The sequence below is a fragment of the Acanthochromis polyacanthus genome, chromosome 9 (genome assembly GCF_021347895.1).
Source record: "Acanthochromis polyacanthus isolate Apoly-LR-REF ecotype Palm Island chromosome 9, KAUST_Apoly_ChrSc, whole genome shotgun sequence".
Lineage (NCBI taxonomy): Eukaryota > Metazoa > Chordata > Actinopteri > Pomacentridae > Acanthochromis > Acanthochromis polyacanthus.
In genome coordinates, this window is record NC_067121.1 from 41,136,829 (window position 1) to 41,281,007 (window position 144,179).

The following is a 144,179-nucleotide window of genomic DNA, read 5'->3' on the forward strand; positions in this document are numbered from 1 at the left end:
CCGTCCAACACATCATTAAAACCTGGAAATATAGTGGACAACCATCATCTTCAGGAACAAACTCTTAGATGATGGTAGGATACATTTATATATGTATATATATACACACATAATGGATAAATAATGTTCTGAATGTCTTCTCCAGCCTCTACAGGTGTCTGCTGTGATGTCCTCAAACTGTTGCCATGGCAGCCTGGTGGGTGATGTGAGTATTCTGTGGTAGCTCAGGGGGACCATTAGCAGTTTTTTCAGCAGGACAATGAGCCAAAACACCTCCAGACTCTGTGAGGGCAGTTTGACCCAGAAGTAGAGGGATGTAGAGCTGCTTCAGAAGACCTGACCTCCACAATCCCCGACCTAAACCCAGCAGAGATGGAGCTCAGAGAGAAGAAGGACCAGCCAACTCAATGAATGTGAGAACTCCTTCAGAACAGTTGGAAAAGCTCCAGATGGGGCTGGTTGGAGGATGAAGAACGTGCCAAACAGTTTTCTGGGTGTCATGCAGTCAGATTTCTTTGATAGATTGAGTGGTGCTGGTGAAGGAATCTGAACTCTGAGTATGTTTAAAATCGTGGTTTTGTAGCTAATTACTGACATCCATGAAAAATGCTAGTTGGAAACTGGCCACAAAATATGAACAGCAAGGATAACATCAACACAGCCGACTCCTGATTGGCATTTCTTCGGTTACTTGAAGGAAAAAAAGTCACGTTGCCGCTCTTGGCAGTCACTTCTATGACTCCATGTTGCTGTAAATGACACCAGTGGCACAGATATGTCTACCTTTCCATCATTTTCACATCGCCTCTTCATCCTTCCACCCTCACAGCAGAGGCAGCAGTCTGCTCCCACACAGAACGGTTTAATAGGTACAGACGGAGAGACAGGAAGCTTGATATCAAACCTTTATTTGTCACAGAGACACCACTGGAAAACAGAAACTTTAGGATGTCTGTCATTATCGGTACACTGTTGTTCCGTCTGTTCAGTCCATTAGTCACTCGGTTCACTCATCCACTCTGCAGCTCGTCCTCCAGAGTCCTGCTGGTTCCAGAACTCTCAGGAACAAGTCCCACTGCAAGTCACTGTTGGTTTTCATGTGAAGAGTTGAGAGTTTCAGTCACAGAACGGATGAGATGGCTTCAGTAGCTGTCTTTACATGTACACATTATCTGTAGGGACTGAAACATGAAATTTAAAACAAAAAAAAAGCTTGATAATAACACTGGAATCAAAATAGGCAAAAGATGCTTGAGGAACTTTCCTGCTTGCTCTTGATGCACTGAATAATAAAGCTAACTCGACAGCTTCTGCACAGCTTGAAGCACAGTAGTTCTTTGGAGGCGGGGAGGGGGGGGGGGGGGTTCGCCTGTAAGGATGGAAGTGTTCCACTCACAAAGAGCTCTCTCAGAGCTACGAGATCTGTGTTTCATAATTATGAGAAAAGATCTCTGAATAATGCAGGCTAAGGGTTCACATTGCTCCCGCTGACCCTCCGGCCGTCTTTACGGAGTCTGAAACTGAAACGTTGGGCTCAGACTACAGGAGCTAATCGGTTAAATTCAAGACAGAATAAGTGCTGAATTTCTACCCTCTATATGTCTTCATCCAGCAGCAGTCTTCTCCATTGTAACATCATCGCCTTCAATGTAAATTCACCATATAAGCTAACAGAGCCTCCATGGTTCCATTCTCTAGAGATAATGCTGTCAGATCCCACACTGCTATGGAAACCTCACACCACAGTTCTTGCAGCAAAGACTGAGATCTTGATGTTTTTTCCCAGATTATTTGCTAATGTGAGAAGCTTCCAGATCCAGTATTAAACCTTCTGAAACTCTAAATGGTTACCACACAGCATTCCTCCAGGCTAATGCTAGCTAAAGACATTGAAGCTGATTAAAACAGCTGAAATCACACCGTTTTTGGCTGTATCTTCCCAACCATTTTCATTGTTCAACCTTCTGTTTCTGTCTGTTTCTCACTATATTTTTAGCTGAACAGCAAGTTGTTGCACCCTGGTCTCCATTTTTGTTTTTATTTGCTTCCCAATTAGATCACGCAGCGGCTCCCTCTGGCTCAATAATCTTACAATAATGTCCTGCAGCGTGTGATGAGCCAATATTTTCAAATCTTCGAGAGTGTCTCAAATTACACAGAAACATACACTACACCATTTAAAAGACTGGAGACACTTAGAAATGCCCTTATTTTTGAAAGAAAAGCATTTTTTTTCAATGAAGTTAACATTAAATGAATAATAAATCCAGTGCAGACATAGTTAATGTGGTAAATGACTATTGTAGCTGTAAACAGCTGATTTTTAATGGAATATCTCCATAGGGGTACAGAGGAACATTTCCAGCAACCATCACTCCTGTGTTCTAATGCTACATTGTGTTAGCTAATGGTGCTGAAAGGCTCATTGATGGTTAGAAAACCCTTAAGCAGTTATGTTAGCACATGGATAAAAGTGGGAGTTTAATGGAAAACATGAAATCGTCTAGGTGAACTTTTGAACGGTAGTATCTGTTAAGTTTTCCTGATTTTTACCACTGCTAGAACTTCAGGAATCTGCTGTAGTCACGAAGTCCAAACCACCTTAACTTTCCTTCTCAGTTTTGCAATAGTAAGTCATTAATATGTGATAATGTCTCCGTTTCCTTCCACCCTAAAATGTGTTCTGGTTGGAGTTGCTGTAATCGTAGCCGTACCTTTCTCTATTGTTCTAACCCGATCACAGAGTTTCTAGCCCAGGATGCAGGGATGGTGCTCCTTCAAAGTAATGACATTTGAGTGGAACGTACTTGGAGAATGAAACTTTGTCCACGACTGCAAAAACTGCTCCATCAGACCCCAAAAGTTAACAGATTCTGTGTAGATCTTTGCAACCGTTTATAGAAAGAGCCAAGCAGGAAAGTTCTACTGCATGATGTGAAAGGAAACAGTGACAGAAGCATTAGGGGAGGAAAAGCTGCATAAAATGGGCAGTTAGAGGCAGGTTTATACCCAAAGTCTACATCCGGTGAAATAAACCATACAGTAAGTACAGTACAGCAAACAGTGACGTGTACATGTAAACAAAGCCATGAGGCGTGACCACACAGATACTGAACTCCATAAATACTCAGGAAGTCAATCAGATGACATTTACTGTCTGCTTTTTGTCCTTCATCTTCAGCTATTTCTGATATTTCCTTGGATCTCTCATATATTGCTCAGAGAACACTAACCCTCATCCACTGGAGCAGATGTCAGCGTAAACCATCAGAATGACATCTCCCAAACCTCAAACCTCCAAAAATAGAACCTCTCAGGCGTTCAGGGTTAACAGGTGTGTGTGTACACAAATAGACATTTTTAAAAATGAAACCATGAATTATGAAACAATGTGGATAATTACACTTTAACTGGAGTACCAAGGTTTTCACGTGACAGCAGCTTTTTTTAGGACCACTTTCTATTAAAATGTAAGTCTTGCACTAAACAGAAGCCAGGCCTGGATTCAGTCCACTAAAACCTAGAAATGAAGTGAAAATGGAAGAAAAGACCAAAATCACTGTCCGTCAGACTGAACACTGGCGTCTTGAATGGAGGGATTTGAAGGTGGACTGACTCCAGGCTGGCTGGAAAAGTCTTGTAGTCTATGCTAAACATTAGCATTTCCACTGAGCTAACAACCCAAAGCTTCAGTCTGGGTTCACATACAGGATATACTAATGAGTATAAAGATACAAATGTCTATGTACAGCAATAGAAACAGGAAACCGATACCGTCGTCGATCATTAAAAACAGCTAGTAGCTCATATCTTCAACTGATTATAAATCTGATAGAAAAAACAAAACCTACATCAAGTATCCAATAAGACGTTTTTTTACAGCATTCTAATATTTTGGAACCGCTCATTTGAGATCCAGTTGGACTTGTGTTGTGAAATAATATATAATGTGTTTTTGTACATTCCTGTAATATGGTGACAGCCCAGCAGCACTGTGGGAAATGCACTTATTTTTAAAAGAACTGTTCAAGCTTGTAACTCTCCAGGAAAATTCACACTGTATAGAGTTAGGTCGTCAGCGTAGAGACGTTCATCAGTGTATTTAGAAACTCCAACCAGCTGTTTTTGTCTCCTTTAAGCTAAGCTAGGCTAACCATAAACTCCAGTGTTGAGACTATCAGACACAGACATGCATCATTTGGTAGAGTTCTGCCATGTGTTCTGTCCCTGGATGGACCGGTTCAATCAGGCATTAATCTCTGTGAAGTCACACCTCCTGGACAGACCATAAACTGACTCTTATGATCTGCCAGCTACTATCTACTATCTGTCAGCATGCTGTTTACATTAGAAACAAAAAGTGTCTCTAGTCAATCTCAATAGGCCGTTTTCAATTGACGGAACTTGGAGCGGCACAAACTTTTGAGTGTGTTTCGACTGCAAGAAGTGCCCCTGATTGGTTAAGCCAGCAGAAGAACCAACACTAGGGTGGTTCTTCTGCCCTTACAAAGTCCTCATCCAGTAGGACTCTCTTCTCTCTAACATCATCGTCAACAACCACAGCTACATCCAGCAGCTATTGCTTTAACTGTTTTGTTGCAGGAATTCTGCCAGATCCATCACCACAATGGAAACTTAATGGAACACAGGACCACTCCAGTAAAAATTCTCCTGCCTAGTAAGGGCCATTATGGTTTAAAAACAGGGATGATGGCAGAACACTTCTGCACAGTGTTCAGCTGAACCTTTGTCCAACACAGAGATTCAAAAAAATGGACTCCAACAGATTTCCTTCTTGGCGAGTTACAGGCCTGACTATAAGATAAACCGACCATCCACTCATCTGAGTGGTTGCCACGGTAATTAAAAACAAACTGGACGAGCAGAGATAAAAAGCTCTTGTTCACATACACTAATCAAAAAATATCTATATACTGTATTATATCAATAGAGATTCAGTGAAAGAAAAAGACGAAAATAACACTGATTATTATAAATATGATAGTTATTAAACAGCTTGTTGTGGATCATTCACATTCATTCTATTTGACCTTTTTAGGACAGCTGGTTGAATCTATGAACATCCTGTAACCAGCAGGTGGTGGGATGAGTAACAATAGGTAGTATCAGAAGGCTAGCTGCTAGCTGCTAGCACGACAAACAACACCGAGCATCGACGCTAACAAACCGCTGCTTCGTTCTAACCGGTTTACCACCACTACCTGTACACGTGCCCTGAACGCAACACCAAACCGCACAAACAGCTCAGAGGTGTCCACATGCCTGCATTCAAGTTTAATTTAAAACTGCAGCTAGCTAGCAAAGTTCTGGCTGGGATCTCTCCACTGTGGAGGCGCACAGGTGGAATATTCGTCTAAACGATATATCTGGTTTTAATACACTACACTACTCATTTTCAAGCAAATCCAATATTACTACTAGAATTATTAGCATCATTACTACACAGTTATAAGCATGAACAGTACATAAAGAGTGGGCTCCTGTGGATAAATCAGCACAGTAATGATCAGGCACAGCGACATTCTGCCGGTAAAACTCTCTCACATTAAAGGGGAGAGTCCATAAAATCACTATACTTATTTAAAACCGTTTGGACGTTACAGTGAACCTCCTCTTCTTCTGTTCCGGCCAGATGCAGCCAGTGGATGATATGTTCGGGGCTTTAAATCACATCTTTCTCGTACGTAACCATCACTTCTTAACTGAAAATGGAAAACTACTCTGCCATGTTAAAAAATAAACAAAAATACATGCAATAAAAATACATCAGATGAGGCCATTTAATAGATTAAGAACATAAATATGCTGTAAGGCTTTTCTAATACTAAAAAACTGACTTAATGCATTTCTAAAGGAGGAATAATCCAAAGGTGGCAACAGGGCCGGCCGCTGGCATAAACACTCTATGCCATTGTTTATAGCCACATCCACTAGAGGGGGCCACACCACAATAAGTGTGTGATTCGCATTTTGTCCCTGTCAAGGATACATTTTTTAAAAAATAAATATTTGCTGTTAATCATGTGCATGTGTGTTTTAACCTAATTACAAGCTGTGCACGTGATTTGGTAGTTGCCCTGTGCATGTTTTGGGGCCACAAAAAAATCTTGCTTAGGGCCACCAAAGTTCTAGGGCCGGCCCTGGGTGGCAAACACAAATCATAAAAAAATCTATTCCTCATTTCCACTCCCTCCATCTGCTGAAAGTACAGAAAACTACTGGTGTTGAAACTAAAACATTCACTTTCATATATTTATCTGAACTTCTTGTCCACTGAGATGCCTTTAACACCAGACCAGCTAACAGCTCATCTATCATATTAAAATAAACTTCTTACAGTTTTACTCTTTCAGTTTTCAGTCATACAAAGAGCATGAGCTGGAAATGTGTTCTGCTTTATTCTTCTGATCTTTACATTCCTCCAGATTTGTTCTTCATTAATATCACATCTGTATCCTGACATCTACATCTGTATGTCTTGATAAAATATCTGTAAATTGCTCAGGCAGGTGAAGCAGCTTTGGTTCAGGTTTGTGTTATGTGCAGACAATTAAACGGTGAAATGGGAATAAAGACTCTCTGTATGTGGAAAAATGAACTAAATGTTGTTAAAAGCTTCTACTTGTACATCTAGCTGTCCTTTGACCTTTAAATCCAGAGTTCTTCCTCCACTAAAACAAGGCTGCGGAGATTTAAAAATAAAACATCTCAGGAGAAGAACCGACTGCAGTTTTTGTGTTACAGACTGTGGAGGTGAAGCTGCTTCCAGTCAGAAATTCTAATGAACTTTACAGTATTTAAAGTCCATCACTGGAAGATTCACTGTCCACCAGCTATCAGTCTGAACCCACCAGGATCCTCTCCATCACTCTGTTGGTGTTTTTAATTCTGACCAGTCTTTAAATGTGACTGGAAGCAGTTTTGTCGGGAAACAACCATGTTCTTTTATGACCTTTTTAAAACTCTTGAAATGTGGTCAAATTCTGCCTTATTTACTGAAAACTTGACAAATTTCACTAAAATAACAATAATGTGGTCAATATCCTAAATCAAACTGTGCAGTCTTAACTTAAAAACACAGTTTTGAGTTTCACAGACAGTGCTGGTCCATCATACACCGTTATTCATTAGGTAGAAGAACTGCTCCTCAGCCTGGACTTTCACAGTAAATTCTAATAAATACGATTTCTGCATACAGGTATAAACCTTCTAACATAAATAAGTGATTGTGCTGCTTTTTTGTGGCACCATCTCAAAGATTTTGGCACATAATTATCATAAGCTGAGCTCCAAATCAGAACTACATGAAAATATTCTAACATCTATATTAAAATATGGTCTCGTGTTGTTTAAAACTCTCATCAGTTCGGTCCTTCAGCTTCATCTAGGATGGCCTCCTTCTGTCAGTCTCTTTTAAACATTTGATCTCTTTTTAATTGAAATCAGCCACATTTGTTTCACCTGCAGCTTTGTTAGATCCTCAGTACTCCTGGATAAAGTGATAACGAGGCTCTACAACGTTTATACTCCTCCAAACGTTCACAGCAGCTTCAGCCTGTTCTCTGCATGCTTTCTGCTGAACTCAATAAGAATGACCAAAACTCACAACAACGGGCTCTGATACCTTCTGCCACGCTTTCAATCAAACAGAGTTTGTTGTCGACCTGTCAGGGTCTTCTTAAAAGCTCGACATCTTATTTTCTGAGCTTTCTTGTTACCTGGAAAAGGTCATCTGTCGTCGAAGAGCAACTCAAAACATCTGACACATTCAGCGATACACCTTTGATGTATTTTAGCCTGTTTGGCCACAATATGTCCTCTACTGACAGCTGACATTTTGGGATATATTCCACCACTGAAAGCATCTCAGCACAGTGACCGCTCTTTTAGCATCATCATCTCCACCATCAGCTAAATCTTCACCACCTTCCTGCACCGACAGACGACATCTGAGCAGAAAGCGTCAGCACTCAGAGATCACAGACGTCTACAGCTGCTAACGTCCACCTCAGAGCTGCAGTGATTGTGCTTTCTATAATTCTGCTCCATGCAGACATTATTCCTGCTCTAACAGCCCACAGCCACAACGCTTTCCCTCCGATGGCACTTGGGCACTAAGAAATAAAGAATGTAAACACTGGGCTAAAATACGTCGGACAGTCTGTTAACAGGAGATTTATACATTATTTTAAAAGGTAAAAAAAATCTGTTTTTTAACCTCCAACGTCAGTAAAATGTCAGAATGACCTCATGAATTCAACCACACATGCAAAATACTAAAGACGTCGTTTTAAAGTAAGTTCTGGAGCAGTAGGACCACTGTAAGAGCAGGAAAACACTCTGGGGAATAAACTGGTGATTACATCATACTTTTACAGACATTTTCAAAATAAATCACGTTAAATATTATTTTTATGATGTTTTTCTCAAAATAAAGACATTATTGTAATGATATCTGATTTTCCTTTATAAAATTGCAGCTTTATTAATAGTAATGTTATTTTTCCTCATAAATAAAGACATGGAACATTATTACCTATTTTTACTGTTAAATTTCACTTTTACTTTGTAATACTTCATTCTTGTAAATTATAACATTTCTCCTGAAATATCTACTTTTTTAGCAGATTTTACATTGCATAAATTACATTAAATTCAGTTTGAGCCACACATTAAAATAATCTTTATATCTTTGCAATATTATTAATATTATTATTGTCGAGTAAAACTTTTAGAACTTTTTTCTTTGGACAGTTTTGTCTGTGCAAATTTATTTTTAACTCTAGGATTTTCTTCTTATATTGCACTGGTTTTATAATTACACTGTGTTTTAAATATGATTTACTACTTAAATTATGACTATGATATCTATTTTATTATTTACAGCGATCTTTTTTGAACTTATAATTAGTGACATTTTAAACTCTTTTTCTCCATTTTATCACCGTTTTATTCTCCAAATATTCCATTTTAGTTTTCAACAGTGGTCCTAATACTAAAGCATTGAAATAATGAGTTAGTTAAAATAAAAAAAGTAAACATTGGGTTTGGTTGGGTCTTTGGATGTGACGAACATGCTGCACGTTTGGTGTACGGTACAGCTACTACACAGCCAGGATAATTCATAAACTGCACATCATTGAAACACAGCATGTAGAAAAGAGAGTTTTTACTATATTTAAACACAATATATGCCCCATGATATTGTTATCCAACACAAACACAAAACCACCACCAACTAAGAGATACTGTTATCGCCCAGAAGGGACTCCTCGTAGCCCAGACACAATTAGGGCCGCGGGTTTGATTTCCCTCGTGGCCACCCACACCCATATGTACAAACACATCACAGTTATGGGCTCTGGATGGAAAACTTCCTTCTAAGGGCGTGTGGTCACGCTGTAAAGTCCATATATAGACGTGTTACCTGTGTGACGACAGGGTGAAAGCTGGAGTATATGGATAAATGTTGGAGACGTGGTTCCGACCGTGCAGCCGGAGAAACAGGAAAAGAGTCATTAGGCTGAATCCATCCTCACTGGCAGGGAGATAAAGGACAGACCGGAGGCTGGAGTCTCTCCTGACCAGCGATTCAAAGGCTCAGCGCTTTATTTAGCCCATTGTCCTTGTGCCTATGAAGCAAGTGCACTCAATTTGTTAGATTTACAAAAGATTTTCTGGCTTGCCCAGAAGTCCATGATAAAAATACGTAAATAAATATAAAGACACAGAAAAAATGTTGAATCAAACTCACTGTAGTCTCCCCTTAGTCACCAGTTGGAGATTACCATCAGGGACGTCTGAAGCTGTGGATCTCCAACCTGCTGCTGATGGGATCTGAGACTCTTACAGTACACATATTCAGCGGGGTGAAAACCAGCTGGGACTCGTATATTCTGTCCAGACTGGCTGGTTGAGATGTTTTAGGTGTGACTAACACATTTTTGGCCATTCACCATTAGCTAACCCTGGGTGGAAAATGGATTTATCTCAATTTTAGTTTTCAGTCCAATAGAGTGGAGTGATTTTGGCTCCAGCAGCGTTTGCACTGGTTAAGTAGGACAAATTTGTTTACCACAGGTGTAGATGAATGACCTTAACACCGTCATTCTTTATAAGCCAGCCCCAGGGTGGGAGGAGGGGTGTGAGTCAGGATTGGTCGGGGTAAGGTAGGGGGCGGAGTTGGGCTCGGACGGCCAAACATCCCCTGCAGCTGCCTGTTGGGGAGGTTGGGGTGATTGGGGAGGATGGGGTTCTCTTGAAAACTTCGGAGGTTTTCGTGAAAGCGGTTGCTGCTCTCGTTATCGAGTCGGTTGCCGTCGTCACACATGCGGTGATTGTTGTGGAGGTCGGGGGTGGGCCCTCGGTCGGGGACGTGGACCACGTTGCCGCCGCTCTTCCTCCTCAGGGTGGACTCGCGGCTGGACGAGGCCACCGACTGGCAGTCTGAGCCGCCGTCGCTGCTGGCGGCCGTCCCCTCCACCGGGGTAACCCTGATGGTGGTGATGGCCTGAGGGTGGGGGTGGAAGGGAGGGGCAAAGGTGGGGGTGGGGGTAAACGGCATGTTGGAGTTGGTACCATTGGGGTTAAAGTTGGGGTGAACGTTGTTGAAGTTAGGATTGTTGGGATGATTGGGATTGTTGGGATTAAAACCAGGGTGCTGGAAATTGTTGGGATTATTTGGATGTAAGGGGTGTAGAGGGTGAACAACATGTGGATGGTTGGTGTAAACGCCTCCGCCTCCTCCTCCTCCTCCCCCTCCTTCCCCACCTCCTTCACTCTCTGATTCGGTCCCTGCTACGCTCCGCCTTCCATCCACCGACCCGCCATCCCTCAGGGAATCACAGCTGTCTGTGTATCTGTTCAGGTCGTTGAGGTTGAAAGCTGACTGTCGGAGGGACGCTCGTTGTTCTGGTGGTTTCCATCGCCAGGACCCGCTGCCGTCAGTGCTCGGAGGTTTCACGACTGGTTTGTTTGATCTGGCCTCTGGGTGGGCTTCAACACGGACGATACTCCCGGTTCTTTCCAAACCTCCTCCTAAAAAAAGCAGGATAAGGTCACGACTCAGTTAGCTTGTCTATGTGCTGATTGGAGATTATACATCTGACATGGAGTTCCCCAAGGCTCCATTCTGGGGCCTCTTGTCTTCAACATCTACGTGAACCAAAAGATTATGGAAAGCAATACAGAATACAAAATTGGTCTTGAATTTCCCTCTGGATTAATAAAGTATCTATCTATCTATACATACATATTATGGTAACTGTATTTTCATAAGTTTCTTTAAAAATTCAGTGAGTCAGTTAGGGTCCAAATCCATTTCTGATTTATTGCAGACCTTTCAGGCATTGATTTCACACAATGAATGAATGAATAGTCGCTGCTATTAAGACCTTTTTCAGTCTGCTAGAGTCTGCTGGGAGTCTGTTCCATACATGTGCAGGTTGTATCCTCAGATATATAATCACTATTACCCAAAATAAATGATGAAAAATTATGTCACGCTGACCTCAGTGGACCTTTGTCTACCAATAGATCTAAAAAGCAGCAGATGTTTGCATCATACAAACTCCCAGAAAGTTCTGACACAACTCTGTTCTTCTAAGTCAGAGCTCAAAACTGCATAAAATCAGCTTTACTCTGTTTAATATTACTATACCCTGCACTGTTGTTTGATTCTAACTTATTCCATCTCTTTTTACTTCTGAATCATGTATCTTTCTTTTTAGATGGCCTTGTGTTCTTTTGATTCTTTGTATAACTTATCTAAAGCCTCTGTTTTATTATGCTGAGAGGAGAAGTGTTTAAATTCATTTTTCTGTTCCATTCATTGTTATAAACTGTTATCTCCGTCTGCCTCCACCATCCTGCCATTAAAAACCCTCCTGAGGGTTTTGTTGGTAACTCGGTGTTAATTTATTAATGATGATTAAACTCATGTCTCAGGTTCATATAGAGATTGTTCATTTCATATCTGAATGGAAGTTTGAGCGTTTCTCTGTGCAGACCTCCTCCTCCCACGGCTCCGGTGGTGGAGGCGGGTGGAGACGGGTCCTGGTCCGTCAGAGCTCGGTACCGGATGGATCCTGTGCAGCTGACGGTGCTGCCGCCGTCCTCAGACCGGGGCGAGTGAAGCAGACCCTGCTGTTTGGATAAGGCTATCACCTGGAGGAAGACAAAGACAGGTGAACTCTTCCACATTTTGCTGCAGTGACGTCGGCTAACTTTCCTCCTGAACATGAAGCACGACTGCGATGAAGAAACAGAAGGTTGTGTCTGCAGCTGTCCACCAATCATACAGCCTGATGGAAGTTACACGGTTTATAGGTGACTGGATTAAAGTTCTGTTTTTGTTCAGATGGTTTTCTAAACAGCTCAGCTCTGTACACGAGTATTTCAAACGCCATCAGGTCAGAATACGAACATCAGAACACACAAAGTCTTTGCTTCTAATTCAGTGCTTTCATTGTGTTACAAACTGTTTTTTTCTGTCATTCTCTTTCCAGTTTGCACACAACTGACTTCAAATATTTTAGAATTTCATTCAGATAATAGTGATAATAGACTCAACCCATAAAAGGTTCAGTTAAATTCAGTTTTAATTCTGTATTTTAAAATCACAACATGAATCACGTCAGGTCACTAATAATACAGAGAAACCCAACAGTTTCCTCTTTGACCAGCATTTGGTGACAACTCCTATTAACAGGCAGAAATCTGACAGAAGATGACGGCTGTCGGCCTCCAGCCTTTTGCTGTGCTGATCTGTTTCTTTGTCATATTTAGTCTTTGCGGATCCCTGATAACATTTTAATTAGGAACGCCTGATACTGGCATAAAAATGTAATACTGGTCAATGTGGTTATCGTTTTTTTGCCTCTCATGAAATGTGACAAAAGCGTGTTGTGAAGCGTGTCAGCACGTGTTTCAGCAGCAATAAGCTCGCTGTGCCTGACTAACAACATGTCTGTGGTCTGGAGTCACTTCCAATCCACAGATTTGGGTTTTAGCTGACATCAGAATCAGAAACGGAGAACTGGACAATATCTGCATATCTGCAACACGGTCTCACGGGGATTCGTGAAACTGTCACGTCAGTTTTTGTTTCGGTTTCGTGCGCACCAACACGATGTCGTCATGTTTTTCGTGCCGCTCACCACGAGTGAAACCCGCTGTGGTAATCACATCTGAAAGTGGTTTATACCGGCGGATTCATGACGATCTAAGCTTTCAATCGGCGTTTGCGGCCGCCACTGCGGCCGCCGCTGCAGCCGCCGGACATTCTTTAAATTCCTATGCAAATTCGGCGGATTCATGACGATCTAAGCTGTCCATCGGCGTTTGCGGCCGCCATTGCAGCCGCCAGACATCCGGCTGCAGCGGCGGCCGGATCACATCTGAAAGTGGTTTATACCGGCGGATTCATGACGATTTAAGCTGTCCATCGGCGTTTGCGGCCGCCGCTGCGGCCAGATGTCTGGCAGCCGCAATGGCGGCCGCGGCGGCGGCCGCAAACGCCGATGGACAGCTTAAATCGTCATGAATCCGCCGAATTTGCATAGGAATTTAAAGAATGTCCGGCGGCCGCAGTGGCGGCCGCAAACGCCGATGGACAGCTTAGATCGTCATGAATCCGCCGGTATAAACCACTTTCAGATGTGATTACCACAGCGGGTTTCGCTCGTGGTGAGCGGCACGAAAAACATGACGACATCGTGTTGGTGCGCACGAAACCGAAACAAAAACTGACGTGACAGTTTCACGAATCCCCGTGAGACCGGGCTGGCATATCGGATACTGGCAAAGAAAACAATATCAGACATCCCCCATTTTAATTGCTAACAGACATTTTAAATGTTGTAGATCAGCTGTAGTACCTGGTTGCCTTTATTCTGTAGTACTGTAGGAACCAGAGGAGGCAGGAGGAAGTGGGAGCTGGTGAAGGAGCTCCAAGTCTGAGGCTTAATGACACCTGGAGTGTTACCTCCATCTGGGGTAAACTAGGTTGTGTTTTTTTTATTCCAGTGGTGAATTAAATAGCTCTTAGTGCAGCTTGTTTCAGCCTTTTGCCAAAACCAAACAACTTCAAACAGCTGAAACCATTCCTCCAGTTATTCTGTTACTAAAATTCCTCGCAGCAAAATTCTCTGAATCGAGGCTTCGTTTAATCAACTACCTGCTAAATGGAGGACCGGGATCTGAAGCCAGACAAACCGGGTCCTTAAATGTGGCGGGATGCTTCTATTTTAACCAGTGCAGTGTCCAACCAGTCCACGGTCTAAACGGTTGTCTAAACTAGCTGTAAGTGAAGTAAAACCAGGACAGATTCAGCTGCTGCACAGATCATTTCTCACCTTAAATGCTTTCAGAAATACTTTTCCCTGAAGCGTTTTTGAAATAAAATGTTTTCTGACTCATCTGCCGGACCATCAAGCTGAAAGCTCGGTCATGTGACCTCGTAGCTCAGCGCTGTCATGTGACCATGTTGTGGTCTGCTAGTGACCGCCCATCATGCGTGTGATTTTCAGATGCAGCGCGTTTACATGCTGGAAAAATGCACCTAGTGGACACGTACCTTCACCGATCTTAATCGATAGAATACTCGATGACTAAAATAATCGATGGCTGCAGTTCTAGCTGTAAAAAGCCACGATCCTGATCCGAGGACATTCCAACTAGAAAATACTACAGAGGAAGAACAGCAATGACAAAAAGTTTTCCTCGCAGAAATGGCCAAGTGCCTCAGATTTGCTTTGTACACTGAATGAACCATTGATATCAAAACTCTTTGTTTTTTAAATCAGGGAACACGACGTATGACCGTTCAGAAAACATGGATCTCTGCTTCCAAAAGTTTTAACTTCTGCTTGTCCAAACTACAGTCCTGAACCTTCAAACATGGAATCAGGAGCATTTGTTCCAGATGTCAAAGTGGACATGAGGCTCCAGCAGCAGCAGTGAGACGGATCAGCGTGGACGCAGCCTGGAGGACAGCTGGCAGATACTCAGCAGCATCTACAGCTCAAAGTGGACAAACTGCAACAGAAAGGATGGTTTATGGGGCTGTTACCAGTGCTGTAGTGGTTCCATGATAAACTGTTATACATCATTAGGAGGATTCAAAGTGTTCTCAGTAGAGCTGTCTGAGTTTACCAGATATCCTGCAGAACTCATGGTTTGGCTGCATCTCTTTATCATTCAGCTATAAGGAAAAAAACCTTGTTTGTGTTTGTTTAAACCACAACTCTCAAAACAGCGACAGAAGGAAAGTTTTGGTGGCATATTTGTATGTAAAGTGGACTAGCCTGTCGTTTAAAAAGACAGTCCACTAAGATCGTCCAAATCCTCAGCGTTGAAGGTTTCTGCTTTACGATTGTTGCTGCGTCTTGTCGTGAAGAAAACAGAAACCAGAAGATCTCCAGAAATGAGTGTCCAACAGCAGGTTTACAGCATCACTGCACCTCAACAAGCATTTACTCCACCTTAACTCCAGCACAACCAGTCAGTCCACCTTTGGTTTCTCATCCTAGCCAATTGTTCTGCTCGCGCTGTGATAAACTTTCCACAGAAATCAGAAGAGTAGAATCCATATCTGATGACAAACCACCTCTTTAACTAAACCTATATTCAATGATGCCACTGACTTATAAACACAAGTAATGGAGCTCTGAAACTTGGATATCATCTGTCTCCGGTGTCTGTACGATAGGTTTAAAGCAATAAGCCATTCCCGATTTAAATCCAACACAAAGACGTTTAAAAGGGTAAAACCAGAGCTCTGCTAACCTGCATGAGACGAGGCTGACCTCCAGCGCTCAGCGGCCTGCAGGGGATGGTCGTCTTCTCAGCCACTCTCAGCCATTTTTCCCTCACTGACCCGCCTCCATCCATGATGCTGTCCTCTGATTCGCTCTCCTGGTCCTTGCTGGTGGGGTTCTCCTCCTCGGGAATGTGAACTAGCTGGGAGGATCCGGGCCGGGACTGGATGGACACTCTGGCCCCACCGGCCAATCCGGTGCTGCCGTTATGAACCATGTGATTGTGGTTGGACATGGGGACGGAGCTAGCTGCTAGCTTCATGTACTGAGCTGGGATGTGGGCTCCAGCACGCAGCTCTGCCTCCTGGGCTATGACTATAGGCAGGTGGGTCCCACCGCGGAGCTCCGCCTCCAGGCCCATGGCGGACGGTTCGGAGGAGCAACGAAGTTCCATGTTCCTCTGAGGAGACGAGGAGGAGGCCGGCCTTATTCCATCCATCACCTGCAGAGAAAGCTTCCTGTTGTCGTTCTTGTTCTTCCACTGGCTGAGGAGCTGTTTGGAGCGGGTGGAGTCCATGGAGGCGTGGATGGAGGCGTGACGCCGTGGAATACGGCCCTCCTCCAGAGAGGAACCTCCATGAGACCTGCAGGAGGAAACAATGAAACTATAGCATCAACATGGAAGAAGACGTAGCTTAGAGAAGGACAACTGACTGAGCTTCGGGAAGTTCAACTTTTTTAATGTGCTTGTTTGATCTTTAAGGTGTTCCATGGACTTGATCCAGCCCTCATGTCTGACTTTATTAGAGCTCACAGCGGTCTGAGGACCAGGACCTCCTCTAGAGGGGACTGGGAGGTCCCACATAGAAAAAACAGAAAAACAGCCTTACTGACTTCTGTTTAGTCGGTAAGATCTGGACCAGTCTTCTGCTCTCCATGAGGGAGACTCCCACGTTAGCAACCATCAAAACTCACCTGAAGCAGCTGAAAGTCAGCCAGTGTGGGGACCTTTACCTTCTCTGTGTACTCTTTGTAATGTCCTTTTGTTGTGTCCTGCTGTCCTGTGTTTCTCTGGTTTTTACCTGCCTAGGGACTGTGGTTGTAAATTTGCATTGTTGCTGCTGTATAATCCGGCATATTTACATCCACTGCTGTCTAAATGGATGCTCATTAATGAGTGCTGTCCCTGTCAAATAAAGAAGGAAATAAAGAAATCAATTTGCTGATCAGTACATTTTAGGAAAATGAAAGAGGGGATATCCATCTTACATTTGTGTTTCTCGTCCTTAGTTTCACTTGTTTTTTACTGCATGGTGTGAAATAAGTTGTTGTAATTTATCGTTGTTGGATTGATGCTGTTTCTGTTTGCAGATCTTCACTGTGACCAACATGCTAATTAAATGCTGCTATCATGGAGCACAACATAATCTGTGCACAAGTGACTAATTCATGCTGTACAGTGAATAAACCACTCCATTAAACTCATTCACTGAAAGCACAAATTACTCATTCCACAAAAGAATCGAGGTCGACCTTCTGATACCTGAACCCTAAACAGGTTTAAATAATACCAATTAAAGCTATTTCAAGAGCAAAAGAAAAATATTTCTTTCCCTGCAGCACCATATTAAACCCAGTGCAGTGAAGTCCAGCTTCATGTCTGTAAATCCTGCAGCCTGTGAGTCCGTTAGAAGCAAACTCTCCTGAATCAGTTTAACTTTCAGCTGCGCTTCCACTCATCTTTGGAGATTTTGAGGCCAGTTTTAAAAGGAGGGATTTGGAGCGTGACAGTCATGAAGAATCACATCACATCTCCGCTTCTCTTTCCAAAGCAGTGCAGCACATTTATCACCAGGAAAAGACAGAGCACATAAAGACTGAAGAACAGCAGAACTATGACCTTCAAAATAAATGTTTAGGCACAATAAAATAAATCAGCAGGAGTTTGAGTCCTGACAGCCTCTAATGAAAACAACCAATGACTCTTTTCTTTACAATCTGTGGTATTTTAATGACACTGAACACTATATTATACGTTTGAAACTCAAGGTAGAGAAAAAATAAGTTAGAGAGCCATTTAAATTAATTTAGTGCAACAGAAAGAACTCGTCCACCTATCTAGCTCTACATACTTAGTCTCTGCTTACATCCATGCCTTTAATTAACCCTCCTGTTGTCTTCATTTATGGGATCAAAAAATATTGTTTCCTTGTCTGAAAATAATCCAACAATTCAGGAAGAAAATTCCAATAATCCCTTCAAATTTATTTAAAAAAATCCCCCAAATTTGGCAAGAAAATCCTTGTAAATATTTTTTAAAAATGAGTAAAAATCTTCCAAAAACGCTCTAAAAGTATCTAAAGTGATTCCATATATATCAGTAAAACTTCTAATATTTTCTTTAAGAACATTCACATAAAAATCAACCAAAATCCAGTAAATTTACCGGATTTTGGTTGATTTTTGTGAATGTTCTTAAGAAACATTTTCAGCATTTCTTTTTTCCACCAAAAATTGTTAAAAAAATTTCCCAAAAATGTTGAAAATGTGGACATCAGAAGTTTCACTGTGAAAACAGATTTTTTCCCCCCACATTTTCACACTTTAAAACGGATTAATTTGACCTGCAGGACGACATGAGGGCGATCTGGTGGGTAAAAGGTTCTGAAATAACAGATAGTAAAGTATAACAACCTGTACTTGTTATTTGTTCACAATAAAAGCATCCCAGCTTTCATTGTGTTACTACGGCACATATTTAGTGTTTCACTGCTCAGACGGAGGGACTGGTGTTTGGTTATTTAATTCTTTAACCCCAGTAGTTCTAGCAGCAGCTTCTTCATAGATTCTGGATTTTTCATTTTATTCATTTTCAACCCACATAACTGGACTTTTATGTAAAGTATTTTTATACATCTTCAAACATGCTGAGAGGATTTTTTACTCATTACTGACTGCCCCATCTGGTGCATGAAATGGGGTGATTCCATCTCAAATCGACTGCTCTGATTTACTGAAAACTACTTTATAAAGTTGTATCTGGGAAATTTTAGAGGGATTTTTCAAATACTGTCCAAGAATCACTTCTTTTTAAAAACTGGCAAAGATGTGGTTGACTTCAGAGATTATTACATCAACTTGTCCAGTACTGCAGATGGTCAATCAACAACATATAGAATAAATAAGATCATTTCAGACTTATCTTTAACAGCTCCTGATTATATTGTCATCCAAGTTACAGTCAGATTCAGTGTGAAAAGACCTGCTTAAAGTGGATCAGCTGGAGATTCTTTAAGATTTTTTGCTCTTGGAAAGTATTTTTATACATCACAGATGTCTGTATAAAGATCTGTTTTTACAGTATAAAAAATTTCAGCCAATCTGAGGTGGTTGAAACAGAAAATTGTTTGTAAAAATGTGATGACCTGAGAAGGACAAACCCAGCGGTGAGTTACTGAAGCTCCATCAAAAAGCTCTTTGTGTCAATTCTGCTGTGGAGTGGAGCTTTCCAAGTATTTATCAGATGAGTTGTTGTCTCCTTTCGCCCACGCAGACCTTCATGGATCCTCCTCAGCTGAACACAAAATTCTATCACCTCCTAAATCACTTTTCTGCTGCTCTCAGTGCAGACTGCTCAACGCAGAGATGAAGCAAAGCTGTGGAAATCACTGGACAAAAACACAAATTACTCTTATTTTTCCAGTCATTTTCTAACTAACTGTGTCCACCGAGTCAGTAAGACATGATTAAGAAGGTGATTCATACCATTTGTATCTCCATTTATGATGCAAATGTAGTCATGAAGACTCATTTATTCTGTTCAGGAATAATTCTCCTGCATGGAGATGTGAGTGTATCTGCTACTCACTTTATTTCTATTTGTTCCTTCTAAAACACAACAAAGATTTTACACAAATATTTCATGATAATATTTGAGATTGTGTAAAATGTTCAAGGAGTCTGAAAACTTTTTTTCCACCTCTGTATGTGCTTGGAGAGTTTAACCCTGTAAAAGCCACTGCTGCAGGAATACAAACATTTCTATTCTTTAATTATTATTACTTTTTATTATATGTGTATAATGTATTTAACTGTGCTGATGTTTTTGCAGTGCTAAGAGACTCTGTGCTGGAGGCACACCAGACCACAGCAGCTATAAATCATGAAGCATTAATTAATTCTGTAAGTTGAAGAGGATTCATTTAAGACGGTGTTTTTTGGGTAAAGCTGCAGGAAGTCTGAACTATTGGCCTCAGTATTCACTGTTTCCTGCAGCTCCTTGATGTCCTAAAATCTCTACAGTGAAGGTGGAGAATGTAAAGTCAGAGCAGAACACATTAATACGCTGCAGAAGGTAAATAAACAGCTTCTGTCCAGACTGTGGGTACAGGACAGACAGATACCTGGGCAGAGTGCTGCTGCTGAAGCTCATCATGTTGTCGCGGTTTCCAGCGGACTGGACGGACTGATGACCTCCACCTCGGCGCTGGCTCTCTTCATGGTCATGGACGGCTCTCGGTAGGAGGCGCTCCGAGTCAGGATGGGCAGCGGTTGTCGGCGGAGATGGCGTGGGAGGAGGTCCTGGTGATGATGGGCTCTGGTTGGCTGGGAGCCAGAGTGAGGGTGAACTATCAGAGACGACAGTAGAAGCATCATAACAACATCTGAGGTCCACATCACATCAGCTTCAGGTCTAAAAAGACCAGCTTCCATTCGACAGAGTTTGGTGACACGATGAGGAGGAACTCCCAACAATTTTACAACATGAGAAGAAAGCCCTTAGTCTGGTGAAGACCGTTCATCATCAGCTGCATCATGGGAAGTGTAGCTCCACTAATCAGCTCTTCTGCTCTTCTGGCTGATGGTAGCTGCAGACCCTCCTCCGGTCTCCATCATCATCCACACATTTTAAAGAACGTGAAGCACCATCTGGGAAGAACGCTGACTCTCAATAAACTGCAACTCTTCAAACTGAATTTCATTGTAGGAAGAGAAAAAAAACAATCTGACGAGCAGGAAAGGGTGAAAGGGAGGATTTTTGGTTGTTTGACCAAAAACTTTGTCGAGACGCTTCAGCAAAATTCTGCACTGAAAGTTTGATCCTGGAGGAATAATCAGATCTCTCTCTGTCTGCTTCAGTGGTTTTTAATCTGCCTCTTGCAGGTCTGAAAACTTTACAGTGCCCCTTTTAAAATAATTCAAAATGTCCTTTCTAAGGATAATTCCATCCATGCTGAGTTAGTTTGAAAGCACACTGAACAATCTCAACTCTAACTGGCAAACAGAATAAGTACTGACAGAAAATTAACCTCAGTCAAGCAACAAGAATGTTTAACTATTCTGTGTTTAGGATTTGGATTGATATTAAAAGCAGAATGAAATGTTTAGGACAAGAAAACAAAAGTAAAAGTTATTGATAAAACTTTACAATAAAAAAAAACATCCTGTAGAAACTAAAAATCAGCCAGCGATGTGCCGAGGAAAAAATTAAAAAATGGTGAAAGACTGACATTCAGAAAATGCAAAACAGTAAAAGTGAGAAATATCTGTGAAAGAATAACATTTTTCCATCCGGTATGGTCAGACATGATTCTAAGGTCGTAAAAGAAAATGCACCATTTGATTTGGACATTCTTTATACTTTGACCTTTTTAGTGAACATACTAGATATAATCTGTATTTAATAAGATTGGGAAATCTGTGCGATAACAGTTAAAATCTAAACACTTTTCATCCTTAACATCCAATAGTTTACTGTACAGTAAAGAAGATGTCATTTATGGCCAAATTTCTAGAAAACTACTTAAAAAGACAGATGTGTAGACATTATTTACAGTTCTGTTCCATTTTTAACCCGTTTCTGTGTACTTTCTGCACAGACTGGCTTTTACCTGGGTGGCTGTTGGAGGCTGCTGATTGGCTGACGTTGGGCAGAGAGGACAGCGGCGGCTCTCTCAGTATCGGTGGAGGAGGTCGACTTCTGGAGCGATCTTCACTCGGCTGGAAGTTTCCCACAGCGTAGACGCCCTGGACACGAGGAACAAACACAGAAGAACCTGTAGTTTAATAATAATAATACATTTTATTTGTACAGCGCTTTAAACACAGCGCCAACGATCCTCTGGAACATCTAAAAGTAAAGAGCAAATGATCTCCATGTTCCCAACAGCGGCTCATTAAACCTTCTACTTTCAGTTTTTTGTTTTTCCAAATGAAGGCCTGATTGTGTTTAAAATCAGGTGGTTTTAGGGACTTTGGCTTCATCAGGGTGTATAATCAAAGCCCACATAGCGGAGGGAAATTATCCCACAAGGAAACCTCTGAAGGTCATCACCCAATCAGCGGCTTCCTGCTCGTTTAGGCAGCGTCTGCTTTGGTTCTGAGAAAAACAACAGGCCTTCAGTAAGTTTATAACATCTGATGTAGGGGAAAGAGCATGAAAGAAAGCTGATTTCTCACATCCTGTGCACGTGACCATAGGAATACTTACACCATGGAGGATAGCAACACTTCCTGGGTCAGTCCTCCAATCAGCAGAGGTACAAACTACAGAATACAACCGAAGCAACATCAGTTCAACGAGTCGCCTCTCAGTAAGTTGACAAGCCGATTATTTCCTGTTATGAACAATCAAAAACACAAACTTAGGAAGGACTAGACTGAAACAGAGGCCCACTGTAGAAACTCAATGCAGAAAATAACCAGAACTTCTCAGTTTAGACCCGTGGATGGTGGAAATAAAAAAGCAAAAATCTGTTGATCTATGATCAGAACAACTTGTCATGGTCTAGAAATGATTTTAAATTTATAGTTTTACTAATTTACAATCTGCAGTTAATGTCTTCTCTGGAATTTTTACACTTTGAGGGCCGGATTGGACCCTCTGGAGGACCACTTTTGGACCACGGGCCTCATGGTGGACCCTCTGGAGGACCGCTTTTGGACCACGGGCCTCATGGTGGACCCTCTGGAGGACCGCTTTTGGTCCACGGGCCTCATGGTGGACCCTCTGGAGGACCGCTTTTGGTCCACGGGCCTCATGGTGGACCCTCTGGAGGACCGCTTTTGGTCCACGGGCCTCATGGTGGACCCTCTGGAGGACCGCTTTTGGACCACGGGCCTCATGGTGGACCCTCTGGAGGACCGCTTTTGGACCACGGGCCTCATGGTGGACCCTCTGGAGGACCGCTTTTGGACCACGGGCCTCATGGTGGACCCTCTGGAGGACCGCTTTTGGACCACGGGCCTCATGGTGGACCCTCTGGAGGACCGCTTTTGGACCACGGGCCTCATGGTGGACCCTCTGGAGGACCGCTTTTGGTCCACGGGCCTCATGGTGGACCCTCTGGAGGACCGCTTTTGGTCCACGGGCCTCATGGTGGACCCTCTGGAGGACCGCTTTTGGACCACGGGCCTCATGGTGGACCCTCTGGAGGACCGCTTTTGGACCACGGGCCTCATGGTGGACCCTCTGGAGGACCGCTTTTGGTCCACGGGCCTCATGGTGGACCCTCTGGAGGACCGCTTTTGGTCCACGGGCCTCATGGTGGACCCTCTGGAGGACCGCTTTTGGACACGGGCCTCATGGTGGACCCTCTGGAGGACCGCTTTTGGTCCACGGGCCTCATGGTGGACCCTCTGGAGGACCGCTTTTGGACCACGGGCCTCATGGTGGACCCTCTGGAGGACCGCTTTTGGTCCACGGGCCTCATGGTGGACCCTCTGGAGGACCGCTTTTGGACCACGGGCCTCATGGTGGACCCTCTGGAGGACCACTTTTGGTCCACGGGCCTCATGGTGGACCCTCTGGAGGACCGCTTTTGGACCACGGGCCTCATGGTGGACCCTCTGGAGGACCACTTTTGGACCACGGGCCTCATGGTGGACCCTCTGGAGACCGCTTTTGGTCCACGGGCCTCATGGTGGACCCTCTGGAGGACCACTTTTGGACCACGGGCCTCATGGTGGACCCTCTGGAGGACCACTTTTGGACCACGGGCCTCATGGTGGACCCTCTGGAGGACCACTTTTGGACCACGGGCCTCATGTGGACCCTCTGGAGGACCACTTTTGGACCACGGGCCTCATGGTGGACCCTCTGGAGGACCACTTTTGGACCACGGGCCTCATGGTGGACCCTCTGGAGGACCGCTTTTGGACCACGGGCCTCATGGTGGACCCTCTGGAGGACCGCTTTTGGACCACGGGCCTCATGGTGGACCCTCTGGAGGACCACTTTTGGACCACGGGCCTCATGGTGGACACCCCTGCATTACATATTTACGGTATTTTAAAGAGACCAAAACAACCCCTCCAGCAAAGAGCAGCTGAAAAATAGTCTCTGAAGAGCAGTAGAGAAAGAAATTAATGCCAGACTGGTGTCTTCGGTGACGAGGACGAACCTGTCATAAAAATAAAGGCAGACGAAGGAAATGCTGAAAAACACACGTCTGAGCAGAGCCACGGTTAACATCCCAAATGGTTCCATGTGACTGAAAACAAGTTGCTGGAGCTGTACAGCTGGAGTAAACTGTGTTTAGTGGAGAGTGATTGCATTTGTGTTTTGAGCTATCAACTAATCAGCAGCTTTTCCTGCCAAACCCGACCAGAGTCCTGATGCACGACCACACAAACACATGGAGGCTGCCAGTCAAACTCTCATTTTATCCTACTGATAGATGCTACAAAGCACCTTAGAATAGCTCAGTGAAGCCTGTACTGGCTGTTTAACCCTCCTGTTGTCTTCATTTACAGGCACCAAAAAATATTGTTTCCATGTCTGAAAAATACAAAAATTCAGAAAAAAAATTCCCCAAATTTCTGAAAATTTAAAAAACCCTCCAGGAAGAAAATTCCAACAATTCCTTAAAAAATGTATTTTAAAAAAATCACCCAAGAAAATTCTTGTAAATATTTTCAAAAAATGAGTAAAAATCTTTGAAACAAAATCCTAAAAATATCCAAAGTGATCACATATACATCAGTAAAACTTCTGATATTTTCTTTAAGAACATTCACATAAAAATCAACTAAACTCCAGTGAAATTCACGGGATTTTAGTTGATTTTTTTGTGAATGATCTTAAGAAACATTTTTAACATTTCTTTTTTTCTACCATAAAATGTTCAAAAATTTCCCAAAACTGTTGAAAATGTATATATATAAATATATATTTTTCCACATTTTCAAACTTTATAAAGGGTCAGTTTGACCCGCAGGACGACACGAGGGTTAATCATCATCTATTTTGTCTTGGACTACAGGAGAAGTGAAGGTAACCACAGAGAAGACGTTCCATGTCAGTAATTCTCTGTTTGCATGAAGAGCTGTTCCTCTGCCGTAAACGCTTCGGTCTAATTTTCAGAAACTGATTCTGCATCAGCTGATGGAGAGCTGTTGTTCTGGAGCTCAACCTGTCAGAGATTCTTCCTGCAGGAGAAGATAGAAACACCAGTGTAGGCAGCTGAAGAGCGTTGTGTTAATGTGAGTGTGTAGGCTGCAGGGTGATGCTGTGTGGGAGGTTTTATCCACCACTTTCTACAGAACACTTCAACACCCATGTTTCCTCCACGCTGTACTGAACCGCATGTCCTGCAGTCAGATTATTGCCTCTAAATAATGCAGATTCTGCAGGAATGAGCAGGAAACTTAGAGAAAAACCAAAAACCTCTGACTGGCTGGTCTCCCTCCAGTACAGTTTAACTAGAATGGTTTCATCACTGAAGGAACAACACATGCGATATCCTCCATCCACTGAACAACCAGCATCTCCACAGAGCTGTCAGCTGCACCTCATTATCATTCTGCTAAAACACACTCTGTCTTTGCAGCGCTGAGGCCCAAAGCCTGAAGAAACGTCCCATTTTCACGGGTGCAGGCTGCTGCTAGGAGCTCATTGTTTACCCGATGTGAAGACAACAGATCTTAGAAAGGTCATAAAGCCAAAGTCTGAGTGTTCCAGGAGCACAGTGCGCCTCAATATCTGTAAAAAAAATCTGGTGGAACAGAATGATGGAGCACAAAGGGCTGGATGGGAGGAGCTGACCCACCTGTTAACGTACCGTATGTCCAATGACTGCTCTGCATACACATTTACAACTCCATGCTATGATGAGCTCAGGAGTACTTCAAACAAGGACTGGTAGAGCGGGAAACAGACGCAGAGCTGCATGCAGGTAGTGACTCCATCTGATCTAAACTGTTCTTTTACGAAGGACGTCTCCTCGTCGTCTAACAGGGACAAAGAAACAGGAGCTCATCACTCCAGTTCTATCCTCCCTCCACTGGCTTCCTGTCCATTTTAGAATTGTTTTTTAAATGGGTTGTGTTTATCCAGCTTGAACCATCCATGCTCCAGTTTATTGCTGATGTCGGCCACTCGGACGCTCCTTAAAGTTCCTGGATCCTCAGAAACAGAAGCGACCAAGTCTTTTCTGCAGCTGGACAGGAACCACTTAGTCCAGATTAGAACCACTCAGTCTCTGGATACCTTCAATTCCTACTGAAGACACACATGTACTCCCTGGCTTTGGATTGTAGCTGAGTGTTGACACCTGATAAATGATATTACGTCTTCTTTTCTATTTTTGATCTGTAAAGCACTTTTGGTCAGCCCTGGTTGTTTTGAAAATGTGCTATATGAATAAAGTTGACTTGACTTAACAGACAGTAATTAGCGTTGCTGGAAAAGTGAAGTTGTCCATTTGTTTTGATGTGCCCAAAACCTTGTTGCAGTCAAAAGAGAAGAATGAACTGGATTTTAACAGTGAATAAAGGGCTCCTGTGAGACGGTGCAGGATGAAGCTCAGGTCTGAGCTGCTTCTGAAGCTACCAGATCAGTAAATCTAAAGGCAAGAAGCTACATCTCATCCAGGAAGAAGTGTGTGCAGGCGTAGAGGAGGTAGGAGGCAGGAAGATGGCGGGATTCAGGCAGCAAGGTGCTTAGAAACACTGCAGCAGAGATCACTGGGGTGGATGTACAGCAGGCTGTAGATCCTGGTCCATGGAGTCTGTGGTGACTTAATGACGTAAGGCCAGCAAACGGTCTTCCTGCTCTGTCCGTTAGTATCCGGGGGACCTACCGAGATCCTTGCTGATCCTGACCATCCCACAAGATGCTCAATAGATCTGGATCTCGGGATGTGTGGAACCTGGGTGAACATCTAGGCCCCTTTCGTGCTCCCTGGGTTTCTTCTGAAGCAGTTTTTGGGTGTGTCGGGTTTCATGTCTGCTGAGGGTGAACCCCCCCCACCCATTGGTATCCGAGGACTGCGTGGTGTCATGGAGGGTGGAGGGTTTGTGACCTGCAGTTTTAGGTGGGGGAACATGTCCACACTCCACATCAGGGACTCCGAGGTTTCCCAGCAGAACGTGGATCAAGAGCCAGATGATGGAATTCTTGAAGCTGTCAGTGGTCCGAGCGTGTGTTGAGTCTGACCAGAATAAACAGCGATGGCAGCTCCCAGCAGCCATCCCACAGTAGACGGTCCAAACAGGGGTGGTTTCTGAACGGGATGATCCTGGTTAACCCGGCCAGGATGGCCAGCATGACGAAGGAGAACACCAGCAGAGGCTTCAGCAGCTTGGCTGAGTCCGTCAGCACCGTGTTGAAGTACATCTGAAATACACAATTCCACGTTAGCAAGTCATTATCTCCACATACATTCAGATTTTTACACTGTCTGGAGGTTTTAAGGGACATTAGCGACACGAACACTGATATGTTTATTATTAGAATGCAGCTAAAGTCAGCTGCAGTCTCACTGCACATGTGAGAATGAGCGACTTACTGAGATGTAGACAGCAGCAAAGGCAGCCAGAGTAGCATGCTGGGAGGGGAAAGACTTCCTGTAAAGACACAAAGACAGCACAGTGTTCTTCAGGCTAATTATCATGTTCAGACAGCTAAGGACGACGCTGAATATTCATCTGGAGCGCTAGAGTGACTTTCAAAGAAAGTTGGAGCCGTGTGTGTTTGAGCAGGTGTTTAATAAATGCAGGATTATTAATATTAATTAGAACAAGAAGAGCGACCCACTCTGTCTCTGTGACTTGTCATGTTGTAGATCAAATATTACAAAAGTACATCCAACATACGACACATTCATTGATGCTTTCTGCTACATTTTGATTTCACTGCTCGTTATTTATCCACTAAAAGGACTCGGACAGGTTATATTTAATTCCTCATGTACAAATTATGTCACAACGATAAATACTGAGAAAAAAACAGTCTCTGTTTACACATTTGCATACAGAAAGCTGCCCATATAATAATCCTGTTTACACCACAGAATAATATTTTAATTACACAGAGGAAACGCTGTTTTGAGATTTAATTAAAAAATACCCAGAGATTTTAAAAGCAGCTAAAGATGATAATTCAGTCTGAAGAGCAGAACGTTTTGGACCCGTTTTCTGTGTGTGAAGGTTTAATGAAGGCGTCCACATGTTTGAATGGTGGGATTTTGTTCATCGTTTCTGTAAAACACAGCATTTGTGTGGATTGAAAGCTTGTGCTGTTAAAACTGCAGTAAGTGACAGTTTAGTGGGTGGTAACAGAATGAACGGTGGTTCTTGACCTCTGCAGACACAAAGTCAGCTGCAGGTATGGTAGGTTAGTGTAAAAAATGATTTAAAATAAAAGCAGAGCCATCTGGCTGTCAGTTCTACAGTCCCTCTACTTTAAAAAAACAACCTAGTGATATTCATTTAATATTAATGTATTATTAACATCATTCTGAAGTCTGAACTTCCACATAAAGCAGGAAATCTGCTGCACACCTGAATATTAGATGCACCTTTTCAACAGGATGTCCTTAACCCTGCAAGACTGAAATACAGAAAAAAATAGCAAAAAATAAATAAAATGGACAAAACAAATTGTACATATAAACCCAAATATAGAAAAAAGTGTAAAAAATAAAATTATATAAATCCACATATAGAAGAAAATTAGCAAAAAAGCACAAAAAAGAAAATATACATATATAAAACAAATATTGAAAAAATTAACAAAAATAAAATAAAACAAACAAAAAATAACCATAATTATAATACATAAATCCAAATATAGAAGAAAATGAGCACAAAAATAACAGAAAAATAAATAAAAACTAATATAAAAAACCAGATGTTGTATTTCTGCAGCAGTGGGTTCTATAGGGTTAATAATTCTGCTTTAACACTTTGGAAGCTACTAGAAGTTCATTACCGTACATAACGAGGCCCTTGACTATTAAAGTGGAGCTGTTGGGACTCATCCTTTGTGAGACTACAATGTTTTGTTTTTTACACAAACAGATGCAGCTCGATAGAGTTTTTGTTAAACCAGCTGTAGGCTAAACCATCACCAGCATATGTGTGACGTATTATTGGTAAGTGGAGGATCTGATGGTTAGCGCTGTCCTCCTGCCTGCGTGGGTTCTTTCTATACGTTCTGATTTTCTTCCCACAGTCAAAAGTCGAGCACATTAGGTGAAGCGACGCCTCTAAATTACTCACACTGCCTGGTGTGAATGTGGACGGCTGTCTGTCTCTGTGTGTGGGCGCCTTTTAAAACAGTCCGGCGAGGACATCTCAGCATAATAAAGACGTTTTAATCTTCAGACAGCCTCAGTTTGGACAGAGCTTCTGTGTCGTTTGCTCTTTTTCCATACAAAGGATAAAAGGTTTGGATATTGAATGAACAGAGGATCTGAAAGGAACATAAACTTGGACTAGTTAACCTTCGTGTCGTCCTGTGGATCAAACTGACCCGTTTTAAAGTTTGAAAATGTGGATAAAAAATACCTATGTTCACAGTGAAACTTCTGATGTCCACATTTTCAACATTTTTGGGAAATCTTTGAACATTTTTTGGCGGAAAAAAAGAAATGTTAAAATGTTTCACAAAATAAGAACATTCACATAAAAAACAACCAAAATTAAGCAAATTTCTCTGGATTTTGGTTGGTTTTTATGTGAATGTTCTTAAATAAAATATTAGAAGTTTTATTGATATTTATGTAATCTCTTTCGATATTTCTGATCTGCTAGAGAAGCTCACAGTCACACTCCTCCTGATAATGATGTTCCAGACAGTTGATCTGGGCTATCTGAGGGTTTGGCCGGTGTCTTTCACTATTTATTTATTTTTCCTCATCCCAAAATGGCTTCTTTGACTTTGAATATTATAACTCTGGTCCTAATGTAGGAAAATGACACTTTCAGATTCCAAAAGTGATCAAAGATCTCTCTTATCTGCACAAATGAAACATCTCAACACATCTGAGCAGCGATGTCAACAGAGTGAAAATTTCCACACCAAGTTCATACCAAAGTTCTTAAAATGTGACAGCACTCATATTCTTTTGCCCTGAATATATCGAAACTACAGAGGCTGTCAGACGTGGACGACTGGAGACTAAGATTCCTCTGGAATCAACAGGTCTGCTGTGATTCATTGAACAAAAGCACCTGAAAAATCAACCTACTAACAGTGTCACATTTTAAACTAGAAAAGCATTCAGAGAACACAGTACTCCTCAAAGGCCGTCCATTCCCCTATATCCTCCTCTAAGGCCGTCCATTCCCCTATATCCTCCTCTAAGGCTGTCCATTCCCCTATATCCTCCTCTAAGGCCGTCCATTCCCCTATATCCTCCTCTAAGGCTTTCCATTCCCCGATATCCTCCTCTAAGGCCGTCCATTCCCCTATATCCTCCTCTAAGGCTTTCCATTCCCCGATATCCTCCTCTAAGGCTTTCCATTCCCCTATATCCTCCTCTAAGGCCGTCCATTCCCCTATATCCTCCTCAAAGGCCGTCTATTCCCACATATCCTCCTCTAAGGCTGTCCATTCCCTCATATCCGTTCCCAGATTTTGCCATCCATGGTGAATAAAAATGCCCAAACTGGAATTTAAAAAAAAATTGTGTAGTCTGTATGCCGCTAATGTAGTGAAGTACTGAGCTATTTTGTGTGTGTGTGTGTGTGTGTGTGTGTGTGTGTGTGTAGATCCCACAGACACACATGATCTGAACACAGCCACACACATTGTCTGACTCATTCACTCCCAGCGATTCGAAGCCTCACCTCCCAGCAGTGATGAGCCCTACGTCCTGTCCAGCACAGATATCCTCCAGAATAAAAGCTTCGTCACATGTGGACATGTTAATGTGGGTTAAGTTGGGTTTGCACACATCCAGCCAGTAGGGGGTGTGTTGACCGGTGGACAGCTGAAGGATGTCGGTGATCAGCGCCGTCACACACAGACCGAAGATGTGGACGCCTGTAAAAAAACAAACATGCATTTACAACACATCACTGTACAGAGCACATACAGAATAATTTATACAGAATAATTCTGTTTAATGGAACTGGTGTTTCATGGTTGGAAGCTTCCCTCTAGAAATTGAGGTTTACAAGGTTTGTGACCATCCATATAGTTAGAGCGTTTCGGTTGTTTAGCATTTACAGTGGATGGACTTTAATAACGTTAATGTACCTGAAGTGTGTGTTATCTGGAATAACGGCATCAGTTTTAGCAGGCCCTGAATATAACTGACTTAACATTAATGAGACATCTCTGATTGGAAGACGTATGAACCGTGCACTGTGTACGTTCAGCAGCGGGCATGTGTTAAACTGGTTTAACTGGTTTCTTTTTAATAATAGTTTTATATAACAGTCATTTTTCCAGTTTCCTGACAACCAGTGCAGCCCTTCTGTAACCCGCTGCAGAGGTTCAAATTTTTCTTCATCCTCGAGGTGAATTCTGGAGTGGATAAAACGAAAGAAAACAGAGATCATAGAGGTTTCCATAGCAATAAATGGAGCTCCATAAGTACACCAGAGCTACATGGAGACTCAGAACTGCTACCTCATGTTCCATGTTTGTTTTATTCGTTAGAGTTCTGCCTCATGCAGACAGTAAACATTAAACGAAGCTGAAAATGACGTCGCTGATGAAGCCGGTGCTGTTTGTCCTGCGTAAGTGAAAAAGACACGGATATAAAATCATCTGTGAATACAACATGTCCTCCCACCTATGAAGCGTACAGCCCTGCGAATGTAGGAGTTGAAATTACAGCCGGCAGCGTTGATGTTGGCCTCAGTCTGTGTGGCTGATGACCTCCTGGACAGGTAGCAGTACAGGATGGCCTCTCCTATCAGAATCTGGACACACAAGAACCAAGAAGAAAAGAGTGCTGTGATTTTTAACCAAATTTACAGAGAAAGGCAAAAGGTAAACCACTACAGAGGGAAAACACAAACTGTAGCTACAAACCTTCCACTGTGGAAAACCAGGTGTTTTTCATTTTTTTCTGGTCTTCCATTGAGGACAGTCAGTGTTTAGATGTGATGTTTTAATCTGCTGCTGTCATAAATCACATAAACATGAGGACGTCTGTTTGCTCCTTAGCTTAGTATAAAAACTTGGCAATATTTCAGTTTGCAATGTTTGAACATCATACTCTGGGTTGGGTTGAGAAGAAGCTTTTAGACCTTTTACCTTGGAGATCCCAGTACTGGGATCAGACTGTCAGGAAAACGCAACTTTGGAACGTCTTTGGAGCAACTAACCTGGCTTCAGTTTGGGACAGAGAAGAAAACTGCAGACAGCCATCTTCAGTTCAGACCTACTATTAATTCATTAATTCAATGGCCTGATGCTAGCTTATTGCAGACGTGTCAAACCATCTACTAGGTGATGGATGGATGGATGGATGGATGGATGGATGGATGGATGGACGGACGGACGGACGGACGGACGGACGGACGGACGGACGGACGGACGGACGGACGGACGGACGGACGGACGGACGGACGGATGGACGGATGGATGGATATACAGACTATGTTCAGAACATGCTGTATTTTATTTATAAATTCAAATGTCAGACTTATGACCACAGTACAATAATGGCCTGATAAAGTGAGTTTTGCTGTGCTTCAAACATGAGGAAACGATTTTGTATTCTGGTGTGTTTTCAAAGCACTATGAACCAAGTTTCAATTTCAGACTTCTGAGAAGTCAGATAAAATCCTGAACGGTGAATTTAAAGCGTCTCATTTGTTTGTTTTCTGCGACCTCCCACAACAGTCATTACTAAGAGCAGTTTCACTCCACAGATTGCAGTTGGTATAAAACAATTCCAGTCAATGTGCCTTTTTCCATTAAATGTTAGCGTTGCTCGGTGCTTTAACTCTCCGACTCCCACAACATTATGGACACGTTTTTAAATCTGCAACGTGTAGGAGAGCAACTCCGGCTGTGGGAAGATTTGTTTCCCACTGAAACGTCGCTTACTACTTTAGTCTTCATTCTGATGGAATGAAAAGAGCAAAGACTTACTGTTCCTATTGGTCAGCCAGAGAAGGAATATTCAGTCAGCTTTAGGGTTTATTCACATTCACAGCATGTTCACAGCAGCTGCTTCTGTCACTCCTGCACGGATAACTCTGAGGTCAGGCTGGAGGCTGAAGATGTGAAGGTTTACTTACGGTGACGGTCGGAGCAGCGAAGGCCAAGCTGAAGAGCAGAGGCAGTGGGCAGACTTCCTGCCGGGGCAGGATGTAGGGCAGAGACAGGCTGCGGTCATTACAGGTGTACCCAGAATGCACCGGCTGGAAAATATCCGTCAGCTCCAGGAAGTAAAGACTGACGACAGAGGAGGCCAGGATGGGGAGCTGGAAGAAGGAAAATGTCATTATTGTGGTTTAAGGTAGTGTTCCAGTGGTTTATCAGCCTGGGTAGTTTGGTTCAGTGTTCTGTTGTCAGGACCTTCACTTCCTGTCACATCTTCTATAATGCTGCTTCCTGTGCATCAAAATAAAAGCACCTGCCAGTTGTAGAGCGCATTCATGGCAAACATTCTTTCTCTAGTGTCGTTGTTCAACACTTTATCTACAACCATTTTCTGAGGGTGTGTGAGTTAAATTCCCTTTTGCATTTATACACAATCATTCTGCAGCAGCTGAAAGACACAGTCGGGTTTGTTTGTATTTCTTTAAACCAATCATAATGTTTGTGGGTGGAGCTCCGTTATTCCTTCAAACACTGACAGGTGGAACGTTTGCATGCAAAAAGATGAACAGCATCATAAAAATGGATAATCCACTAAAAAAACACAAGCCAGGCTGTCTTTCCTCACAATCCAAACACTCCAAATTTATGCCTCGGTAGGTTGCTACTGGGAAGTTTTTGTTGCTTCCCTTGGAGAAGATCAAGGCTGACGGAGGAGAGCGGTGGTTTAAACCTGCATTCTACATGAGTCAGACCACTCCCCAGCTGATGAGGGAAACAGTCCATTCAACTCTGACTGTGTTCCAGAGATCAAACTTCTTACACCTGATTATGTTTTAAAAATAACAGGAGGAGACGGAGGTGGATGCTGGTGGAGATGAAGAGGAACGACACACCTGATGATTTCACCCACACACTTCAGCCAGAACCCGGTCAGGCCAACTACACCGTCTGCGCCCGCCCAGGACTCAGCTCAGGACCATGGGCGACAGGGCCTTTGAGGCTGCTGCTCCCCGTCTGTGGAACGCCCTCCCCGACCACCTCAGGGCTCCACAGACGTTGGATTCATTTAAAAAAGGGCTGAAAACCTTTTTATTTCGCACTGTCTTTTCTGATTGATTTTTATGGTTATTGCTTTTACTGTATTTAAACTTTTAAATTATATTATTTTTATCACTGTTTTTATTGTCTTCTTGTGCACATTGACATTTGTCTACAAATGTAATGTGCTTTATAAATAAAATCCATTATTATTATTATTATTATTATGATAAAGAGGGCAGGTACGACCAAATCATGATCTGTTAGCTGTGAGCCCTGAAGTTCTCAAAGAACTATACACTTCATACATTTTAGACAATTCTGAGCTTTTATATTCATTTTTATGTCCCAAACACACTGCAGCAGATGAGGAATACCGACTGTATGGAATCATGTCCATTAAACAGCAAACACAGAGAAGGAAAACACAAGAAACGTGTTCTACCTCCACCTAAAGCGAGGTAAGGTCAGGAATGGGCTGCTGTGTTTTTACTGTTTTCATGCCAGCCTTGAGAAGAGAAGATCCCACACACTGCTCTGGCTCAGCATCACAGTTTATTGATCATACTGTTGTTTTGGCCTCTCTAAACCTTTATCAAGACTGAGGCCCAGAAAGGTGAAAATGTTAGAACGATCAACAAACTATGATGCTTAGAAGGAGAGCTGTGTGGGAACTTCCTTTCCCAAAATCAGGGCACTACCTTCTGGTGCAGAAAAAAACTACTTTAATGCTAAAATAAGACAAGATCCCTAAGAGGTTAAGATTGGACTTTGGGTTTATACCCGCCACCAACTTTGTTTGTTGGGTGTAGTTAGAAAAGGAGGGACGAGCAAGTGTCAAGAACTAAACGTGACTGAATCAAGAAAACATGTCTCTTAACAAACCCGTCTTAAAACCTCTTTATGTCCGGACATGGAACAGTAGATTTTACCCAGACTAAGTGACCACAGCCAGCAGGACTAATGTGTTCAGAGCTAAACTAATGCAGGTCAGCATTCCTTACAGCAGGAGAGTCAGACTCATCTCAGTCCAGGTTCCACATCCAGTCCAGTCTGATCTCCAGTAAACCCAGTAAAACCAGTAAAACCAAAGCAGAATAACCTCTAAATAACCACAACTCCTAATGGTTCCTTTGGTTTAGTGCAAAAATGTTCACATTTAAGGAATTATCTTTTTATTAAACATCATCAACAACCTGACATTTATGAAGAAAAATAAGTTCAGTTTCATCAACATTCATCCTCAGTTTATCATTTCCACATTACAACTTCCAGATCACAGAGTGTCTACAAAGGAACACAACATTTAGTCACCTGGAACTGAACCATGGAGGATTTACTGGAGGATCACAACCACAATAGTCAGACAAAAACAACAAAAACAAGACAAAATGTTACAAAAATGAGACAAAAAAAGACAAAAGAACAATGAACAATCTAGTTAATCAGTTAATGTCTTCTCTGTAATTTTTACACTTTGAGGGCCGGATTGGACCCTCTGGAGGACCACTTTTGGACCACGGGCCTCATGTTGGACACCCTGCCTTACAATGACATGCTGGTGTTTAGCAGGAACACTGTTTAATAAGTTCACCATCTTAGTTCACTGCTAATATTTCCTCATCACCATTAAACAGAGTGTGGGTCATTGGCTAAACTATCAAGGAAACAGAGATTTCAACAATGATGGTGTGAGATGAAATGCTGGAGGATCATCAGAGTGGCTCCACTTTACCCTCAGAGGGGCATCAATGTGTATACAAAATATAACAGCAATCCCTTCAGTTGGTGTTGAGAAATCTGAGAGTTTCAAGGACCTAGAATGTGAGTGCAACATTTTGTGCCCAAATCCAGAACTTCTTGTGGTGCTGGAGGAAATGACGGGGTGGACACCAAGCTCCAGTAGTTGTTGAGATGTTCAGTCTGCTGGACCAACATTTGGAGCCACACAGCTAGCATTACCAGCATGTATTAGCAAGAGTATCGCTAAGTATTCTCAGACGCAGAGTCCCAATGTCGTTAGCAAAAGACACTTCATTTCTGTCTTTACTTTCAGTCAACAAACTTCACAACAATTAATGTAAAAATTTGGGCTTTTCTTGCCATTTCATGCAATTCAATGTTTCCCAGACGTTCTCGGTGTGGAGAATAAAGTCTGAACAACACAAAGAGCCACATTTGTAGGAAGTACGTCAGGTTGAAATAAACACACAGTCCTTTAAGGAATGCACGAGCTCTTATTAGTTCAACACATGAAGCATTTCTGTCCTGATGTGTTTTAAGCGTAGTTTCTGATAAATTATCCCTGTCAGATGCTTCACTGAGGGGAGGTAAAGTTTTAATCTGCAACACTCTAAATACGTGAATCATATCTGGTACATTAAAGGAACTCTGACTACATCATGTTTGACTTCTTTCATAAAAAGAAACTATCAGCCTTCATTAAACCCAGCTACGTCTATAAAACTGATCAGCTACAACATTAAAACTCCCTGATGAATGTTGTAGATCCTCCTCATGCTGCCAGTGAAGCTCTGACCAGTCGGACCTGGAGGGCCTCAGAGGATGGCTGATTCAGGCGTATCCTCAGAGAATCGATCAGACTGGGATCTGGGGGGTTTAGAGGCCAGATCAACACCTTCAGCTCTTTGGTCCTGAGCAGTTTTGAGGTGTGGTGGTGTTTGGGAAGGCTGCTGATATGAAGGAGTGCTGCTTTTATGGGCATGGGCTGCTTGAATGTTGATCTTCTGTCAGCAGAACATTGCATTGGAACAAACTGGTTCCTGTCATTCTCTCCTCCTGTCAGTGGTTTTAACTGGCGTCCATAGGTGAAGGTTTGCAGTTTTTTGTTGGTGTTTTTCTGGCAGCGTGTCACCACTCAGCTCTTCTACAGTCCAGAGCTACGACACACCTCTCAGGTTAGTCCGGTTAGCTCACAGAGACACACAGCTGCAGTGCAGATAGAGGATTAAGAAAACCCTGCCGAATGGAAAAAATGGGTCTGAGAGCCAGAAACCTCAGCAACAAAAACCAAATATTCACAGTCATGCAGTCGCTGTTACTGCACTGCAATGAGCTGAGCGACTTTAATCTGTTCACGTTTAAGATGTCAGAGCAGAAAACCGACAAATATGACTCAGTGTTGGCATCTGGGAATGGATCCCACTCTTGTTTAAGAAATATTGATTATGATAACCAGGCATGAGGTTTATAGCTACGTATGTATGAAAACCAGGCTACTACAACCGGTGTTTTATAATCAGGACAGACAGGGATTCAGCTACCCACTCTGTTTGCTTTGCTGGAGTTGTGGGACAGAAATACTAGATAATGCTGTGTGGACACAATCCCTTTAACTCAGCACATTAAGAACAGTCTTCCTCTTTCATTCAAATGCTCCTCCTCCATTTATATGTGCTGAAAAAAACCTCTCAACACATCAGTGTTTACAGTGACTGCTCCTCATAGCCTTAATATCTTACATTTAGAAAACATGCCAAGTTTCTGTTTTGTCTATTTTAGAATTTTATGATACTTTCTTTGGTTTTACCAGTCCTGTTCTGTCTTGATTTTTGTATAGAATAGAATAGAATAGAATAGAATAGAATAGAATAGAATAGATCTTGTCACTGTTACAGAAAACAATCAAAATCAGTTTGGTACTCTCTGAATAGCAGCATTGAAAATAGACCACATAATACACCCCAAAATATATACAACACTAGAAAAGCACTTGGAGAGCGCAGACCTCCGCCAGGCCATCGCTCAATTGTACAGATGACCAATCGGAGTTTGTTTGTCTGTCTGTTTGTTGGTTAACAGCATAACCCAAAACATAATGGACGGATTTAATTTAGTTTTAACAGTTTGTGCACAAAGCATAACATGCATGTACAGTGTAACAGCACAGTGTTTTGATGCACGCACATAACGGTAGCGTTGCGCGCGCGTGACAGTACCGTACGCGTCGCCGCCGCTTCGTCCCGAACCGGCCGCGCGGAATTCGGCCGTCGCCTGGGATTGATCCGACGACCTCTGTCTGTACAATTGAGAGATGGCCTGGCGGCCATCCCTCGCAATTGTCCTTGACCTTCAAAAAAATCCTGGATCCAGACGGTGATCCGGATCACCTCCAAAATCTAATCGATTGTTACTTTTGCTCTTCCGAACATCCTGTAAAAATTTGGTGAAAATCCGTCCATGACTTTTTGAGTTATGCTGTTAACAGACAAACACACACACACACACACACACACACACACACACACACACACACACACACACACACACACACGGACAGACACCCTAAACTAGAGTTTGGCCCTGAACACAGCCCCACCTGGTGGACGTGCTGGGACTGCTGCTTGCAGTTTTAATTGCCTTTGTTCTTCCTAAACAGATAAAGCAGCTGTGCAGATTCATCCTTAGATTCAATTAGAGAAAATAAAACTCAGACAGGAACGTGTCTGAAACATCATGGAAACAAAAGACTTTCTAACCAGTTCCTTGTTGTCTGGGTCATCTTGACTGAACATTGTGTGGGTTTGTCATTTTCCACACAGCTAAATGTCATTGTTGTACTTTGATTCTGACACAAGTTAATTACTACTTTATCCTAATGACCTTGTGTGATAACCCCGAGGCGTACAGCAGAGTTGTTATGTTGCTGCTGTAACTGCTAAACAGTAATTGTGTCCCCTGCCCTTGAAAAGCATTTTATGTTAACTCCTACGTAGCTGCATGTAGAGCTGAAACGATCATTTGATTCATCAATTAGGTGACCAAAGGACAATTAATCAAAACCTAAATCAAAGGTGTGAAATGCTTTTTGGTTGTAGCTGCTAAAACGTGAAAATTGTTGTTTTGTATCATTAATAAATGGAATAATATCTCGGAAATAAAAAAAAATACAAATGACAAAATCACCAACAAAACTGCACATGAATCGATCTAGAAAATACCCGACAGCAGCCGTGAAAGCAGCATGAATTGTTGATTATCAGCACACTCCTTATTTGACATCTACAAAGACGTTCTTTGATAATCCTGAGCAGTGTGTCGTGTTCTTTTACAAGCTGCAGAATGATGGATACCGCCTGAACACGGCTGCTTCTGGAGTTAGAGGCAGTGTCAAGCCTCGTTTCCCTGCTGTTCAAATTATCAACAACATGATCTGCCTTTTCGCCTGAAGCACCTGCATTTCTGACTGGCACAGACCTTTACAAAGACCTGCCACTGACTGTAATATACTCTGTGTTTCCACAGCTGTGAGCCTGGATTTACCCACCAGGGTCGCTGCAAGTTCCTTGTAATCCCCAGAAATACCCAACAAGAAGTTCTTACTGTCTGACAGGATGACCGGACAACTCATTTAAAAGTTAGCATGGCTGGAAGACCCATAAAGTCACAAAGTCAAGAAGTATAACTGATTGGACAGTGTTATAACATGAGTCAAGCTGGTGACTTTGGGAGACGATAATGTGGCGTTTTGAGCTGAATGCTCGTGTCATCACGGAAATGTCCTCGCAATGAGTCTGTAGGGATCCAGATGAACTTTTTCACTGGTGAAACATGACATGGTTGCACTTCCCCAACTGATAGGATTGTTAGGGTTCAGACAGCAGAGGGCCACCATGACAAAGTCTTCAGTTGTAGTCCATGACAAAGTCTTCAGTTGTAGTCCATGACAAAGTCTTCAGTTGCAGTCCATGACAAAGTCTTCAGTTGTAGTCCATGACAAAGTCTTCAGTTGCAGTCCATGACAAAGTCCAGTCCATGACAAAGTCTTCAGTTGCAGTCCATGACAAAGTCTTCAGTTGCAGTCCATGACAAAGTCTTCAGCTGCAGTCCATGACAAAGTCTTCAGTTGCAGTCCATGACAAAGTCTTCAGTTGCAGTCCATGACAAAGTCTTCAGTTGCAGTCCATGACAAAGTCTTCAGCTGCAGTCCATGACAAAGTCTTCAGTTGCAGTCCATGACAAAGTCTTCAGTTGCAGTCAATGACAAAGTCTTCAGCTGCAGTCCATGACAAAGTCTTCAGCTGTAGTCCATGACAAAGTCTTCAGTTGTAGTCCATGACAAAGTCTTCAGCTGCAGTCCATGACAAAGTCTTCAGTTGCAGTCCATGACAAAGTCTTCAGTTGTAGTCCATGACAAAGTCTTCAGTTGTAGTCCATGACAAAGTCTTCAGTTGCAGTCCATGACAAAGTCTTCAGTTGTAGTCCATGACAAAGTCTTCAGTTGCAGTCCATGACAAAGTCCAGTCCATGACAAAGTCTTCAGTTGCAGTCCATGACAAAGTCTTCAGTTGCAGTCCATGACAAAGTCTTCAGCTGCAGTCCATGACAAAGTCTTCAGTTGCAGTCCATGACAAAGTCTTCAGTTGCAGTCCATGACAAAGTCTTCAGTTGCAGTCCATGACAAAGTCTTCAGCTGCAGTCCATGACAAAGTCTTCAGTTGCAGTCCATGACAAAGTCTTCAGTTGCAGTCAATGACAAAGTCTTCAGCTGCAGTCCATGACAAAGTCTTCAGCTGCAGTCCATGACAAAGTCTTCAGTTGTAGTCCATGACAAAGTCTTCAGCTGCAGTCCATGACAAAGTCTTCAGTTGCAGTCCATGACAAAGTCTTCAGTTGCAGTCCATGACAAAGTCTTCAGCTGCAGTCCATGACAAAGTCTTCAGTTGCAGTCCATGACAAAGTCTTCAGTTGCAGTCCATGTCAAAGTCTTCAGCTGCAGTCCATGACAAAGTCTTCAGCTGTAGTCCATGACAAAGTCTTCAGCTGTAGTCCATGACAAAGTCTTCAGTTGCAGTCCATGACAAAGTCTTCAGCTGCAGTCCATGACAAAGTCTTCAGCTGCAGTCCATGACAAAGTCTTCAGTTGCAGTCCATGACAAAGTCTTCAGCTGCAGTCCATGACAAAGTCTTCAGCTGCAGTCCATGACAAAGTCTTCAGCTGCAGTCCATGACAAAGTCTTCAGCTGCAGTCCATGACAAAGTCTTCAGCTGCAGTCCATGACAAAGTCTTCAGCTGCAGTCCATGACAAAGTCTTCAGCTGCAGTCCATGACAAAGTCTTCAGTTGCAGTCCATGACAAAGTCTTCAGCTGCAGTCCATGACAAAGTCTTCAGCTGCAGTCCATGACAAAGTCTTCAGTTGCAGTCCATGACAAAGTCTTCAGCTGCAGTCCATGACAAAGTCTTCAGCTGCAGTCCATGACAAAGTCTTCAGCTGCAGTCTATGACAAAGTCTTCAGCTGCAGTCCATGACAAAGTCTTCAGCTGCAGTCCATGACAAAGTCTTCAGCTGCAGTCCATGACAAAGTCTTCAGCTGCAGTCCATGACAAAGTCTTCAGCTGCAGTCCATGACAAAGTCTTCAGCTGCAGTCCATGACAAAGTCTTCAGCTGCAGTCCATGACAAAGTCTTCAGCTGCAGTCCATGACAAAGTCTTCAGCTGCAGTCCATGACAAAGTCTTCAGCTGCAGTCCATGACAAAGTCTTCAGCTGTAGTCCATGACAAAGTCTTCAGTTGTAGTCCATGGCATCTAACCAGCTCTCACCTTCTCTGAACAAGCTTGACCAGATTCAAGCAGCGTTGATGTAATTAAGCCGTTTCTGTCACAAACATCATTTGTTCACAGTGATAAAAAATAAACAAATTAACAAAATGGTATATGGTCCACTGAATGCCCTTTGTGTGAACGATTAATCCAGGAGTGTCCAACATGAGGGCCGTGGGCCAAAAGTGGTCCTCCAGAGGGTCCAATCCGGCCCTCAAAGTGTAAAAATTACAGAGAAGACATTAACTGCAGATTGTAAATTAGTAAAACTATAAATTTAAAATAATTTCTAGACCATGACAAGTTGTTTTTGTCATAAAGTAAAATACTAGATTGTTCTTGGGTCTTTTGTCGTTTTGTGTCTCATTTTGTAATATTTTGTCTGTTTTTGTTTTTTCTTTGTGTGTTTTTCTGACTTTTGTTGTTTTGATCATAATGCTGGAATTGAACTTATTTTTCGTAAGAAACTGTTCATAATGTTTTGTGAAAAGATCATTTACTTTTTTGCACTAAACAAATGAGCCATTCGGAGTTGTGGTTATGCTGTGGTTTTACTGGTTTTATTGGTCCACTGGAGATCAAACTGGACTGAACGCGGAACCTGGACTAAGATGAGTTTGACCCCCAGACCTACAAGAACCAAAAAGAAATCTCTATGTAATAGTACCTGGTACCAGGAACTAGAATAGTAGCCGGTACCAGGAACTAGAATAGTAGCCAGTACCAGGAACTAGAATAGTAGCCAGTACCAGGAACTAGAATAGTAGCTGGTACCAGGAACTAGAACAGTAGCTGGTACCAGGAACTAAACAGTAGCTGGTACCAGGAACTAGAACAGTAGCTGGTACCAGGAACTAAACAGTAGCTGGTACCAGGAACTAGAACAGTAGCTGGTACCAGGAACTATGTCCTAATGGAAAACCTCACAAACCCAGTAGAGTGAAGGTGAGTAGGTGCTGGTGGAAAAGTGCCATTAGTGAAGCGCATTCCTACAGGAGTGATTATTTTAGTACAAACAGCCATAAAGTGTGGAGATGCATCCAGTATAACAGCTATCCATATTTGTGTACTGTTCTCACTGCCTCTGAAAATCAAACAAAGGCTGAGATCACTCAAGGCTAAAATGGTTTCTCTCTTCTTTATCTCATCACTGTGGAGTTAGTGTGACTTTGTGGAACATTTGGACACAGGGAGACGTGCACTGTGATTGGAGGGATTGAAATGCATAGTCCAGTGTAGAAATCTAGGACATCCTCACTGCACGATCCAAACTATCAGCTAAACTTTACATTTTTAGTGTGGCAGGTTGCTACTCGGAGAAGGACAGAGCAGCTTCCATGCTTAGATGTCACACAAAAACACAAACAAACCAATTGATTAGGACTGCAGCTGCTACGTTCTGCAAACTAAAATTACTGCTCATCTCAAAAGCGGCTTTAAAAGAGCCAAATAATGCTTTTTCCGCCCCCGTTTCTCATCAGAAAGAGCTGTCAGCAAGGTGAAGCAGTGAAAAAAATCTAAATATAGCGTACACTGAAGCTGATACTGACGTTTTGCTGCTCCTGTCCACAACAGGATCTTGTTTAGCTTCCATGCCAGTAGTTAAGTTCTGTAGGTAGTCTAGATGTAGTAAAGCAGGACTATGAAGCATGTGCATGTGCTGCTGCTCGGCTGATGGAAGCAGTTTAGTGCACAAAGGGGGGAGCTGTTATTTTCTTTTTTCAGACATTTTTCTACCTCAGCTTTAAGGTAGTCAGTACATGTTTCTTCTCACTCCTACAGCTGGAAACCAAACAAACACCTAGTATTTGATGTAGGGTTTAGAAAATATGCAACATTTTTACTTTTATAGATTGTAATTCTCATTCTGATCCATTATTTTGATGATTCCCTGAAGGCCGGAGTAATTTCTGTGTATAATTCAGGTGAGAGATGAAACAAATCCATCATGTGTAGGTGGGTTTAGAGTCAGTAATACCTGCAGTCAGGCCTGTTTACTGCCCGAAGGACCTGCTCAGACACCTACAACCACTACAATACTCTGGCTTTGAAACGCCAGCTGTACCCTTCACGCTTGTCATGTCTTTGAGGAAAAGTCAAATTGAAAGAAAAAGTCGTATTCACAGAATATCTGGCATGCTGGGCTCCGACTATAACACAGTGTAAGCTCTGCGGTCAGGAACCATGAACAGCAAAGCAAACGTTGGTGTGACAAACAGCAGCAGACTTGGTGCTAATGGACTGACATGTGGTGTTAATTAAAAGAAATGGAGGTTTTTAATTCATCAGTTACATGTTTTACACTTCTGAACCTTCACTGCAGCTGAAGCCCTTCAGACCTGGGATGTGGCTTCATCGATCCGTTTAAATGACGGCATTCTAGTCATTCAGATGTAAGTTTCTGTTAACGTTAACTACAAATTTGTAGAAGGATCACAATCAGCTGATGTAGTGTTCACTTGTTGTCATGGTTACAGTGACACCGTGCCGCTATCTGGCAAAGATACAGAAATGTTTAACAAAGCCGTGGATCCAGACTATAAGCTGCATCACAAGTTATTTTTAGCACAAGTTGATTGCAGCTTTTAAATGTCTGTAAAATCATTAATATAGGAAATTCAGCTTGTAATTTACAGGTTGTAAAAACAGAGAAATAAAATATCTTCAGCATGAGTGAGACACAGTGAAGTTCAGTTTGTTTCAGATGAACAGAATGGAGTGGATAATTTAATCTGAGATGAACAGAATATTCAGTTCATTTAAGCCCAAACAGATTAAAATGCATGTCTCTCTTTTCAAGCACACAGCTTTTGGTAATTTCTCTCCCAGATACATCAGTGCTAAAGCTTCATCTATTATGCATTCAGTCCCTGGGAGGCAGCAGAAGCAGCACATTACAAACACGAACAACTCTGACGTTTTATCACCTTATGACACAGACGTGGAAAACCTGCTAGCAGACTCTTTTTCGGCTCTGCTCTGGTCACGATCATCTCCTGAGAAAAATATGTGTCTAAATGCTCCGTTATGTTCAGCAGAGTGGGTGTACAGAGGTTTATCTGAGTTAAAACAGCTGGAAACGGGTTAAAAGAGAAGAATCTGAAGGCAATAAAGCCAAAACAATGAGCTAAAAGAAGCTGAAACACTTCTCAGGTTCATCATTACAAGCAGCACCGAGCATACTACACCTAGTAATTTATAAAATGATATTATAACAATAATTATTTCAGCTGTATTCTATATTTCCAGCTATAGGAATGTCCTTTCTGTCAGTTTAGGTTGTGATATATGATTCATTAGGTGTTTATTTCAGTATTTGCTTGTGCTAAAGTTGACTGAAGATGGAAAATTTGGACAGTTTAAAATGTACACTACCATCCAAAACTTAGAAATGTCCTTATTGTTGAAAGAAAAGCATTTTTCCCCAATGAAGATCACATTAAATGAATGATAAATCCAGTGCAGACATTGCTAATGTGGTAAATGACTATTCTAGCTGTAAACAGCTGATTTTTAATGGAATATCTCCATAGGGGTACAGAGGAACATTTCCAGCAACCATCACTCCTGTGTTCTAATGCTACATTGTGTTAGCTAATGGTGCTGAAAGGCTCATTGATGATCAGAAAACCCTTGTAGTTATGTTAGCACATGGATAAAAGTGGGAGTTTTATGGAAAATCATTCAAAGACTTTAGAACGGTTGTGTATTTATTTTCTTTATCTCATCTAAATTGCTGCTAGCTCTCACATATATTACCAGTTTCTTTAACAGAGAAGAAAATGTTTGGCATTCTAATTCAGTAAATCAGTGCCTGTTTTCTCTCGTCTCATTCACAGCGTTTTGGTCTCTTTGTTTTTCAAAAAGGTAATGAGATACTAGTGAGGTTTTGATATTATCTGTAGAGGATAAATCATGGGAGCTGTAGTTCAATTCTAACAATTTAATCTTTGTTCTACTTTTTTGCTAAAATGAAGCAGTGCTTAAATGTAACTGCATGAATTCCAATTTAATTTAGAAAATGGATCTCAGGATCAGGTCTACGGCTGTCAGAAAATAAAGCAAAATAATAAATCTTTTCTGGCAGAAAAGTGAAGCCAGCGGGAAGCCGTCCTGGAAGTGTTTCACAGCTTCACTTCATTTCATGCCAAACAGATGTGTGCAGACTTCCTCCATGTGATCAAGGTCACCATGAAGTCTGAGGCATTCCTGATCTGCTGGATGATGGTTTTTACAGCGTCGTCAATGGAACGATTCAGAGCAAAGGAGTTTATATTTGACCTCTTTGAACTGAACTTTATTCACAAATACATTCTGAGAGTGTGAAATAAGACTAAATAAAGGAGGCATTCTTAGATTTTACGTCTCTGGCTACTAATAGTAGGGCTGCAAAATATATAGTTAATATATAAAATAATAAATGATTAAATATGTCCTATTTTCTATAACTAATCTCCAAGAGAAGTCTGCTTTGAATGCACGGTCATTTAAACTTTTAAAAAGACAGAATTTGTTAACATGCAACACAAAAATGAAGATTTGGTTGCAAACAGAAATGCAGCGTGGTTGTATGGGAATATTTCAGCGATAGAAAGGAACACGTTGGGGAGTCTGTACAGCTCAGTGGGATGAGCAGGTGAACCATGTATAAAGCTAAAAAAGGTAAAAAAAATCACTTTAAAGAACAGAATAGGTTTACCAAAAACCTCTAATCTGTAATATCAGTGACCATAGTTAAAGATGAAACAGGACTCTGCTGCTGGACCAGTGAACATCACACAAACTTCTCATTAAGCTGAATGAAGAAAGCACAGTGGAATAAGATGCAGCCAGATCACGTACACAAGTCTGCCTGTCCACTGAATTAATGACAACTTTCACATGAAAATGATGAGCTTTTTGCATTTTTTTGCCCAGATATAAGTGAGAGCACTGCAGTGGGGAGGAGAGAAGAGTTGACTGCTTCAGGACTTAATGACAGACTAAGTTTGTACAAAAACAGACAATGCAGTGAAGATGGTGAAGGCTGAACAGGTGGACCAGTCTGCATCTACATTCAGGAAGTTATACTAAGCTACACACTGCAGAGACACACAAAAGTCCCACACTCCAGTATTCTGTTGGACCTCCTTTAGCTCTGAGAACATCCTCTGTGGGACAGTTTCAAAAAGCTTCTCTAGTGTCACAGCATTTATTTCTGTCCAGAGTCGCATTCATTTTCTACCACGATCTTCTACTGATGATGGGAGAGTCAAAGTCTTCTCCAGAACATCCCAGAGGTTCTCACTGAGGTCTGGACTCTGTGGAGGACAATCCATCTCCTGCTCCTGATCCACTCATTCTCAGTGTGACCCCATGAATCCTGGCATCGTCATCTTGGAGCATAAAGAAAACCTCCACTGATGGAAAGACCTGGTCCTTCAGTATCTTCAGGTATCAGCTGACCTCATTGTTTAGGAACATAATGTTGGTGAACCTGACCAACCCCAGATCATAACCCTAATCCCCACAGGCCATGATGAGGGCATCACTTCATCCTCCTGTCTTCTTACCCTGATGCCCCCATCTGCTGGTTTATCTTCGCTCCTCTGGACTGGTTCTTCAGGTTCTTGATGGGTCTAAGTCAGGACTTTGTGGAGACCAGTCTAGAACCTTCATTCCAGCCTGATGGAACCATTTCTTTACCACGTCTGATGTGAGTTTGGGCTCATTGTCTGGTTGAAACGTCCAGCTGTGTCCAAGATCAACCTTCTGCTGATGGTTTTTGGTTTTCCTGTAGAACGTGGAGGTGATCCTCCTTCTTCATTATTCCATTTACTTTGTGGAAAGCTCCAGTTCCACAGAGCATGATACTGCCACCTCCATGCTTGGTAGTAGGTTTGGTGTTCTTGGAGTTAAAAAAAAGTCCAAGACCTGCCTAAGACCGTCTGAAACCAGTCCTCACAAAGTCTTAACCTCAAACCTGAACTACTCCCAGAAAAGCCCAAGATATGGTGAAACCAGTCTTTCAAAGGTTTAAGACCAGGATCAAAATAAAAAATAAACACTCAGAACCAGTCAGAAACCGGTCCCCAAAACATCAAAAACCAGCACAAAGTCAGAGCCAAAACCCAACCTAAACTACTGCCCCCATCCCTCTGGAACAGGGTAGATCTGGACCCATCAGACCTTCTTCCATTGATCCAGAGTCCAATCTTTATGCTCCACAGAAAACTGAAGCCTTTTTTTTCTCATCATTCTCACTGATCAGTGTTTTTTTTAGAGCTACAGCTGTTTAGTCCCAATCCTTTGAGTTCCCTTCATGTGGAAATGTTCTTCCTTTCACTATTAAACAGCCGTGAGTTCTACTGTTGGTTTCCTACGATCATCTAAGAGTTTGTTCCTGAAGATGATGGTTCTCCACTATATTTCCAGGTTTTAATGATGTGTTGGACGGTTCTTAACCTGAATGTAGTCGTTTCATCTCTTTAGCTGTTTTCTTTGCTTGATGCAGGCTAATAGTAAGACAGATTAACTTCCTTTATGACCACAGGACATGTCTTCCATGGTTGTTGAAGGAATGAGAAGCTCCTCACTGCATCAGCTAGGGTTAAACAAGTTGTATCATCACTGCAGTAATTATCCAATGGAAGGATCTGAACTATTTGCTTAGTTAGATCCAGGTGGAGACTTTTTTTTATATTACAATGCTGATGTTTGCAGTGATGTGCTTCCCTATTCTCCAGACGGGTGTAATTCAGAGACATTTCTAACTTAAGGTTTGTTAACAGTTCTGGTAGCATTCCAGCATTCATTGTGTTTTTGCCAGATAAGCTGCATCCGTGTCTTTCTTTTCAAACAAAACATGGAGCTTTTAGCAGGTTGATTCAGTGTCAGTGGAATATTCATGACACTCACGGCGATGGTGATGTAGCACTCCTGACACTGAACTACTCCCACCGCTTTGTTAGCACGCTGCTGCACAGTGATCAGCATAATGCCCTGATTTACTGCCCTAAAACTGCACACCAGCTGGAGGAAACAGGGGCATCATGGCCATGAATCCAGGTGTAGTAAATGACATCAGATCTTTCCTTTACTACATCATGCAGTGAACACATGATGATCAGTCTAAACGAAGCCTTCGAGGAGGAGAAGCAGGCTGCAGTAAGGATGTTTTCCTCCTCTTAACGTCTGTAGCCCTGAACACACAGATACAAAAATACATCCCATTCAGAGGGCCACGTTGCCTAGCAGCCAGTTGGTGGGTAGGATGGTGTGACAGCGTACGAGATAGAAAATGTAGGAGACTTGGAGAAGCTCTGTCGGGGAAAAATGAGGAGAAACAAGCAGAAATGCTAATCGATTCTGAATGTTTAGACCGAAAAGCAGGACGAAATTCTGCCCCGTCACTGGAAACTAACAAACACTGACGTGCAATTCCGTTTTCTCACCAGACTTCACAATAAAGAGGCCAAGACGAAGCCGTCTGCAATCAGGCGCGAGAAAAGCTCAGAATCAGCAAAAAACTACGAGCAAACAGGGTTTTCCTCGTTAGTCAGTCATCTATAATTCACACAAAACACAGCCGCCTATAGCTGGGTGGGATCATGTCCACAGTAAAGACACAGCAGAACACTAGTAAGGAAGTGAATATAGATCATGGAGCAGAAAAATGTCAGCAGGCTTGCAAACTATCAGCGTGAGTGGAGTGGTTGTTCTCTCCATCCCACTGATGCCTTCACATTCAGCTCCACTGGAACTGTTGAGTCCCGCAGACACAAAAACAAGTTTCCGAGGCCGCTGCGTACGTGACTCTCTGCTGTTGTTTCTGCACATTCGTGAAGCCATTCGGCTCGAGTTTTACGCTGAAATGATTCCTGATTCATTTTCAGTAAAAGTGCCAAACATTGTGATTTCCTTTTTCATCCATGATGTAAACTGAACGTCTCATCTGTTACAGACAGATATCATGAGTGAAATAAGCAGTTAGCAGCAGGGAGTGTTTACAATCATACATTTAGCTTTAATAGTCTCAATTAACACTCATTTTTCTCTACCGTATACGTGGGATTTATTGTCATTTTTCATGAATGTCATTCTGACATGTCACAGTAGGAAACAAGCACAGGTTTGTACTAGCTTTAGCCTTATTTATTAGTCTTTGTTTTAGTGAAAATTCAAATACTGCCACCTTTAGTGAAAAGGTTTCTGAATCGTTCATGTGGTTTTTAAGAGACTGAATGAGGGAAATAAGCAGATGTTGAATATAAACACCATGAGACAGCAGAGAACCTGTCACTCATAACAAGATTACCTCATTAATAAAGATTATTTTGATTATTTAACAATAGAAACAGGAGCGATGACATCATGTGACGCTAGCATGCCTCCTAGCATCACATCATACATGATTAGCACTTTTTTCTTTTGTGGTTTGGTTAATCTTTCACTGTTCTGTCATTTCTATTTCCCACTATGTCTAATATCTTAAAGCATTATTTCTGTTTGAGGTCCTAACGTAGCCGTTAGCCGCTAGCCGCTAGCCGCTAGCCTAAGTCACTGTGAACGTCGCTAACGTTCTGATTTGTGGCAATGGTTGTGCTTCTTGTCTAGTTTCTGCAGGTTGTGTTTCTTTGATAAAGTTAATCAGACTGTAGAAAGATGTTACAGGACTCCAGATAGCGTTAGCTACAGGCTAACAGGCACAGTGCTAACATTAGCCTAGCAGCACTGGTAAAATAAGTTGACACGAGTGAATTATTCAGACATTTTCAGTGTAACGGGGAAACTGGGCATGCTCTTATAAGATTATGTTTTTTATTACAGTTTTAGCAACATTATAACTAGTGCTGACTACGCAGAGACAAAGTGGTACATTTCCTTTATTTTATCAGTAATCTGAGGTTCTTTAAACAAAACTACTGATAACCCTAAAAATGCTGAATATCAGCCCCGATGATTGGCCAAGCTAATTCAGACTGCGTTATGTATCACGTTAACATATTGATTTCAGTCAATACCGATAGTTATTGAGATTTTTTTGAAGAAAGGTCATGTGATCTGGAATTAACACATTTCCTGGAGAGGTGTGTTTGGAACAGGGAACTCAGTGGAAAGGGATTTAATTTGTTATTTTCCATATAAAATGTGATATATTGTCAAAAAAGAAATATCTGTCCTGATTATCTCAGTTCAATAAAAAGAACACAGTCCAAACTATTTCTGAATCTGCTCATTTTATTATTGTGAAAGGCCACAGCTTCTTTTCTTTCATGTCGGAGCGAGACTTTGTCTAAATTCCACCCGATTGCTTCACGTTGAGTCTGAGACTCGACACAAACCCAAGACTTTAAATTATCCTGTTAACCATTTAATCTGCAGGAAAATGAGATTTTCTAGCCGCTCCTCAGCCCACAATACTGAGTGGTGAACAAAAACACTGCTGCCATTGAGTTAAAGAAGAAAAGAGTGAGAACGTTGAATAAAGATCAGACTGATGCTCATTAAAGCGTCGGGTTAACTGAGGAAAGCGTATCCCACTGAACACGCAGTAAAACAGAATATACTGTTCTGTTTTACACGAGATACTGTAGCGGAGATTTAGGTTAAATTCAAACAAAGAAAACCCTAATGGACCACCACTACTACTACTACTACTACTCATGCTAATTCCATCATTATTATTAATAAAGATCATTTTAAATGCTGAAAGCGGCAGTGGAGCCTACAGGATGGTCTGGAGGCGGATGAACTAGATGACTGTAGGCTTTAGTCCTGGCAGAGAACAATTACTGTGATAGAGTCAGATCCAAAACCACAACCTGTGGCCGTGAACGCCTCACCACTGATGATTAAATGGAGCATTAGTGCAGCGTCACATCTGGACTCTTTCCTGTCGAGGTGCTTTGACTGAAGCACAACAATCAGCCTCCAGATATTCACACGAATCAGGTCAAATCTTTGCAGAAAAGCGGCGTACGCACGAGGAATCACAATAACCAGCAGTGGAGACTGCAGAGTCACCGGCTGCACAGGGACGAGGTGAATACAGATTTTCAGCTTCACTGCTGTCAAAGTGCTCGTTGATAGCAGGATTACAGAGCGTCTGGCTCGCTGCGATGCGGCACAATGGAGCCACAATTACAACTTCATGAGTGTTTGCATCATTACGGTTTCCTGATTGATTGATTGATTGATTGCTTGCTTCACCTGACTGCAGCCGAGGAGTTTACAGCTGGATGTGTCTGAGAAAGAGCTGCCAAACATCTGACTGGCATCTGTCAGCAGCAGATACAGAATCCTTCACCGCTACACCCTAAAAATGTCGTGTTTTTTAGCTATTCTTAACCTCAACTTTTCCCCTGTCTCATTAAATTAAGCTGGTAAAATCACAGCATAAATGATTAAATTACATGTAAACCAAACAAAACAGGCCAAAAATGTAAATACAGTCCACATCAAACATGATCAAAAATTACACTATATTCCTATATTTAAATCTGCTAAAAAACATGTAATTATTGTTCAGATATTTGCTGGCATTGAAAGAAAAAATAGGCGCATGAAGGACGGAAAAATTATAAATATTTTTAACTGTTATTTGAACGTTTAGTTAAGAAGAGAAATCCAATAAAATTCCTTTTAAAATTAATTTACTTGTTGAAAATTAAAAAAAAAAAAAACAGGCCCAAACTGTCCACATTTACAGTGTGCGGCTGTGAAATTACTGCCATTATAAATGTCATTATTTTACAAGTATTTGCTGATATTTGGGGAAATAATTAGTAGGACTTCTCAGTTTTTAAAAACTGATATTTTAAAGATAATCCCTGTTTTGTCATATTATAGATATCTAGTGAAATCATAAAGAAGAGTATTCATCAACTATAGTTTTACTTTCTATAAATCCACTAAAAATATATATGATTTTACAGATATTATGTATTTTAAGGATTAGTAAATATCACTTGTATTTTACACATTTTTCCAGTTTAGCTAAACTGCAGATATCAATTTACATGTTCACTGTAAAAAAATAAAATATTAAATAAAATACAGTTCACAGTCAAACTATATTTTTACATAAATAGAAATTAATTTATTTATTATGTGTGACTGTAAAATTACACTTTTTGGCAGGTATTTTAGAAATGTACTAATATATTTTTATTTATTATTATTCTCATTATTATTATTTAGTTTGTACTTCCTGTTTTTCTGCAGTCTTGCAGATATTTTTTATTTTATTTTTTTTACAGTGTATGAGGACAGTTGGACACTGTAAACTGTCAGATAGATAGATAGATAGATAGATAGATAGATAGATAGATAGATAGATAGATAGATAGATAGATAGATAGATAGATAGATAGATAGATAGATATTCACCTCTACAAAATAAAAGCACGGCAGCAGAGTGACGCTGTCCTTCGTCTCCTTCCCGCCTTTCAGCCGCTCCTTGGCACGAGACATCACGAGCGGCCGGTGGTCTCCCCCGGTACCGGGAGACAGGGAGCTGTATCTGATTCCCGTCGTAATTTTGGCGAAATTCCGGCCGAGCCCTCGGTCTCTGCCCACTAGCGGTGGTCCTCCATCGCCCGGTGAGGTGAGCCGGAGGTGTCGGTGCCCGCTAACGACTATTCGTCCGCTGTCGCCCCTAAACTGCGGTTTGTGGGTTTCAAAAAACGGTGCCAGCGGCGGACTGCGGCCGCTGTGTGCTCCGAAGCTGTCCGTCCTGTGAGCTCATACCGGGCTTCATCCTGGAACCGTGTCCGGTGTGCGGTGTGCGGTGTGCGGAGAGCAGAGCGGTTCGTCCAGTCAGCGTCCCCTCAGCAGCCCCGGGCGCCTCAGCTCATCTCACCCACTCACTGCCTCACTCCGCTCCGCTGCAGCAGGTGACCGCGGTAAGCGAGCGACGACCAGCACCGGCTTCCGGCAGGATTTTCAAAATTAACGCCACTTAAACTACATCAGCGCCTTTTCATATTATTTTTATGTTCTACTATACTATACTATACTATACTATACTATAATTTTATGTTATGCTATAATGTTATTTTCAAACACTAATTCCATTTAGGTCATATACAGGAAAAATCTATTTTATGTTTTATGAATATTGGTAACTTGAGTGGTATAAAATTTATATTTTTATTGTTGTACAGTATTTATAGTTTATTTGACTCATACAGCACAGCTAACCTGATCTGAGGAGGGTTATGTTAGTAGAGCTTCTTACACTGCAGCTAATGAAGCACACTTTAGAAAACTGATTCACCTGCTGTTATTTACTACAAAGTCTACTCAATCAGATTGAGAACAGTTCAGTGGAACAGTTCTGTGGAACAGCCTGCCAGAGGACCTGAGGGCCGCAGAGAATGTTCATATTTTTAAAAGCAGGCTCAAGACCCACCTATTTAATTTGGCTTTTAACTCATGTCTTATTTTTAATTAATATTTTTATTTAATTTTATTTATTTATGAATCGTAGCCCTCTCTTTACTTATTTTTATTTTATTACTTTTAAATAATATTTTAGCCATTTGTTAGTACTTTACTTTATATTTTATTTCATTTTTTATTTAATTTTACTTATTTATTGAGTTTTATGTTCTTAGACTTTGTAGTTTTACGTTTTTATTCCATATCGCCAGTGTTTCCTCAGTGGGGGCCGGCTGCACTGGGGGCTGCAATTGGCCCTGGTTGGGATGTCTCCGTCTTGTGGCTGGCATCTTCTTGGCCAAGTCGGGGGTCTACAGACTGTTTTGCTGTGTGGGCTCCTCACTGTCCTTGTGGCGGGGCATGCCCGGGCGGAGGCATCTGGCCCTGTGCTGTGGGCGGCGCCCCGTGCAGTCGGCCCCCTACGGTTACTGACCTGGCTGCTCTGTACTCAGCCACGCACTTTTAAGATTACTTCATCTGTGTGTGTGTGTGTGTGTGTGTGTGTGTGTGTGTGTGTGTGTGTGTGTGTGTGTGTGTGTGTGTGTGTGTGTGTGTGTGTGTGTGTGTTGGGGTTGGAGATGGGGCGGGGGGAGGGGACTGTTTTTAACATGTATAGCACTTTGTGCTGCATTTTAATTGTATGAAAAAGTGCTCTATAAATAAAGTTTGATTTGATTTGATTTGATCAGTGACACTGAATTCACGTTGATTTGGCCAAAAGCTAAAATGATATTCTGCAAACTTTACTTTTATTTTTGATTTTAATGTTCGACCAACTATTAGGAAAATTCTTCAAGGTAGCAGGCTGTGTGGCTATTGTGGCTAACATTACCATTAGCTTGGATAATGTTTAGAGATGGTGGAAACTGAAAGAGCAATTTGAATCCAGTAAACAAGGTGCTGTTATCTTGCAGCTCCTTGTCTTCAGTGTAACCCAAACTCAGCCGGTGTTGACGTCAGTTTGCTTCTCTCCGACTCTCTGTACTCACACAAACTGCATTTTAATACAGCCTAAATTAAAATATAGCTTTTTTCATTTATGAATTTTTCTGCTTCTGTTGTCAAAAAAGGATAAAATGTGAAATAATGACTGAAACTGTAAAGACTATATGTTTCTCACACAGTTTTCTTCTCGAGTCGGGCTAAAACGAGGTTATACAGTCATGGTGCTGCAGTATTTTGAGTCATAACGTTAAAAGGTGTAACATTTTTAAAACTTGCTGAAAACAGTAATGTTTTTGTTCAGTCGTCAGGTCTTATTTTTGTTTTTTAGCTAGCAATTCCTTAGGTGTTTGTCTATTATTTTGATGGTACAATTAGCTAACAACATCCGGTCTTTTCGGGCTAATGTTTGCTAACGTGACATAAATCAGTGGAGGGGAAAATAAACAAGAGGTCTCACTCTTCATAAATTTGCAAATATGATGTCGTTTAAGTTTTTAAGCCCCACACCTGCAAATTAGTCCCAAATTTAAATTTATATTAAACTACTTCTTCAGCTCACATCACAGATTCTAGCGGGGAATTTATAGATCTGTACACATCTTATCTGTTTTAAAAGTATATTTTATTATTATTTTAGATGATTGTTGTCCTCCAGGTAGCTGCACCATAGACATAAACTCAATGTGCAGCGTCTTAAACAAGTCTAATATTATCATTTCTAGTTGTTTGCACCAAATGCTCTGTAATTCTGCACATTTTCAGATAAATAATTTGCACACCGACAATGTTTTTATTGCATTTTACTGCTGACACTTTAATTTGCTACAGTTGCTGTTTATTAATTTGAAATATTTACTTTTATGTTTTTATCCTTCTTTATAAATTTTGTAGTTTAAAATTTCACTATAACCTAATGTCAAATTCCTCATATATGATTCTTATTGTTTGAGTTATCAGATTTTATTTGCATAAATCCTGGCTAAAGCACAGTGTAACCGAAAGTTTTTATATAAATGATTCAGAAAGCTTTATTTGTTCCCTGGGGCCAGTGCAGGATGATCAATAAATGACTGATTTAAGGAACTGCATGAAGCTGTAACGTCATGCATTGACTGCTGACTTCTGCTTGTTCCTCTAACATCTCAGCAGGTTTCTTCAGGATCATCTTCTCTCTAAACGATCTTTGGAGGAAAACCAAAACCGATCGATGGCCGTGACGTCACACGTGTGCTAAAAACCTATTTTCCGTGCCGGTGGCGCGCATGAGTGAGCGTGCACGCCCCCTCCCAGCGCAACAGCGCCGTGCTCGCGATGATATGTGGGACACTGAGCCTCAGGACAAGAAGATCCGAGGCCTCAGGAAGCTTCAGCAATCTGCTGTCAGTTCCTGGTCTTCATGTTCAGTCTGAGGGTGGAGGAGGAGGAGGAGAAGGAGGAGGAGAAGGAGGAGGAGAAGGAGGAGAAGAAGGAGGAGGAAGAAGAGGAGGAGGAGGAGGAGAAGAAGGAGGAGGAAGAAGAGGAGGAAGAGAAGGAGGAGAAGAAGGAGGAGGAAGAAGAGGAGGAGGAGGAGGAGGAGGAGGAGGAGGAGGAGGAGGAGGAGGAGGAGGAGGAGGAGGAGGAGAAGTAGAAGGAGGAGAAGGAGGAGGAGAAGGAGGAGAAGGAGGAGGAGAAGGAGGAGAAGGAGAAGGAGGAGGAAGAGGAAAGATGGAACCCCCCACCACCAACAACAAAAAACTGACACTTATTAACATAATAATAATATATAATTATGTTATAATTACTATAATTCACATGCGATCATTCAAATCTTCTTTGTAACTTCAATCAATCAAAACTTTAAAAGTTAAATTATTTGACATTTAATTTATTTCAATCTATTAATAAATTTGAATTTAAAATAAACATTTTGAATACTATACTATGTAGTAAAAAGTTTTAAACTTTAACGAAGTTTCAGTTTTGCTTTGAAATTTACATGAAAATAGGTATAAAATAAAGCTTGTGTGAGCTGTTATATTACAGCATTCTTCCATTATCAGCACAGCAGTTACTGCATTTAACGTTTAATGTGTTTGTAGCGACGACATGAATCAAAACTGCAGTTATAGGTGTCATAAATATTAAAGTCCCTTATTAACACAAAAGACACCAATTTGACCGGTACAAACTGTATTTTTTATGTCATTTTTATGGAATAAATGCAAAAGTCACCACATTATTTGTTTTAAATATTACAGCATGTTTCCAGCAGAAACTGTGAAAACGGGTATGCAGTATTGAACGTTACACATATGACAGTATTTATCAGTTAAATAACCGTGTAAGAGAAGGAAAATGTTTTTTTCAAGAGAAGATTCACTTATTTACAGTGATTCAGTGTTAAACATATAAAGAGCATCAAACTGTTTTAGAGTTTAGAGATTTTTACTGTAAAATTTGCAAACATTTTTTACAGCGGTTTGGTTCCAGTCTTTGTTTTCTTGTAAAACTCTCCTACCATAAAGAACAAACTCAGAGTTTTTTAGATTCTATTTCAGGCTGAACAGAATAAACATCCTCCGTCCCCCTCTTTGAAGATGGAAACCACCTCGCTGGTCTTCAGCTCTACGCTGAAGACCTGCACCAGCCGAGACGTCCACACAGAATCCAGAACCTCCAGCAGCAGCTCAGAGTGATCCTCATCCACATCCTCAACCTCACTGATCTCAGTTTTTTCACAACCTCAACTCCTCAAAGAGCTCTTTCCGTCACCAAACAACATCCACAGTCCAGAAGAAAACTAAAGTAAACGAAACCTCGTGATCAAAGAACTTCTAAATAACAACAATGGACGAGTAACACACGTTATTGTTATTATTAATATGTAATTCTAAGGTGTAGGAGAGCAGCAAAGAATGTAGTGTGTGTGTGTGTGTGTGTTTAGGCTCTTCCAATCACATTTAATTATTCATCCAACATGAATAAATCCCTTCTGGCATCAGTGACCGGCTCCATCATGAAATATTAAAGGAACGTGAGTGTAGCTTTCCCTGACGTTCATTCATCACCGTGAATACACACACCGCCGTTTATCCTGACAAACACTCAGAGAATACACACAATTCACTTTGTCCAAACACTCAGGGTCACAACAACGTCTGACTTGGTTCGTCTGAACTGGTCTGAGCTGGTCTGAGCTGGTCTGAGCTGGTCTGAACTGGTCTGAGCTGGTCTGAACTGGTCTGAGCTGGTCTGAGCTGGTCTGAGCTGGTCTGAGCTGGTCTGAGCTGGTCTGAGCTGGTCTGAGCTGGTCTGAACTGGTCTGAACTGGTCTGAGCTGGTCTGAGCTGGTCTGAGCTGGTCTGAGCTGGTCTGAACTGGTCTGAACTGGTCTGAACTGGTATGAACTGGTATGAACTGGTATGAACTGGTATGAACTGGTCTGAGCTGGTCTGAACTGGTCTGAACTGGTATGAGCTGGTATGAGCTGGTCTGAACTGGTCTGAGCTGGTCTGAACTGGTATGAGCTGGTCTGAGCTGGTCTGAGCTGGTCTGAACTGGTATGAGCTGGTCTGAGCTGGTCTGAGCTGGTCTGAGCTGGTCTGAACTGGTCTGAGCTGGTCTGAGCTGGTATGAGCTGGTCTGAGCTGGTATGAACTGGTCTGAGCTGGTATGAACTGGTCTGAGCTGGTCTGAGCTGGTATGAACTGGTCTGAACTGGTCTGAGCTGGTCTGAGCTGGTCTGAACTGGTCTGAACTGGTCTGAACTGGTCTGAACTGGTCTGAGCTGGTCTGAGCTGGTATGAACTGGTCTGAACTGGTCGTCATCCCTCAAACAGATCATTATTAACCTAAACAAGGACAGATCACACACTACTGATAGAAAAATGGTTAAAAAAGGAAAAAAATGTATACATATATATATAAAGTCACAAAACATTGAGTCACGGGTATCTGGAACTGAACAGAACATTTTACTGTCAAAGGGTTTAATTTCAGCAGAACTTATTCAGAAAATGTGTTTCCATCCAAAGCTTAATGAAGCCCTAACCATCATAGATTTAAGCGGTTAGCTTAATATGCATGACAATATCAACCAGTAATTACTTGATAAGGTCAATAAAAACAGTTTTAATGGTCATACGGTGACATTTCTGGTAAAGCTGCAAAAACACAACATTGGCAAAAAACATAGTTATTATTAAAATGAGCAAAAACACACATTAACTCTAATTTAAAATGTTTAAAATGAACAGCGTCTCCAAAATGAGTCACATCTGTGCAAACTGCAGAAAAAATATCTCAAACAGCCAAAAAAAATCCAAAATGACAGAAGGTTTAAAAAAAAAATCACTCAGAATGACCAAGTACAACTAATTAAATTTATTTCACTGATTTTAAGTTTTGTTGAATTACACAGAACTCATAAAATCACAGACTATCATTTTCATTTTTACCACAGTAAAAAAGTAAATGATAGTCACATTAAATCTATAATAGAAATAATAATTGTTCTTTACCATTTTATCAGTGAAATTACACAATTCCTTTGCAGTATTTAAATTAGCCAACAAAATACTGATTTTATAAATATTTCCCATTATTTGAAAGAAACAGTTTGTAGGTTAAAGAAAATACAAATTACTTTTAACTGTTATTGTACAAATGTTCCCATTATGTTGTTTTGTGTGTTTTTAGTATTAATTTACATGTTGACTGCTTTTTAACGCCCGGTCCTACAGGCAGCACCTTGAGTTCATAGATTTATTCCTAGATGTATTTATTGTGATTTTATATATATATATATATAAAACAAAGCTCTTCACATTGTAAGAATTCCTCCTTTAAGCCACTAGTTCATTTTACCTTCAACAAAGCGACGTCTTCCTCACAATGATCCACATTTATTGACAAAAAACTAATGAAAGAAAACGGTTCAACACAGATGAGTGTTCAAAAACATACAGGTCGGTTCTGTGAGATTACCAACTCATCTTTTAGAAAACTACACAAAAACATGAATTTATGTTTCTAAATTCTGCAGTCGAAACATGTCGGAAACGTAAAACCATCTGTACTAATCTGTCTTTAAAAAGAAACACTGATCTGATCCAAAAATAAAAACGACTAAACATCATCAGTCTGAGGGCTTTCCAGCTTCCTGTCAGATCTACTCACTGAAAGCTCCTTTAGTTTCTGAAGCAGGAGAAGAAGAGTGAGACTGACCTGTGGTCTGATCTTCATCCTGTCCTCATGGAACAGACTGGATGTCTGGATCCTGATCTGCCTCCACTGCTTTCCTCATCCTTGTCTTGGCTGCTCTGTCGTCTCTTATAGATTCTGGGCCAGTAAAACCATGCCAGTCCCATCGGGGATCATTCTCTCTCTTTGTCTCTCATCTCATCCATCAACGCTGCAGGAAGTGGCTGCTTGGAAGATTTTGTTTAATTTGGAGTGAGTTAGTTTGGATTTGAAACCTGTTCCGTTAATCTGAACGCTTCATGCCTGAATGAGCAGCTTAGAAACTTTTCCATAAAACTCTCACTGAATCCTCTTAGCGCTGCCTGTAGACACCATGGTCCTATCATCACACCTGACCTGGTTTCATGGATCTTATCAGGATGTTTTCTCCTGACTGGATCCTTGCTTGTGCTGGACCTGCTGTCAGACGTACACCACTTTGGATAAAAGCGTCTAGAATTGTAGGCTAACTAGTATTTCTCCAGGACCAGATGGAGGATCAGGAAGGACTTGCTCCAGTTTTCACCAACATCTTCAACTGTTTGCTGCAGTGAGCCTCAGTGACAACCTGCCTGAAAACTGCCACCTTAATCCCAAAACTTCTGCCATTCCAGGGCTGTGCTGTGACTCAGTCTGCCTGTTGAAGGCCAGCGATGATCAGGAAGCTTTTTACAATGACGGAATCACCGGTCATGGAGGACGTTCATTCAGCTGTTTAATTTTGTAGAAGAAAAGCAGATCACAGACATGAAACAAAACTAAAGTCATTTAAAATGGAAACTCTCTGGCTTCAAGAAACACTAAAAGAAATCAAGAAAAAAAATGTGTTAGTCAATAACAGCTGTTTTTTACATCAAGCAGAGGGACAAAAAAAAATTATGGAATCACTCAATTCTGAGGAGAAAATGATGGAATCACCCTGTAAATTTCCATTTCCTGCATCAGATTAACTCTGCAGGTAAAAAGGAGTCTCACACCTTTAGAGCTGACCAAGTGGATCGACATGAATCATGGCTCCAACACCAGAGATGTCCTTGGAAACAAAGGAAAGGATTATCAGACTTCTTAAAGAAAGTAAGTCATTACAGAATGTTGCAAAAGATGTTGCTTGATCACAGTCAGCTGTGTAAAATCTGGACCAAACAACATGTTAAGGTTATAAAGGCAGCACAGTGGGAGACCAAGAAGACATCAAAGCATCAGGACAGAAAACGCAGAGCAAAATGTCTTGAAAATAGAAAATGCAGTAAAACAAATAAGGAACAAATGGGCAGAAACTGGAGTCTATGTCTGTGACCAAACTGTAAGAAACTGCCTAAAGGAAATAAGATTAAATACAGAAAAGCTAAATGAAAGCCATCATTAACACCTAAACAGAACAAAACAAGGTTACAATGGGCTAAGGAAAAGCAGTGGTGGACTGAGGATGACTGGATGAAAGTCATATTCAGTGATGAATCTGCATTGGGAAAGGAGATGAAGAAGGAACTTTAGTTTGGTGCCGTTCCAATGACATTTATGAAGACGATTGTCTGAAGAAAACATGCAGATTTCCAGTCATTGATGATCTGGGGCTGCGTGTCCGGTAAAAGCTCTGGGGAGATGGCTTCATTACATCTTCAATAAATGCACAAGTTTACGTTTTGGACACTTTTCTTATTCCATCAATTGAAAGGACGTTTGGGGATGATGACATCATTTTTCTAGATGAGAATGCATCTTCGAGCCATACAGCAAAAACTGTGGAAACTTTCCTTGAAGAAAGACACATAAGGTCAATGTCACGGCCTGTAGATAGTCCGGATCTCAATCCGAATGAAAATCTGTGGTGGAAATTAAATAAAATGGTCCATGACAAGGATCTGGCGACAGCAATCAGAGAAAGAACCAAAAGGCAGCCATGATGCCCCGGGTGCTTTAAATACCCTCCATTAGGGGCTGGAACATCTCAGGAGTCGACCCAGTTTTGTTTTGTTCAGGAAATACTGAATTCACCTGAACATTAGTGCCTTCTACGCTGCTACACCAAAACAACACTGAAACATCTGGAAAAGTAATTGATTAATAAATGACAGAACATCATCCATCCATCCATTCTCTATACACCACTTTATCCTCACTAGGGTCATGGGGGGTGCTGGAGTCTATCCCAGCTGACTCGGGTGAAGGCAGGGGACACCCTGGACAGGTCACCAGTCTGTCACAGGGCTACATATACAGACACACAATCACACTCACATTCACACCTACGGACAATTTAGAGTAACCAATTAACCTCAGCATGTTTTTGGACTGTGGGAGGAAGCCGGAGTACCCGGAGAAAACTAAATGACAGAACAGGGAACTTAAAATTAGTTTATTAATGAAAAAGTAGAAAAAAAATGCTGACAATGTCCAACCGAGGCAAAAAAATCCTTTAGATCACTTTACACAACAGGAAGTACAGCTGCTTGTGCGTTATCATCCGTTAATGTGTGCATTTCTGATCTGAGCAGGGTTGAAAGTGATGCAGAAATGTTACAAAGTCGGTTAGTGGGATGGATCTGTGTCTCATGGATGAGAGACCAGGATCAACATTCAGATATGAAGCCGACACATTCAGGTGTGAAGCTTTGTAGGGTTAGTAGAGAGCAGTACCTCCTCAGCAGTTCAGACACAGCGCTGCTACATGAATGTTTCCTCACACCGACTGTTTGACAGCAGTGTAGCTGTTCTTGTGTCTCCTGCAGGTGGACGGATCTCCAAAGCTTTTCCCACAGAGCTCACAGCTGTACGGTTTCTCTCCTGTGTGGACGTGTTCATGTAGCAAGCACTTAGCAGAGGAAATAAAGCTTTTCTCGCAGTATTGACACCTGAACGGTTTGTCGCGGTGCTGACGCAGGTGATTCCTTAAAGAACTGGAGGACATGAATGTGGACTGACACTGGGGACAGGGGTAGAGTTTCTCTCTGGCGTGGATGACCTTGTGTTCTCGGTAGGATGACGGGTCGCTGAAGGCTCTCTGGCAGAACTCACAGCGGTAGGGTTTCTCTCCGGTGTGGATGCGCTGGTGTTTGTTGAAGTTGGACGGTGACTTGAAGGCTTTGTGGCAGTGTCGGCAGCGGTACGGTGTTTCCCCGCTGTGGATCCGCTTGTGGATTGTCAGGTTTGTTTGCAGACTGAAAGCTTTGTCACACTGGTCACACTGGAAGGGTTTCTCTCCGGTGTGTACGCGCTGATGGACTCTGAAGGCTTGTAAAGTAAAGCTTTGTTTCCCACACTGTTCACAGGAGAGAAGTCCCTCTCTGTGGAACCTCTCATGGTATGTCAGCTGACAGGAGGAAGTGAAAGTTTGGTTGCACTGTCGACAGCCGAAGGACTTGGGTTTGCTGCTGGGCGTCAGTTTCTATGGCAACAAAACAGGAGACAAATGAGGTCGACTGTCTTTTTCAAAATGACATCTGCTGCTAAAGAACACCAATTCAGTGACATTACTGTTTGTCTACCACATTTCTCATGTTACATCATTTGTTTGCTGGGATTTATTAGTCCTTATTCAGACCCAATCACATGACGGGCATTTTTGTAACCATGGTAACGCGGCAGAGATTTTGGACATTATTTCAAAAGTGTCCAAAGGAAAAGGTCATGTAGAAACTTCCTTTAGAGATACTTGTATGTTCCCTCACAGTAAATTATTTCTTCCCCAGATCCATAAACCTGAGAGGAGACATGATGGAGTCTCTGCATGATGAGTTTGTTGCTCATCGTTCTTATTGTTTTGACATAAAGACCAACTCCAAATCAGAAAATAAACAGACGGGACGAGTTATTTGACTGGAGTTCACGCTGAGCACAGACACCAGTCCCCAGCTTTGTTCACCGACAACTCCAATAAAACTTTATTCAAAAAAGGTTTCTGTGCTCACAAAAAGAGAGAAGGGCGTTTTTAAAGCTACAACTGCACGACTGGGTCATTTAAACGTATGATCATGTGTAACTTGTCTTTATGGATTTGATTTATGTTATACTTACACTACCATTCAGTAGATGTTCTATATGAGGTAAAGTTGCTGTATATTAGTTAAAGTTGATATTATTGGTTAAAGTTGCTGTAAAACAGTGGCTGTCGACCAGCATTCCAGCTGTAGTTAGACTTTACTGCAGAGTCGTTGTTTCCCAGAGATGCTGGACTAGTTTCCATCATGAACTACCTCTTCTCTTCCTATTGCATTTTTAAATTTTCATTTTGCTTCATTTGTCTAGAAAACTTTGCTTCAGGAAGCTTTTCTTTTTAACAAATTCCCATCTAGCCTCAGTATTCTTGGTGCTGATGAAAGGTTTGATCTCTGTAATTCTGCTCATTGTCATTCTGCCACACGAGGAATCAGCTTCAACAGGGAACTAATTACAGATGTTTTACATTTCATCTGACACTTTGGAGACTAAATGATCAAATTATTGTACGTATATACTCAGGAATAAAACACAGATCGTATAAATATATGCTCATAAAATGTGTTTTCCACCCATGGTGACAGGAGGTATTTTTCTCACCCTTTGAGATCGACTCATTGTTTCTCCTCAACCAGCTTCCAGATGAATCGTCAATCCTTCCTGTTGTTCCTGCTGCAGACGACACGTGTGATTAACATAACCAGCATCAGAAACATCACAGCTATGGAGGTGATTTTCTCAAAACCTGTCCTGCTCAGTAACTTTCACCCAGCCTGACATGTCTGGGGCATTTTTTTAGCCCAAATAAAGTTGATCTGTGGATCAGTTCTGACTACATCTACATCCTCAACATCCACCCACACCACCCTGTTCACGCTTCAGACACTACATGAGTGTGAAAGCAACGACCACCAGACTAAAAAAACTGCTTCAAAAGAGTTAGAAACGTGTGAAATGTAAAGAGACAAAGGAACGTTCTATTGATGCCTTCAGGTTAAAATGTGATAAAATGCCTGAAATGTGTCCACACTTAGGACTTAAAGGCTGATGGTATCTACTGAAAGACTAAAGAAATCTTTCAACAACATGTTGAATCCCAATGAGGTATTAATATGCTAATGGGGGGGCCTGATGAGGCCTGGACGACTGTGAACCTTCACAGACTGCTGACAGAAACGTTCTCACACCTCAGTAGTGCTGCATCTATTCTCACCTCGCTGCCTCATTGTTCTCTGTAAAGACAGCAGACGACCCGACACAAGACGAGGAGGGACACTTTATGGACCAACGGCTGCTGGATGTGGTCCATCTGTGGGGGAGGTTAGCTTCATGTCGTTTGTGAATCAGGCTGAGGAAACTGAAGCCTTTTAACCTGGTTTAGACCTGAATCCATCCAGCTCCCTCTGCACTGAACTAAACTCTCCATTATTGTTAATCAAGCCACAAAAATCACTGGTTCAAAACAAACTCATTTTTTGAACTGTTTAACCGCTCTGTGATCACAGAGGAATCTTCTCACCCTCCATCAGTCCTTTCAGACGTTACAAAGTCCCACCGGCGCGCAAAAACATCGATAAAAATACTTTATTAACACTGAAGTAACCGCCCAGAACACACAGATTATAAAGTTTATCCATCCATCCTTATCTCCTGTGAGTTCTCGGTCCGACACTCAGCTGACGTGTTTTTTTAAACATAGAACACCAAGGACTGAATCAACATGGAAGGACATCATGATAAGAACAGAGCAGCAGGAGGACAGGAAGAGGAGATCTACACAGCAAAAGAGAAAAAGTAGGAGGACACATAATGAGAAATCTGAAAGGAATTTCAGCCACAAAAGGAGCTGTAGCTGGAGAACTACTGAGCATCTCTGGAGTGTTCTAGGAGACCCGGTCCAGATGTGACCATTTTAAATATCTTTAGTCTGACGTTCAACCTGCCCAGGATGTCTTCACTAAACCTACGACTGCTTTCAGCTGGTCACAGATCTGGTTCTCAAAGTGGTGGAGCTGGAAGCGCATGAACGAGGAGCCACAAAGAAAAACAAACTATAATTAAAGCTGCAAGCAGCGATGGACGGGTCCTCGCATCCACGCTGGTCGGTGAATCCATGCACGTTCACCAGGTGGCACTGTGACTGAGAGTGTGTGTCGGCCTCTGAATCACATCTGGACCAGAGTTTAATCACACGTAAAATTTCAGCCAGATTGGAGCATGTTCAGACTAGTTATACAGCATTTCCTGCCCATCCACCACCAGGTGGCGCTGTAACTCAGAGTGTATTTCAAACAGTGGATGTGATGAGGGCTGGACTCTGATCACTCATGAAAAGTTTCAGGCTGATTTGATCATGTAGAGGCCAGTTATACAGCATTTATTGTCCCTCCAACAGGTGGCGCTGCAACTGAGAGTGTCTGTTGGCCTGTAGATGTGATCAGGATTGGATTGTGATCACACATGGAAAGTTTGAGGCAGATTGGAGCATGCAGAGGAGAGTTATACAGCAGTTGTTGTTTCATGGCGAAGCATCAAAACTCTAATGGTCGCCATGGCCACGCCATTTGGCTTCTGGTTAAACTTTTGATAACTTTTCCAAACCAAGTCCTGCTGTGTGGACTGACAAAATTTCAGGTCTCCTGGAATTATCCCCTAGGAGGTATTAACTCTCAAAAATGAGAAAAATCATCAAAAATCTCACAATTAATCCAAGATGGCCGACTTCCTGTTGGGTTTAGGACATGGCTCCAAGAGGCTTTTTTGTGCGTCCTGATGTGCTCTATAAGCCTCCCAAATTTCATGGATGTAGGTGAAACGTGCTGGGGGGGCTGTTTGTTAAAAATACTGTAGGGGGCGCTATAGCATGTGCAGTGCCGAGATGCATACAGTGTTGTTCCTTGGGTCAATGGTGATGTGTGTGGTAATTTTTGTGAGCATTGGAGTATTCCTAACCTGTCAGAAAGGGCTTTGTTTTTCATGGCGATATTTGGTTGCTACGGCAACAGCGTTGCATGAAATGTCACACCCTTCACAGTGTGTGATTGTCAAGAGGTGAAGACTCGACTGACCAATTTCCAGCATGATATCACCAAGTGTGGGGCCATTGTACCTGAAAATATAAGGCCTTAAACTTACTATTACCAACAGGTGGTGCTATGACTTTTTCAAAATTTATGAGTGTGGATGTGTTCAGACTGGACCTGGTATCCAGCATGTGAAGTCTGAGGCAGATAGGATGTTGTTCAGCTGAGATATGAATCGTTAAATTTTCATGGCGAAACATCGAAATTGGTTTGGCCGCCACAGACACGCCCTTTGATGACAAGTCACCATTTTCACTGGGATGCATCATCAATGTGTTTAGGCTGTTGTCACTGCATTTGAAGTGAATATGATCAACCGGGTAACAATAGGGCATGAAAGTGTAAAAGATGTCTATTTCCTGAAACCACAAGGTGGCGCTATGACTGTCAATGAATATCCCTATGTGGATGACATCAGGACAGGACTGTCATCATACATGTAAAGTTTCAGGCAGATTGGAGCATGTTGAGAAGAATTAGACACCAATTCCTGTTTCATGGCGAAGGATCAGTTGTTTGAGGCTCCGCCATGGCCACACCTTTTGGCTTCTGGTTGAGTTTTTGATAACTTTTCGTCATAAAGGTCTGGTGCATGTACTGGCCAAATTTCAGTTCTCTCAGACTTATCCACTAGGAGCTATAAATTTTGACAAATGTACAGCAAATTCAAGATGGCCGACTTCCTGTTGGGTTTAGGGTGTGGCTGTGATTGACTTTTTGGTGTGTCCTGATGTGGTGCATATGCCCACCAAATATTGTAGCTGTAAATAAAACATTGTGGAAGTTGGCCTAATGACCACTTTTTCAATTTTGCAGGTGGCGCTATAGAGCCATTTTTCCACACATATGCGCAACTCCCATAAAATATCAAATTTTTCGCCAGTCCTGATGTGCACGCCAAATTTCACGCGTTTTGGAATATGATAAGGCCGCCAAAAAGGCAAGTCATTTCCCGAGGAGCGATTAAGTTTGAAAAATTTACAGCAAATTGAAGATGGCCGACTTCCTGTTGGGTTTAGGGCGTGGCTGTAATTGACTTTTTGGTGTGTCCAGATGTTCTGCATATGCCCACCAAATATTGTAGCTGTACATGAAACATTGTGGCAGTTGGCCTAATGACTACTTTTTCAAGTTTGCAGGTGGCGCTATAGAGCCATTTTGCCACGCACATGCGCAACTCCCATAAAATATCAAATTTTTCGCCAGTCCTGATGTGCATGCCAAATTTCACGCGTTTTGGAGTATGATAAGGCCGCCAAAAAGCCAATTTACTTTACGGGAGAAAAAAAAAAAATAATAATAATAATAATAATTAAAGCTGCAAGCAGCGATGGACGGGTCCTCGCATCCACGCTGGTCGTGAATCCACGCACGTCCACCAGGTGGCGCTGTGACTGAGAGTGTATGTCGGCCTCTGAATCGCATCTGGACCAGAGTCCAATCATACATTTAAAATTTCAGCCAGACTGTAGCATGTTCAGAGCAGTTATAGAGCATTTCCTGTCTATCCACCAGGTGGCGCTGTAACTCAGAGTGTATTTCACACAGTGGATGTGATGAGGGTTGGACTCTGATCACTCATGAAAAGTTTCAGGCTGATTTGATCATGTAGAGGCCAGTTATACAGCATTTACTGTCCCTCCATCAGGTGGCGCTGCGACTGAGAGTGTCTGTTGGCCTGTAGATGTGATCAGGATTGGATTGTGATCACACATGGAAAGTTTGAGGCAGATTGGAGCATGCAGAGGAGAGTTATACAGCAGTTGATGTTTCATGGCGAAGCATCAAAACGCTGATGGTCGCCATGGCCACGCCATTTGGCTTCTGGTTAAACTTTTGATAACTTTTCCAAACCAAGTCCTGCTGTGTGGACTGACAAAATTTCAGGTCTCCTGGAATTATCCCCTAGGAGGTATTAACTCTCAAAATGAGAAAAATCATCAAAAATCTCACAATTAATCCAAGATGGCCGACTTCCTGTTGGGTTTAGGACATGGCTCCAAGAGGCTTTTTTGTGCGTCCTGATGTGCTCTATAAGCCTCCCAAATTTCATGGATGTAGGTGAAACGTGCTGGGGGGGCTGTTTGTTAAAAATACTGTAGGGGGCGCTATAGCATGTGCAGTGCCGAGATGCATACAGTGTTGTTCCTTGGGTCAATGGTGATGTGTGTGGTAATTTTTGTGAGCATTGGAGTATTCCTAACCTGTCAGAAAGGGCTTTGTTTTTCATGGCGATATTTGGTTGCTACGGCAACAGCGTTACATGAAATGTCACACCCTTCACAGTGTGTGATTGTCAAGAGGTGAAGACTCGACTGACCAATTTCCAGCATGATATCACCAAGTTTGGGGCCATTGTACCTGAAAATATAAGGCCTTAAACTTACTATTACCAACAGGTGGCGCTATGACTTTTTCAAAATTTATGAGTGTGGATGTGTTCAGACTGGACCTGGTATCCAGCATGTGAAGTCTGAGGCAGATAGGATGTTGTTCAGCTGAGATATGAATCGTTAAATTTTCATGGCGAAACATCGAAATTGGTTTGGCCGCCACAGACACGCCCTTTGATGACAAGTCACCATTTTCACTGGGATGCATCATCAATGTGTTTAGGCTGTTGTCACTGCATTTGAAGTGAATATGATCAACTGGGTAACAATAGGGCATGAAAGTGTAAAAGATGTCTATTTCCTGAAACCACAAGGTGGCGCTATGACTGTCAATGAATATCCCTATGTGGATGACATCAGGACAGGACTGTCATCATACATGTAAAGTTTCAGGCAGATTGGAGCATGTTGAGAAGAATTAGACACCACTTCCTGTTTCATGGCGAACGATCAGTTGTTTGAGGCTCCGCCATGGCCACACCTTTTGGCTTCTGGTTGAGTTTTTGATAACTTTTCATCAGAAAGGTCTGGTGCATGTACTGGCCAAATTTCAGTTCTCTCAGACTTATCCACTAGGAGCTATAAATTTTGACAAATGTACAGCAAATTCAAGATGGCCGACTTCCTGTTGGGTTTAGGGTGTGGCTGTGATTGACTTTTTGGTGTGTCCTGATGTGGTGCATATGCCCACCAAATATTGTAGCTGTAAATAAAACACTGTGGAAGTTGGCCTAATGACCACTGTTTCAATTTTGCAGGTGGCGCTATAGAGCCATTTTTTCACACATATGCGCAACTCCCATAAAATATCAAATTTTTCGCCAGTCCTGATGTGCACGCCAAATTTCACGCGTTTTGGTTCATGATAAGGCCGCCAAAAAGGCAAGTCATTTCCCGAGGAGCGATTAAGTTTGAAAAATTTACAGCAAATTGAAGGTGGCCGACTTCCTGTTGGGTTTAGGGCGTGGCTGTAATTGACTTTTTGGTGTGTCCAGATGTTCTGCATATGCCCACCAAATATTGTAGCTGTACATGAAACATTGTGGCAGTTGGCCTAATGACTACTTTTTCAAGTTTGCAGGTGGCGCTATAGAGCCATTTTGCCACGCACATGCGCAACTCCCATAAAATATCAAATTTTTCGCCAGTCCTGATGTGCATGCCAAATTTCACGCGTTTTGGAGTATGATAAGGCCGCCAAAAAGCCAATTTACTTTACGGGAGAAAAAAAAAAAAAATAATAATAATAATAATAATAATAATAAACCCTAGGGTTTCAATAGGGTCCTTGGCACCGCTGGTGCCTTGGACAGTCGGTGCCCTGGCACCGCCTGTCCTTCGCACCCTCGGTGCTCGGACCCTAATAATAATAAACCCTAGGGTTTCAATAGGGTCCTTGGCACCGCTGGTGCCTTGGACAGTCGGTGCCCTGGCACCGCCTGTCCTTCGCACCCTCGGTGCTCGGACCCTAATTAAACACAAGACATTTAAAACTACAAAACCAAAAACTAACGATCTGTGCCTCATATTTAGTGTGAGGTCACGGTCCTGAAAAATTTAATCCAAAGTTTCCTCACTAACCCCCCATCCTGTTTATTTTTCACTTTTTTTACAAAATGGAATAAAAGTCCCACAAACCTGAACCGTCTTCACGTCTGATTCACTGGATTTTGGTGGAAACATGATTAGAAATGTAGAAAATTAAACAGAAAGTCTTTACAAATCCAAGAGACTTTTAAACAGTTTTTTTTTCCATTTTGCCTCTGAATATAGTCCTGATTTGATAAACCCATGCAGAGCGCCCAGCAAATAGGAACCTTCAGGGAACGTTCCTTTGTGGTTCACTGAAGGTTTCTAAGACTTCCTTGTAAAATTCTACAAAAATTCACCTTAAACAGTCCAGGTGTGGAATAAAAGAGTAACGGTGAATAAAAAAGAAGAATGAATACTAAAGCTGAAAGGCAGAGCTCCTGTTCAAAAAGCCATTATGATCCTGACCAACAGCTATGTTCTGACAAAAAAAATTACACAAACAAGAAACAAAACAACAAAATAATAGACAAACAACACAGCTGCACAAAACGGAAACACAAAACGACAAAACTATGAGACAAACAACAAAAATCAGACAAAAAAGACTGAAAAACAACAAAAACAGACAAAATATTACAAAAATGAGACACAAAACGACAAAAGAACAATGAGCAATCTAGTATTTTACTTTATGATCCAAACAACTTGTCACGGTCTAGAAATGATTTTAAATTTATAGTTTTACTAATTTACAATCTGCAGTTAATGTCTTCTCTGTAATTTTTACACTTTGAGGACCGGATTGGACCCTCTGGAGGACCACTTTTGGACCACGGGCCTCATGTTGGACACCTCTGGTTTACAGTATTCAGCTCTCCAGGTAAAACTAATCTAGGTGTATTTATAACAGTCAGTAGGATGTCAGAACAGTCAGACCCCTGGTAGATGTAACGCTGTTAGCATAAACCTAGCTCTGATGTAAACACTAACGCTGTGCTCGTTTTCCGCAGTGATCTTAAACATCTCTCTGTCGCTAACTTCTTACCAAAGCTAACTAGCTAGCCGGATATAGCTGCTCGCCTTCCTCGATTTCATTCGTGTGTGTTTTACCAGAATATTCCTCGCAGAAGCGGAACCTCCGTCCTCCGGTCACCGGTTCTTCTCTCCGTTTAAGCGGCCCGCTTCTGTTTTGGCGTATCTCGCATTGCATGCTGGGAAGAAATGGGAGCAACGCTCTGCTGTGATTGGTGAATGAGTTAAGGCCGTGTCATGTGATTGGTTGTTGCGACGCGTCAGAGAAGCTTTCGTCCAATCGTTGGATTGATCCGGGAGCTTGCCCAAAGTCACATGGTGTCTGAAGAACCAATCAGAATGTTGGCTTTCCCCGAGTAGGAACTTAGTCAATGTTTTTCACGTTTTATTTATTTACTGTATTATTTTATGTAATTAACGTTTTATTTAATAATATAAAGGAAATTTAGTCCCTCTCAGCATCACAAAGAGGCGATTTGACCAAAATCGAGTATAAATCAACTGTTGGATCTCTATTCAAATGGAAGAATAAGAAAAGAACATTGGAGATGTCTGTTGGAAATCCAGTTTTTAGCTTGTTTTAGGAGGCTGTAGTGGTTAGCACTTTCGCCTTGCAGCAAGAAGATCCCCGGTTCAAATCCCGGCCTGGGCCTGGGATCTTTCTGCATGGAGTTTGCATGTTCTCCAGGGCCGGCCCTAGGACTTTGGTGGCCCTAAGCAAGATTTTTTTTTGTGGCCCCAAAACATGCACAGGGCAACTACCAAATCATGTGCACAGCTAGTAACTGGGTTAAAACACACATGCACATGATTAACAGCATTAACAGATTTATGTTTTATTGGAATAAAGACAGGGACAAAATGCGAATCACACACTTATTGTGGTGTGGCCCCCTCTAGTGGATGTGGCGATAAACAATGGCATAGAGTGTTAATGCCAGCGGCCAGCCCCGATGTTCTCCCTGTGCATGCGTGGGTTTTCTCCGGGTACTCCGGCTTCCTCCCACAGTCCAAAAACATGCTGAGGTTAATTGGTTACTCTAAATTGTCCGTAGGTGTGAATGTGAGTGTGATTGTGTGTCTGTATATGTAGCCCTGTGACAGACTGGTGACCTGTCCAGGGTGTCCCCTGCCTTCACCAGAGTCAGCTGGGATAGACTCCAGCACCCCCCATGACCCTAGTGAGGATAAAGTTTGTTTTAGCTTGCGTCTGAATGAAGTATTCCATGTGCTGTTCATATTATTATTAATAATAATCTTTCATAATCAGGTTGATTGGTTCTCATTCTGATCGGTAAAATAACTTTAAGGATCGTCAACAAGAACAAAATAAAGCAACAGAAACAGTCTTTGTTGTCCCAAACCTCTTATTTATTGCAGCTCCCAGAACAGATCATTTACAGAAAATGGTGCCGCTTCCAATCTCCTTGAAACAATCCATCAGTACTTTACAATAATTTATTGACCACAGTAAGTCTGTAGGACTGAATCAGACAGCAAAACCATGAGGCAAACAGAAGGTCGGTAGTTTTCTTTGTGTTATTTCTACCAGCTCCTGCTATGTCTGGAACAAATCCACCCTCTACAGCTGGGACACGACTTCTGATCAAACATGAGCCATGAGAAGCTGGACGCCTGCTTCATGTTGCTGCTGCAGCCGTTTATCTGCTGCTTTTTGCTTTATTGCTCATCTTTTTGTCTCCTTACACAATCAGAGTTTGTCCTGAAGTAGCGCCCATCCACAAACAGCTTATGGCTTCATAAAAAGCTTCCTAAAGCATTTTCAGAAAGTAGAGTTCTTTTTTTTTTTAAATTTCTCCAAGTTCTTTTTAAAAACGTTCCTTTTTTAAAAATCTAGAAGCTCTCTCTTGGTAAAGACTGTAATCTTCAATGTTAAAAAGGTTTTACGCTTCACATCGACTTACAAAGAGTTAAGAAGTAGAAAACCAGCTAGTGTTACAGGGAAAGAAAAAAACTACAAAAACAACTACTGAACACGACTGGAATGTGTTTCATCCCTAACAAACAACGTGGTTCTTACAGGAAGTCAGGACTAGAGACACCAAAAACCCACTAAATGTAGTGTGTTGTAACAACTTCTACACATCATGTAGGGCTGGGCGATATGGCCAAAAAATAAAATCTCTATTTTTTTAGTCATCTTGGACGATTACGATTTTAATGGATTTTTGTTGTTTCTTTGCGGTCTGTTTGCTATGGCTAGTGCTAGCCATGCAGCACTCCTGTAGCTGCAGCACTCTTCCCATTCTTTAGGATGCCTCTGTCCGAGGTGCTGAAAGAGGTTAGTTGTGCTGCTACTCTTCGTTTTCACAGTACTTTTGCAAACCTGGCACATGACTGTAGTTTGCTCTGTGTCAGTCTTGTCAAAGCCGAACCACTTCCATAGAATCGATGTAACATGAGGCCCTTTTCTCGCGACCAACTCTTCGTCTGCTGTTCTGTCCGCCATGACGGAGGTGTGAGTGTTTTGGTGGAAGGAGATGAGAGGCGGAAGCAAACGCCAGTGCACAAGTCGTGAAAGGCAGAAGAAGAATCTGTTATATATTTAAGCTCGCCTCGATTTTATGATTTGGCAAATTTTCAAATCGTCAGGTTTTAAAAATGCGAATTAATCAAATTAATTCGATTTATCGCCCAGCCCAAACATCATGTACTGTCAAGTGTTTCATCATCTTGTGTGGTGCTCAGATTTCATCCCATACGGGGTCATTCACACGTTAAACAGGAGCACAGAAAAGATGTTTACCTGCAGCTCTGGCCACAAAAACAAGAAAGAAAATGCTCTTATTTGGCTAAACATGTGGAGGTGTGTGTAAGAAGATGTGGAAAACACACCGAGATCATTTCTGTTGTCAAAAAGAAAAGAAAAAAACGGGACAGAAAATAAAGAAAGTTTCCCTTAAAGTGAAGTTACTGACGATAAAAACACCTGGAGCTCCTCAGGAATGATCTGATTAACCCGGTGTGAGCCACACGTTTGGAAAAGTGTGGCTCACACGGGGTTAAAAATGCTTTTATCCTGCCTGAATCTGCAGGGACCCGTCTAATCACTGGTGTGTTTGGGGGTAAAAGAACTTGGGCACCATTCGTGGTCCTCATTAACGTCACAGTTCAAAGAGCTGAAGTTTAACTTATTTGATGATCTTTCAATCAAATGAGAAAATACAGAAAAAACAAAACACACACACACACAGAAGGAGAGTTCAACACAGATCTAACATCTGACACTACGGCTCACAGAGAGGAATGATTTGATCACAAACAGACTCCTCTGGATCCACACTAAGTGGAAACTGAACATCTTTGCATAGAATCTCCACCGCTGTGGAGCCGATTCTCTACATTTCTAAGTAATTCTGCAATAAAAGGGGTGCAGAGGTTTGATTCAGAGAACAAATGAAGTATTTTGTCTCCTCCGCCAGCAGGAGGAGACATTCTGCAGCGTTCACAGTGAGGTTTGTGATTTCTACAAGCGTGAAGCTTCTGAACCTTTAAACACCAGAGTCTGTTATGAAACCACAGATTCGTGTTCAGACGTCAACTTTGGCCTCGTTTTTTTAAAACTTGGCCTCAGAATTTTGCTCCAGGAGGCTAAATGACGTCACTGAAAACGTAAAGAAGTGTGAACCGGTTTGATGTCACGCTTCTTCAGATTTGAGACTCTGGTTAACCGGCTATATACACACACACACACACACACACACACACACACACACACACACACACACACACACACACACACACACACACACACACACACACACACACACACACACACACACACACACACACACACACACACACACACACACACCTGAACACAAATGGAAAAAGGTCTCTAAAAGGAGAGAAAGCAGAAGAACGATGAAGGGTAGAAACAGGAAGTACCGTACTAGAAAACAGTTCATCGTGTCACATTGAACTAAAGGGGGTGGGGGTGGGGGGGGTTGTCATGACAACTCAATCGTTTCTCTGGAGGTGGAGAGATGCATCATCGCTCTGAGCATGCTCAGATGGTGCTGATGCAGCATCAGTGGGTCCCGGCTCCGTCACCGTGGCGACCGCTGCAGCCTCTACGTTTCTGAGGGAAACAAACAAACAAACAAACAGGAAGCGTTGAGTTTTAAACACCTGAGCAGGTGTGTCTGTAAATGCTACTGAACTAAACAGACATGATGACGGTTCATGGTCCCATTTATTACCTAGAACTAAACGTTCTAAAGACGTTCTCCTCATGATGCAGCAACAGAAAGTTTTCATCTGAAGGGTTTACGACACGTATGTTTAATTATCCAGAAGCACCGATTCATTCCCTCATTTCAATCCCAACACCAAAAACACATCTGTTTAAAACTGCCTTTTCCATCTGATAACTGCTGTCTGTGGTGGGTTACGTTCCAGAACCCGTTATGGACGGAAATATGAGAAGCAGCGACCATATTTCTGGATTTAAGGCTTTATAAACCCTCGTACACCACAGAGCAGCACTATGCTGACTGCTGATGCTACGCTCTCTGAGCCAATCACAGCCCGGCGCTGGACGCTACGCATTTTATTTAGATTAAATAATCTTTTTATATGTTTCAATTATCATTTTTCATATATTTTTTTTACAGTGTTTTCATTTTTTTTAGGCTAGAAAATGCTTATTTTATCTGTAAACTAATTAAAATAACGTAGCCGGTCTGTGACTGAACTGTGGTGCTGCAATGCATCATGGGAGTTCAGGATGTTTTGGGTTTAAATGTCATTATTTTGGTTTCTGCTAGTGTTCCAGTGTTTCATTGTGTTTTTGTGGTTTATCAGCCTCGGTAGTTTGGTTCAGTGTTCTGTTGTTGACCTTCACTTCCTGTCACATCTTCTATAATGCTGCTTCCTGTGTGTCAAAATAAAAGCATCTGCCAGTTGCAGAGAGCATAAAAGGCAGCTATTATTTCTCCAGTTCACCACAATAATAAATATAGAAATATACCTAAACACTGCAAAATCCTGCGATAGAGAAAAATTCAAGACACCAAATGATGTTTAAAAGTCTGCAATGTGGCGATGGAGCGCTGTGTGTCACATTAAAACTGTTCATCACTCAGTTTTTCACTAAGAGGCAGTTAAAGGCTATTTAATATCAGCTCTATATACCTCCACAAATAAACTATGAATGTGTGCCACCATCTGTAAGTGTCAGACTCTTATAAATAAAACCTTCACGACGACGCATACTCAGAGCATAAATGAACGTTGAATAATCTCAGGGAGCATTTGGAAAAAATCTATTATTAGGGCTGCACTGATGGACAATCCAATAATCCTTTCAGTCAGTTTTTAAGCTAAGTTTAATGTTTAAAGTGTCACAGGTCAGAGTAGATTAAATATCTTTGGGTTTTGGACTGTGATGTCAGCTGGGGGATTCTAATGAGGTATCTGTAGTTTTAGATCCATTTTAATCAATGGCTGGCCTTTAATGAGCTTTCTAGTGACAAAAACAGCAGATAACGTGTTCACAGTGCAGCTGACTATCAGCTCCACGTCCACAGCAGACCTTCTTCTGCTCTCATGTTTCATCACTGAGCAGCAGATTTAACTCTAAAAGCTCTGCTGCGTATTAAAGCCACATATTCACACGTTTTCTGTATGTCCTCTCTTCACCCTACAATCTATGAAGTCTCATCCTGTTACTCAAACTCTATTAAACTATTAAACTCCTCACAATGGCAGCCTGAGTATGTATAAATATAAATACATATACACAGTGGAGAACAGGAAATAATTCTAATATAGAATGACTGTGATGACAGGGAACGGACTGATTGTTCAGTTTACCTGTGGGCTCATCCTGAATGTGTTCCTCTGCTGCTGAAAAGAGGAAACACACAAAAAAAACATGAAGAATCCTCAGAAAGCCTCTGAATGGACGTTTGTTCACTTAAAGCTGCTTTGGCTCTTCAGAAGTTCAACAGACTGTTTTTACCTTCTGCTGCTTCTTCTTCTGTCTCTGTGGAGAACAAACAACAGAAAACATTTTCAACCATTAACAGCTCCTAAAACAGACATCATTAATGCAGACGTTCAGTAGGAAGTGAAGAGCAGAGAACCAGTCCTGGACTCTTCTCTAGTCTCTTACTGAACTTTAGTCTGTACTTAAAGTTTAGTTATCAGAGCGACTGATGAAGTTTCTTTATCCACTGACCTCTTCTAATGCTGATATTGAGCAAAAGGAATCACAGGACGTTACTGAAGTCATTTATGACGGTATCTGACCATCTGAAACAGGAAAAGCTGTACTCTGCATCACTCTGAGCTCTTTGTGAGGTCATTCTGCACACGACTCCTTTAAAACCCTTGAACTTTTCAGACAGCTGTTGGAGTTATCAGAAGATCAAACTAAACTCCAGTTACAGGACTGCTGTGGTAAAGAGCTTTTCATCTCCATCCTGCCTCAGAAATGCACCACAGCTCTGAACAAACATGGAAAAAACCTGGAAAGCTTTTTATATTCAGACATCCTTGATTTTCCAGTTGCTCCTATAACGTTTTATTTTCTATAAATGACTGAAACACAAAAACATTCATTTTAGTTCTTTCATCAGTTTGTTTCAGGTCTTCTGGAAGATGATTAAATCTGGATCAACAACAAACATCCAGCAGCTTAAAAGACGAGTTTTGGTGATAAATAAACTTCTGTAAAAACACCTGAACTCTCCATCATCACAGTCACAAACTGATCTGCCTCTTTCATCTCCCTTCTTCTTACCTGCTTCTGTCTGCTCCTCCATGACTTCTTCAGGAGCTGCCTCCTCTTCAGCCTGCTCCTCAACAGCTTCTTCTGAAGGAGCTGCATCCTCTTCCTCAGCTGGTTCCTCAGCTGGTTCCTCAGCTGGTTCTTCAGCTGGTTCTTCAGCAGGTTCATCTGCAGGTTCATCTGCAGGTTCATCTGCAGGTTCATCTGCAGGTTCATCTGCAGGTGCTACCTCCTCTTCCACTGCTGCTGCTACATCTTCAACGGCTTCTTCTGTAGCCATCTCCTCCTCAGCAGCCTCCTCCACAGGTTCCTCTGAAGGAGCAGCCTCCTCTTCACCTGCTGCTGCTGCTTCTTCCTCTACAGCTTCTTCTAAAGGTTCAGCCTCCTCTTCAGATTGCTCCTCAGCTGCTTCTTCACCAGCTTCTTCTGCGGGAGCACTGTCCTCCTCTACAGCGTCCTCCTCGAGTTCCTCCACCGCCTCCTCAACAGGCTCTTCAGCTGCAGCCTCCACCTCCTCTGGTTCCTCCTCAGCTGCTGGTTCCTCCTCTGGTTCCTCCTCAGCTGCTGGTTCCTCCTCTGGTTCCTCCTCAGCTGCTGGTTCCTCCTCTGGTTCCTCCTCAGCTGCTGGTTCCTCCTCTGGTTCCTCCTCAGCTGGAGCATCCTAATGGAGCAACATTTCCAGAAATGAGTAAGAGCAGCTGTTTATGTCACTGAGATGTTTTTGACTCTGTGTTTTGGTGTCGTTTACTTCTTTTTAAGTCATTTTATCAGACAACACAAAAACTGAGCCACAGTGAAGCCTGATCATCACACGATCTGTTAAACTGAGGATGGAAGGATTTACCAGAGGAGGACGCATCATAAGGACACGATTTAGGCAACAAAAAGTAAAAAAAATATAATTTTAGAAGGCGACAACTCGTTTGATATGTAAATATTCAAGTTGTAAAGGACACAGTAAACGGTCAGACATGGATTATAATCTGCTCAACAGAAGATACTGACAAACGAAGGGAGTATTTCCAGCAGTTGTTGAGCTGCTGCTCTGACCGACTCAACAATGAACAACCTTCACGTTACAGCTTCTAATTCTGTAGACAAACGACAGTAAAAAACTAGAGTGATGTATTAAAAGACGATGTTTGCAGATTCAGGGACTAACATGGGTTAATGCTCACTCTGTATTAGACCTGCAGCAGGAACATCACAGCAGTTCTGATCTGTTTATCATTCATTTCAAGACAAAATCTATTTTAATTTGTGCCTAAAACATTTGCAAAAACCTACACCAACATAGAGTCCTCCTCATTTATTAATTATAATTAATCATTTAAAACAATAGTAATGATGCAGGAACAGCTTCATTCATAATTTGAACAATGTAGAGGAGTTCTTTCTTTATGCCTCCACCTGTTTGACCACAATAAACGGTGCAAGAAGCAATCCTCAGAAACAAACAGACGTCCAGCTGCTTTCTACTGAAGCTCTTTGGAATCTACAGAGCTAGCACACCGAGATGGGACCAAGTCACACATGTGCAAGTCTCAAGTAAGTCTCAAGTATTTTTTCTTGGGCAAGTCAAGTCAAGTCACATTATTGTAATTTCACCTGCAGAATATGATCTTAATAAAGTGAAAAGACAAGATATAAGTAACTATCAGTAAACATCACTGGCTAATGTGCCCAACATGTTAAAACGATAATTTGGATTTGCTTTGTAAATACTCATGTTCAGTAAAATACTACATAGAATCAAACTAAACAGTAATAACATCATAAAATTATTTATTGTAAATTACTGATAACACACACACACAAAATGAAATGATTTTTGAACACTGCATTAAAACAATGAAAACAAATAACAGCTAATATTAAACTTCGTTAAAGTCCTACTCTCTCTCTCACACACACTCTATCTCTCTCACACACACTTTCATGTGCACACATATACTCACCCTCACACACACTCTGTCTCTCACTCACACACACACACACACACGTCTGGTTCTTATATCCCCGTGGGGACCTACCATTCACTCCCATTCATATCTAACCCTAACCCTAACCTTAACCCAGACCAAAACAATGGCGAACCCTAAACAAACTTTTTTGCACTTTTACTTTTTTCAGTAAAAACAACATGGCCAAGAAACACTGTTTTTACTGGACCTCATTTTTAATCCCCACCGTGACGCGAGTCCCCACTGAGATAGCACGGAGTCAGGTCAAAGTCCCCACCGGTATAGATAAACACATAAACACACACACACACACACACACACACACACACACACACACACACACACACACACACACACACACACACACACACACACACACACACACACACACACACACACACACACACACACACACACACACACACACGGGCTCTGATATTAATAACAAATTGACAAGCACTTATGAAGAGAATAACATTTTTTAGTAACATTGATTGTGTGACGGCGCACTTTACCCACGGCAGCAGCTCATCCCCCCACTCCTTACTGTCATATTAAGCTAACATTAGCTAAAATGCCACTAACCAGACAATGTAAACGGGCTCTGATAACAAACTGACAAGCACTTATTGGGCCGAATGGGTCTTCCAATGTCGGACGAAATCTGACGTTGTCGTCTGACTGTCTGTGATTTTCACGTTGCACGTCTTGCAAACTGCTGTTCGTCGTTTACCGTCTTGATAGAAATCCTGATACCCGAAGGTGATTACCATGTTGATATGCGACGGTGGGCGCTGCCGTGGAGGCCCCCCCAGAGGGGCTGATTGATACGGCAAACCGATTTCAAATTAAAAGCTTATGTTCGACTATCCAGTATTTTACATATCAACGTCATTCAAACTGAAAACATGATGTGAATAATAATAATAACACTCAAGTCATTCAAGTCATCGTGTCTCAAGTCAAGTCAAGTCCCGAGTCTTTAACTTCCAAGTCAAGTCGCAAGTATTTTTTTTTTCAAGTCAAGTCACAAGTCATTAAAACAGCGACTCGAGTTGACTCGAGTCCAAGTCATCAAGTCTCAAGTCCCCATCTCTGCTAGCACACAGTAGAACAGAGAAGGTGAACCACTGATGTAGGGCTGCAACTAACGATTACTTTAATAATCGATTAATCGGTCGATTATTTTTTCGATTAATCGATGAATCGGATTTAAAAAATACATTTTTATTTTCCGTCTCTTTATTCAGAAATTGAAGATTTGGAATGACAGAACAAATAATATGATTGTAGTGAAGCCTTTGTCTTCAACCATCAGAGGCCTCATGTCAGTGACGGTCATGGTGAGGATGCTCTCAGTCAGTCAGCTGCTTTCTGTGGTGGACATGATGTCTTTCTATCATGAAGCCTGTTAATGTGATTCATCCTGCCTCACTCCAACACAGACCAGTGTCTTCACTCAGACTTTGTCAGAAAATTAAAACTTGAGGCTCAATCTTTAAATTATTACCACCCCTGTGTGCAAGTAACGTTTATTTATAATACATATCCAAACCATGCTGAAGCTGATTAAAGTAAAATAAAACGCGTCTCTCACAGTCACACACTGACATTAATCAGCTAACAAGCAAAAGCTAGCATCAGGCGAGCTAACAGAGATAGGCTACTGACGTTACATTCCTTCACTTTAAAGTGGAACAAATGCAGGATAATGTAGTGACTGTAAGTGTGTGTCCACTAGATGACACACACCATTTGTGGCATGATGGTCTGGTTGGTGCGTTTCCAGCTGTGATGCGGTGTGTTTACCTGCAGCTCATTTGCATAAAGTAGACTCGACTTCTACTGTCCTTAAACATCTAAGCTAGCCTTTGGTGAACTAAAACAAGGACAGCATCAGCTGCTGCAGCTTATTCACCTTCAAATGATTTCAGAAATATTTTTCGTTAAAGTGTTTTCGAAATTATACATAAAGTCTGACGCCGAGCCGCTGTGTTTATCAGACTCATCTGAGGGACAAATGACGTATATATAGAGCTAGACCGCTCACTGGCCGCTGAGAGGCGGTAAATAGGAGCTGACTTCCAGTAGTGGTAAGACGTGATGTCAGAATGGAACGTCAGCACGGTATGTGACTTTGTGTTTCGTGATTTACCAAGGTACAGTAAACTTCTGTGTTGGAATCAAGTCACAATGCTTGAAATACGTTGAGAACACCAGACCAGGAGGCCCTAGACCAGCACTGGCTGGGTTTTTCAGTGACTGCAGCTGAGCAGACTCTCCTCAGGAGAGTCCCCAGTTCGCTGTCATGCTCATGGCTCACCATTCCCCCTGTGCCTGTGGTCTCACTCTGACCTGTGACGGGTGACAAGGCTATTTTTGTCATCAGAAAATATGTGTTAATGAACTAGAAATCTGTTTGAGAAGGTGAACAGCACGGCATGATCATATCTGACACTGACAGTGCATACGTCGCTGCATAGCACATAGCAGTTAGCACTTCTGCTAGCTCCTTCAATGCCACCAGTTTGTGATTCCTTCTCTGGAATGTAAGTGAAAGGAAACGTGCTGACACTCACCTTGCAATCATCACATCATGAACCTGTTAATTTAAGTGTCTCTGTTGTTATGGTTTCAGGTGGGTGTGGCTAATATCTGACCATGGTGAAGTCGTGTGCTGCCATCTCCTGCACCAGTCCATTTGTAACATTTCCTTTCATAAGTAAGTGGCTCTTTTATGTGGGACATTCTGCCTCCAATTTGCTCTGCTTCTTTGTTTGCAAACAGAAACTCCTTCTGACCTTGTCTTGAGTGCTGCACTCAGCCAGTTTAGCTGAATCACTAACTGTACAGTGTAAGCTGGTGTGACTACCAGTATTCAATGACAGTCACAGTGCATCATTGTCTATGGATGTATTATAATATGCCACACATTTCAGGTTTCCCAAGCAGTCCAAGGACAGCACACTGAGAGATCAATGGATACAGGCCATCAGTAGAGAAGCGATGGGGACCAAAAGGAGATGATCATAATTATGTCTGCAGCAACCATTTCAGGGAGGAGGACTTCATCCTCTCAAAACATGCTCAACACAAGCTTCTCAGGCCAGGAGCTGTACCATCCCTCAGTTTGGGGAAACCAGAGAAAAAGGTTATGTTCTTTAGTTGTTAATGGTTGCTCATTATTTCAGTTTAGTACTTTTCTTTTTTTTGTCAGTTTGTGCGGCTATGAAATTGATTCAGGATCGGTTTTTGGCTTTCATAGTGATTTGCAGTCATTCATTGTGATGTTTTCTTTCAGGTATTGGTGAAACAGAAACACATCTTTTGGGAATTTGCCATGTTAATTTTTTTATCAAATGTTTTAGATCGCAGTGAGGACAACCCAAAGCAGCCCGGCAGCAGTGGCATTATACCAGCACATGGACATGGAGCCTGAAGAGGGCAGTGCTGCTGTTAGTGAACACCATGCATACTGTACAGACAGCGACAACCTGAAGAGGAAGTAGGCAGAACGTGTGAAGAGGCTAAATATGAAGGATAGTGGAATGGAGGCTCTGTGTTTGCTATTATACGAGTGTGATTGCTGTAGAAACATGCCTTGTGCTTTGTTTTTATCTTTTTCAGTCAGTTGGTGTGATGAAACAACACAAAGCGTGTCATCAAATAGGCCAGAACTAGTCATCAAACACTGAAACAGTACTGTTTGAAAGGATATCAAAGGGCGTGCCATTGCTTGTCTGTGAGGGCTAAACAACGCTGTGATTGCCGTGAAAACGTGCCAAGGACAGAGATTTTATTGTCTGCTAACAGTAAAAGCCGTAACATAACACATATTGTCCCATCAGTGATGACAAGCAGGCCTTGAAGTTGGTGTATTCACACAGGATCAAATAACGCGCTGATTTACCACGGCGCCGCTGCTGTCCACCAAGCAGTGAGCGGTCTAGCTCTATATGTACGTCATTGAGTGGGACGGTCAAGCTGAAAGCGCGGCCACATGACCACGTAAGTGGCCCACTCGTGACCGTCCGCCGTCCGTGCGATGTTCAGATGTGTGTTGCCATGTGGGAAAATCGCATGTAGTGAACAAGTGGCATGTTTTTTTTTGTTTTGAGAAACTGTTTTCTCCGTGTTAGTCATGTTTCATTAGTTGAATTTACTCTTCCTTTGAAAACACCTCCTCTGCTCTGCCTCCACCTCACTCTGTTCAGCTCCGTGACGTATGAATCACGCAACACAACAAATCGATAATGCAATTTGTTGCCAATGCTTTTAATAATCGAGTATTATCGATTTTATCGAGTCGTTGATGCAGCCCTACAGTGATGGATTAAAACTGTAGCAGCCATTTATTTAGACTGGAAGGAGCAGGTCTAGATTCCTTCTTCCTCTATGTGAGACAAGGCCTGTATTAGTACAACAGTTCAGATTTACAAACCACTGTCTGCAGTTGTAATGGGCTCACATCTTTCACCACACAGTACGGCAAACACATTTCAGTCTACTAGTGTACCATAGTCTACCATATAAATGAATCTGGAGGTAATCATGTCCCCAAAGCACAATAACAAAATCCACGTACCTCCTCAGCAGGTAGAGGCTCCTCCTCCACAGGTAGAGGCTCCTCCTCCACAGGTAGAGGCTCCTCCTCCACAGGTAGAGGCTCCTCCTCCAGCACCTCTGGATCCTCCTCAAACACCTGGAAAGGAAGCCACCACCAACACGTCATTAGTAGCTTTACATGTGAGTTTGTTTCATTTGGATGTCGTTGCAGATGAGCGGCTGTGCTGCCTCTCATATTTACAACATGAAAACCTGTGAGAAGCAGCAGCAGAATGCACTCTGAAAAGCAGAGACTTGCAAACATTAAAATGTACAAAAATGCACACATGATGAAAGCTCCTGTTAGAAAACACAGACAGTGACTTCATTTGCTGCTTTATTGATGCTGGACTAATTAAATGAACATTAATCTTCTTGTGTACATTTAAAATACTCCGTTTGAAGCAGGAAGTTGAAAAGTCCGTCCCTCCAGGAATTCATGATGGAACACAAATTCAACCAATCTTCATGAATTCTGTGCGACCTCACAATTTTGTTCCGCCTCCCGTGAGTTCCACCAATCATAGCAGTCCCCAGCGCTGATGTAACGCACGTATGTCACCGAATTCACTTCCTGTTTCTGGTCTGAAGATGCACACGTCCCATTCTAACGTCTCATTTACCAACAGGAATTACTGCTGAAGACGTAAAAACAAATGTGAGCTCTGAAAGGATGAAGGGAAGTTAGATTCATTAATGGATGTCACGAGCCGTGTGTGTGTGTGAACACACGTGTGTGTGTGTGTGTGTGTGTGTGTGTGTGTGTGTGTGTGTGTGTGAACACCAGGATGTGAACTTAACTTTTTAATCCACTGACAGACGTGTCCAAATGTCATCCATTCAACAGTAAATGATCACTTAGTGCCTTAAATCTACCAACCACTGCAGGTTAAACCAGGATCTGGCCGTGGTGTTCCAGCTCGTGGAAATGGGTTGGAGCGTTAAATAATTAGTGTAGGAATAAATATTGTCAATTAAAATGTTGAAACATGTTCTAAAAGCTGAAAAAATGTCTCCTGCAATTTCATCACAACAAATAAGCTTAAAACATGACAATTTCTTAGAAAAGCTGCCGTGAATTCAGACATTTTAGGGCCACAGCAATCTGGAAAAATGCCCTGAAATCCTGGAGGGACTGAAACGTACCAAGAAAAATGTGAGTCTTATTTGGACACGGTTCCCCTGAAGGTCTCATAAAGGAGAACCTGGTCAGTACTAACCTCGGTGGTCTCCACAGGCTCTGGTTCTGGTTCTGGTTCTGGCTCAGGTGCGACCACCTCAGGCTCCTCCGCTACCTCAGGTTCAGGCTCTAGAGAAAAGAAGCAGAGATTTAACAGAATCCCATTGATCCTGTAAACACTAAAATGTGACCACCACGAGTCTGGATCAGATCTTCGTATTTATCCATGACGTACCTGGAGGTGGAGCAGACGTGTCTTCTGCCACAGCAGCTTCAATAACATCCTCCACTGGGACGGGGTCAGGCTCAATGACGGCTGCAGATGGAACACACGAGGTTCAAGAAACAGGAAGTAAGTTCATCTCTAAAACAGAAGCACACGTTGTGATACCGGTCTGGCCTTAAACGGTGCAGGTTTAGAACTAAGACTAGCTGCTGGATCTGGTCCACATCTGGAATGAAGATGTGGTTGTAAATGTTTACAGGATCAGACTAATTCCTGGGTAGATGTTCTGTGGGTCAGACCAGGAAGAATCTGGAGATGAAATCATAAAGTGAGGGAAAACCTCATGTTTGACCGTTTGGTCAATATTTATTTATAATACTTCTGAAACAGGAAATGCTCTTTAAGATGCATTTTACAGTGAATTTTTTGCACAGAGCTACTTTTGTAATGTTAAGTACGGTCTTTTTAAATTCTCCCCTCGTGCTTTTATCCACTGTGGATTTGCAGTCCTAAATAAGGTTCATTTAGCTTCATTCCTTCATACATGTCATGTAGTTTCTGGGACTTTTACAGCCTCAGGTGTGTTAAAAACAGACTCAAATACAAATGAGCTTCTGGCATTTCAACAGCAGGTATGTCTGCAATAATTTCCTGATGTCTGACCAGGTTTACTGAACGTTTTCTATTTAACTGCTTACATTCAACTTTAAATGCAGTTTAAAGAGTCAGCAGTGATAAACCGGTCAGACCTGAGGTAGGACTTCATACAACCTGAGATACAGGTTTAAATCAATCAGAATCTAAATGAAAGAAGTAAATTCAGCTCCAGTTTAAATTAATCATAGTCTGATGAAGCCGCTGTGTTCAGGCAATGTGAATAACGTTATTAAACAGTCTGATATGAATGAATCCACTGTGGATCTGTGTGACTTCTGGCTCTGAAGGCAGCGCTAGAAAAACAGATTTTCCTGCAACAACCCTAAAAGAGCCGAAAACAGACTTTTTGTGAATTAATTTTTGGTGTTGTAGCACCTTATTAAATGAATGGAATGCTTCTTTTACCACAATCTTTAAAAGCTATTAATTATTTGATCAGTTTCTGGAGAACACAGCTGCCAGGAACCCAAAACACACAAAACATGACAAAAGGCTGACATCACTGATGATCAATCCAGAGAGTTAGAAATGATTGTTGTTGTTCTATAGAAAAGTGCTTTTGTTTCAGATTGAGGTTTAGACATTTCTGATCTACAGTGTAAAGAAAAACACTCTGAGGAACAGACAAATAAAACAGTTCTAGTCTTATAGATGGACTGAGCTGACAGAGGGACAGTAAACAGTAAATCCAGCTGACTGGCTCATTAATAGAGTTAAATAGAACCACAAGCATGTTAAAGTCTATTTCCATCTAATAATGACTGCTAGTTTAAGAAAACAGGTTTTATCAAGTTCTTCAGCTGTAAATTTAAGCATACTTCAGTTCTAGTCGTCTTCTTGAGACGTGTTTAAAGTATGCAGCTTTGAAACTCAAACATACAGTCTGAGATCAGTGTCCTCTCTACCTACCAGCAGAGTTTCTGTGTGGATATAAACACGCTACCTGCTCGTTCTGGTTCTGGTTCTGGGTCAGCGGCTTCCACCGGGGCGGCGGCATCTCCGCTACGAGCCGAGACGAGGACGGCCTTCTCTTTGAGTCCTACATGAAACGATGACAGGGAGTTGGCAGGACGTAGATGATCGTTATCAGAGAAGATAAGCCAGATGATTGGACAATTCCACACGGAAAAAATAGCTGCATTGCTCGTATTTCTGGACCCCAGTAAAAGTTTATTTCATGGAAAACTGGGAACATCATCTGCACAAAACGGCTTGGGTTTCCTCTGCTGGCACTTTAAAGGTGAGTTTACTGTTGTAGAACCAAACGCTGACAGAAAACAGCTGTAAAGTTCTACACAGTTCTGTTCAGCTCTGGATCAAACATGAAAACCACCAGGACCACTGACTGTCATCTCCTGCCTGTATTTATTCAATTTAATGTTTTTTATTTGAGCTCATTGCCCCCCCTCTGTACTGCACTTATCTGGCCTCTTTTGCATGCGTTATAGTTTTACGTGTACATTCAGTTTTATTATTTATTGTCGCTCATTCGGCTGGTTTTAATCCACCGTCCAGAAGCAGCTGCTGACGTTCTCATCATGCTTCCATGTATGATGGAAATAAAACTATTCTCTTCTCAAAAGTCAGGCTGATAATCATTAAAAGACAACAAAATGTACACAAATGCCAAAACGTCCAAAATGAAAATAAATCAGACCATGTCTTACTGACAGGACACATATTTAGAGCATCCATTTAAATATCCACAATAAACATTAATAGACCAATCTGTAAACTGTCTGCAGCTTGAGGCTTAAATAAACAAGTTCATTAGTGGTTCCCAATAAGTTTAATTACTATTACAGACATCTCAAACTTCTCTGCTCAACATTTATCACTTGTTTTGTACCAGTAGCATCTTCTGTTTGAACTCTGTCCACGCTGTGTTCTGCACTTCACTTAATGAGCCGTCTCTGATGAAGTCATTCTAATTGGTGCATTTTATCTGAAGAGTTTCACTTCAACATCAAACCCTCTGTGGCGCCTGGAGCCTCTGCTTCACCCATTTCTGTGCTTTATGTTTAAACACAACCTAAGTTCTGTTTAATTTCCTTTGTTTAGTATTTCTGAAGTGTTTTTCATGTAAATGTAGAAAACACGGCATGTATGCAGAGGAAGCTTCAGCTGGGGATTCTTTCAACCATTCTTGAATTCTTCAAACATCCGATAAACTCCCAAACATTTCCTTTACACTTTAAAAAAAACAGCACCTTCATGGATCCAGAAACTTTATTGACAAAAGAAAAGAACATATTTGTCACAGTGAAACATAAAATCCCCTAATTTAGAAAAAAAACTCACATTTTGTCACAGGTTTGTGTAAACGGTGGGCCAGTAACTGAACTTTAATCAGACCTAAACATCATGAACAGTAAAGTACATCACCTTAACATCAGTGCTTTACAGCATCACTTCTTCTATTTCCTGTCGTTTCTGTTCAACCTTTCTTCCCAGTAAAATGACAAAACTGGTGTGAAACAGTGGAGGCCGGCTGCCTGCAGACAAACCGAGTGTAGCTACTCTAGAACTGATGTTCTGAGATGTTTTTAGGTACTCTCTTATGTTTGCTATTAAAAGTCACACAGAAGCAATGATCTAGCTCCAGAACATGAACAGAACTATGAAACCGGTAATTCTGTCACATAATGTTTCATGTTTTAAGTTTCTTCTGTTGTCGTTGTACTTATAACAACTCATTGATTCGCTGGATAAATGGCCTTTATCACACATTATTTATTGTGATTTAAAACACTTTTTTAATAACCTACGAGCTGATTTGTGCGCCGTGCCTTAGTGACAGATAAATGTGAAATACTCAGTACGTAGATCCAGACAGAGGCCTACCAGAGCTGGAATCATTTCAAATCGCTCAGTAATATAAACATGTTCTCTGCTGCATCTGACCAATGAAGTCACACTCCTCTAAACCATCTAAAATTATCTAAACTTAAAACCTAATCCTAGAATAAAACATGATGTGGAGTCTGACCAAACCTTATGCAGCCCTCTGGGATCAGTCTATTCCTGTAAAAACTCCTCACCTCTCACTTCATTTCTTGCCTCCTCTGTCGGCTTTTCTTTTCTTTCTTTTCTCTCTGGAAGACTCCTTCCCTCCCTCCATGTCCTCTTCCTGTGCTTTCTTTCCCTCTCCTTCTGCCCTTTTCTCTGACTTCTGCTCTTTCTCTCCTCCTTTCTTCTCTTCCTTTTCCTCATCCGGTTGTTTTGCCTTTTCCTTGTGTAGTTTCTCCAGAGCCTTCTCCAGCTCCTCTTTCTCCATCTTTTCTTCCTCCTCCTTCAGCCTGGTGGCCACTCTCTCCTTCACTCTGGCTGATATCTCCTTCCTGCCCAGCTCCAGCTCCTTCTCCTCCTCCTCCTTGGCCAGGAGCTGCCTGACTTCGGCCAGAGCCAGCTTAGCCAGCTTTTTGGCTTCTACACGTTCATGGATGATGGCCAGCTGCTGCTTCAGAGCTTCCCGAAGCTTCCAGCCCACATCTTTAGTCGTAGAGGTTTCTGAGACGGATGTCAAACAACACAGTTTGGTTTCTCGCCTCTCGTAGACTCATTATGGGATGCAGGGCCATGCTCTGGTTCTGTTACTGGACATCAGCTCAATGAGGAACATTTTCATCCACAACCAGACCGTTGCCATGCCGTAATGCTCTTAAACGCCCATCCAAGCAGCGTGCAGACTTTGGAAACAACACCAGTTTTCTAGAACAAGTCTAAGTAGGTATTAAGGGCATTCTAAAGTCTGGTACTCTGCAGGTAAAACACACGCTTCACTTTCCACTCACAGGCACTGAATTAGACTGATATCTTCCAAACACCACAAATCAGCTGTTAGAAAACTAGATATTAACTCAGAACTGCTTTTATAAACTCAGGAGTTCATTTTCAAACACACCTGCAGGGTTTTAGTTTGTTTATCAGTGAAACACACTCGGATATTTTAAGCCACACTGGAAGAGCACATCTTCATGCAGGAGGCTGCAGGACCATACCTTTCTTAGCTCCTCTCCTGGCCTCATCTCCAGGTTTTTCATCTGATGTACACAAAGACAAGAGAAGAGTTACACCCTCCTCCCCGTTACATGGAAAACCTCCGTTGTTGTTGTACACGTGAAGCCATCAGTCTTTTACACAGCAGTTCATCCAGCAGCAGCTTTGCACAGCTCCATGAACTGTCATCCACCAGAAATGCTGTCTGAAGCTAATCTCAGCCTCAGGCAGCAGCAAAGCCACAACTTTACTTGGTGAGAACTTTGCTATAAATCACAGACAGACTGAACTCCAGTCAAACGAACTCCAGACTGAAACCTTAACCTGGATGTTATTCAGGGCCATTTGCTGATAAAAAGCCACAGTCTGACCCACAAAAGCAACACATTTCCATGGACAGTGCAGCAAGAGGACACAAGGGCAAATATTCCATGTCTCAACAGCAACCATGCAGGGAAACTCTGCAGGAAAACCAGAAGATTTACGACTGGAACACCAACTTCTAGTTCTATCAACTGATGACTGCCCTTAGAGGATCAACACAGAAAACTAAGTGGTTGTTTAAACTGAAAACTGTTCATCCATTGCTTCATAACGACGGCCAGCATGAAGCAGCAGTTCAGACATTCCAGCACAAAGCAAACTAAGAGGTCTGAAGCCAGCAGCCCACCACAGAAAACTTAGATCCTCTGGTTCCTGCTTCTTTCCTCCGTCTCCTCTTGAAAACAGGCACTGGGAGTTCTGGTTGGACTGGAAACAGATTGATAATACAGAAAAGACAGATGGAAAAGAAAGCGGTCTGAACGCTGTAGGAAATGCTTTTCGACTGCATCTTTACCGTCTCTGATGTTTTAGAAACTAACGGCTGCAGAACGGGCCGTCTAAAGTTCCAGCAGACAGAAATAAGAAGAACACCATGGAGGTTAGTCCTGGACATTCATGCAGCTTTCTCCCTCTCCTGTGAGCCACGATGATCAATACTTTTACTGATCCAGAGTCCTAGAGCCGAGCACCTAAAGGCTTTGAAGCAGGACTGAATACTTTAATGTGATCCTGTAATTGCCTGGGGACCAGACAGCCTTTATATTGTGTATTACAAATACACACAAAGTCAGTCTGGAACTGCTCCATTGAACCAAATCTAGCCCAGAGGCGGGACTACCGATCACAGCTTGAATTGGAGAGAGCCAATCAGCGTAACGCATGTGTGACGCAATCACTAAGCGACCTAACAACTGCTTTTCCGCCATGATATTTTGTAGTTTTAACAGCTTCCTTCACCGTACAGGGGTCCTGAGGAAAATCTAAGCTCTCCCTTTCAACAGTGGAGGGCAGCATTACGCATTCTATCGTACAGCCTGTACGTATCCTGTACGTACGCAGCCTGTTTGTATGCGGGAGGTGCACAGGTGTTAGATGGGTAATCTCGGCCCTGAAGATGACACATCGTTAACTCCCGCCTCTGGTGCTCTGATTGGTTCGGTCTGATCTGCTCGGAGCTTGAAAACCTGTCAAAATGTGTCAATGGAGGAGGGCTAGACCGTATTCCCGTATATCCCTTATAACGGGAATACAGTCTAGCTAAGCTCGGCCAGCCTGTAAGCAGACACTACCTCTGTTTCTGCTTCCTTTACTCACTCCATGAACTCCACTCTGCTCATCTGACATTTGTAAGAACAAATACAAACACACAGAGGGATAAATAAAAACAGAAACACACGAGCTGTGTAATAAACACTCAAAGACCGTGTAAAAATGATGGATAGTTCTTCAGCTTTACTATCGACAACGCAGCAGCACAATAACTGCTTCCAAACAATCACACAACCACCAGCTAGTAGACCAACATTTTAAATACTCAGAACAGAGGCCAGAGCTTGAAATGTAAGCTCAGGTATCAGCAGAACATGGAAATCTGTTGTTCAAAAGATGTTTATCAGTCATCTCATAGCTTCTATTAGTAGATAAAGAACCACAGAGAAGGTCAACTTAAAATAGATTAGTCAGATTAAATGGCTTTATTGGGTATTTTAGGCAGATATTTGAAGTGTAAAAGAAGAGAAACTGTGACAGAGTCGGCATCAGACAACAGGACTGATGAATATACTGAAGCAGACTGGTTTTACAGTTGGCTGTATGTGGTCTGAAGATTCCTCTGGACTTCAGTAAATCCTTCATCTGTTCAGGGCTAATTCTACTGCTTCAGCACCATTGTGCCGTTCAATATCTCTGACTCCACCCCAGAGCAGGAAGAGCCTGTTTCTGAACCAGGTGTTAACCACTAAACTCTGTCACGTGCAGCAGACAACACACCTGCAGCTACGTTCAGCTGCCTGAGACGGTTATCAGTCGATTATACTGTGAGGAAGCAAACACGCCTCCTGAATGCATCGACGTTTTCAGACTCTAAATCCATCACGCCCTCCTAAAGCAGCACAGTCCCCTCTCCTTTCACCCACAACACCAAACCTAAGCATTAAATAAACACGTTTTAAAGCCGTCACTGTTGACACCTACTGGTATGTGTCAGTCACTTGGTTTGCTGTGGTTTGAGGGCAGCGAGGGGAACAGACAGAGGCAAATATGCTACTGTGGAGCAGAAGAATGACTTAAAGACAACCAAAAACAACAACATGAAGCCTGATTCCTGCAGAGGACACAAGAACCTGAGGGAAGGGAAGCACCAAGGTGAATTAAAATAGTCCAATCCCACAAACTTTCAGGGCCCGTGAGTTTCTTTATTGACATTTGCATCTGGAAACGTGATCTGGTTAATGACATCTGATCACGAAGCTTTGATTTCACATGTTTTAGTTCTTTGTGATTTTGAGTCTGCCAGAATTTTGATGTGGTAATGAGGTAGGGAGAGACGGCATCCAATGTCAGCAAAGAATGGTTCCGTTTTTAATGAGTGTTTCAGTCTGTAAACACATCAGGTTTCATGTGAGGTAAAGGGTGTCATCTGCCATGTCCAAGAGGTACTATCACCGTCTAAAAAGTGGTTCTGTAGAAGATAGTATGAGTAGGGAAGCTTGCTAGTGCTAGGTCACCAACAAACATGTGATTCTTTAAAAAGTGCCACACAACGTGAAGTTACCTGCAGCGTTCTGACACGTAGCCGAGATAGAAGCTTTTAAGAGACCTTTAATCCGTTTTAAGTTATTTTTGTCGGCTTTATTAGACAGGAAAGTATGGAGAAGATTGGGAGGAAGACCTGCAGCACAAGGCTGTGAGCTGGAATGAAAGCCAGAAGGTCATGGGTCAACCATTGGAGCTATCTGGACCACCTTTAAACCTGTTTGTGCAGATCTTTGTCTCAGGAGTGTGACAAACTAAACAGATATCATTTGCAAGTGAGACCACCTCCCACTGTGGTAGCTTTCTGACTGAAAGCCGTTAACTGATAGCTGCACTAATGTTTTCTAAATCCAGATACAGATAGAAAAGCGGCTCCAACACAAAACCAAAAGCCTCGACAGAGATTTACAAAAGTACAAATTCATGCCTACTGTGCCATAAGTCCAAGAGTCTTCAGTGTTTTTTCAGTTTTTATGCCATGCAGCCGTAGTAAAGAGGACAACTGAGCAGCTGCCCCAGTGCAAACCACCTCTGCATGTCAGGATGTTTGGAAGATTACTGGCTGCATTAACAGGTTCTAAAAAAGGCTGAACAGAACTTAGAAAAGAGTTCCTGAGTATCACTTTCATATCCAGGTAGAGGAATCAACAATGTCTCTAAAGGAGTCTACTTTTTTAAGATTCTGCTGCAGCTAGAATGAAGTCTGTCCTGTTTGACCTGGGATGGACCTGGGTGGAGCCATCAGCATGCAGCCTGACTGGAGATCTAGAAACCTCAAGCTACGGGTTGGGCAAAGTGGTCAAAACCTGCAAAAGTGGGCAGAGAAATAAATGTTGTGTAACCGTGTTTCTGACGCAGTAGCTGCTGATGTTGAGGCCCGTCAGTTAAACACAAAAAGCCGGTTCACTGGATGACAGGTTATTGGTTATGGAGGCCCACTATGACGATCTTCTGCCCCTGATTTCCATCATCTTTAGCTGCTCTTCTTCTGACTGCTCCGTCATCCTCATCCTCATCGTCCTCCTCCTGCACCTCCACACCTCCTCCGGACGCACCGCGCTCCTCCTCCTCCTCCTCCAGGGGCTCCAGAGGGTTTATCAGACCGTACAGGAAAGTGAAGAAACCGTTTAACCAATCAGAGCCGCCCTCCTCCACTTCTTCTAACCAATCCAGAACCTCGGTTTCGCCCTGACCACCGCCCTCACTGGTCAGGCCTACGCAAACAAGAGGAGGGGGAGGGATGGATGGAGGCATGGGAGGATGTTTGGGAGCAAAACATGTGGAGGAAAGGGATGGGAAAAAGTGGAACAAACTAATAGAAAGGCCGAAAAAAGAAAGATGGAATCAAACGAAGACAAAAGATGTACTGAAGAGGGTTAAGAAAAGGAGGAAAGAGAAGGAGGGAAAGAAACAAGAGGAGAAGGTAAGAGAAGTTTTCAGCGTAGGTTTATTCAGCGAGGGAACGACTAACACAAGCAGAGAGTCGGACTGTCTGCACACGATCAACACAACCGCTGGGTTTAGCTTCAGTGAAGCAGCGTTAGTGTTTAAATCATAACGGAGCATCATCACAGCTGGTTTCTCATGTGTAGACAGTCTTGGAATCAGCACAGAAAAGGAGGAAAAGCTGAAAACTGAGATAAATAAACACGGTCATACTGGTTTTCTCTTTTTAACTTAATGATGGGCAGCAGAAACACTTCTACTGAAGATAGCTGATTCAGTGTTCAAATGTTAATGGACTACAACTAAGGACTTTTTTTTATCTTTACTGAAACATCTAAAGTGGTGCGTTCCTTTTCTTCAGACTTTCATATTAAAACATATGTTAGACCAACATAGGGCTGTGTGAGAATACACACTTTAAAGATTTACAGAAAGAACATGTTTTAGTGCCAACAAAAGTGAAGAAAGCCAGAAGAACCTGTTTAGCATCTCGTCATTAAAGTGTCGTTTAAAACAGATTTACTTTTGCATATTCTTTCAAAAGTAAAGAAAACAGAACCAGACAGAGTGTGGTATGAAAGGCAGTGTGCACTACGATGCCAGGAAGCAAACAATCCATTTGTTCAAAGGTCATTTCAGTGACTGAATGAATATATCTGTTATTGATGGGGTGAGTCCACTGCTGGTTGGTTTTTCGGCTTCTTTTTAGTTTTATTTTGCTAAACTCGTGTTCTGCCTTCATGAGTCTTCAAATTGGTAAATAAATAAGCTGTAAAATCCAACCCAACGTGCACTGAACTGGGCCAGATAGTCTGATTTTTGTCTTTCTTAAATTAAGCTGTCGTCAGCGGCTGCTAAAAGATCACCTGGTGCTAAAATTCACAAACTATATCTTAGAAGTAGAGCAGAAACGGTCTGTTTTATAAGTTATCGCCACCTGTTGGTTCATTTAGAGCAGTGTTAATCCTCATGCAGGTCTTCAACATTTACCTGGTGGCTCGCATGGCAGCTACTAATTATATGATAATACAGCCATTAAACAAAGTCATAAAAACACAACAGCTACTCAGACAGGATGGGGTGCTGACAGTTTTAGCAGCACAATGACAATAATATGATGTACAAATTAAAACATTTGTGCTTTTAGGGATGGAAACGTCACCAATCTGTTAACGTTTCACACTTTTAGAGTTGTCTGTTTGGCCATCGCAGCACCTGATGTGCACAGATGATGACTGCTAAACTTCTAACTGAACAAAGGTGAACATCTGATAAAGTGAAGGAAGCAGAAGATGCAACGACTGAACACCAACACGTTTATCAAGAACCCGGGGGCAAAAAGCAGGTGTTTGAAGTGAAAAAGAAAGATATCAACTCATTTCCAAGAAAAACAGATTTTAGGAATATTTTATTTGTCTTCCTTGGATCCAATTCCTTTGTGTTCAACATCCAAACAAACCCACATATCCACAGGTGGATTCATCAAACGTGGGCCTGAACTACAAACATAAGCTGAGAAAAGTGGAGCTTCATCCCAGTGTTGAGCTAAATCTGGTTGAATTAGAGACATATCAGCTGCAGTACATAGAATACTGTTGTGGGATGACTAATTATTGGGAAGATATCTGCAGTGATTGTAGTGGATTCTGGCGTTTTGTGACAAACGTGGTTCTCCTGTTGACTGTCCTCCAGTTAAAGGCTGCAAACTAAAGACTTTTGTTCAAACAGCGGTTCAGTGGTGGAGGGGAACTCTGCCATCCCAGACAGACAACTATGCACATCGTTTGGTTAAGACATCACTCTGCCCTAATTTGAGTAAAGTATCATTTAAGCATTAACTGCCTGCAGTATGAGTAACTACAGCATCCTGAAGTGTCTCTAAAGAACACAGAGGTTTTCCTGTTGGCTCAGAGACAGAACCAAAGTGACATTCTACCATTCAGTAAAGCAAAAACGGTTTGTCTTTGAGCATCAAACACGAGGAAACAACAAAGACAGATTTTAACTGGTGATTCTGAAGCCGGTCTAGTGTCAGAGAAACCATTTTCTAGTCCCATAGCACTAGTTATTATGAAAACAGATGATCAGGAGGTAATCCAGGTGTTCTGCAGAGTTCTGCATCATCCCAAGTTCAAAGCGTGTACTCTTCTGTTGGATTTAGTTTTTCTGTGATGTTCTACCGAGTGCTTCATGCTGCTGTCTGTGTTTGACTTTCACTTATAAGTATAAAGAAGAACAAAGGCTTGTCCTTTATAAAACACACAGAGATAAACAGTAAAGGCAACCAGGAACAGCTGGCTTTAAGTGCAAATAGAAGAGAGGAACTCCAAAACCTGTACAGCTACAGACCAGGGAGTCAACCCAAGACAACACAAAGGACATTTCCTCAGAAATCACTGAACTCCTAATACCCAACATGCTTTTCTATCAGGAGTTGTAGGAACTTTAAATTCTGCAGAACAGATGTCCAAATGCTCCTCCCTACATTCCTCCAGCACGTTGTGATTTGCTTTTCTAAATGAGGGACAAAGGCCTGGAGGACTTGGCTCATCAGTCTGCTGACATATCAAAAGTTCCTACTCATTGTCGTCTTGTGCTAAATAAACTGATGCATCCATGACAAAGTCACATCATCTGTTTCTTCCTGACTATCATCAGACATAGCAGCTTCAGGCTCTAAAATGTTGTGGAAAACCCTGTTTCATTTTATCAGTCAGCGATGTTCCCTGAGAGGAAAGTAAGATCCCAGAGCAGGACATTGGAGGGGATCAAAGCACAGGCGAGGAAGCCAAAAGTTCCTACAAAAGTTCCTGTCTCTGGGGAAAGTGAAGACGCTCCTGTAGTTAAAGGTTTAATAAAGCAGCCCAGTAATTCCATCCTGTAACAACAGCTAGTTTATAAACCTCCCTGTTTGTTACAGCGCTGTTACCAACCTCATTCTGTTAGACCTAAGCTTTGGCTAGATTTAGGGATGTTGGTCTAATTAAAACTTTAAGGTGGAAACGGGTTTATTTTGGATAGAAACCCAGTTAGAAAACATACGAATCTTCACATTAGTGTTTGAGGAGTTCAGCTTTTCTGTCATTTTCACTGAACAACAGTCGATTATTTGATTTTCAGCCATGCAAAAGAAACCCAAGATGCCATTTTGTGCAATTCAAACACTTAACACATGATCAGCGGGCTGCAGAAACTGGAGCAGTTCTCACATATCATTCAGAATATTTCTCTTCTTTTGAGAGCAAACATTAAAGTTACTTATAAATCAGAGATAAATCGACTTGCCTAGCAGAACTTTAGCGTCCTCCACATCAAAATCTCCGTCTCCGTCCGTATCGTAGGCCACCAGTTTACCTACATCAGCGACAAACACAGAGGCACACTGAGGATTTGTTCTAAAGACTCATTTTAACACATTTACATGCATCATTCCAGACAGACACACACCAAAGGACAGCTTCACACTTTATCCTACTGCATCCTAATACACTCATTCATTTCTCTGCTCATTAGGAAATCCAGAGTGATGGACAAGATCCAGTTTCTACTGCTTAAAAAAAAAGAAATCTACAGTTGTACTGATGCAAATACACGGCCTCAGCGGTATAAATTAGTTACAAGTCAAATGTTTTTAAGTTGCAAAGATGTGACAGTGTTCTTTAAAGGAAATACAGCAGGCTGATCATTCAGCACTTCTGTCTGGGATTAACTGTTACAGGGATGCTTTATCAGGGATTTAAATCATTTACTGAGTCAACTTAGTCTGAAATTCCAAAAACACAAATCAGTATGCCAAAAGCCTGGTGAATTCCTCTAAAACAGATGGAAAAACAGGCTGAGGTAGCTGAAGGAGTGAGAGCTGTCAGCAGAGAAGGACAGCCTTTATTTTATGAACATTACAGAACGGTGGCTTCAGCTCAGTGATTTACAGAACTTCAGACCAAACTGCAGCGGTGACCACACATTCAAACAGAAGAACACATCTGGACAAAGGAAAACTAGTGAACACACTCTTCACGTTCCTTTGCAGCTGCACAAAGATCGCTTTAATGACGTCTTTCCACGAGATTTAAGGCAGGATTCAGCAAACTTTTGAGACAAACATTTAAAGATGCTTTGAATTAGAAAAGACCAAATCAATTATAATATCTCAGGTTTGGTGTAAATCTTCTGTTATTTCTGTTCATAAGAACCACAGAGGTTCAGTTTAGGAGAACACTGACTCTTCAACACAACGATAAATATTCTTTATTTCTGTGGACCAAACCATGTAAGGGGCAGTTAGCCACACACAGGGGCAGTTAGCCACACACAGGGGCAGTTTAGCCACACACAGGGGCAGTTTAGCCACACACAGGGGCAGTTTAGCCACACACAGGGGCAGTTTAGCCACACACAGGGGCAGTTTAGCCACACACAGGGGCAGTTAGCCACACACAGGGGCAGTTTAGCCACACACAGGGGCAGTTTAGCCACACACAGGGGCAGTTTAGCCACACACAGGGGCAGTTAGCCACACACAGGGGCAGTTAGCCACACACAGGGGCAGTTAGCCACACACAGGGGCAGTTTAGCCACACACAGGGGCAGTTTAGCCACACACAGGGGCAGTTTAGCCACACACAGGGGCAGTTTAGCCACACACAGGGGCAGTTTAGCCACACACAGGGGCAGTTTAGCCACACACAGGGGCAGTTTAGCCACACACAGGGGCAGTTTAGTCACACACAGGGGCAGTTTAGCCACACACAGGGGCAGTTTAGCCACACACAGGGGCAGTTAGCCACACACAGGGGCAGTTTAGTCACACACAGGGGCAGTTAGCCACACACAGGGGCAGTTTAGCCACACACAGGGGCAGTTAGCCACACACAGGGGCAGTTTAGCCACACACAGGGGCAGTTAGCCACACACAGGGGCAGTTTAGTCACACACAGGGGCAGTTAGCCACACACAGGGGCAGTTTAGCCACACACAGGGGCAGTTAGCCACACACAGGGGCAGTTAAGCCACACACAGCACACACAGGGGCAGTTTAGCCACACACAGGGGCAGTTTAGCCACACACAGGGGCAGTTTAGCCACACACAGGGGCAGTTTAGCCACACACAGGGGCAGTTTAGCCACACACAGGGGCAGTTTAGCCACACACAGGGGCAGTTTAGCCACACACAGGGGCAGTTTAGCCACACACAGGGGCAGTTTAGCCACACACAGGGGCAGTTTAGTCACACACAGGGGCAGTTTAGTCACACACAGGGGCAGTTTAGCCACACACAGGGGCAGTTTAGCCACACACAGGGGCAGTTAGCCACACACAGGGGCAGTTTAGCCACACACAGGGGTAGTTTAGCCACACACAGGGGCAGTTTAGCCACACACAGGGGCAGTTAAGCCACACACAGGGGCAGTTAAGCCACACACAGGGGCAGTTAGCCACACACAGGGGCAGTTAGCCACACACAGGGGCAGTTAGCCACACACAGGGGCAGTTAGCCACACACAGGGGCAGTTAAGCCACACACAGGGGCAGTTAAGCCACACACAGGGGCAGTTAGCCACACACAGGGGCAGTTTAGCCACACACAGGGGCAGTTTAGCCACACACAGGGGCAGTTTAGTCACACACAGGGGCAGTTTAGTCACACACAGGGGCAGTTTAGCCACACACAGGGGCAGTTAGCCACACACAGGGGCAGTTAGCCACACACAGGGGCAGTTAGCCACACATGGGGGCAGTTTAGCCACACACAGGGGCAGTTTAGTCACACACAGGGGCAGTTTAGCCACACACAGGGGCAGTTAGCCACACACAGGGGCAGTTAGCCACACACAGGGGCAGTTAGCCACACACAGGGGCAGTTAAGCCACACACAGGGGCAGTTAAGCCACACACAGGGGCAGTTAGCCACACACAGGGGCAGTTTAGCCACACACAGGGGCAGTTTAGCCACACACAGGGGCAGTTTAGCCACACACAGGGGCAGTTTAGCCACACACAGGGGCAGTTAGCCACACACAGGGGCAGTTAGCCACACACAGGGGCAGTTAGCCACACATGGATAATTTACTGCCTTATATCTGGGTTTTAACAGGAGGGACAGAGGGAAACAACAACCTCAGAGAAAACAGTCATTTCATGTCACAGAGGGTGATTTTTACCTTGCAAGGCCTCAGACAGGTTAATTTGTAAGCCCTTAGCCTTGTCTGCATGCAAAACACAAACATACATATTAAACAACAGAAAGATTAAGAATAAAACAGAACAGATTCATATTTCATACATTAATACGTCCGTCATTAGAGCAGCAGATTAGTAACAGCATTCTGTGATCAGAGATGAAGAAGACATGCATGGAACAGAAAACCTGAATAAAATGCAGCTATTAATGAACGGTAGCTGCAGTACAGACCTGGGTCTGCATGGAACAGAGATAAATGTGTAGGCTGAAGACATGCCCATCATATTTCCTTATATGCTGCTTTCTAATCTGAAGCTGTATTATTGCTGATGCTGACACTACATTTTGCAGAAGTCCTTTCATGTTCTTTTCTGTTTTAAAACACATTTCAACATGTTCACAGTGTACGCTTCGGTTTCTCTAAACACTTAATGGGAATGCTGAGCAGTGAAACACGGCGATTCTTCTGAATTTGTGGCGTTTTTTGCTTTTCCTTAATTTGACTGATTCTGATCTGGATCACATTTACATAATTACTGGGAAACAAACAGAAGATGGACAGTAACAGCTGCTGGCTTGATGTTAGAGCTCTGAGCAGGGTAAATGTTCTAGTTGGACTGGTTAAAGTTCACCATCAGGACAGATGGTAGGCGGTACATCTGCAGACAGGTGCATGAGGTGGAATGAAGGCTCTGCTGCTCTTATGTATTTGTGTGCGCGTTTCCAACATGGACCCACCAAGAACTCCTTGATAGTCGACCAGGTCGAAGTAGACCACGGCTACAGACGTCCAGACGCCCAGCAGGGCCAACACGATGAACCAGGTGAAGAAGCTGCTGCTGCTGCTGCTGGACCCAGAGTCCGCCTTCTTCCCGTTCTTATTGGCTGACGGGGCTTTCGCTCCATCTGTCACACAAACACAAAGATGTCAGCTTCATGCTAGGTCTGACATGTTGCATTAAAAGCATTCATGATGCATTTAGAAGCTGGTATCTACTGAGATACTTTGGTTTCAGTTCCTGTATGCTGCATTACCAAAACAGCCAGCAGATTTTATTACTAATTTAATAATTATTTGACATTCAGTAACTCAGCAGTGACTGATCTGGGATTTAAAGTGATGTTTAGCACAGACTGAATTAGTGGATACACTGATGAGCATGTTGACAGAGTGGAACAAAGTCTAAGGTGTGAATTCCATCCAGACAGCTGTCTTTTAGCTAAACCATGCTAGCTGGGTTAGCCACCAGACACAGAGCTATTATAGCGTCAATACAGAAAAAGCAGAGCTATAATTACAACAATACTGAAGAAAGGAGGTGAGTTAGGTCTCCAGAAATGCTAACATGGTGTTTGTGATGGCGCTGCCTGAAAGCATCTGTTAAACCTGCTCTATTTGCTGTTATCTCTTCAAACGAGGAACCTGGCTGACATAATGTTTAGTTTAACCGTTGCTTTGTTTAGTTTGTTCACATTTTCATTGCCAAACAAAAGAACCAGTGAAACAGGCAGACTTTTAAACTAAAGCTGTGAAATGCTCCATGTGTAAATCTGTCAGGAATCATGTCAGCTGCAGTACGTGCACTAATCCCTCAGGATGGAAACAGAAAAATAAAGCACCTCTAAGAAGCTATTCCAGGAGTGCCGATGACATCCCATAATGCACGGAGGGAGAAAATAGTGGCAGAGAGAATGAACAGGTGTTGGAGTGCAGAACATGAGGTCAGATCTCATTTCATCTGCACACAGACTCACAGCGTTACATCTCAACACTGTGCTCAGCTGAAATAAACAGAATGCTCTTAAAACCTCCAACCTTTGGGGGACTTCTCTGCTCCGAGTTAAAAACATCGATATCGTCTTTGTTTCTCTGATTGCACAGCAGAGATCTGTGTTGCTCAGCACAAACACAGGAGAACATGTTTGTTGATTTAACCTTAAAGTGGATGTGAGTAAAAACACACCCAAACCAGTGTTAAGCTCTATGATTCCATGCTGAGCTCCTAACGTATTTACAACGCTGAGCAGACAAAATTCAGGACGATTTCACTGACAGAGCACTCACTGAGCTACAAACACTAACACACAACCACAACGCTGGTCTCTGACATCCTGGACAAAAAGCTTCAGGAGACCTCGGTCCTTCACCTTGAAACCAACCACCAGGCCCCCACCATGACCTCCACGCTGCCGTGTCCTTCTGGGCTGTCTGGTCTGGCCTTGAGGCTCGTTCCTCACCTTGTATTTCCCCAGAGATCACAGGAGGGGTGGTGGACTCTGCCAGGGCGGCCGGATCGCCCATCCCTGCTGGTGACGGTCCGGATCACCAACTACCTGAACTACAGCTGAAGGATCTGCAGTCTGAAGACAACGAGCAGCTCTGCCTCCCTCTCCTCTATCTGCCCTCCTCTTCCTCTATCCACTGGCTTTCTTTCTCTTACTCATCCGTCAGTCATCCCAGCTCTCTGTCACGCTTTTTTCTCAAAGCCTGATATGGCTCTGGAGGTCATAGGAAGCTATTTATAGTGCTTTTAGATCAGCTGGCCGTGACATAGAGAGAAAAGAACAAGGCATCATCACTGCTGGACAGGCCCGGCACTGAAAGCTTCAGAGGACTGCCCTGTCCTCTGATAGGGAACATTAGAAAACTACATTTCACCAGATGGAGCAACAAAAACAACCTTCACTTTGTACATGCTGCTCTTTCTTTCTGCTTTGGATTTTTTCTAGAATTTTAACCATTAACACAGGAAACTAAATTGAAATTTAGGGAAGATAGCAGAAAAAGAGGTTACACTTACAACGATGAAAACAAAGATACAGAAAACCTCGGTGGTGCAAGAGATTAACTTAGAGGCATGAAATTTAGTAGTCTGCACCAAAACATCACATTTTCTACTGTTCCTGGTTACAAGACCTGATCCAAAAATAGTAAATCAATTCAATGAAGGCGTTCATGAGAGACTGATAAAAACCTACTGCACACACAGTGTGGTGACACAAACAAGCAGTGCTTTATACTGAGACATCCTGAGCAACAACACACAGCCTCTTAAACTGTGTGTGGCATCGATACACAGAACAAAAAAGAAACAGACGGTAAAAATAGGAAATGAGGGCTTTTTAACCAGCTCTGATAATTGAAGTTTCACCATAGATATTTTTGCTTCCTAAATGGTCAAATTATTAGAAACTGCTCAGATTTCTGGTGAAGACAAAATGCACACGGATGGTTCACGTTCCAAAGACCTACTGTGGGTCAGAAAAACCGTCTGATGCCGTTTGTGGAGCGCTGCTGCAACAGATTCAGCTGAACTCACCAACAGTAATATTGATATGAACACTGCAGCATGTTTTAAACAAAGCCAACAATGAAGTGCATGGATCAGTCAGAGGCGTCTCCTTCTTTGTTCCAAATAGAACATCTTTTGCCTTCTTTAACTCCTCTCTTTTCACACTTATTTCTGTAAATGCCTCTCTTCGGTGTTGTTCTTGCTCGTTCCACATTTCTAAATCTACGCGTCTCTTTGGCACTTCTGGCATTTTCTGTCCCATTCAAAAACCAGTTCCATCATGTTTTTAGACTTTTGGCATCAGCTTGTACCAAAATATCTCATCTCATCTTTTCTTACTTTTAATGTATTTTTACCATTTATTTTTATGCACTGTACGATTTCGTGTCCACGTCTTTTAATGTCGACTTTTAAGCTGTTATTACCAACAAAAACTTCATTACATCACTGGTAAAAACTAACTGCATGATGATAATAAATATTCTTCTTTTCTCCATTTATGACCAGAAACGACCACTTACTCTGATATTTGACTTCACACGCCCGGATACAACGACTTGTTTCAATATTGATTAAATGATAAAAACGTCATTCTGGCTTTAGACATCTCACTCATTTTATCCATTTGTACTCCATAAGTCACACTGATGTGGCATTTATATTAAACCACAAAAAAAAGCTGTTTTCTTCTTGTAACATTCCTCTCTTAAACTTAGCGTGGGAGAAATGGAATGAACTGACACCACATGCACAACCACAGACAACAGGGAATGGGAATATATTGCACATTAAAACTAAATCCTAGCATAGTCTGAATTAATCAAAAAGAGCATAAATTTACATGAGAAAAACATTCCAACACTGACTGTGTTCAGCATAATGAAGCAATGTGATCCTAATAAGCAGCAGCACATTCCCACACTGAGCTAACAGACCTGAAGAACAACATATCTGACCAGTTTGAACATCAAGGTTACTGTTTATGGAATCAGCAGCACCTCCATCAGTGAGCAGGAGAGTGAATAAAACAAACTCTAGTTGAAGATTATTATTAACACATAAACTGCACCAAAGCTACAGAAGGCAAACCGCTAAGAACACGTGAACACACCAAAGTAAACAAAGTTAAGCACTGCTTATTTTTAAAGATCTAGCAACAAGTCCACACCCTTACAAAGTCTGAATACTCTGGTGCAAAACTGACCGATCAGCTGTTCTGGATAACGATAAAAACACACATATGGATGCAGACTGTGTGAATATTCCTCACACGTGATCTCACAAGGAAATCTTAAAACCACTCCATGCACACACACACCAAAGCAAAACAGCAATGCAGAAACACCAGAAACATGCAATAACATACCGTGTTGTTCTTCTATACGCTCCATGTTCATAGGACACGCACACGCTTTCAGCCTGTCCAAACAAACAGAAAGCTCTCTGCAGAGTCTCTGCTTTGTGCCTCTCTGTACACATTGTTCGGTCTGAGCAGCTCCTTCTGAGTCTTATGTAAGGATTGATATGCGCCGCCTTCAAACTTCTCCTCCCTCAGGCTTTTAACATGCGTGCATCCTCGTGCACGCACACATGCAGGTTTGTATACCTTTCAGGAAATTCCAGCTCCACAAATTCTCTCACCTTCAACCCTGCAGCCAAACCTCTGAACCTCACCCACTTTTAAAGCAGCCTTTAGGAAAATAAAGACCAACAGATTTTCTGCCAACATGTGCTGGAATCAACACATTAAAGTTTCCTTGACTTCAAGTCCATTTAAGTAAAATGTGGTGACAAACATCCAGCGAGCATCTAACTCCATCCACTGGAAACCCAGGGATGGAGACGTTATCTGGGCTCGACTGAAAAGGCAGAAAACAAACTTCATGCCTGTCGTTGTTGTGAGAAATCTGCAGAAAATCATTTGCATTATTGAGAGTTGTTTGCTGAAGCATGTGTCAAACTAATCAAATTATATCACAGACTGAGTGCAAACAAGCTGAAAATTGCACAAAGTTAATTTAATACTGTTTTCTTGTGCTACTTCTTCTGTACTGCATGTTTATGCTGCAGCATGGAAACAACAAGTTAAATCCACTGCCATCAACCTAAACTACGCTGACAGAGAATAAACAAGAACTCAGAGGAATGGGAAGCAGAAAAAGCAGTGCAAAGTACAAATGGGAACTACTGCAGCACAGTGATGAAAGGCTAACTCTTTATGTGACAACAATACGACTCAAACTACTCTGCACAACTTACTGTTTGTAAAAGAACGTGCAGTATGTGCAGCTTTCAGTTCATCTTCGTGTCCTCAGACAGAGTGTGTTTAAGGATTTTCTTAAAGCAAAGAAAACGGACCCGAACATGATAAAATACTCTCCTGCAATGCTAAGACAGAGACTGAGGCAACTCCACAAGAAATGATTTAACTGCTGCAACATTTTCTTTCACTTAAAAATACCAATAGCGATCTGGTCTGGCCTGTAAAGTCAGAGGAGAGAGCCAGTAACCTCCTCCCACTTTCATTTCTGTCCAGCTTTTTAAGGACAGCAACAGCAAAATCAGAAGGATCTTCAGGACCATTTGGTCATAACATCTCTGGAGATTCAAACATCCTTTTCAGAGTTATAAAAAGCATCTTCAGTCAAGAGGATTTCTCAGAAACTTCACACTAGAATACTCATATCTGAACTTGTACTGTACAGATCGATTCAGCAGCAAACAGCCACATGTTCATGCAAGGTTACGTGGTGGTTTTTCCATCTACAAGGTTTAGTTTAGCAAAACGACACTTTGCAAATGCAAAGAACACAACACAGCAGTCCCAGAGGAGGAGACGACGCCGTTACCCTTCCATCTCTGAGTACCTGAGCAACTCTCAGCCCTTTGGAGGACGAAAAAAGAGGAAAAGTAAACAGCATGAGACAGACAGATGAGCGCACATATGAAGCTGCTTTCATATATTCTGAGACTTTTAAACTTATGATCACATGTTCACAACATCTGGAAGACAATTCACAGTCCACACACTACTTTTAGCTGGATAAGGGAAATCAAATCTGTCTGACAAGCCACCATCAGTATTTAATCACATGATGCAACTCAAATAAATAAATGCAGCGTGCACAGGCCCAGTTAAGATCCACTTTGCATTTTAACCGTGTAAACTGAGAGAAATCAGTTGAATTTCATTCATTTATATCTTTTAAAATTGAGTCACATAATATGAATGCAGGCACACCTAAAAGCAGAGTAATAAAAGAGCAACACGTGGTTATATCACATAAAAAACTAAATTTAACAATGCAACCAAGTGTAGGAGTTAAAAGCAACAGAAATAAAACAATCACAATAAGAACAATTAACGTCATTAATTAATGACATTTAAATCAATTAGAACACCAAATAAATGGGGCAACCGTCATGTGTTGAAATAAATTCGAGGAGGTTTCAAGTGCAATTCATTTGTGTTGTTACTATCCTCGTGTATTTTTCTCATATTTATATTTCATATATAGTGTATATATGTCTTACATTTATAGATGTGTTCTCTTGATTTTTCCGTCACTTTGCTGCAGTGATGTTGCAAATTTCCCCTTGTGGGACTAATACAGGATATTTTATTCTATTCTATTCTGACCAGGAGCAGTCTGAGTTTGAGACCAACATCTGGGGCATATGAATGTTTAAGTCTCATTCTAGTGTGTTAAAATCCAGGGAGCATCATTTAAAGCTGTACTCTGTTATGAACCACTAGACTACAACTACACCTCTAAAAGATCTATTATGCAACTACAGTGGGTCCAATGAGCAGATGTGGGCTATATTTAGCAGAGATGATGTGCATAAACCATACATCCAAATCAACAAACACGCGTACAGGTGGTATATTTTCTCATTCAGATTCACTGAACCTTTTGTATTTGAAGCTCTCCTTTGTCACCCATTGGTGGTGGGCGGGGTCAGGAAAAAGAGCCCTAAAAAACTGAACATTTTGTTCCCTGAACGTCTCCAACCTTAACAGCGCTGAGAAAACTCTGCAGACTGAAGCTACTGAATACCACAAACACAGAAGGAAACGGGTGCACATTTTAAGGCTGCCTTAGTTTTCTGTGACCTCTCTTCAGTGATCCACAGAAACCACTGTCAGCAGAGAAAGAGGTTTAAATTTAACATTTTAAGTGGTTTAACTTCGTCCTGCAGCAGACATTAATTCCTGTGTAGTTCTGCTATTGGAATGCTGTTAAAATGTACAATAGTGGGAGCCGTCAGAGAACAGAGTGTCCTCTGAAGTTATAGTTTCTACCAACATACACAACATCCAGCCACGTGTCCGCCTCACAGACACTACCACCACAGTAGAGGAAAAGTAGAGGTTAATGCGCAATTAATGTCTTTAAGAAGAGAAAGTGAAATGTGTGAAGTTAGCTTTAAACAGGAGAGTATTTTGGAGTGAGAGTTTTTAATTTAAGCCCATTGGATGATTATCATGGAGTTAAACATCCAAGTACCAGCAGGCGAGGCTTTTTACAATATGAGAAATGAAACCGCAACAGCTCCGTAGCGCCTGTCAGGGGCCCCGGGCTGCAGGGGGCCCCGTCGGTGACCCCACCCCCGGTTACTTTTACTGACACGTGAGCATTTGGGCAGTGAGCGGACCGAGCTGGGGGCGGGGTGCCCACGCTGGAGGCGCGTCGGTGGCTCCAGTTCGGTTCGGACCGTCGGTTGGGCCTGGAAGCCTCCAACGGAACTCTGGGGAAAAAAAACGTTGGCTAAGCCGCGGGACGGAGGACGTTATTGGTCGCGTGCGAAGCGGCGTTGCTCGGTAATCCCCCCCAGAGCTGGAGCCGCCATGGTGAACCTGGGACGGACACCGGGTAAAAACAGCTACCGTTTGCCCGTAACGACAGCGGCAGCCCGGTGATAGTTTAAAACACCACCAAAAACAACAATTATTAATAATTTAGTGATAAAACGTTAGCTAACCGTTAGCTTCATGTCGACGTAGCTGCTGTTGTTGACGTGGTAACGGAGAGATATTAGCACGGTGGTTTAAATAAAAATAAAATCCGCACCATTAACTGTGAATGGACTAATTTCCTGAGAGAAAACAATAGGTTTATACAATTTTCGGATACCAAATGAAGCTAGCTAAACAGAGCTAGTCGTCTGAATGAAATAACAGATTAACTTTGAAAGGCCCGTGAACGCATCATCGTCCGCTAAACGACACAACGGCAGGAGAAGTGGCGACGTACCTTTTGCTTTTACGTGCACTTTGGCGTTTTTCTTGGAAACCATGGCGAATTTCTGGCAGCTGTGAGCTCGAGAGCAGATAAGGAGGACCAGCAGAAATTTGTACCAGCGAAAAGAAATCAAAATTTCTCCTTCTGTCTCATAAAAACTCAGAACCAAAGAAACCCCGTCCACTTTGCAACTGACAGCTACCTCAACCAATTAGAGGCCTCGTTTGAGAAAATGGGCGTTGCTATAGAATCTCTGGTCCAATGGTGTTCGAGAGGCGTTGGGCTTATTCAACCGTGTGGATAGTCTTATCTTAGTCCCGCCTCCTTCGCTCCACTGGAACGTGGCAAGATGGTTGATCCGCTGGCATCGCGTTGTTTCCATGTTTTTTTCTCTCCACACCATTTTAAAATTTAAATCTCAGGGGGCACAAACTGTTTAAGCAACAACAGCACGAAGATGCATGCCATTTTTGTTGCACAATTTACTGCCAAAATGAATAAACACCAATTCAATTATGGAGATATTAAAATTAAATCTAATTGATCTGTTTGTCTTTCATGATATTGTAATAAGAATGGTAAACATGATTTCTCACACTCCTATATCATCACAGACTCATAGTGCCATAGAATGGAGAGATATTTGCATGTTGTAGGACTGAAAATTTCATGTAAATGGAATTAATTTAGTTATGTTCAGGATCAGCTTTATTGGCCAAGAATGTAAATACACATATAAGGAATTAGAATCTGGTGTTTACCCCTCCTGGTGCATTTAAACAAGGACTATAAGTTCAGGAGGAAATGAGTGTTCACTGTGTGCAATTAAAGAAGGCGTGTAAAAGAGGACATTTAGAGTGAACCAGAGTTTTACTGAGAGTTTTAGTGCAAAAAAACCTGCAAAAATTAAAGCGAACTAGAGTTTTATGTTCCAGTAAACCAACATTTAGTGCAACTACAATTAAACACTGAATATAAAGTTATTGACACTTTGTACACATGAGGTAGGTTCATGATAGAGCAATGAAACAGAAAGCAGCACTCCTGGGATCGAATATAAACAAGCATGTGATATGCACTATTTACGGTGTAGACAATGGATCAGGATATTTTTGTAGAATTTATGCTACTCTCTGACAGCTCTGCAACAAAATTAGGCCAAAAATCTGCTGTTTCTCACAATCTTATTGGTTGTTTTATCCCTGGGAGTGGCACAAACCTATTTTAAGACATATATTTAGCATCTATTAACGCTTCTTCATTCACATTCATCCTGGATTGTCTGTAGTGGTGATGCATCCATGGCTTTAAGCTTTCTGCTCCCAGGGCTACAAATATCTGTCCACAGCCTCCTGCAGAGCTCTGACCATTTGGTTATCTCACAGGCATATCTCACATTTGGTTGGCTCACGGATAATACAGCCCCGGGGCATGTGTGTGTGAGTGTGTGTTCGCCGTTGTTCTCACCTATTGAGCGGCCGAACAGAGCTTTGAATTGACCTAATCACTGTGTGCAGCGGTGATCTAATCGCCTGAATAGAATGTCATTTGCGTGATGGTTTGTACAGTGATGTGAACAAATGATTCCAGTCACTCCTGGTCTGTTTTTTTATGTGTATCTTTACTAAACAGTGTCAGATCTTCAAACTAATTAAAAATTAAACAAAGGCAGCTTGAAAAAATATAAGTTTTAAATGATAACTGTGCAAAAGATTATCTAACCCTGAGTTAGCATGCATGAAAAAAGCCCATATTTTGGACTTTTGCTCATGTGCAAATGCAGCTTTCTGAATAAAATAACGATACAGAAAGACAAACTCTGCACGCTGTGTTGAGTTTGTTACATTTGAAACCCTGGAAGTACAAATCTGTGTTTTTGAGATTCTCATCACTGCAAAGTTTTACTCATGATGTGTCTTCTAGCAGAAAAAAAACACCATATGGACATGTTAACATTGTAAAAAACACTCATGCTAACTCACAACTTTTCTCTTTATGCAGCTCCTCCCATATGCTGACGATCCTTCATTCATGCTGCGATTTTTCCCTCACTTTATTTTCACAACTGCAGCATCTACTAGTAATGTTTGTTATTGTACAGGATCTCATTTCACCTGCTGCTGATTTTAGTCTACATTTTTATGCAATAATATGGTTGAACGTGTGGAACATTACAGGAACATCATTTACATTCCTGCTACTTTCAGTTCTTTCTGTCTGAAGTCAGCTTTTATATTTATCTTATTGTTTATTATGGAATGTCCTGTTTAAACAATAAGATATGCACCAAGAGGAGAAGCTTTCCTAATTTGACAGTGACAGTAAAGGTGTTCTAATTTTGATTGTAATTCTTAATTTTGAGCTTACAAACAGCTGCTGTATCTGGTTCCAGTTTGATGCTCCTAAGAGAACTGATCTAGCATCAGTTTTGTTTTTAATAATACTAACAGTAAAAAACAGACTTTATTCAGTGGTTTGCAGACAGGTGAAACCAAGGAGGTTAATCAGGAGTTTAGAGACAACATGCAGATGTGCAGAAATAGAGTTCAAGCTTTAAAAGCTTTACCAAAATAAATCAATACAACAAAACAAAATAAAACAATAAAAGCACCAAAAATGTTATATTGAATTAAAGGAAAAGAACAAACAGAATAAAAGAAAAATTAAGGGTAAAACCATTAAGGCAAGGGTGAAAATGAGTAATGATTATATCTGATAATAAAGTAAATAAATAAATGAAGAGAATAAATAACTGGTTATAGAGTGCTTATCATAAGTATTCACCCCCTTTGATGTTTTACCCTTTTATTGCTTTCATAAATCAATCATGGTCAATAAAATTTAGCTTTTTTTAACAAAAAAAATTATTGGAAAAAACTCTTTAATGTCAAAGTGAAAACAGATTTCTATAAAGTAATGTTAATGAAAGAAAATTATATAAATGAAAATAATTGTTTGCATAATTATTCCCCCCCTTCAAGTCAGTATTTAGTAGATCACCTTTGGCTGCAGTCACAGCAGTGAGTCTGTGTGGATAGGTCTCAATCAGTCTGCACATCTGACCACTGCAATTTTGCTCCATTCTTCTTTGCAAAACTGCTCAAGTTCTGTCAGGTTGCGCGGGTATCGGGCATGAACAGCCCTTTTCAAGTCCAGCCACAAATTCTCTATAGGATTGAGGTCTGGGCTTTGACTCGGCCACTCCAGAACATTTACCTGGTTCTTTTTTAACCATTCCTGTGTAGCTTTTGCAGTATGTTTTGGATCATTGTCTTGCTGGAAAATAAATCTTCTCCCAAGACGTAGTTCTCTTGCAGACTGAAAAAGATTGTCCCCCAGGATTTCAGTGTATTTTGCAGCATTCATTCTGCCCTCTATCTTTACAAGCCTTCCAGGTCCAGTTGCTGAGAAACATCCCCACAGCATGATGCTGCCACCACCATGCTTCACAGTGGGGATGGTGTGTTTTTGGTGATGTGCAGTGTTTGGTTTACACCAAACATGACGTCTTGTCTGATGGCCAAAAAGCTCAATTTTGGTCTCATCAGACCAAAGAATCTTCTTCCACTTGACCATGGAGTCTTCCACGTGCTTTTTGGCAAACTCTAGTCCAGATCTAATATGACTTTTCTTCAACAGTGTCTTTCTCATTGCCACTCTCCCATAAAGCTTTGACCGGTGAAGAACCCGGGCAGCAGTTGCTACATGCACAGTCTCTCCCATCTCTGCAGCTGAAGCTTGTAACTCCTTCAGAGTAGTTGTAGGGTCTTGGTGGCTTCTCTCACTAGTCTCCTACTTGTAGGTCACTCAGTTTACGAGGGCGGCCTGATCTAGGCAGATTCACACAAGTGCCATATTCCTTCCATTTCTTGATAATTGATTTCACTGAACTCCGGGGGATGTTCAGTGCCTTGGAAATGTTTTTGTAACCATCCCCTGAATTGTACTTCTCAATAACCCTTTCCCTGAGTTGCTTAGAGTGTTCTTCTGTCTTCATGGTGGAATGGTAGCCAGGAATACTGATCAACCGCTCTCTGGACCCTTCAGACAGCTGTTTTACAACTCAATCACTTGAAACACACCCACACCACTCAGGTGATCTTCATTTCACTAATTGTGAGACTATTGGCAACAATTTGATGGACCTCTATTGAATTAGACCATTAAATTAAAAAGGGGGTGAATAATTATGCAAACAATTATTTTCATTTATATAATTTTCTTTCACTAACATTACTTTATAGAAATCTGTTTTCACTTTGACATTAAAGAGTTTTTTCCAATAATTTTTTTTTGTTCAAAAAGCTAAATTTTATTGACCATGATTGATTTATGAAAACAATAAAAGGGTAAAACATCAAAGGGGGTGAATACTTATGATAGGCACTGTACTTTGAGACATTTTTAGGTAAAAATTGACTTTAAAAAAAGCCTCTCTAGTAACAGCTTCTGAAGTGCGAATATTGCCAGTTTTCTGGTCTTTTGATTTTAATGAGGCAGTTAGATTGGGCTCCAGGGAATGATGATGGGTATTATACACTATTTTCACATTTTATACTCTGAAGTTGAGTGATTATCACAGAAAAACATAAATGTTGATTTCAACCTATAATAGAACAACAAGAGCTTCAAAAAGGTCTTCCATGTGTCCAAATACCTGACAGATGGACAGGAAGGATGTAAACGCCTGGTGTTGTAGTTTAATTGTGTAGAATTCTAACTAAGCTGTACAACAGAATAAATTTGGGCTGTTTGGGCTTGGTTGCTTCATTCATTGCTAATGAAGGTGTTTACAGACTTCAGTCCTCCTGAAAGTCTCCATGTCGGCACCAAAGTCCTCCACAGACCCTGAACATGATAACGCACCTCTTTGTGTCATGACCCCTGATATCAGACATGCAGCTGAAAGCAGCTCAGGACTATCACCTCACAGCTTCACTATCAGCTCAGTGGAGTTTAAAGTTCAGAACCTGGAGGCTGAAGAACAGCAGGAGAACAGAAACAGTTGAAGGAAGGGTGTGGTGTCATCAGGAGAACGTGATGAGGCTGGAAAAGTTGTCAGGATGTTATTGGTGTAAGGAGACAAATACTTTCATTTGCACTGATGGGACCATACTGTTGTCTTATGTTGACATGGCAAACCTTTTTTCTCACCTATAATAAGCAACACCTTCTGAGGAGTCCAGAACTTTATGTCTATGTTTGCAAGGCTTCTAGAGGAAGTTCATCCAGCCCCCCGTTACAGTTTCCTTCCTGACGTATGGATGAATGAATCTGCAGCAATGGAGGGAAATACTTTACAACATGTGGACACAACAAGAGCTTTGAAAGACCAGCAGAACTTTATCATTTACTTTAAGCACTCTGAAAAACTGCAGGGATAAAATACACTTGAACTGTATTGAGTAATACCAGTTTCATTAGACTGAACTGTGATGGGATGGATGTGAATGTGCAGCTGTTCTCTTACTCCCTCTGCTGACAGAACATGGAAGACATCAGCACTTCCACAATGACCTGGAGTTTCCTCATCCACAGCTGCAGATCTACTACCACTAGTCAAAGTATCACCTGAAAGTCTCTCCAGACTTCCACACAGATTTTTTTAGGCAGCGCAGAAGTTCAGATCAGTGTGAAAGTAAAGATCTCCACACTGAGGAGATTCAGCAAGACCCCAAAAATAATTAATAGATCAGCAACATCACTCTAAAACAGACCAACAGATTTGGATGAAATTTCCATTACAGCTCAGAAATGACACAAGGACCAAGTGATCAGATTCTGGCAGTGATGCAGCTTATAGTCTGGATCCATGGATTAGTTAAAGATTTCTGTATCATTACCAGATAGCATCACAGTCACTGTAACCATGACAACCAGTGAACACTACATCAGCTGATTGTGATCCTACTACAAATCCACCTCTGAGGACTTATCAGGACTTATCCATCAGAAACGATGCAAGGACTGCACAGCCTTGAAGGAGGACTGCTCTCTGCTTTTCTGTTTTTGATGCAGAGATTGCAAAAAGAAAACACAAAAACTTGAAGGTACATCATGTAAAACACAATGATTCAAAGCTTTGTCCTCACTCTCACCACTGGAACATTTTGCTAACCAGACTTTAAAGTTTCTCCTGAATTAGAGCAACAATTTCATGACAATTTCCAGACATAAAAAAAGACAGCGGTTTCAGTGAAGCTGAAAGCTTTTCTTCTATTGACAGGCAGGTGGTGCTAAAGTCTTTGTGTAAAACTCAAATGTTTCCTCTGCAGTGACTGTTCTGGGTTTTCGGTAATAATTAATCCTCAGCAGTAGAGGGTTCTACTAATGCTTTTTACCACTGACTCTTTGGTTAGGAATTACCTTCAGCACCAATATTTGATTGTAAATAAGCAGATTTTTATATTGGTCCTCGGGACATTTAACCAGAGTAAATCATTGAAACTGATATTGTGAATGCCATACAGTATTTAGGTGGATCCATCTGAAAAAAAGGCTCTTTCTTGCTTTCATTTTAGTCAAACTTGAAAACCAGTATTCCACTGTAATGAATGATGTGCATCCAATGGAGATGATTTATTTTATTTCTGTGACTTCATTGAATAAATTGTCAGAGACATTTCCTTGCCACATTAGTATGGCATAAATTGTACACTTCATAACTTCAAAAATCCCTTTAAGCTTTATTGAAAGAACCTACTGTGAAATCATCATTCAGAAGATAAGAACTAACATGAGAGTTTTGTACTGTTTCTAACTGCTATAAATGAAGAAGATTTGGCTGTTCAGCATTTCTTTTAGATTTTGTTAGGTAAAGTAAAGTGACTGTCAGTGCTGGATGTGTTTAGGAGAAGCTGTGAAACTAAGCAGGAAATGGTTGATTAACCTGCAGATTTCGTCAAGTCAGTTTGCATCACATCAAAATGAAATCTCTTCCAGGACTCTGCTCAAGTGAATCACCTCACACAACACTAATGCTGACAACAAGCTTGGAAGTGAAAATCTACATAGGTTGAATTTTTATTAAGCATCTCACACTTCCACTCCACTACATTTTGAAGGCAAATATTGTATTTAACAATATAATAACATTACAGTCCTTTACATTTTCAGAATAATCTATAATAAGCTTATAAAAACAAACACCTTGGTACTAGGGTTGATTTCTAACTGATTCTGCTAAATAGAACTATTGAGGCACAAATTACTGTAAATAATGCTGATTTATGAAGAAGACTGGGACCAACAGAACTCTAGCTGTACTAACAGACCACTGAAAGCATCATCGTCATCATTTTTCCGCTTGTTGCAGATTGCGCATCAACATGAGATATTTGCCTTCACAAAATTCAATCAGCAGCAGAAGAATTAAGAGAAAAAAGGTCGAATCCAGTCCTGGACCTTGTCGGGCCAGCCTTTTAGTTGCGGACCTTTGTTCCTCTGATAAGGTAACTTTCCTTTGAGACGTACACTGCCTGGCTAAAAAAAAAGTCTCCACCTGGATCTAACTAAGCAAATAGTTCAGATCCTTCCATTGGATAATTACTGCAGTGATGATACAACTTGTTTAACCCTAGCTGATGCAGGGAGGAGCTTCTCATTCCTTCAACAACCATGGAAGATATTTCCTGTGGTCATGGAAAGAGTGTTAATCTGTTTCAGAAGGGTCAAATTATTGGCCTGCATCAAGCAACGAAAACATCTAAGGAGATGAAACGACTAAAATCAGGTTAAGAACCGTCCAACACATTATTAAAACCTGGAAATGGATGATGAGAAAAAAGGCTTCAGTTTTCTGTGGAGCATAAAGATTGGACTCTGGATCAATGGAAGAAGGTCTGATGGGTCCAGATCTACCCTGTTCCAGACTGATGGGGGCATCAGGGTAAGAAGAGAGGAGGATGAAGTGATGCCCTCATCATGGCCTGTGGGGGTTAGGGTTATGATCTGGGTGTGGTCAGGTTCACCAACATTATGTTCCCAAACAATGAGGTCAGCTGATACCTGAAGATACTGAAGGACCAGGTCTTTCCATCAGTGGAGGTTTTCTTCATACTCCAAGATGACGATGCCAGGATTCATGGGCTCACACTGAGAATGAGTCCAGACCTCAGTGAGAACCTCTGGGATGTTCTGGAGAAGACTTTGACTCTCCCATCATCAGTAGAAGATTGTGGTAGAAAATGAATGCGACTTTGGACAGAAACAAATGCTGTGACATCAGAGAGGCTTATCGGCTGGGTAGTGTATCTGATTCACTTCATGGGGTGACCTTTTGATATGACCGTATAGTTTAGGTTCTCTTGACTTAATAACTGATGTGATTGGCTTCAGCTGGGTACTGCTGAGTGGTTCATTGATGGGAATATGGTCACTGAGGCATTTGTTAGTCGTAAGTCTCATGATGTGGTTCTGAAATACAGTGAGATTTTGGAGTGATTTTACTTCCAGTTAACACAATGAAGACCGTACAACACAACTGGTGTGACGTAAATGTCCAAATCTTGGATTTCAGGTGATGAGGAACTTGTTTTGATGTTAGAATTTCAGAATAGGTTAGAATAATAGCTTGTAAATATAATGATTTATTGTTAAGACTCAATGCATGCAGCTTCCAAATGAAACAATTGTTAAGAAACAGGTAAACAAACAGCTACAAATGAAAAAATGATCATCCTCTCAGCATGGTTTAGTTCTGTCTCATTGGTTTTATTTGGGTGTGCACTTGGTCACCATTCAAACTTGTATTTCACAGAGTTGTGTACGCATGGCAGGTGGTGTAATGTTGACCAAACAGTATTGCAATGCCTCCTTAAGGGGAAGTTCGTGGTTGGAGAGATGATGGAAGACGATGGAGACACCAGTCTGTTGACAGGAAGACAGATGACCTCAAAATTTATCACCTTTAATCAGAGAACTTCAAACTGCATAACACATGACATCCTCAAGACAAATCATGTTTGAGGAAAATGTCCTCATTTCAGCAGGGTTTAAACTGATTTCAGTAAACGACCATCAACAAAATCTGACTTGACAACAGCGCAAACAAACAGGGGGCCATGACATCCCAGAGTATTAAAGGTCCACAGTAATCTGTCCAAAACAAGGACGTCTGTAGCTTTAGAGCTCAGGATGTGCAGAGCAAAAAGGCTCTGACTGTATTCTGAGTAAAAATTAACTTTCTCCATGGATTGATCCAACGCATTTGGGATCTGCAGTCCTGTAGAGTAAATAGTGTTTACTGGGTCATACAGTGCTGATAGACGTGGTGACTGATCAAAGGTCTGTACAGTGATGGAGCAGAAAAAGGAGAGAGGACAGACAGACTAAAAGACAATCAACTGAACCAAATAACTACCTTTGCTCATAGAGAGCCCATGTTCAGGACTATTTCTTAACACCATTTAAAGCAAAAATGGAAAAATAAGCTGCTAAAGCTGCTTAAGTTTACAGAAAAAAAAAACTCAAAAGGCCTCCGCAGGTCATTAATGCATAAAAGATTAATTAATAATGATCGTATGTGCTTTGTGTACTCAGCATAACTGGCACTAAGAGTGAACTGAATATTCTGTCTGTACTCAAATTACTTCTGCGCCACGGCTTTTACTGCAGTCGTTTGACAAACTCAATCAGTTTTATCTCTACTCTGTTGACATGAGTCAGCTGATACGACTGGGACTATTTGTGAAGCTTGTCCATGTGTTTCTAAAGCATATCTACCTGCTAATTCTTAAAATGTTGCTGAATGACTCGTTCTTATGCTGCTGCATGACAAAAGCAGCTATCAGACGTCCTTCAAATTCAGCTATTTGACTGCCAGTGCAACAAGTATTTTTCACTTCTTAGTATAACTCAGGAGAGCAGTTTGAATGGTTCAGTCACTGTGGTTCAGATGGACTTTTCTCAATGATTATTTTAACATAAACTGCATACAGACATTCATGATGATGCACACTGTGATCGTGTTCTGACGATCTGAGAGAACGACACAAGAGGAAGGTTATAGAAGCAAAACATGACCGGCACTTATAAAAGCAGGTCAAGGTTTAAAGCATTAAAACACACACACACACACACACACACACACACACACACACACACACACGTTTGTTTTTCTATATCGGTGGGGACTTACCATTGACTCCCATTCATATCTAACTCCTAACCCTAACCCTAACCTTAACCATCACCAAATCAATGCCTAACCCTAAACAAACGTTTTTGCACTTTTACATTTTTAATTAACAACAATATGGCCAAGAAAACGGTGTTGCCACCCGTGGGGACCTCATTTTAGGTCCCCACCGTAAGACAAGTCCCCACCTTTATAGCAAATAGTCAGGTCAAAGTCCCCACCGGTATAGCAGAAACAAGTACGCACACACACACACACACACACACACACACACACACACACACACACACACACACACACAGGCGGACAAACAAAGCACAGGGAGCAGACTGAGGCAAAGTCCAGAATGCAGAGTAGTTTCAAAACACATGCAGGCACTAATCAAGACAAACAGCAGGCTGGAGAGCTGAGGCACAAAGACCTTCTGGAAGATGAACAGTGGAGGTATAAATACTACGGGATGGAAGATCAGGGAAGGTGGGAGTAGCTGGTCTGGAGAGGCAGTAAATCAGATCACAGGAACACTAAAAGCCGACTAAATGACTGAATGAAAGACAGAAAACAAACAAAAAAAAACCCCAGCAAGACCTTGAGATCGACCATTTCACGTTTTGAGTCAGATGTTCCACTAACTGTTGGATGGATTGCTATGAAATTGGGTCAGAATCTCTAGAGGGTGAACCTCATTAACTTATACTGTATGGTGCCTATATAAACCTAACCCAACCTACCCTAACTCTGGCATGGCTCAGTGGGTAGAGTGGCCGTCTTGCAAGTGGAGGGTTGCTGGTTTGATCCTTGGTTTGTAGAGCTCATGTCGAGGTGTCTCTAAGCAAGACACCAAACCCCCAACTGCTCCTGATGAGCCGTGGTTAGCGCCTTGCATGGCAGCTTCCGCCATCAATGTGTGAATGTGTCATACTGTAAAGTCCAATGCTAAAGGGCATCTTTCAGGTACAGTAAAGCGCTATATAAATATTTACCGTTTTACTATTAATGGTACCATGTGCACGACACCCCACCGGTATAAAAAGTCTGCATCAAGTATCAAAGAAATGTAGTCTTAGCTTGTTGACCATTCAGCTCCTCAACACTGCCCTTTTGCAAAAACAAACTGAAATGAGCTTTGTTTCTGATTTGTTGACCTTTTCAGTTCATAGATAGTACTTTCAAAGATCTAGCTGAGAGTTTTGATGCGTTATCTCTGCAAAGGGGAGCATCAAAATATAACCATGTGGAACCCAAATTCATGAAGAAATCAAACAAGAAATCAACTTTGTGTTCAGAAAAAAGGGAATCATTGGCTGATCAGTTGGACTTCAGGATTTATACAGCCTATAAGAAGAACAGACCTTTAAACTTTCAGCATCATCCATCCATCCATCCATCCTCTATATACCGCTTTATCCTCATTAGGGTCGCGGGGGGTGCTGGAGTCTATCCCAGCTGACTCGGGTGAAGGCAGGGGACACCCTGGACAGGTCACCAGTCTGTCACAGGGCTACATATACAGACACACAATCACACTCACATTCACACCTACGGACAATTTAGAGTAACCAATTAACCTCAGCATGTTTTTGGACTGTGGGAGGAAGCCGGAGTACCCGGAGAAAACCCACGCATGCACAGGGAGAACATGCAAACTCCATGCAGAAAGATCCCAGGCCCAGGCCAGGATTTGAACCGGGATCTTCTTGCTGCAAGGCAAAGTTCTAACCACTACTACACTGAGCAGCCACTTTCGGCATCAGTAAGTATGAAATGGTCCACAAGGGTCTGCCTGACATAAACAGACTGCCAGAATCCATGCGCAGCCCATCATTTGTAGTGCACATGCTCAGAGCAGCTCGTACTTGGATGGAATCTGCTGCATGTTTGCTGTTTACTGTGTCCGAGGTGTCCACAGCTGTCTGAGGATCCATAAGGAGTAGAACCAAGGCTTTACAGCTCTGCTAGCATGGCTGAAGACGGTTAGTCTTGCTTAAAACAGATGTTATGAAAATATATCCTTTTCTACATCATTTTGGCATATGTAATTATTACTATAGATGTGTAATGTGTGAGTTCATCATCAGAGGAGGCAGTTAGAGTTAATGAAGATATTGATCAGGGCTGTACTGAAACAGTCAAAGGAAAGTGTAAGGTTGGGTTTGAAAGCTGAAACCATGTAAGTCCAAAATAAACACATGTGAAAAACAATCCGAGCTTGGCGTGTTACTACACAATTTATTGACAATATTTTGAGCCCTTTATGTCATTGGATAGTTAATGTGTAGGAATCTTGCCTATTTATTCAGACTTACAATAATAAAGGTGCAGATCTGTGCTTCAAATGTTAAAAGTATCTTTTAAGCTTAAAAATAATTTCTGTCACACTGCATAGGCCCAGTTACTACAAACAGTTTCCACATGAGAACTTCAGAACTTTACATTCAACACATTCTATTTTTAAAGGGCAGAAAATTACATTTATAAATAAAAAATATGTTTTGTATTCTAGGCTGTACAGCAATTAGTTTAAAAAAATCACTATGAACTTAGTTTGTACAGACAATTCACATTATTACAGTACCTGGGTTTATGGGATGTGCTGTAAGCAGAGCTGTGGTCCAAAGAGAGCTAAAGGTGCAAGAAATCACCACCCACACATGAGACTTATTACATTTCTCTATCATTATTTCTACACAGAATTTCAGGTCATAGATGGAAAAAAGTAAAATCAATACCAGACATAAATCATTAGGAAACAGAAAGCTGATTGATTGTTTTAGCTCGTCGATCAGATCAAAGTCTGGATGGAGTGATGAACCGAAGGGAACGTAGTGAGCAAGAAAACTCAAAGTTGGGAAAAAAGTTTCGACATCCAGTATTTTGTTGAAGCATCAAACTCTGAAATTAAGCAATCCATCTCTGAAGTTCAAGTGAAAAACAGAATGTTAGTTCCTACAGAACAGCTGAATGACATCCCTGAAAACAACGTGTCATGAAGTGACTTCACCACAGTAACATTCAGCAACAGCGCTGCAAAAATTAAAATCCTGATGACAAACTGTTTGTGGTTTTTGTGCAACATGTTTGCAAGAGTCCAGACGATGTAAATATCGTCATCGGTCTATGTTTGATCAGAGTTACTGTGAGGCAACACAGTAAACTGTACTGTCTTTAGTCCAAAACACTTGAGACGAGTCGGTTTTCTGATCCTGACCAAGCTGCTGACAGTAACATTAACAAAATTAAAATTCATGAATAGAGTACATGCATTAATCATATTTTGAAAATAGTTCAAGATTGTAGGTAATATGCTTTTTCTATTTTCCTTTTGCTTCAAAGTAAGATTTGCTTTACACCTGGAATCGAGGTATGGTTAGCCTAGCTTAGCATAAAAACTGTCTTCAAAAGTCAAAAGGAGGCCAATCAATGCCTCTTGAACCCTCAGATCTACACAATGCATTGTGGCTGTTTAACTTGTAAAAAATGAAAACTTCCGCTTGTAGTGGGAGGTCTTGATGATTAACAGTATTTTCATCCACTCAGCACTTTGTAGCAGTGCGTCTATGGTTGGTCATTAATATTCCCATTAACATCAAAAATGGTTCATTTTTCAAGTCTTTTCACGGGCTGGGTAAACAACCAAGTTATTCCCTATCTACCATTTGTAAACTGGAGTCTTATAGTTTGGCCTTTAATTGTCACCATGTTGGTCTTGTGAAATTGGACATAATGAGCTACAATGGATCTAACTGAACTTAAGAACTTAAGTTGCGCTTTTTTGCAAACCAGACCAAGGTTGACCAAGTGTCCCCCTATTTCCAGTCTTGATCCTAAACTGCATCCAGACTCCAGATCAGCTCAACACCCAGACATGAGATGAACATTCATCTAACTAATACATGAAATGTGTGTATTTCAATTAAAAGATGCAACTCCAAACAATGGTTCTAGTTTGAATGAGAAACATAACAAGAAGGACAGTTAGCTAAAAAAGGAAACATGTAAACACAAAGTCAATCAGATGGATCAGAGCTGAAAGGTAGAAAAGCAGCACAGACATTACCCATATATTTTCAGCTCTCTCCACACAGCCAACAGCTTCAACAGTCAGTACTCATGAGACTTCAAAAATGGCTGCCAGAAAGCGTGTTACAATAAAAGACATCCATGAGTACGGGTTATCTTCCAAACATCCTGTTTCAGTCAGCTGTTCAGTCTCTTCTTTCTCTTAGATCAAGGCGTCCTCAGGACTTATGGCGATGTCACCGGTTGGATGAGCAGCAACCTGCTGCAGGAAATTCTCTGACTGAAGCAGCTGATTGGTCCAGTCCTGACACAACTCTTCTATTTCAGGCGCCTCCCCTCCGTATTCTGGAGGAAGGACATGCGACGAGAAGAAGTCGCCTAAAGTCTCGCAGAAATCAGCACCATGCATGTGGATCTGTAAGGAGAAACCTTGGCTTTAGAAGGATGCTTAAAGACGTGTCGTTACTTCTGCTTTAGAGGGTGAAAGTGCAACAGAGACGACTACATCTGCAGTGTAGAGTAACTGATTGGTGTGAGAGACAAAACAAACCCTCTGTTTGATCTTATCTGGCAGGAAGGGACGAATCATAGCAAAGACCGGACGGAAGAACATCGGCTCATTGACCAGATGGATTCCTCTAACTTTCAGTGGAAAAGAGTCCTGAACAAACAAACACACAAGTGAACACGCAAGTGTAAAGTTAGCAAGGTGGCTACTTCTTAAACAAATGACATCTATAAATAACCTGAAGCAGCTGCACATTGTCATACTTTAAGCTAACTCTTGCTCCATAAGGCTAAAATAAGCAAAATGTAACATAGATGCTGTATGATGGAGCTGGACAAATTTCAAGCAGTAACAACAAACTGACCCGCTAATTAAAACAACATACCAGCTTTGGGCTTTGTGTCGTGTTATTTTTAGAGAGTTTGCTATAAAGTGTTGGATGTCGTCTGCATGACGTGATTGGAGACCTACCGAAAGTACGGAGGATATCTTTCTGGCGAGGGACGGGTTGAACTGCAGGGCGTGGCCTAAACTCCACCCTTGCAGATCAAATATGACCTTCAGGCCCCGCCTTTGTGTTTCTGTCTCCATGGAGATGATCTCTGATGTCATCAGACTGACCCTGAACACCTCAAAGGCCGACCAGTCTTTTGGGTGCCACTGCCCTGCAGACAGCAGATATGTTTCAGGGTTAGCTCATGCTTCAGCGAATACAACCATCCATCCATCCATCCATCCATCCATCCTCTACACACCGCTTTATCCTCACTAGGGTCATGGGGGGTGCTGGAGTCCATCCCAGCTGACTCGGGAGAAGGCAGGGGACACCCTGGACAGGTCACCAGTCTGTCACAGGGCTACATATACAGACACACAATCACACTCACATTCACACCTACGGACAATTTAGAGTAACCAATTAACCTCAGCATGTTTTTGGACTGTGGGAGGAAGCCGGAGTACCCGGAGAAAACCCACGCATGTACAGGGAGAACATGCAAACTCCATGCAGAAAGATCCCAGGCCCAGGCCGGGATTTGAACCGGGGATCTTCTTGCTGCAAGGCGACAGTGCTAACCACTACTGCACTGTGCAGCCCAGAGTGCAACCAGAAGAAATCATTTTTGAATCATAGGGATATTTAAAATAAGCTCTTGCTTCAAAAATAAAACCTGAATTTAAGGATTTAAAGTTGCATTAGGTAACCTGAAGACCACTTGAGGACAACACTGGATTCAGCATCAACATGGAGCCGACTGCTGCCAGTTTGTCTCAGTGGTCAAAGGAACAAAACATAGTTTGTGGTTCAATAAGGGTTGTCACCCATGAACTAAAACTGTGAGAGAAACCTGGTAAGTCCATGTGTATTGATTTCTTTTTAAAACTGCGTGTGTGCAAATTTGTGTACAGTTTATTTTGAGCAGAGTGGAAAACCATTCTCTGGAGTAGAAGGTTGTCCTGTAACCTGTATCCTTTACATACATGTCACAGTATTTACTGTAGATTAACTCTCGTACCTGGAGAAGCCTCTTACGTTTTAATACTTTAATAATTTCCCGAGCAGGTGGTCAAGCAAAGAGCATTGTGGACGTTTAGCTAGCAACAGGCACCGTGACAAAGACTTCTGTGATGATTATGCCAGAGCTCATGTGCTTCCTGCTCCTATATCCCACTAGTGTAAGTACCACAGCAACTACAAGTTAGAGGAAAATATTACACGTTTCACTGTACGTGTGTTTGATAGCTTTGATTACTAGTTCACTTGTGTAATCAGATTAACAATACAAAATATAATCAGGAAGTACAGTATGTTGTAATCTAAGATTGTTCCCACAGCGCTGCCTTATTGTTAGATTAGGAGGACGTTTTTGATTCACATTCAGGGAGAAATTTACAAACTACTAATTGGTAAATAATAGAATGAGTTTTACTTTAACCAGCTGCAGCATATGTGATGAACACTTTAATGTATCAGTTACTCCAATCCAATTATATAGCAGCCATTATTCTGAATGGACCGTTGTGTATAATGAATGTCATACTTTTGGCACTTTATGTTTTAGTAAAAATTTGAATGCAGGAATTTGACTTGTCAGACTATTTCTACACTTTGTTGTTGGTATTCTAATCAGGACCTGAATACTTCTTCCACCTCCATCAGAGGTTCAGAGACAGGATGAACACTGAGGCTGCTGACTTTAACTGTAAGATCTGCTGACTGCGATGGTTCATCAGCGGTGGTCTTTATTCACCCAGAGGAAACATGTTTCCCCACCCATGCAGATGTTTTCCACTCGCAAACACAGAAATACTCTCTTGAAAGGATGGATTTATGCTCACAGATAGAGTTTTCTGTGTTCATATCACATGAACACGTCTGTTTTCTATGTGCAGACTGAATAATTATTATTATACGAGGTGTAAATGAGGCGTAACGCCTTCATGAGTGGCACAGAGATCACATTTACATGGTAGACTTCACATGTAGGCAGTTTGAATAATGAGGAAGCAGACAAACTGGTTTAACAAGGAAATCTATCAGGAAATATTGGTAGTCTATCTGTGAGAATCCGGAAGATTAAAAAACACGCAGCATCATGATGACAACACAAACTAAAGACGGTGGAAACAAGCATTAAAGAGTCACTAAGAAGTCCAATGAAACAATCATTCAGGAGCTTTTTGTGCTCATCGTCTCCAAGGGCTCACGGTTCAAGCATCTGCTTCATAAGAACTTAAAGGTTTCCTCCTTAAAAGGGAAACAGCAGCAGCTTTTTACTGGCAGGAAATTACAAATTCTTCCTGTTACGAATAGAAAACTGAAATCTTTGTTCTGTTACGGCCTGTTTATTAGTAACTAATGTTAGCACATTCTGAAGATAAGTTTATGATGTTACAACTTCTGTTATGACTTCCGGAAATATTTAAACCCTACTGGTTTTATACACAGAGTAAGAGCTAAACACTGCACATGCTCATTACTGTTCCCACTGCTGGACCCATCCATCCTATAGGCTTCAGGACGTCACACTAATAAAGCTTTTTAGGTTGTGATAAAGTTTTACGAACATGAACCCAACAAGCAATTTCCAATCTATGTCACTACAGGCTGAAATATTGCAATTATCAAATTTAAAAATTTGCTATTTTCAGTTAGCTAAAAAGAATAAATGGTTAGCTGTAAGTAGCAAATCGTTATCTAAAAGTAATAGTTAGCTAACACTAAATAAATAGTTATCTAAAAGTAATAGTTAGCTAAGACTAAATAAATAGTTATGTAAAAGTAATAGTTAGCTAAAACTAAATAAATCGTTATCTAAAAGTAATAGTTAGCTAACACTAAATAAATCGTTATCTAAAAGTAATAGTTAGCTAAAACTAAATAAATCGTTATCTAAAAGTAATAGTTAGCTAACACTAAATAAATAGTTATCTAAAAGTAATAGTTAGCTAACACTAAATAAATAGTTATCTAAAAGTAATAGTTAGCTAACACTAAATAAATAGTTATCTAAAAGTAATAGTTAGCTAACACTAAATAAATAGTTATCTAAAAGTAATAGTTAGCTAACACTAAATAAATCGTTATCTAAAAGTAATAGTTAGCTAAAACTAAATAAATCGTTATCTAAAAGTAATAGTTAGCTAAGACTAAATAAATCGTTATCTAAAAGTAATAAAGAGTTAGCTGCTTGCTGTTGTTTGTATTTGAGGGGGTTTGAAGCAGAGTGGTCTAACCCAGAGCCTTAGAGATAGTAAGAGTTGCGACACTCCCATAGGGTGCCGTTGTACGCTTTCTTTCGGTCTATTTCCAGGTTGTGGAGGCTTGTTTAGTTCCAAGCACCGCTTCAACAGTGATAGCCACCGTTCATTTGCACTGCAGGTTGTTGAGTATATGTGGAGGTAAGTTGATGAAATGCCTTCCTCTTTTGAATTGTCAACTGCCTATATTTTATCAGAGGCTCTTTATGATGCACATGCTGAGCTTTATTTGTATTTGCGCAGCGTAATTATATATATTTTTTATCTTGGTAGACGACCGAATTTCTGCTACTTTTTTTAGCTCGACTCTGCTGTTAGCTGTGAAGTTATCTCCAGGGATATATTGACGGATTAATTGTTGATGAGTCGCTACCTCTTTTTAATTTTAACGTCTTTATATTATATCAGAAGCCCTTTGTGGTGCATACATTTATCTGTATTTGTGAATATTGGCAGATGACTGACTTTCAGGCATTGCCTTGTGCTTGTTAGCTCTTCTTTGAAAGCTACCTAGCTACATCGCTACCTCTTTTTATTGTCGAGACTACGTCCTTTATATGAGACCCTTTATAATACATAAACTTATACTTGTAAGTATTTAACAAATATATTTATTAATATCTATCGTATCTATCTATCTGCCAGTATCCCGAGAGCCCTCACTGAAGACATGAAGACCCTCATTGTTTCTCCCATTGTCAATAAAACATACTATTTCATTCATCAAAGCATAATGAGTTGTTATTCTTGAATATATATTTTGTGTATGTCTTAAAATGGTTATAGTGAGTCAACTCCTGCCTGGACACTATCTGCTGAATGGACTGTTGTTACTCTGCTTTTCAATAACTCCCAGACTACGGGTAAGTGAATCAGAGAAATATAGACATTGTCTGGAAATACAATAATCCAGCTGGGCAAAAATTAACATCTTCAATCATCTTACATTTCTGTGTAAAATCGATTTTCCATGCTAACACGAATGTGAAACATTCCCTCCAAAACCCCAAAAGTGTCTTTAATATGTCACCTTACGGCTCAAAATGTAAAACTGACATTTACATACATACTCCAATGAATTAATAATCAAACAAGTACTTGGAGGTGTGATTTTATTCCTTTTTTAACCGTGAAATCGCCGCTCTCAGTCCCATAGAAGGAAATGACAGCGCTGCCTGTTTGGAACTATTCAGGCTTACATGAACCACGTGACCCCCCCGCTGCCAGAGCAGGAGTGTTGCAACTCTTACTATCTCTAGGGCTCTGGTCTAACCCTCAAAATAACTGAGTTTTATATAGTTTCTGTAATATTTTATGGTCTATATTTTAACCCACAACCCAGATACAGCGTTACAGTGGAATGTTAGAACATTATGGAAAACACTAAACTTTGAACCCATTTTTCCTCAGAAACTACAGAAGGTGGGTCAGACCTTTCTGCTTCTGACAGTTATTTTCTTCGTCCACACTCTGATACTGACCAATCCTGTAGATGAGCACTCTGCTGCCGGTGTGGTCTCTCTCTGGGAGGACGCTGTGGTACGAAGTGTTGAGGAGGCCGAGGACAGACGAAGGAGACAAACATCTGCTGATCTCTGGACTCTCCTTCCTCCAGCGCTGGTAGTTCAGCAGGAGCTGCAACGGGACACGTTCAGGGACATCAGGGAATTCACAGCACTCTACTCTGAGTATTATCACCTGTGAATGTGGCTCAAACACGGCTGAAGTACAGGATCGCCGAGAACTTCCACGTCAGACTGCCTGATTCAAGAAATAAAACCAACAAACGAAACAATCCTGGAGATGAAGCAGCCTGGTGATCTGGAATCAAAAGCAAATTCACAGAACTAGTGATGAGGTAAAAGTCAGACTCTGTCTCACTTGGCAAGAACTTTTTGTTTTCACTGAAAACAAGAAACTCCTGTGCAGCTCCAAGTGACAGTTTTACAAGCAGTCACTCAGTTAACAGTCAGTTTATGACTCAGCCAGACACACTGAACACACTACAATGAACAATTACAGTGCTTTGGCATCCAATATTTAGTAAGGCTGGTGAAATAATACAGCAACAAGGAATGCACTGACCCTACAACCAGAGTGTGATTTCTGAAATGCAGCTCAGTCAACAGCTGTATGTGCCAACGAGGACAAAAGTACTGGAGCAAATATTTATGTGTTTGAACACAAAGACAAAGACAGTCAAGAGTTGATTCATTTTGCTGTACTGGACAGAAAACAGAAGAGAAAAAGCTGAAAATGAATTACGTTTTGTATCATCAGGTTGGAAGGTAATTCCAGTAAAACAGTATTAAGTGTGTGCACTATATGAGTGTGTTAAAACCTGCTGTCCTTTAGAAAAACAACAATCAACGGACGAAAACTTTAAGCAGGAACTTCTAGGAACTGTTAATTATATATATTATCTGGCTTTCAAAGGTCAGGATTCCCTTTACTTTTGCAGGGAAACTGTGTCAATACGTAGGTTTAAAAGCTTCAAAAATTTTATTTATATGTTTTTTGTTTCTTCCTTAGACTGACCAAAAAAGAGTGCGACACTCAGAAACAGAACGACAACAGAAACTCAGACAGCGAGGCCAACAAAAGCCCGATATTAGGATAAAGGTGAAGCATGAAGAAGAAGACAGACGCAACAGGAAAAGCACTCAGTCCTCCTCCAAGGCTGCTCAGTCGTTTCCAACAGCTCAAATCTTGATAAAAATGTGTGACTGAAATCACAGCACTATAGAATGTGTCCATTTAATATAGACGTACCCACAAACAACATGACCTTGTGCTGAGCACAGGCATCCGTTATGCTTAAAAAAGGAATAAATAGGTAGCTAAATCGTGAGCTTGGTGGAGTAAAAATAGAAAATGCAATACTTCAGTAATAGGAAATCCAACTGAAATATCTTTGACAAGCATTAAAGGGGACATATTATGCAAACCTCACTTTGTGAAAGTGTTCTTACAGTAGTGTGTGTTGCAGTAGCTCATTATGAGGTTCGAATTTGAAAACTGTCTGTTTCCTCCCTGCCTTGCTACACCACATTTTGTGAAAATGCCTGCTCAAACGTCCGATTTTGATTTGGGTCCGCTTATGACGAAATAAGCGGATTTAACTCCCCCCCCACTAGAAGCCGAGAGAGCGGAATGCGCGCTCACGTCCCGGCCCCCCACGACTTCCGCGTTCAAGCCGCACATCAGGATGGCTGAGTGCGGCCCGGGGAAGAAGAGGAGCGAGAGACCGAGCCGCCTACGTCACCGCAGTTCTCCAGACGGCTGCTACCGGTGCCATGAGCCTGGTCACTTCGTACGAGACTGCCCGGCGCCCGCACCGAGAAGCCGAGCTCCGGAAAACGAGAGAGAGTGGCGCTGTGAGGGAACCGCCACTCCAGAACCCCCTGGCTGGCTGCCGGCGGTTGGGGAGATGCCCCTTGACGAAACGGTGGGCCGCCACAGGCAGCAGCCGCTAGCAGGAGAGATGCTCCAGCAGCTGGCCGCCAGCCGCGGACTGCTGCCTGTGGTGGCCCACCGTTTTGTCAAGGGGCGGCGGGTTCTTGGTGTGGTGGAGCTGTCGGGGATTACGGGAGCGAACTCTCCGCTGGCCGGCTCTTTTCCTCTTGGGTTTGCTCCCAAGAGGCGGCTCAGTCCCTCGGTGACAGCTCGTTGGAGCTCCCTCAGTTCTTCCTCCATCTGCAGTCGGGCGAGCGCCATCCCACTTCTGACACCAATGTAGCACAGAGAGGGGAGGGGGAGTGGACAGATGTGTTCATTTGCATACCTGGAAGCAGCCCAGAAACAGCCTGTTCTGAGGAGGGCTGGTGAGAGTGAATTTTTCGACCGCTGAAACTCTGAACAAAGGATGATTTTGGGACGAGCAAACTTAAATACTATGTTTTTGGGCTTCTGAGACCTATGACCTGACTGTAAAATAGCATAATATGGGACCTTTAATAAAATGACATCATGTAAAAACAAATCTATAAAAATTTGTTTTAAAGGGGAATTTTAAAAGAGGGGACTGATATTCTGTTGCTGAGTGGTCTTCATGGCAAAAACAATTACAGATTTAAGTCTTAACTGTGAAACAACCACAAGAGTTTCACCTGAGAATCTAAGGATGCAAGCTGGATCGTACCGGGTCAAACATCTGACCCAGACGAGATTTAAAAGTGGTCAATAAAATCTTAATAAAACAAAAAAGGTAAGCAAAAAAAAAAAAAAACAAGCTGATGGATTTTAAACCAGCTGGAGGAAAGAGGTGGACTTTTGGTAGCCAGGAATGAGGGAGTTACAATAATTGAGCCTGGAGGAAATAAATGTATGAATGACATAATGAGATAGGATCGGTCTATTTCCTGGAGATGATTTGCAGCAGGAGGAAGCAGGACGAATGTTTTGATCTCAATCAAACAGGCTTCACACGGGCAGATAAGGGATGAGGGCAGATTTGTCGTTAAGTAGATTTTTTATCTATCATTTCTGTCTGTCAAGCAAATAAAGAGAATACCTCAGGCCATATAACTACAAACATGTACATCTGATAAATATTTTCTTTCATCATCAGTTCACTGTCAGAAAATACCAGATTTACAAGCATGGGTAATATTAGTGTATAATATGTGCAATACCTGCGCTGGGTATCTGTATTTCCATACATTTACAGAATATTTTAATAATGTGTATTTATTTTCTTTGTATATTGTTCATTTGCATGTAGCTTCTATTTTTCTGCAGTTTTAACTTTTATTCTTTAACGTTTTTTAAACAAAAGCCCAATAATGCCAGTGTAAATGGCACTAAAAGTTCCATTTTATTCATATTTACTTATTAAGTAGATTTGTGGTTGTCAAAAAGCTGTAGAAACAAATAAAAAGTGTCATAAATAAGTTCATTTTCTGTACATTTTCAGCTTTAGTGCAGGTAGAAAGAAGCTTTCTGCATAAATAATGTACATAAATGGCATGTAGTTTACAGTGAGGGTCGATAGGGGCTCAAGATCTATTTTTTTTCTTCACTTTAAGATTAAACTTTGTTGTAATAAATCAATGCAACTGTCATAAAACATTCACACTCAGTGCACCTTGAAGGTTTGATCACCTGGATAAATCTAAAGAGGTCAAAGAATAAAAGAAAACCTGCTGCATGACTACTGATCCATAAACTGAATGAACAATAAAAGACAAAACAGTAAAAACCAGTGAAAAACTTCAGAGGTTTCCTAAAGTTTCGGTTTAGTTGCTGCTCATTGAACCGGTTTTGGACCCGCAGCCCGCCGTGCTTACCTTCAGAGAAAGCTCCACGTCGAAGTCTCTGGCCCGCAGGAACTTGATCAGGAATCCGTCGGAGAGGCTCCGGACGGCGGTCAGCTCCTGCAGCGCCTCCCGCCTCAGGCTGCTCACATACGGCCTCACCTGCTCCGCGGCGTCCGGGAGTTCATTGAGCTGAGGCCCGTTCATGTCGCTCCCTGGTCCGCTTTCATGTCACTGAAGCCGGCGGGCCGCCGCTGGAGAGTCCCGGGTAGAGACGGAGACACGCTGGGAGGTCCTGAAGGTTCTGGAGGAGGCAGGACGGGGAGTTCCTGGATATGGAGCGGACCAGGGGCGGATCCAGAGCTGGAGCCGGAGAGGGGCCTCATGGGGCGGCTAGAAATACTGGCTACTGGGCAGAACATAAACACCTAAAACCTGTTATAATAATAATAATAATAATAATTATTATTATTATTATAGTAGTAGTGGAAGTATTAGTATAAATAGTAGCAGTAGTAATAATAGTAGCAATACGTATTGTTATACTGTAAAACTCTTTTATAACTGTAAATATCAGCAAAATTTTGCACATTGTATATTCTACCAGAACATTACTTTACATGTTTGTTTTTTTCATTTTCTTTAAAGTAACACATGAGCTACTGGATACCTTAAATTTCCCCAAAGGATTGAGTAAACTAAATGCTACATGCTGTATGCCTATTATTAGTTCTATTTTACACTGCACTTGCACTGTTAATACTGTTTTTTTATTGTAAATACCAAGAATTTTACAGCGTTGTGGCAAACATCTATCCATCCATCCATCCATCCCAGAAGCCAGGTTCTTACCCAACAAAAATGCTCCATCTCCCCCTGCTGGTTACATATAGTTACTGCAGTTAAACATGGCAGACGGACTGTATGTTATTTTTATCTGAATATCATTTATCTGCAATATTTCACACACAACTGGGAAAAATAAACTAATTCCTTCCTCTACATGTGTTAAAACAGTTTCTCTCAAAACTTTTTTCAGATAAATCAGAAGATCCTTTTAATGTGGAAATAATCTGGAAGCCGTACTTCCATTACAGACTGTAACTGGCTGTATTTCTGTTTTACTACGGCACCATTTCCAGCATCTCTTCACTGGTTTCAGCTTAAATCGATTTGAAAGAATAGATCAAATATTATTTTAAGGCCTACTTACGGTTCAGGGGGAGCTTTGACACCAAAATTGATCATTTAAAGACACTAAAATGTCGTTTATAATGACATGTAACACAGAAGTAAATAATCAGACCAACATTTTTGCTCTTTAGCCGGTTTTACTGAAAAACTGTAACAGGGGTTGGTGAACCAGGCACCTCTGTAGCATCACGCTGCTGCTGTACATACAAGACAACACCCACAGCACGGTCACCGATTACACAATGCTCCTAATCAACATATTCATCAAAAAAATTATGGATTGTATGATTAACAGCTCTGGGTCAGAACGTGGATTAAAAATGCTGTGTTTTCAATCATAAAAAAATGAACTGGTTCTGGTAGCTGGAGATCAACATGTCTTCATTGTATTCTGGTTCAAAATTAACTTAAATTGAGTGCGTCAGAGAAGTTTAGATCGATTTTATGTTCCACACCGAGGAAGCTTTGGGCCATCAAATCTCTCACAATATGGAGTATCTCAGCTTTGACCGATTTACTTTCAAACAAGCAACAAGTTTTGGAGTCAAAAGACGGTAAAATATGTGGAAAATGAATCCCATCCAGTGGCTCGATGAAGACCGATGACCAGAGAACACACAGCGTCCTCACATGGTCACCAAACAAACGACTTCACAAACTTACGACCCTTATTTGAAGAATAAAAAGCCTTGGAATGGAGGCTTGTAGAGTACAGGATAGCGTTGCCATGGGAAACTGAGCTTCAGTTCAGGCCTCTGCCACAACCCTGTTTTCTTTTTGATGCTGGCAGATCTGCAGTCAGGTAACCTTGGAGCTGTCAGCGGAGTTGCTTCCTCTGCAGAGATCTTGGACAGATTTTTAAATTATGACTTCATTCAATCCCTAATTTCTGTTTAGAAACTTGACATCATCCTTCATGTGTGGGTCTAACGCTGGGTTCAGACTACTCTCTGACTTCTCCAATGTAGACTTCAGGTCGAAGTCACCCATTTAGCTGCTACTTTCCATTATCTGCATGATGCTGTTTTCAAAATCCCTTCACTACAGGAAACAACTTCACACTGAAAATAGCCAGTTTTGCTAAAGATTTGGATGGTACAGTAAGGCAGCTCTGCTTGTTGTTTCAGTGAACCGAGTGCTTTAGCGTGTGCACGTTCCACCAAAACAACTGGTCTAGCAATGCTACACTAGCTGGAAAGTAGCCTGACCTTAAAGACGTCAGGACCTAAAACTGGATTTGGCCACGACGACTGATAGTTGTTGAATCTTGGACACCTTATAATGTCCAAACAAACTCTGTGAAACCTTGTTGGGCGTTACACAACAACAGGCTGGAAGACAAACCACCCACACTGTCCACTGTCACACAGTTCTAGTGTCTAGACATCGTTTTCTAGCAGTTTCTCTCCAATGAAACCAAATACATTATGAAAAGATTTGTCCAGGAAGAGCTTACAGTCTCTCTTTCCTCTCAGTCAAATCACTGTGAGAAGTTCTAACTCCATTTTGATCTGCATCTTATTCAGACAAAATCTTCCTGTAGTGTGAACCCAGCATAATACTCCCCAACACAGCACAATAAAACCAATGGCCATAGATGGAAAATGGTCCCATTGAGGCCAGAACATGGCTGATTACATTAGCGAGATGCTGGACAGAATCCGTTAGTACAGAGTGACATGTTGGGAATCAGTTGGCAGAAAATAGACAGGGTTATATTTAAACATTCCTAAGACATTCTGAAAGAACATGTTTTTGGTCCAGCAGATTCCACCACTGGAGGTTAGGACCGGGTATCGCTCAACGCTTTTCGACGCATATAGAAGTTTCAAAAACTCTACGGTAAGAAATGAACACAACTCTTGTCTTCATTTGACAAAAAATCATTAAAATATCTCCCAAACACAACAAACCTGCCAAAAAATTGGCAGCCTTTTAAGTTAAATCTGGAACTATATGATCAAAGAACAGGAATCACAAATTGGAACGAACATTCAGTGTTGACTCTCCAACACATTCTGACAATAACATCGAGGTTTGTTATGCCGGCCTGTTCTTCAGTGGTGGAACAGAGAAGAGGATTTCACCGTCTGTCACAGTGTCAAACATCTTTACTGGAAATTTGTATTTTATGTGTTCAATGGAATGCAGAAAGAGAACTTAAACCAAAATACAATCTGTAAAGCCAATGTGCCGTGTTCTAGATCAGAGAGCAGTCAGCCTGCCAGCAGCTGAAATGTTCAAATCACTGAAGCAAAAAAAAACACCAAAAACTGAAAATTACTTTGTGGCAAACCACATTATTTGGTCCATTTCCTGGATTTGGATGCGCAGATCTCTGGGTGTAATCATCTAAGAAACAAACACAAACCACGGACTGAGGTTTCAAATGGCGCTTTCATAAAATAATGGCTGTCAGAAGAGAAAAAGGAGTGGAGGCGGCTGAGAGGCAGTCAGGAAGCTTCTGTGTGAAATAACTGCCTAAGGTGCAAATGTGCTCACAATATCCTGAGTACGAATCTTAATCACATCTCATCTCCCAGCCTCCTGTCACTGTGGAATATGCTGCTGGTAATGCAGGAATGGCTTTGCAATAACCTAATTTGTATGTTAATGTGAGAACCTGAGGAATTACCAAAATAAAAGTCCTGAACAATCGGATGCTGAACTCTTTGGACGGAACGATCGTGTCTGTTTGTGAAAGACAGAAATGTTCTTTGATTGAAAGTTATGTACAAGAGGACACGAGTGTTGCCCTCATTTTTTAGCTATCTGAACTCCTGTGGTGCAAACAAAGCAGAGTAGAAAAGTCAGAAATGTCTTCTACTGTCCAACTAGCTGCATGCATCCGACTTCTCAAAATGGCTTTTTAAACTTCACCCATATTTAACCAAAATGAACCAATGTGAAACCAGGATTCTATGTAAAGTAAATCCAAGAATGGAAGGAGGAGGACAACAAAACGCATCCATGCAAGAATTTCACACTCATTTCAAAGACAAAGATATTGGTTTTTTTTTAGCTCAAGCTCATTTCATCCTGGACAAGTACAACAGGTTTTATAAACCTCCTGCCCTGCCAAAACACTGATTGTCTTCTACTGTTATCAGCTACATGGTGACGTCTTTAAGGCCTTGTTACACCATGAAGTCGGAAAGCAAAACGATTCCCCCAAATATGTGGATCTAAAGTCTTGCATACATACAGATTCTACTCCACTCACTGTTACACACCAACTCATTCTATAAACATTACACAAGAGAGAATATAAAGCACTCTATGCTAACAGTCAATGGTAAACCCATAGCTCCTCTGACTTAGCTTAATTGCTAACAGGATAGTAACATTACACAGTCGATGACACATATTTGGTAATACTGTTGTCCTACAATCTTCTATATGCTGTTGAGTGTTAGATTTTTTTTTTACTGCCAAAATCCCATCAAAATGGAAACACCGATTCTATGGTTTGTCACCATGTATCGAGAGACAACATCTTGGGTGCGCTTTAAGCTAGCAGATTTGTTCTCCAATTACCTTTAAGTTCCTTCAGTAAAGTATTTGTTCCTATGCATTACACACCTGAGACCTCATACAGTTGTTCTACTGGATATTTTGCAATGAAAATGTAAATCAAGATGATGAAAACTAAAACTAAACACAGGAGAATGAAGTTTGGTAATAAAGTGCACATAATCCTTGAGGGATCTGGGACCGATTTCAATCAGAGCTTTCTGGAGAATAACAGCAGTCGACCACTTTAAATTTCAAACACAAGCTATTATCGAATTCGTTACAATAAATGTAGAATAATAAACAGCTGATGAATAAAAATCAAAACTAAAACCTAAACACATTCTAATAGTTTCTTTAAGACTATAACATGACCTGACGTTTAACCGACATCGAGTGCAAGCGTGTCAAACTTTTTTGGAATGTAAAAAGAAGCAACAAAACTGACATCTTTACTCCCGTCAAAACATTTAGAAGAACCTCGCTCCAGTGTAAAAAGCTACTCTTCTTCAGCAGACAACGGAAGATAATTTCATTTTGTGGCTTTAACGATTTGGCTGCACAGACCGACACTACACCGGCGATTCACCAGGAGTTTGCCGATATGCAGACGATGTGGTCCTATTTGCGTGTACACTATTGCTGATTGAGACACAGCCAAGCCCCTGAACCACCAGCTAGAACAGAAAGCTACTATTAGTTCTTATCTAGAAATTGGTATTCAAATGAAAAAAGTCTCAGATAAACTGCGGGAAAAATAAATATGAAAGGGTAAAAAGAAAAGCAAGAAAATCGTGATGGAGTAAAATTATGTGATGCCAAATGAATGGCTATCATACAATCAAAGCAGCATAAAGTACAATTCCACCAGTACAACACAGTCATTTCCTGTTTCATTAGTCTATTCATTACATTTACGTCTGACCTTAAGCTGCCGTCAGAAAATCAGTGAAAGTACCTAAATAACTTAAAGTAGCACTTCTTCTGGATAAGGAGAGTTGGTTTTACTAAATGTTGTAGAAATGTACAGAATGCTGAGTTTATTAAGACGACAGGTAAAGCTTGGTGCTGGTAAACGAGGGAAATTAGGAATGAAAAATCTCCAAATGAACTCCAAAATCAAAGTCTGGGCCAGCTGATCAGTACAGGGTATCAAAACATTTTTGTTTTTGTTCTTCTGAATGTTTCAAGTCTCATCCAAGAGGCTTCCTTGGTTCTGACTGGTGAGGAGTCCCAGACATTTAGTCAGAAGGCTCACAGCTTGTTGTGAAACTGGAGAGGGATGACCCATGCAACCAGGAGTCCATGGACCTTTATCCTTTCTACCGGGGAGACAAACAGCTGTTCCACAAGTGCACGGCACTGCACAGGAGAATCAGCTCCTCAGGACAAGATTCAGCAGTTCACCTGCATCTAAAGGATAAGAGACACTCCTTTTGATGGCAGAAATATTCAGAATATAGAGGAGAGAAGATAAACGGTTTGGTGGAGGACTGAATTTAAACATCTACGCTAAACTGGAACGGCCATGGGCGTCTACAGCAGCGATTATCAGGTATTTAGAACGCAGTCCTGAGATCCTTCCCCAGGCAGTTTCACCCCCAATGAACACTCTAAATCCTGGATTGTTGAGTCATGTGATATGGTGGTGAGACTCCCCACCAGTCTGTTAGAACTATGGATGCCTCTTGGATGAGAAGAGCAAGAAAAAGAAGTTCGGTTACCGTCGACTGAAACATTTAGGATTACTGTCTCCCTGCTATACACATCTGAGGACATAAAGTAGATGCACAACTATATAACCAGAATTAAAATACTGAAGCTATATTAAAACGACTTTGTGTCAACACGTTATTCAACCTGAGTTACACCAGAATGTACAGGGGCTAGAAGTCCTCACCCTCTTGGAAGTTTTCCCATTTAAACTATTGAATTTCCAAGTAATTAAAAGTAAAATAAATGACTGCAAAAGTACTGATGGCCCATGAAGTCACCTGCAAAGAGGTTCTTTGTTTGAATGGAGCAAAAATCAAGCTTTTTGGACACCAGAGACACTTCGTTTGGCGGACACCAAACACTGCACCATCACCACAGTGCAGCATCCTGGTGTGGGGATACTTCTTGACAGCAAATCCAGAAAGGCTTGTAAAGGTGGAATGTGCTGATTTAGACCACACAGGGAAAATTCTGTAACTGCAGCCAAATATGCATCTACCAAACACTGATTTATTTTTCATTTTGTACTGATATTATTTTGTAGAAATCTGTTCTCAGTTTGGAATGAAAGAATGTTTTCCTGTAAATTCTTGTAAAAAAAAAAAAAAAAAGCCAAATTATAACTTCTAAGGAGGGTAAACACTTTCTATGGGCACTGCCAAACAGATTCACTCCAAAAGCCACTTCAATAAGATCTGAGTTGAACTAAAGCAACGTTTTGACGGTTTGAAGCAGCAGGTGACAGACAGGTGACCTCTTCTCTTCATCACATTTCAATCAAACTTTTTCTCTGACAGGAGTTACTGTGTTCTGAAAAAATCAACTTTCCAATCAAACAGTTTTTCAATCAACATTTCAGGAAAAAAAACTCCTCTGAACAAATCTTCAATCCTAAACGAGTCGACAGATGTGTTTAGGAAGCTCTCCCGCTCACACATGCACAAATAAGTCGGCATACATTCAGCAGAATCATTTCCCAGTGGAGGATATTCTTCACGTAGGGCGAGTGAGAGTTATAGAATGAATAAGATGATCTTCATCTTTTTCTGAAAACATAAAACTCCTTCTCAGCTCTGTGGCTGAACAGTCATTCCAGCTGCTGTTCTACAGTCTGAGCTTCACTTTTTTTTCTACTGGATCTTTTCTGAATGTCTTCACACCACCTTCTACTTTGGTCCGTCTCATATTTACAACCACAGTACAAAGAATTGCTAGTCTGTGTGTGTGTGTGTGTGTGTGTGTGTCTTCATCCCAGGCTTTCAATAAGAATAACAGCCAAAAGTTTCACGTCCATCAGCAATAAAACTGATTAAAATCACTGTTTGTGTGTTTCTAAAGCGTGTTGGTGCAGGTAGGCAGCTCTGTGATGATCTGACGGGGGCAAAAGCTGAAGAGCAAAGGGAGTCAAGCCAGTGACCTATTGGTGTTATCAGCTGTTTATCAGCATCGTCTGTTGTCGCCATAAACTCAGGAGGAGGAGGAGAAAGACACTCCTCAACCCTTTTAATTCTCTTATGTGGCAAAAAGGGCTTCTGGTCCAAATTACAGGGAGACTTCAAATCTGTTGAGGTGCCGATAGTTCACAATTTATTGAAGGCCTCGGTCGAAACGTAACCTGGATGCTGGGAGTGTAATAATAGCTAGAGGACAGCAGGAAGCTTTCAGTGGCACCATGTGGGCGAGGACACTTCATGTCAGGTTATCGGTTTGAGTTCCATTTAGCTGCGTTGTTCATGCTAGGCTGAGAGCCCGAGCAGTGAGGAGAGGCTGCAGTTACAGAGTCCACCTCTGGGTGGCGGTAGATGTCAGGGAGCTTTCACCCACTGCTTGGTAAGGTAGAGTTTAAGTGATAAGCCCACCGTTGGTTGCTATTGAAGGTAGGATGGCCACGTAGCTGGGTTGTTTGTTCAAGAGGTGAAGGTTCTTCTCCTGAAAGAGTTCTGAACCCGAGCCGAGGCTCATGCATTGGAGAGAAGATTACGTAGGCATGAGAGTTTAAAACTCTTTCTTGGTTGAGAGTTCAACGCCCGCTCGCTGGGTAATTCCTCAGTTAGGAGGTGGAGTTTCCTCCTTTGAATAAATTCTGGACCCAGGCGAGGGGCGTGGCCTGATGTCAGGAGTCATCGTCGGTGTCCTCGATCAGAACCTTGGTGTCACGGGTCTTAGACCTGAAGAGGGCACAAGGAAGAAGGCAGTTATTGTGTGAAATGTTAGCTTTGGTTAGCGTTGACTCTTTAACTTATACGTACAGGAGGTCCTCGGTTGAACGTTTGTCGCTTCATTGTTACGTCAGAACTGGTTCAGTGGAACTAGTTTGTGAGCGGAGCAGATGAATACTGTATGTACTGTAGTCACACGGCTGTCAGACGGCTCGGTTTACATCTGCCGCCACATTGGACTAAGCTACATTCACTAACTTCATTATGGCTCCTAGCACAAGTCAGACTCTTCTAAAGCTTCAAAGAAAAGGAAAGCCGTCTCCATGGAAGTGAAACGGCATTTAATAAAACGCTCTGACAGACGAACAACGGCCGGTCGCCTGGACTAAGTCACACAACGATCATCAGTGATAAAAGCTTGAACATGTAGAAGGATCTGAACCCATGAAATCAGCTGTGATTACAGAGCAGCATAGTGCTCTCATTACTGACATGAAAAGATAATTATTTAGCTGCAGCGCATCCTGGTGAGCTGACAAAAGTTTGTACTATATTTTCCTACCAAGTTGTGTTCCAGTGTGAGCTAATGACTGTTTTCTTTACTGTACAAACACGTAAACTGATCGATATCGAGATGCACGTAACGGCTTTGTCTACATTTCACCGGCGTTCCAACAAAAATCAACTTGGGTCACACGGTAGGAACGAAACTCCGGCGTAAGTCGAGGACCTCCTGGATACGAGTTCACACCACAGGGACCAGAATCATGAATAACTGTCTCCTGACAGCAGTACAGTAGTAGTAGAGGATGGATGTAATTCC

The 144,179-nt window shown here is 41.8% G+C and overlaps 5 protein-coding genes and 1 long non-coding RNA gene across 10 annotated transcripts in view; 2 read left to right on the forward strand and 4 right to left on the reverse strand.

Moving 5' to 3' along the window:
• Positions 1 to 892: 892 nt before the first annotated feature.
• Positions 893 to 53,784, reverse strand: LOC110958018 (phospholipid phosphatase-related protein type 4-like). The gene is given in 14 exon segments (XM_051953983.1): positions 893 to 11,058; positions 12,030 to 12,186; positions 15,808 to 16,423; positions 20,183 to 20,231; positions 20,234 to 20,332; positions 20,335 to 20,409; positions 21,674 to 21,810; positions 27,222 to 27,265; positions 27,268 to 27,396; positions 27,569 to 27,626; positions 30,855 to 31,050; positions 31,808 to 31,937; positions 33,267 to 33,452; positions 53,264 to 53,784. Coding segments are annotated over 14 exon segments (2,892 nt in total). The 5' UTR covers positions 53,348 to 53,784; the 3' UTR covers positions 893 to 10,126.
• On the forward strand, positions 53,659 to 58,241 carry LOC127535615 (histone H3.v1-like). Its single transcript, XM_051953982.1, has 2 exons — positions 53,659 to 53,778; positions 56,408 to 58,241. The coding sequence occupies exon 2, from the start codon at positions 56,658 to 56,660 to the stop codon at positions 56,886 to 56,888; it is 231 nt and encodes a 76-aa protein (XP_051809942.1). The 5' UTR covers positions 53,659 to 53,778; positions 56,408 to 56,657; the 3' UTR covers positions 56,889 to 58,241.
• A 15,566-nt stretch (positions 58,242 to 73,807) lies between these two features.
• asph (aspartate beta-hydroxylase) lies at positions 73,808 to 111,285 on the reverse strand. Of its 5 annotated transcripts, none has more exons than XM_051952893.1 (12): positions 111,104 to 111,285; positions 103,291 to 103,458; positions 102,533 to 102,577; positions 99,656 to 99,724; positions 88,791 to 88,886; positions 87,200 to 87,280; positions 87,005 to 87,093; positions 85,765 to 85,881; positions 79,228 to 79,876; positions 78,445 to 78,468; positions 78,297 to 78,329; positions 73,808 to 76,560 (listed from the first exon to the last, which is right to left on the reverse strand). In XM_051952893.1, exons 1-12 carry the CDS (start codon positions 111,144 to 111,146, stop codon positions 76,553 to 76,555), a joined length of 1,422 nt encoding a protein of 473 aa, XP_051808853.1. In that variant the 5' UTR covers positions 111,147 to 111,285; the 3' UTR covers positions 73,808 to 76,552. The 5 variants fall into 5 exon arrangements, with proteins under 5 accessions (XP_051808853.1, XP_051808854.1, XP_051808851.1 ...); XM_051952894.1 differs by lacking the exon at positions 111,104 to 111,285 and adding an exon at positions 107,212 to 107,629; XM_051952891.1 differs by lacking the exon at positions 111,104 to 111,285 and adding an exon at positions 104,791 to 105,166 and having other exon boundaries at positions 78,297 to 78,326.
• LOC127535314 (uncharacterized) lies at positions 83,280 to 84,706 on the forward strand. The gene is made up of 3 exons (XR_007944155.1): positions 83,280 to 83,901; positions 84,119 to 84,330; positions 84,548 to 84,706. It is a non-coding gene; the product is annotated as an uncharacterized LOC127535314 (long non-coding RNA).
• Positions 111,286 to 123,438: 12,153 nt separating the features above from the next.
• On the reverse strand, positions 123,439 to 135,166 carry ttpa (tocopherol (alpha) transfer protein). The gene is made up of 5 exons (XM_022204288.2): positions 134,808 to 135,166; positions 131,001 to 131,154; positions 126,229 to 126,422; positions 125,800 to 125,910; positions 123,439 to 125,664 (listed from the first exon to the last, which is right to left on the reverse strand). Exons 1-5 carry the CDS (start codon positions 134,979 to 134,981, stop codon positions 125,452 to 125,454), a joined length of 846 nt encoding a protein of 281 aa, XP_022059980.1. The 5' UTR covers positions 134,982 to 135,166; the 3' UTR covers positions 123,439 to 125,451.
• Positions 135,167 to 136,085: 919 nt separating this feature from the next.
• Positions 136,086 to 144,179, reverse strand: part of LOC110958020 (xenotropic and polytropic retrovirus receptor 1 homolog) — a 72,055-nt gene continuing 63,961 nt past the window's right edge. Inside the window, exon 16 of the mRNA XM_051952911.1 lies at positions 136,086 to 143,365. Coding sequence (XP_051808871.1) covers positions 143,311 to 143,365 — 55 coding nt within the window. The 3' untranslated portion in view covers positions 136,086 to 143,310. The remainder of the gene's footprint in view (positions 143,366 to 144,179) is intronic.

Coding starts and splice junctions, on each gene's coding strand:
- LOC127535615 (XM_051953982.1), top strand. CDS start 56,658: ATGTTCAGTCTGAGGGTGGAGGAGGAGGAGGAGAAGGAGGAGGAGAAG.
- asph (XM_051952890.1), bottom strand. CDS start 104,854: ATGGGCGATCCGGCCGCCCTGGCAGAGTCCACCACCCCTCCTGTGATC. Junction 103,459..104,790: donor GATCTCTGGGGAAATACAAG/GTGAGGAACGAG, acceptor TTTGTGTGACAG/ATGGAGCGAAAGCCCCGTCA. Junction 79,877..85,764: donor AGCCTCTACCTGCTGAGGAG/GTACGTGGATTT, acceptor TTGCTCCATTAG/GATGCTCCAGCTGAGGAGGA.
- ttpa (XM_022204288.2), bottom strand. CDS start 134,981: ATGAACGGGCCTCAGCTCAATGAACTCCCGGACGCCGCGGAGCAGGTG. Junction 131,155..134,807: donor ACGTGGAGCTTTCTCTGAAG/GTAAGCACGGCG, acceptor GTCCCGTTGCAG/CTCCTGCTGAACTACCAGCG. Junction 125,665..125,799: donor CAGATAAGATCAAACAGAGG/GTTTGTTTTGTC, acceptor TTCTCCTTACAG/ATCCACATGCATGGTGCTGA.